Source organism: Danaus plexippus, chromosome 27 (genome assembly GCF_018135715.1).
Source record: "Danaus plexippus chromosome 27, MEX_DaPlex, whole genome shotgun sequence".
NCBI classification, from domain to species: Eukaryota; Metazoa; Arthropoda; class Insecta; order Lepidoptera; family Nymphalidae; genus Danaus; species Danaus plexippus.
In genome coordinates this window covers 4,225,838-4,370,016 of record NC_083555.1, presented here as the reverse complement: position 1 = coordinate 4,370,016, position 144,179 = coordinate 4,225,838, and the positions used below count along the sequence as shown (strand labels likewise).

The following is a 144,179-nucleotide window of genomic DNA, read 5'->3' as shown; positions in this document are numbered from 1 at the left end:
TTTGTTGTAAAATGACTGGATCTACACAGAAATGTATTTTATATTTGACATACATTTTATTTACAACTTCATTAAATTTGTTATAACATCAACAAGAACAAATTTCATGATAATTTTTGCGTGACCTGTAAATAAAATTATATTTTTAATGTTTCAGTTCTAGTCATTTCGTACGATGTTTCGACAACTTAATTTAGCTGATACTTTGCATATGGTTTATTTATATATGCAAATGAAATGATGTTTAATGTTATAATTTAAGTTTGAAACAAGTCATGTTGCAAAGAAATCAATACCAATACTGATATTTAGTGTACTTTCAACAGCACATTTCCTGAACCGTCGCTAGCTATTGCCAGAAAAATGTTGAGATTAAACATTTTTGGGAAACGTCACTGACGGTTTGCAAACGAACGAATGAAACAGTTTAAAATAAAATTTCAAGGATTCGGAGAAACTGACATTTAACAATAGGTCGATTTTATTTCATTTTATGTTAGATTATAATAATATTAGTTTGATGTTCTGGGTAATATGTGTGTGTGTGTGTGTGTGTGTGTAAAGCTAACATTAATTAAAAACAAATAAAAGGAATAGAATTTATTAACAAGAGCAGGATTTGAATCTTGAATCAATACAACGTTCCCGTTGTAACCCGAGCATCAGCTCAACATTGATTTTGTTTAAATATCAGAACACAGACGTAAAACATACATCCATACACTTTTGAAATTGGTACATTAGTTCAGAAGCTGATATATATATTTTATATCAAATGTGGCAAACGAGAAAACGGCCTACCTGAAGGAAGGTAGTTACCATCGTTCATGGACATCTGAACGTAAGAGATGATGCGGATGCTTTGTCGACCTTGATTGGGGAAGAGGAATGAGTGGGAAAAGGGAAAGATCTACCGGCTCTCTCACTCTTCGGACGAAACGCAGCCATTAAAGACTTCTGTATCACGCCGATCTTCTGTAAGAGGGTGGTACTTCCCCGGTCGAGCCAGCCCATGTTCGAGCTGGACTTGTTTGACCACAGCTAGGCTTTACCAACAGATTATGATATAGACTAACATATACGAAAACTGGGCAGTTCTGGAATTGTTACATACATACGGTTTAATTAATAAGGATGAAGTCCTTTTTTTGATGTCGTTAAAAATTAAAAGTTTTGGGGTAAGTTTTTATTTAAATTACTATAATGTATTAACCAAGATCTATCTTCCATCCCAAAACATATTTCCTTAAATTAAGCGGTAGCTTATTATTTCCCTCGCGGGGCCCGGAAGTCGACACGTGACGTCACAGGAATTCCACCGGAAGTGCCGCCATGACGGCTTAAGCGCTGGTGAAAAAAATTACGCTTTTCGGTGGGAAAATGGCGACTTCCGTTTCCGACATGAAATTGACGTAAAGTGTTAAATTCCACGATTTATCATACAAGAAATATTGTTGATGTTGAGCGAAAAAAATATATTTATTTTGCTTTTGAGTGACTCTTATATAGCAAAAATATAATACACGATGAACGTAGAAACAAAAACTACATTTTTACATTTAAAACTAGCTATGACCCCGGCTCTGTCCGGGAGGAATGGTATGTTTTATACATAATACATCATCTATCTGCGAGCAAAGGTCCAGTTGAAATCGGTCAAGCAGTATCAGACGTTAGCCCAAACAAAAAGATGGTTAGATAAAAATATATAGAAAAAATATTTCGGTGTACATACCATGTATAGACATAACCACTATAAGCGGTTATTTTAATATTACAATACCTCTGTAATAATTGTTGATCGTTGGGTAACAATTTTTTTTTTTATCGTGTTAATAGCCAGGCTTTACATGGGGTTCAGTTATTCTAACTTCAATCTCAAATAAAAACCAGCAATCGTGTTGACTTGAGATCACTGAACTAACTGTATAAGGTAAAGATTATGGACGTCGTCTAAGACTATAGTGGATCTATTCATAGTCGTGTTTAACCGACTTCTTAAAATTGGTATATGTTTTACAAAAAAATATTTAATAATTAAATCACTCTTACTCAATTGTATACGAATTTTTCATAATTAATATTCATTATTTAATAATAAATTAATTAAAACTTATAAATTAAAACTTATATAGCTAGAGTTGTATAAAAGTATAAAATAGAAGGTTTGAATTTAAATAAGAATAAATAAATGTTTTTTCTTTAAATAACGTGATATTTTAAAACGTAGATACGTTCTAATATCCGCTGGTATCGTCATTGTTTCGTATAGAACCTCATTTAACAGAAGTCTGTGAAGCCCGTTTACAATTGACCTGTTTTTTTTACATTGTAACCCTCGCTGAGGTTAGCCAATGAGTACATATGTTAATAAATCATCACCAATTCATATTTTTTTGTTTTTATATAATTCTTACTATCAACCAACTCGTGGATTATTATATTAATATATAAGTTTTAACCTGGATTGATTATATTTATGCAAACGACTGTTTGTATAGTTTGTCTTATATATATATATATATTCACGAAAGCATGTTTTGATTGCTTGGTTATTTTATCTGAAGTACAATAAATTGTTCTCTCTATAGATAGACGTGTTGAACAACTCGTCTTACTGTTTTTATCATTAACTTCTTGTTGGAAATACTTCCTTAACTGTCTCACACTGCTAGGATATTGTAGGTTTGAAATGAAATTAATATTTTTCGGATTACTTCGCGTATTTTATTATTTTAAAAAACTACATAACCCCGATGTTTCGGTTACATTTCAGCAACCGTGATCACCTCCAGATTAGATGTGAATGTCTGTCAGTTGGTCTTGTTATTTATCATTCATTCATTTTCATTCATTTACAATTGATTTAACAAGCTAAATTGTGGACTTAGCAATGTCAATGACGATCCGCTTGAGGGACGTTCATTATCAGCGACTACTAAAGATAATATCAGTGCTATGCGAGGCATGATAGAAGAAGATAAGGGAGCGACCTATCACCAGATACGGGCAAGCCTAGGCATTGGTATGGGTCAAGTTCAAAAAATGTTACTCGAACATGTAGGCGTCCGGAAGCTGATAGTTCGATTCCCCACACTTTAACCGACGACCAGAAACGTCTTTGCATAGACTGATGTTGCCAAATGTTCGATAAGTTCAACAGCGGTGACTCAAATGCTGTGTTTGATATCGTCACAGGTGATGAGAGCTGGATATATTGCTATGAACCCGAAACCAAAAGACAATCAGCTCAGTGGGTGTTTCTTTTCCAGGATCGGAAAACTTTGGTAAAGGAAGGAAGAAGTCAAGGAAAAAAGATGATTGCCTCATTCTTTCGTTGGAAAGGTCATTTCTTGACAGTTGTGCTAGAAGATGAAGGGACACTTATTGTAGACTGGTATGTCAATCGCTGTTTGGCAGTTGTCTTGGAAAAAAATTGACAGCAGCGCCCTTGAAGCAGGCTCCTTCTTCACAACGACAATATTTCAGCGCACTCTGCAAAACGGTTTTTTGAATATTTGAATAAGGCAGATATCGAGATAATGAGTCATCCGCCATACAGTCCTGAACTGGCGCCCTGCGACTTATATTTATTCCCAACAACTAAAAATAAAATTCATGATATTCGGTTTACAAGCCCTCTAGATGTGGTGAATACCATAGAACAGCCTCTAAGAAAACATGGGCCAAGTGCTTTTCTTAGGGATTCCATCGTATTTCTTCTATTTTATTATATACATATACATATATATTATTATATACATTTACCTGGATCAGCTCTACTCCTCTAACTTCTTCTCTCATTCTCTCTTTCTTTACATTTAAGCCAACTATGTGCTATTTATGTTTATCTTTTATTTCTTTTAGTCTTCTTTTTTTTCAGCATATGTTCATTTTTGCCACAAAACATTTTATTACTATAAAATAAATTCAATGCAGTTGTGTTTTATTACAGAAATACTTGAAATTGAGTTTTATTTTGTACAGTATGCGATGAGGGACTTCAAATTTTGATATTATAATAGAATATTTTGGATTTCAGTATAAAAAATATTTAAAATATGAAAATTGTTGTATTTTTTACTCATGTAAGTATCAAACATGTAATGTTTGACAAAAAATAACAGTAGAAAATTTATGAAAAATTGTATTTTTATTCATTTAGACATTATGATTCTACTAAGAAGAAACCCTGAGTACTTGAATTAATTTCAGAGTTTTGCAACGGTATAATTACTTTTCTAAGTAAACTTTGTCATACAAAGTATAAGTAAGGGTTGAGATTGTGTGCTTAGTAATAGTTTGGTTTAAACTCCGCACTGGCCGTTGCGAGTCAGATTTAAGAATATAATGCGTTTAATCAATCGGTTTTTAGAAAATAAAATACAATAATCAACGAAACAATTTTTCTGATTGTGAAACGTGACAGCTTGTACTGAATAATATGAATGTGTGGACGTTTGTTATCATTTTTTATTTATTTTTATGCAACATTACAGTAATATAATAATATATTTCATATATCAAAAAAAATATATAGGCTATAAATTATCCCGAAATTTCGTGCACATCCCTCGGGAATGCATCATAACAGTTGTATTTTGTAGGAAGTCTGTGACGTACACTATAGATGGCGCTACTATAGGTATTTTTTTTTATTGAAAAATTAATTATTGACGTCTCTAAATCACATGAATTAAGTCACGGGCAGAAGTCAGTATCAATATACAAGTGCACCGACTGTTAAAAATAAAATTGTACGTAATTTTATAAAGTAAATATATCTAGAGCTTACTGTTTAGACAAGTAATAGATAGATTTTACTCACAGTTACTCATTTGCCTTTAAACACAGATCCGACGAATGTCGATCGCAGACTAATGTTAACTATTAGAGGTAAGTCTGAACGATTTACGACCGTTAGTCTAAGATTCTGTAGTCTAGACTACAGTTTAAATCATTTTTATTACTATAATTGAATTAATTATACAGCGACCACATTTAATTTGGACCCTTACATATTCAATATTAAATGTAAAGGAAATAAATAAAATTTCAAGATTTAATTGATTTAAGTTCAACTATAAAGATATATTGATTGATTAAATCCTTAGTGAAATTTGTATAAATCACTTAAATATATTAAATTGTATAAAATTACTGTAGCAGTTTTATAATCAATATTAATTTAACTTTATTATCTATATTATTTACTACTAATTATTTCGTCTATTTAATTAATCTCTGTCTATGTTTAGACTCGGATTTGTTTGACGTCCTTTCATTTAAATGAAAGTCACTTACTCCTCTATACACACATTAATTGGCTTGTCATCAAGGAAACATTTTGCTCGCATACTGTTCAAATAAATTGTATGACATAAAAAATAGTAAAAATCATATAATCATGTGGTATTATATATAGATAAATATAAAACAGAAAAAAAACATAATTACGCTTTGATTACATAAAAAACTCAAAAACTGAAAGTCATTTACACGGCGTCAGTGTAGATCTTGTAAAAAATTAACTCATTCGTAACTCAGTTAAATACGTTTCATTCATTATGAAGTAAGGGAAGATAACTTGAAAAATCGATGTCGCAAAAAGACTAAAACACTCACATCCGGCCGCAGTCGCTACTGACTCGGCTATAAACAACACTGAATAATATCGTTAATGTTCCCACGACGATATATTCCGCGATAGTTTCTGATATACTTAATGTCTTTAATAGTTAATAGTGAATGTTAGATTCTTAATTAAAAAAACTGCATATACACTATAATAATTTAAATATTTTTTTTTTAATTATTTTTTTTTTGTTATTATATTTATTTAAAATTAATTATCAATATATTGTTATTAATTCGTAATATTGAAACGTATGGACGAATAGTAAATAGTTTAAATAAATGTTATAGTGTTGCATAAAGCGGTCGTTTCGTCATTAAGACCGGTTTAGGAGTAAAAAGCGAACGTACGTACAGGTCGATAGCCGCAGGTGCACAGATGGCTGTACACATACATACATACATCTTGTGCGGAAGTGATAGCGTTCTGATTATCTTACGATGAAATTTCGGCCGAAATTTTAATTGATATTACTCTCCCGTCACTTAGTATGGAACATAATTTTATATGTTTTTTATTAAATTGTTAGTACCTTGATAATGTCAGATATCTTCAAGTATAGTATATATATATAATATTTGTATACTAGTTTTTGCCGACGACTTTTCTCTTGATATTGTAAAACATAAAATAAGTTTTATGTTTCAATAATGAATGGGGTGAAGATATATATATTTTTGATATCTATTATTTTTTACCATAATAAGCCTCCATGAAAACAACTTTAATGCCGGTTTAGTGAGCCTCCGGGAACTGTAAGCGGTTGTAACTGCATTAAACCGGATAATAAAGTGAATTATAACCGGTTCGAGGCGGTTAGAGCAATTTATTACGTTCTCTGTTAATTGAAATATTAATTGCTAGCCATCCATGTATTGGTTAGAATATAGTCTATATACATATATACATATTTATATGCTATTTGATTCTGAAATTAACGATGAAACTTTCTTCAAATATCACAATAATTTAAGTATTATATTAAATAATATAAAAGTTATTGGAGCATTTATGATATTATGTTATGTATGCTTTATGAGGTGGCCGAAGTTTGAGGATGTGGATGCCAAAAAAAGTTCCGGAGACGATGGTCTAATACTAATGAGGTACGTGGACAAAATTGAGGGACTATGACGTTTAGGCTCCATGGAAGCTTTATATAAGTTCGTATTTACTCGCTTTGGTTTCTAAATTTGACCTCAATGACCTCATTTCATTTGATAAACTCACTCAAATGTATTTTAATTGGTTTTCTACAAGAGGCAATCGCTTAATTGGTTATATATATATACATATATACATAGATATATATATCTGAATATAAAATGATAATTAAATATTTACTGAATACAATCAAACCCACAGACATTTTTAATTCAAAATTGAATCAAGGCACTCTTATTTTTTGTACGTTCAATTTCATTCATAAAACGTTTTGTAGCTTGTGTTGTAACGACGTCTTGGTGTGAGTGAATCGCGTTTTATTATGACTTAATGCATTATAAAGTAACGTAACATTATGTGTGTGTGTGTGTGTGTGTGTGTGTGTGTATCACTTTGTTTATGTTTACTCGTACTAATTCAACAGTTTCATAGACTTCGACAATATTTTTCATCTTGTCAATGTTTCATTGTGTTTTATTTTAATAAAATAGAAGTACTCTCAAAACAAATAGTAACAGGATGTTTACGAATATCTTTTTTCGTACTATTCCGAACGTTCTATTTTTATTTTTAACATTACCATATTAATAAACATTATTATTTTTATAAGAATTTACAATAATCTCAACGAATATATATGTTATTATTTTTTTTTATAATCACACATTTCTTCTAAGGAGAATTTGTATAAAACTATTAAATTTCAGCGACTCCTCCCACATTTGATATCATTAAGAGCCAGAGCCAGAGCAAGCTACTACAGCTACTATCATGATAAAACGAATGTCATTTTAATTTAATTATACGGAATATTCATGAACAAATTTCCTCATAAATTTGTTACGTCAAAAATGTAAACAGAACGCTCTAAATTAATTTTAAATGACAAACGTCATTGTTACAGCCAACTGTGACAAACAATTTGTAACTGTTAAGTGGTTTACATAGTACTACTATGGTACAGCACGCCGTGTGTCCGTCCGATATTAAACTAAACGGATTTGCATGAAATTTGGCACAGATATAGATCAGGCGGAGGATTAGCAAATAACTGGAGCGTATGTGGATTATATATAATATTATATATTAGTTGTACATCAGGTGTGGGCCAAGTTGTGAGAGACGGTTGGGATAGCGACGCGTGTGACACGAGCGTCGGGTATAGTAGAGCAAAGTTCGAATCTCAAATAAACTGCTGATTTATTTCCATGTCAGAATTAAGATTTTTATTTAAATTTTATATATATATTTCAATTTTATAATAAACTAAAAAAAGTTATCAGTCACGTCATTCGTAAGGTATATTGTGTAACGATTACAAAATAAAATGTCTCAAAATTTTTTTTATTTTGGTTCAATATCAGTGTAGGGAAACAAAAAGTTTTTTATATTTTTATATCAATTATTTTACTATGTTATATTATTATAATATTCGCCGAAATAAAAAACCTTCAAAGCTGGATACATACATTAATTTAAATATATTTTCATGTTCTTTCCAATTAAATCTATCTTCTCAGATGACTGTCCTAGAAAAGCAAATAGAAATGGGTTCTTCCAACGTTTCCGTAGTGTAGCGGTTATCACGTGTGCTTCACACGCACAAGGTCCCCGGTTCGATCCCGGGCGGAAACATGATAATATTTTTAATATATTTTGACCATCAAAATGTTTACTATTTTTTTACGTATGACAAAACCATACAAAATCCAAGAGGGTATTGGTGCGTCGCCCTCCAAACCAAACATATTTATGTATTCTCGAATTTTAAAACGCGTTGTGCTAATAGAGCTCACGATTCCTTGAGAACCAGCATCCCAAAGACCATGCCATCAAGGTCAATAAGTATTACGAGCTCACTAACGAACTCACTCGAAATAGGTTCGTCGTGGATTTGTACGCGATAGGAGTGGGAACGACAGGTGTAACGTCTAAATCTCTCTACAACATACTAAAAGACTTGGGCCTGTCCAGAACTCACATCAATTCATTCTTGGAACGTGCGACGAAGTCAGCCCTAGTAGGTTCTTTTCGAATATGGTTAGGTGGAGAGAGGAGCTTGGACAGTCGAGGTGAACGTTTAAACCCATTAGATAGGGGCCCCTTAAACCTACACCTGGGTCGCAAGTCCTAGGCAATGTTGAAAATCCTTTCCCTGCAACTCGATGGACCCGGCACCAGCACGGTGAATTCCAGGAATACCGAGAGGTTTCGTCTCTTTGCCTTAATAATTTCACAAATATTATTCCTCCTAATTGAGTTATTATTAAATATTTAAAACCCTAGAAATATATTAAATATAAGTAGGTATTATAATTATCCTATTATTATACTCAAAATCTGTATGAATATTTCCATGAAATGAAATGCTCAGAACATATTGACAATGAACAGCATTTTTTAGCAAAGCCTCATAACTAAAAAATGTCTTAAAACATATGTATTGTGTCCAAAAATTTTTTGTTCCTCGACTCTTGAGTCACGATATCTGTATGAAGCTCCGTCAGCTGTGTACAAAACACTGCCACTGGGGTACTTACACGACAAACCAATATAAATATACATACACTCGTATATATATTCCAAGTTCAATAAGACTTGTTTATATCATTTTGATTTCTATACTTATTTTAGATGCAATTTACCTAAATATTTACGTTAGGTCATATTTAAGGAAGTAATAATTTGCATTGCTATCGCTTATCGGTTTATTTCCATTGTATTTAATGCCATGTATCCGATATCCATAAAATAATACAGTTATATAAATGTACAGATCAATAAATAATATTTTAAATCCATAATTTTTATCATCGAGTGATCTGAATTTTCTTCAAAATATATATTTTTCTGTAAAACTAAGTGTATAATTTAAATGCTAGCAGTTGTACCGACACCTGTTCCGTTCAAGAATCGTGCGCATAATTTTAAAAGCCTTTAAATTATTTCATTTCCATCAACTTTAACGTGCATTGCTCGATTACATTGAATGTGTTTAATTTATTATCAAAAAACCCGTCGATGTATATTTTATTGACATTCATTTCAATGTAACCTGTCGGCTCCCCTCGAAAGCATCTGTTACATTTTTTTTACGTCTTGTCAAGTGGATGTTTTATGAATTGCAGCTTTAAAAGCTCAAAAAAATGTTAGTCGACTTTTGACATTTTTTGCATACGAAAAAATTGTTGTACTTTTTGAATACGCCCTGTTGGTATTGTACATTGCACTGGCGGTAAATGCGGTTTGTATTTGATGTATCCTAGTTATATTAGAAATGCGAGATTTTGAGGATGTATGGATGTTTGTTGTTCTTTAAACCCAGAAACTTCTTAACGGATTTCGATTAACCGTTAGGGTAATGTAGTCTATCCATTAGAATAAGGTAGGCCATAATTTTGGCCCGAAATCTCTCGTAATTGTAGTGCATGAGGTCACATGTTTCAGACTAGGAATACAGCTACAGGTTGATGACGATGTCCATCGTTTCAACGCTCTTATAACATTTTTTTCTGAGTCTAATTCCTTGGTAAACGCGAACGAAGTCGCATCGATATATGAGTTCATATAAAATATTAAAGAAGGAAGTTACTCGTTGTATATTTTTTAGTACTCCAACAGCGCAAGTGATACATGATGTATAATCCTTTATTCAGGAATGGTGAGCTAGACTACACAATGTTAGAGGAGTTTCAATCGTCTTACTTTCACGTAGGATACTGTCAAAGTAGTCTCTACCTTTCAGAAGAATAAGAAAGACAAAGAAGAAACGCCAGTGGTTCCAAAATAGCGATCCGTTCAGTAACTTTATTTTGCTTGATTGTACGATTATGGTTAAATACATTACTTGATCCAAAATTCTAAATATGTATTACAATTTACTTTGCCAGTACTAGTAAATTTTCTCCTGGTTTACTTTACTGCGAGTTAATCTCTATTAAAACCTTAAATAAGAACAATGCAACCGTTAAAGCAGTTGCAATAGAAGCATCAGCAATAATCTTCTATACTACTGCAGAAGCTCTAATAAAACTACTGACAGCATTAAACTACAGTAGCTGGTTCTTCAAGCTGAAAAAATAGAAACTCTTTTACTATAAACAAGCAACAGTTTAAAATCTATCGAAGGAACAATTGAATAAATAAATTTCTTCATCGTCCAACGCCATCTATACAGTGTAACAGATGTCATATTAGATAAATTTTACGAATATTATATTTGCAATTATTATGATTTTTTTAAATTTTGGCCATCGATTTATGTAGTCTGTTAGGCTACAGTACTAATTGTAATACATGGTATTGATCTGGTTCAATTCAGACCAAATACAACAGCATTTTAACAAATATTAAAGTAGTTATTGCTGTTGTAGGAGTATTTTACATTTTTTGTCTCTTCTTAACATACTGCTGTTCCTTTCTTTCCTTCCCTATATTATAATAATCGTAAAGACACACACACATCCGCAGATACAATTTTAAGTGTCTCCCACCACCAGATGTACTATTTTGTTATTTGTATAGAAGTATAATAAAAAAAATAAAATCTAGTAGAATTATTTAAAATCATTCATAATCATCATATTGAAATTAAAATATATAAAATTTAATTAATATAATAATTTTATATAACAGAATTGTATTAAAAATAATTAAGAGGCTATCACAGCCTCGTCTGTTACTCAAATTATTGCATATCCGTGTAAAGCTTTGAATTTTATAGAACTTCATTCATAGTTAACGTATTATTTGGTACAAAGGAACATACATATGAAAACGTAAGACAATCCACCCACAATTATAATCGAAGGGTCAGATGGTATCCAATACAAAGACGGCGGTCACACGCGGGCCGAGCACTGTGACGACTACCGCAGATAGACGGTAATATACAGCCTGATCTTAAGTTATATTACACACAAATATATATATACATATTTGGCAAAGCCTCATAACTAAAAAAATTCTTAAAACATATGTTTTTCGTCTCTTGAGTGGCGATTTCTGTTTGAAACTCCGTCATATGTATATATTTTGAGTTAACTACTTAGCATCTATAGACTTTGATTAAAAATAATCGTAATTTAACTTTTTATTCATAATACTGTATTGTAATATTGTATTAGCGGAGGCATTGATCAAGCTGTGCGCTGTACGACCTATCCCGCGTCTATCCACTGACGAGGCTTGCATCCCTAATGCGTTTTATAGTTGGGGATCGTTAAATTACTCTGCAACTCGGTAATTAATTTTAAATTTTAATACATTAATTATACCAACGAACTGGTCATGTAAATTCTTGTGTAATTCATTAATAAATTAAGAACATGTACATATATTGGCCGTTAAGTAACTTACTTTTATTATATTTCTTAATAAAATAGATAAAAACCAATTCGTTTTAATTTATATTAAATAATTAATTTATATTAAATAGTTAATGATATCGAAGTTAAATTAATTTTTTTAACATGTCTACTTATCGTGTATGAATCAGAACACCCTGTGTTACGGCTGGTTGCTAACAACCACAGATTCAAGCTATGAATAAACCCATTCAATCTCGTGGGAATATTATAATTACGTTACTTTAACGCCTGACGTCCAAATTTGAAGCAAATTAAAATTGAATCAGATTCAAACATCACAAGAGTTCAGAAGGAGCTGCAATGTGATGTGTTATCGCACTTTTTTCTATAATTGAGACAGTCTGTTGCTCTTATATCGATAGATATTAAAGTATTAAGCTAAAAATATTGTCAAAAATGTGTTTTATTATCATCATCATCATCATCATCATCATCAGCCTATCGGAAGCCCACTGCTGAGCATAAGCCTCTTCTCGCATGGAGAAGGTTTGAGCATTAATCGCCACGCTTGCTCAAGACGGGTTGGCGATTTCAAACTTATAATTTGAAATTATAAGACCAGGTTTCCTCGCGATGTTTTCCTTCACCGTTCGTCAGTGGTGTCTAAATACTATTAGAAAGTACATATGACTATGAAAAATCACATTGGTACTTGCCAGGTTTTGAACCTGCGCCCTCACGCATGAGAGGCGGTCCTTTAACCTCCAGGCCACCACGACTTTTATTATAAATAAATTTATTTCTGTCGTTCGCTAGCTATTAGATAAGACGTCTATTTAAATTCTGGCCAAATAATAATCACATATAACGCAGCAGATAGAATATCTATATTGACAAAAAAAAAGCTTTTGTATCCTGAATTTGCACGAAAACCTGACAAAAATAATCACATTTTAATTTTAATTGATTACAAAAGAAAGATATCTCAAAGAAAGGAAGATTTCTTCTGTTCAAGAAGCCGGCCGTTGAAAACCGTATTATTGTACGCACTGTCTAAATTGTACTGTAATTTGTGGCTTATGTTCCTGACTATTGAATCGTGACTTTACTTGGAAACGAAGATACTGATGGTGTGCAATACAATAAAAATAAGAAAAGATTTAATATGTGGTGATAGGAATGAAAAACTTGAAAGTGGTTTACATTGAAGTATGTAATTATATTAACACATATATATATATGTATGTATTCTATGCGAAATCTACGTATTTTAGGCACCCAAGCATTACTAAACTATCCTGTGTACTAAGTTCTAAGGTCAAATGCCTTTTATAAACGTAACATTTAACGTTCCTACAACAGTTCCCATCGAGTTACTAATTATAGTGTGGTAAGCCCTAACTATAGCCTGGACTTCCTGAATAGAACAAACATCTTTATATGATATCAAAGTAGTGTTGTCTGAAACTCGACAAATTGTCGGGTAAAATTAAGCTTTTGTCAGAAAACTTTAAATAGTATGAAATAAAATGAGTTTCTGTTTTTTATAATATTAAAATAATAATCATTGTTTGACTGGACGTATTTATGGAGCTTTATATAAGTAGATAAGGTACACATTACTATTCTATTATAAAAAAATTACCGTTTTTCACTGGCACCTACTCGCAGATAACAGTTGTAATTAGGAGTGACTTACTTTAAATTTTTGATTGAATTTTATTTATATACTAACAATAAAGAAACGTGAAATCGAAATAACTATTCCGAGCGGACGAAGACGCGGTATTAACCTATATAACAACAATAAGATAATAAATAATAAAACAGAGATTTGATGAAATTTCGTACTAATTTTATAATGAAAAAAAAAATTACAGCCATATTGTTTGTTTTACAAATAAAAGATGAAGCTGTTATAAAATTATATGTGCATACGAAAAAATTAATATAAAATACATATATAACGTGTGAAACAGAGCAATCGATGGAATGAGGAGATAAAAAAACTTAGTTAATGTGAGATTCAAATAAAAAGTCAATGAAATTTGCATGAACTTATGTATAATAGTTCTTATTAACTGAACGGCTATTAAAATACTTTATATTTAAATAATTTATAAATGAAAGTACGTGTGAAAGCATTGGTTGCTAGAAAATATAACGTCCATTTAAATAAAAACCTTTGAAATCATTTAAAAACACTGTGAAATTATCTATTAAATCTTGTGTTTTATTTTTCTGTCAAAAAATTAAGACTCAAAACCTGAGTATTTGTTAAATTTTGTTTGACATTGAAACAACAATACAGAGCTTAAACTATCGTTTGCAAATGAATTATTTAACTACATAGTTTATATGACACAAACTCAAACTAAATATAAAGTAAGTTGTGTCAAGACAGTTAACAATATTTATGCAAATAATATTTTATAGATTTGTATGAAGGCACATCAAGTGCGACTTTCTCACATGTAAATGATGCGTGAATTGATTACGTGAACGTCGTGGGAATATTTACTATTATATATTCAATGTTCAATATTAAATGAGAGGATTACATGATTTCACCATTAGCACATACTAGTTTTTGCCCGCGACTTCGTCTATAATATAATTAGAAATAACTAGCTGACCGTGCAAGCTCCATTCATCTTTGGAGGTCGTAAAAATTTAGATTTCGGATTTCATTGAGTTGTTTTTTTTTTGCTTTTTCGCTCGAAATGGATGTGAACGCTGTATCCGTCTCCTAGTTCAAAGCTATTTGACCACCAATTTTCAGCCAAATCGGTCCAGCCGTTCTCGAGTTATGAATAGAGTTACTAACACGACTTTTTTTAAATATATATATAAAGATGTAAAGCCTCAATCCAAAACCTGTCATACCAACTAAATATATCCTTACCCTTACTATGAAGTAAGAGCATAATAATAATAATTAAGTCCAAATAAGAAAAATGAATTATATATTAAGTGTCGTCTTCAACTGGTTGGTAAGTCATATAAATTTCTTGATTTGAATGATTTGATCTGATTCACACATATCATCCGGATGAAACGATTTTAATCCTAAATTATATAAAATTATAGTCTAAAATTAAGTATAATTAACGTATAAATTTAAACATATATGGTCACGTGGTCAGTTGTCTTGAGGTCTTAAAATCTTGGAGTCATTCAAGACTCCCTGAACCGTGACGCAGACGGAGGGTTAGCGTGGGAGATGTTTTATCGTCACTTGTTTAGTATTCGTGGGTATACATGAATTAATGTGAAAGTAGCACACAGACGGACACACTGGCTACTATCATAGGACGACAGTGACAGGTAGTAAAGAAAATCATAATTTATATCATTATAATAATATAGACAGGGTTTAATTAAGTTAAATATTTCTTTCACTTCTCGATCGTTCACGTCACGTTACATTTCTGTTATTTAGAATAAATATAAATGCAATAAATGTCTATTTTCTAAACTAAACAACGAAAATGTTATATATATTATACTAAGCGGAATTTTACATGATAATATTCACATATATTCCAAATAACTCAAGTCCAAATCAATCAATCTATTTATCTATATACAATCGAAAGTTTTAAGTTTGTCCGTTACAGAGCGTTCTTAACGTTGGTACGAGGGTTATTTTTTTTGTATCCGGTGTGCGAGCGAGACGGTCGGGACACCTGCGCAAGCGCAGCGTCTTCAGTGCTTACTATAAGTGTACATTCTCAAACTACTGACACAGCGTTTCATGTTTGTCATTAATATATTTTCACATACGACAGCATCGAATTAGATTTTCTGATGAAAAACTGAAACGACACGTAGGTAGTTTGAAGAAGTAAATTAGTTGTAATTGATCCAGGGTTCTGATGCTAATAAGAAGGTAGTCACAAATCTATTTAAATAAGGATTTTATTATACCTATTCTATAAATATTATCTTCTTATGTATATTTAAGTATATCTACATAGCAGACATTTGTACGTCTTTGAAATAGCTTGCGTTGTTTTTTATTAGTAATTACATATCCTATACTTTGTTGAGCCTTGGTTGAGGCTGGTTCCTTAAACATTCGTAATTATTCTTTGTAATACTTGTTCGACTTGAAATCTCATAAGAAATGTGAAAGTCTGTAGGGAAATCTGTTTGTCACTCCTCAGTGTCAGAACTATGCTATAGTTTTTTAAAGAAGATTTATTGTATTAAAAATATTTTACTGATTTTACTAACGAAACAGTCCGATGTGTTTATACTTTACACGAGAATACTTTTAAGTACATTTCAATTAAATTTATTTAATAATATTATATATGTAAAATAGAAAAACGCTTGTTTTTTCTACCAAATCACTGGATTTAAAGGTACTTTCATTTTAATGTGTAATAATAATAAAATGGAATTATGTTATAAATAAATACAATCTATTTTTATGGATTTATTAGTTATTATGACTATACAGTCCTTCACAAATAGAATGTTGAGGAATAGAAGGTTGGTATTTGTATGAACGAGCTGACATTTAACCCAAATGTTAGGTTCACAGGTTCAGTTTAACTATCACGTTTTAAATAACTTGGTTTTGTAAACGTTTTACCAATATCATTCAACATCCCACTACTGGGATTGAACTTAAATATCGTGGCTTACGCCTATACCAGCAACAAACGATCTAATATTGCAGAATTAATTTCAGATAATCTATTCTTTCTATTTATTTTTTGTAACCAAAGTGATCTTTTTCCAGTCATATGTACTTTATAAGAGTATTTAGACACCACTGACGGACGGTGAAGGAAAAACATGAGGAAACCTGGTCTTATAATTTCGTATTATAAGTTTAAAATCGCCAATCCGCCTTGTACAGGCATTGTGATTAATGCTCTTAACTTCTCCATGTGAGAAGGGGCCTTTTTGCTCAGCAGCGGGCTCCGATAGTCTGATGATGAACCAAACGAACCCGAACTACTATAATGATGCATTCACATTACAACCACTACGCCATACAGTGAATATTTTTTTAAGTTTATAAATTTAACTTTGATATTTGAACTCAATTTTTAACCTATCTGTTCTCAGTTCCGATGTTTGTTAAAGTTATATTAATCAACCGCTGTCATGTTCTCGTTTTGGAATTAAATGCATCATTCAAGGATCTCTTGTGGAGCTAATCTCGTTAAAATCTCGGGCTGTATTGGAGGCCTGATAAAAATAGATAGTTTATATCTTGTTTTTATTAGGAAAATATCACATATTATATGTATTTAATACCACTATATATATGTAACCTAACAAAGATTGTAAAATTTACAGTCACCTATATTACGCACTATAACAGATGTGGTGTCGTGTTTTTGATGAGTCTAAGTATATGGGTCCTCAGTCAACCCTCCTTGTTTCAAATTCCCATTGTTCGCTTCTCTTCACGAATCTCCATTACCCTTAAAGCAAAAACACCTGAAGGTATGTATACCTTCGGATATCCACGGTGTTAGAATCGAAGTACAAAACAGATATTGATATATATAACCTTCGCCCGTGACGTCTTCTGCTAGGGATATGGAATAAATGACCTAATGATTTTTAAATGGATAACACATTGAACATAACGCATTAGTGGAGACTGGAATTGGAGTGTAACAATTACGTCCGTTTTAAAAAAAAAATCACGAAAAAACAGACAAAAATTCTAATCAATACGTATATATAGTACAACATTAAGAGTTTTTGTTTTTCTTATACATATATGTACATGTCACACACACATAAATATATGTAAGTGTGTGTATAATATTTCAAAATTTCGTGTTGAATTAGTTTCAATCACCCGACTCGGTCAAATAAAGGGCGGTGATGTATTGAACTGTCTTATCACCCGCTCGTCTATTTGTAAGTCCTAATTAGACGTAAGAACATATCTTGAGATACGTTGCTTATTATAAACATATGAAAGAAGATCTTAATTTATAATTAATTAGACTAATTATGATAAGTATGATATTTAATATTAATATCGATTGAATTTAACAAAGTTTGTTAAGAATCCAGGTGATATGGAAACCTCTAGAAAGTAAAAAGGAAAGTATCTCGTCTCCCCGTGATCACGGTGGCTGCAAAGTAACTGATAAGTCAGGAGTGTGTAGTCAAAACAATTAAAAAACGTTTAGTAAATACGAAAACATTACTTTTATTTAAATCAATACTCGCGGAAGTCCTAGATCTCGTTAAAAAAGAAACTAGTTTTCTTTAAATTTTTATTTTTCATATATTATGCATAAGTCCTATTGATTTGAGGCTTTAGTATAGATGGTTATAAATTACTGGACCTGAACCAGGTTGAGACCTGGGAAATGATCATGACGAATGTGCATCCAGGAATTTGAACCTCAGTATTAATGACTTTAATAGAACGCTTGGTTTAGTCTGTAGATATAGCAGTAGAAATAATAAGGTGGATAGATAAGATATACCTAACACATTAAAGGCTAGCTCAAAGTATGTTGATCAGAAAATGTATAGAATAGGAACTCCAAAAAGGCGATGAAATTCCTGTGGTTAGATTATTATAAGGGAGGAAATTCCTTATGTGGATAACAAATTGTGACCGTGATAGCCATAACAGAAAGTAATGTAGAAGAACATCCAGAACAACTATAAAAGGATTATCTTAACAATCCATAATCATCTTAAAAATAAACTTATTAGAGTTTATTCTTCCATCAATAATATTAACTATCAAAAGTTATCCGTATCTTGTTCAGCTTTGATAGCATCGTCGAAGCTGTCAGAGTTCTTTCTCCGTGGTCCCTGTTCCAACTTATTGGTGACTATCATAACATGTATCCATGATCCATACCACTCTGTTATCTTTATCACATATTATCATGATTTTTCATGATAACCTTCATCATTTCCATCAAACTCATCATCTTCATCGTCTCCTTCATACGAAATTTAGTGCTATGAGTATTAGATGACATTAAAGATTGTATCCGATAGGTACTTTGCTCGACTTTACTTATTACATTTAAACTAAAAACGATGTAAAATCCTCAGTGTCGGAGTCTTGATGCTGTACATTTATTAAAGATAAACAAAATGGCTGCATCCGGTATTCATAGCTTCAAATAAAAGCATTTTTATATATGATAAAGGAGGCAAATGAGGAGACGGTCTACCTGATGAGAGGTGAGGGGGTGGTACTTCTCCGGTCAAGCCAGCCCATGTCTAGCTGTAGTTACTTGACCACAGCTAGGCTCTAGCATCTGAAAAAAATTGTCTTAAATATATTCAGAACTATATTAGAGTATTTTTAGTCATTATATTTAATTATATATGTGTGTAACATGTGTATGTTTGTGTCAAGGCGCGTTTGGGTTAGTGTTTATTAAGCACATATCAAGCAGATCCTGTATAATAAGTAGTATAGAACAAACATAAACAGAATTACACATTTATCACTAAATATAATTAGATATATCAATAAGTCCCACGTAAACACGAAGAGCTAGCCAGACGTGAACCTTCCGCGAGATGCACTTACTTTGAATGGAAGCTCATATTACATTGGATAATACCATATTAATTCGTTCTAAGAAATTCTAGATTTATTTTTGTTTATTATATAACTAGTTGCTTTCTCCGGCTTTGCTTTTATTTTTCCTTAAGTGGAAATTTTTGTGTTAGTTTTAAAGGTTATGTCTAAATATATATAATAATATTTATTAATTATTGTTAATTGTATTATTTGGAAGGTTCTTTGTCTCGTGTCTTGCAGAAAAATCAAAGCACTGAAGAGAAGAGACCTCTCATCATTCCAAGGATTCACCGTGCGGGTGGTATTTCGTTGCAAGAAGAGGAGCTTCAATAGTGCCTGGGACTTGCGACCCAGGTGTAGGTTTAAGGGGAAATATAAAATTAAAACATGTATATGGAATTCCCTTATATGGCCAATACCTCGTTTATTATATAATATAAATTAATTTGAATATTAATTAATTTCAAAGTAAATAAATGTAATTTATAATTAATGATTGATAAATTCACGCCTACCATTAAAGTTAAAATATTATACAATACTATGAATTTTATTTATTTTAATTTTATATGTAAATTGTGTATTTAATTTAAAAGTTTTTGTTTTGCTTTATTAAAAATCATAATAATTCATTGTTATTATATATTCAAAAATTTATAGTAATTTACATTTTAAAATACTATTATTAAGAGATGCAACAAAATAAATTTAATTAAAAATACATCAATAACAATAAAATCGAATCTTAGCTGTGATTAATTAAATTGATTATTTAATTAAGTAAGGTACATTGAATTTTTACGAAAACTTAGAAAAATTATATATATATACATAAAACAGCAAAATTTCTATTATATGTAGAATTAAATAAAAGTAATATTTTCCAGGTTATACGACGCGTATTTTATTATTTTAGAACTACATACTCCCGACGTTTCGGCTACTTTGCAGCAACCGTGATCACGGTCAGGCGAGACGGGAGTATTTAGTTTTTAAAATAATAAAATACGCGTAGTGTAATTCGAAAACTATTAGTTTCATATAAATGAATACTCGCGAAAGTCTTAGATCTCATTGTATGTAGTATTAACTATATGTATGTTATAGAATATAATCATTGTCAAAGTGCCAAGTAGTTGAAGATGCATCTTTAGTTCCCCAGACAAAAGTTGCTGCATTTGTTGATTGACATACGACGACGCTTTGATTTTTATTTATTCAAAAAAAAAATAATAATAATTGAACCTTTAATAGTCCATAATTCATTCTGAAATTCCACGTAGTTACCTCAGGAACATTATAATATTTGTATACTGTATAGTCATGTAACACAGACATAGATGTCGCTTATGGTCAATATACATATATATTTTTAAGCACATATAATTTGTTTCTATACACAATCACGGACAAAGTCATTTTTTTTATCTTCCATCTATATATTTTTTATTTTTGTTAATAAATATATATGTATATACATATCACAAAAGCTGATTTAAGATAATCGTAACAAGTAAGTCATATAAATATAAGTCTTACAAATATATTATAAAAATAGAGTATGTGTTAAATCGAGATAGCTTCCCGTAGAACAGGTTTGGATTCCATAATGGTAGCAGGTTTGTTAAATTAATTATTTTTACGATCTCAGCTTCCGATTGTGACATTTAATTGTTTTTTATTCATTAACTAAAAAAAGCCTAAGACCTGCAATCAGTCCGCCGAAATGAATACAATTTATTTACTCGAAATATTACTTTCAATAATTTTTAAAACGTAAATATTATCATAAAACATGTTTCAGAATCCAAAATAAACATCGACTGTTTACAATGACTGATAAATTATCTTTAAAGACACCATCTTGTGTTGTTTTTTGTTAGAAGCAACCCGTTTTAATTTTTTCGATACCAGTTTCAAACTTCAACATCTATTGATAAAATAAAATTCAACTTTATTTTGTAGTCTAAAAGGTCGTATTTCAAATGTATGGTAGTTTTTAGTTTTTTTTAATGTTTCGGACACAGGTGCTCCTAGCACTATCGGTGTTCTCAATTTGAAAAGTTTTGATGGAATTCTAGAATTCTTAATTTGAATGCAGTTTATAACCAAATAGGCGATTATGGTTTATAACCTTTATAGTTAAGAACTTTTTTAACTGTCACGTCGAAAATATTCTGAATTTTATAAAAAAAAATAGTCTCACAAAACACATTACATGTTTTTTTTTACATTAATATCAATTAGAACAAATAATGTTAATTTAAGTGTACGCATCTGAACCGATTTTAATATTTTTTTAGTGGGGAAATAAATAATGTCGAAAGATAGAAAATTGATTGGAGCCATTCAGATACTATATTTAGGTAAGTACTTTCAATTACTCCCTGTTAATAAATATTTCTTATACCAATTAAATATTACTCGTTTTCATAAAAGAATATAAAACTCTGAAGCTTTGATCAATTCTCAGTATAATGATTACTTGAATGAAATCATAAACAAAATTTTCAGAAACAGGCAAATTTTAAATGAAAATTAATTGTAAACTTTTCAATTATGGAATATGTTATTTAATATTTTAACTTTGGTATAAAACATTAAACATTTTGGCAAATTATTATTATAAAAATAAAATCAATTCATTACAACATTGACGTCAAGACAAATTTGAAAAAGGGAATATAGGGTGGAATTCAAAAATCGAACGCAATTCGAAAAAGCAAAAACGTTATAACGCATCACGCAAGACGCTGCGAATGAGATACGCAGGCTCCCGGGGCTTTACTGATCACCCTCTCCCCTCCCGCCTGCGACTCGTGCCCCGCCACCCCCCGCTCGGCCACCCCACCCCCATACTGGCTATTCCGCTCCGGGCCCCCGTAGCGTTCGGACGTGTGACGCGTTCGTTGCCGACACCTGTGGCACCATATTCGCGGTTCGACATTTTGTTTACCCAGGATCACAGTGATAGTGTTATGTGTTTGTGAATGGATTGCTCCTTTAAGGTGGTTATTATATTAATTGGTTGTAATGTTATAATTAATTGTAATTAGTTTTTTATTCATGATGATTTCGTTTGTCAAATGGGTTCCGACGTGGGCGCTTTAATTCGAATTTGGAATAGCGTCATTATTAAAAAAAACCGTTTGAAGGTATTCGATGTGGACATCAGTATGATAATTTTTTTCTTTGTACTTACACTACACTATGTTCACAACTGACAAATTATATTGATAAGTTAATAATGTTATAACGTCTGAAATAAAAAAAAAATGTCAAGAGATGCGGGTAGGCAGAAAAACCTGTAAAGAAAATTTAAGATCTACCAACAGAACAATGATGCTAAACATACATATATGTATATGTATATTCTTATTCGCTATCATATATATTATTTTCAATATAAGTTATTAACAATCGTTAAGGCCCCTACCCTATCTTCGTAAGCTAATTGAAGTCGGTGAACAAAGCTAGTATACTTTTGAGGTGACTTAACTTAGCTTCTGTGATTGAAGCCTTATTCGCCGGATGGAGGCTCTATAAACGCAGGAACACCAAACCATATGCTTTTGAATCTTAAATCGATTGCTTTGTGTCAATAGTGTGACAATACCACTAATCAACGTTTATATCCATTGAATAGAAGTCTAGAAGTTATATCGAAATCCTATTCTATGGACGCCATTTTATACATATATAAATAAATAATAATATCGGATTTACTATAATGTAAGACCCGACTTCGCTTGTTCTATTTATAAACCATGCGATTGTTTATTATATATAATGAAAGAATTTCAGTTTTTGATATTAATATTATTATTTATAGCTTGTTAGATGAGGGCATTAAAATCTTAATTAAAATTTGAATTAAGATACATTTGAATAATCACATAGTATGTTGGTTTTTTAAATATTTGAGACGAAACCAGAAACTGAATATTGTATGTGAGAAAAATTATGTGTATGATTGTAAGCAATTTGAATCATCAATTTTAAGCTAATATTTTCTATCATTTATTTAGGGGCGTTACCTTTATCAGCTCGTGATTATATTACATTATGAACGCGTTGATATGAATTTGTCAACCTGCAACCTATTCAACTAGTAAAATTTTTCGGGTTTTGCTTGTTACATAGAACTTAAAAAAACTTTTAGATAATTCAAAATTATGGCCACTGATATGATTAGGTATATACGAACTGGTCATGAATAACATTAATATCATGACCAATTCTCGTACAACTGATTATAGTTAAAAAAATAAATAATCATAGTTCATAGAGAGGTTTATTCCAAAGAAGGAAGGGATAATTTATAATAAATATATCAAGTTACAAGTTCAGGTTGAGCGGATGTCCACGTCTTAGAACCTGTTTCTCCACTGCTGGTTTTAAGTTCTCACGATAGCTTAAGAATAATCGGAAGTTATCAGTATATAATTAATTTTTTTGATGACCAATACTTTATGTACTTATATTCATTTTGAATATAAATATAAAAAGTATTAATTTTAATTCGAATCTTGGTTTAAACAAACAAAACTAAATCATATATATATATATATATATAATCTAACAGATGTCTGCTTTTCGCCCCTTCGTAACATAACACGAAATATTCATATAAAATTAGGACATTGTGATTGTCGAATAAAACGCAGTACAAGTGAATGAACCATTTAAATTCTAATATTAGGACGTTAAACAAATATATATACAAGTTTATTTCCCTGACTTCGTCCGCATGAATGTAGAATTTAATTCAGAAAATAGTAACTTCTGTTTTAAAAACAATATATTAATCAAGGGTCAGACACATCTATCGAATTTGTTATCACTTCATACAAAACACGACTGATCTTAAGTGTTCCCGCGGGAAGTACGCGGGATTAAGGTATAAGTTATAGCCTATACGTCGTTCTGATCTATGAACTATATTGTTGTAAGGTTTCGTGAAAATCTGCAAATTATTTTTTTTCATTAAAAGGTCACAAACATTTTTGTTTAAATACAAACTTTCGCATATAATAACTAGACCGGATTACTATATATAAATAATTTTAATCAAACACATACAGTCTTATTAAATGAATTGATAATCAGTAATAAAAGTATATAACTAATGAAATATGTTTGCGAATGTAAAAATAAAATATCATCTCCCCCACGCTTCCTCCCGCAACGAAACATGTGGTCATTGTATTGAAGTAGCTGTCTAAATAGGTATACACTACACACTTCTATAATGTTCTACAGTCTACACTACACTCTGTCTGTGACATCACTCGTTATTTTTAATTTCTACTTGTTTACCCCTGTATAGTTTTCATAAAGGAATTGTTAAACTAAGTTTTTAAAGCTTATTTAAATTATAATGTATATATTTTAACTGAAAATTTTCATTAATGTTTCAAAACTTTTGGTATATTTCATAAAAAATAAAGGCAGGACAGAATACAATCAGATTTGTTCGTGTCACTCCTTTAAATTTTAAATGGGCTGGACTGATTTCGATGTAATTATTTAAACAGTGTCCTCAGCACCATCATTGCAACGAAGCGAACTAATTTGGACTAATTTATGAAGTTTTTAGGTAAATTCAAATTATAAATACCAGTATTAGAAACACTGCAAACTTCTTTAAAATCCTTATAAATTTTCTATATTTTTTTCTTATTTCTATTTATTTCAAATCGTTCTTATGTACGTCAATATTGAGATTAAGATTATCTGCTAAATAAGTTTGGATACTAAACATATTAAGTTATCTTAAACCGACTTCATGAGATATGGCTGTTTCCAACTCACAGACACTTGAGTTACTGAACAGGTTCGGAGGAGTTATATTAGTGAAACTTTGTAAAATATTATATAACATATTTAATTAAATTTGTTATTTAATATTTAGCTTAGCTCAGCTATATAAATTCATAATGTGCACATATAAAATACATTATTAACAAAGCTTCTTGTATGAATTTCTGGTTAGAAATTGCTTAAATAAAAATCAACCGAATAATACATCCGTATACTTACCACAAGGTCGCACCGTCATACGGATAGTTTACAGTTCTTCATACATTAATCGCTTCTCAGTATAGTACCGACGAATGCTATTTGATGAGAAACGAGAACGTTTCGTATGTAAGCTTGCACGCAATTCTAAACAAATTAAATTATCAAGTTACGAATCGATTTTGATGATAATCCGAACAATTAGTAGATTTCAAATCCTTCCCATTTAAGACAATATTTCGATCTTTTTATACATAAAGTAAGTTTTAATTTCACAGATTTTAATTTAGAAAGTAATTTTTGTCATTATAATATAAATATATTTGATATTATAGGTATATTATATACTATCATAAGAAGCTATGAAAAGTTTTTTTGCGAGTGGATTTTTTTTTGGATACGTATGTTTTGAACATTATGTATATATATAAGGATTTAAATATATAACGGGCGGTCAGTCAACGGCACTGAAGCCACATTCGGTCCGCATGTGTGTTTGTTCTCACGCTGTTATCTTCTTCTTGTTTTTATATAACTCGCGAATATTAGCTTGTTTTTTTAATATAACACAGTTACTATCTATGGGCTTACTTGTTTGTTGTATTTAAAAATTACTGAACAGAGTTTGGTGAGATTTGACGTATACATCGCTTATTTTATAACAATAATTACTGCGTGCGCCTTTGCTAGATTCGTTTGTAGCCAGATAGAAATAATATATAATGCTTGTAGAGCAATATATATTACCAAATCGTATCAGCGACTTCAGCGACTTCTATAGTATGTGTCACGTGGCTTCATACACAACACAACTGTCTTAATCCTTCGGGAACTACACTAAATTTCGAATAAATTATATCCTATAACTTATTCAAATATATAAGCTAAATTACTGTGAAGTTTTGACATTCTACGTTGAGTAGTTTTGGCGTGAAACACCAACAAACATGCATGCACATCCTCACAAACTTTGACGTTTATATTATTAGTAGAATAGAATTCTGTATTTCGTATAGGCACAAAACGATTTCCAAATCAAATGACATCGCTTAATAGATTAAAGTTCTTCTGTAAAATAAATAAAACTATCCATAACGCGACATTAAAATCACGATTCGACAATATATTTTATGACCATCGTATAAGATTACAAAAGGTAAAGTAACAGCAACGAAAGTCGATTAATATTAGGACAGGCTGACGTTTTTATGGAGTTTAATATATTAATTTGCTCTTAAAACACCATAATGTCTAGCGTTTCATTTTGGTTAGGCCTGTGTATTGTGTTACTTGTATTCCGTAACGAAGGTAATGTCTCGTTAGAGGTCGTATTCCCAATTAAGTCACACTAAAACCCACTGTGGATAATAGATCAAAAATCATATTATAGTATTCATATTCATATATAATTAGGTTGGTAACTAGCTATTGTGTGCGACATCGTCCGTCTGAGCGTAGGAATTGGGTTTAGACAAACGTGTAATGTGAGTTTAAAAAATAAAGGTGATTGCTATTAGCGACATCTGTTGTCTGTGTTACGTCACTTCATACAAATACAACTGTTGTATTTTTTATAAAGAGACTTATACAACAGGGAACTACACTGGGTTTCGGGATAAATTGCTTACTATAACTCACTCTGGTGTAAGAACTATATTATTGTAAAGTTTCATCAAAATCAACAAAGCATTTTCTTCATGAAAGCTTAACAAAAGTTCATGATCCATACAAACATTCGTGTTTTTAACATTAGTGGGACGCATTACAATATACACACACAGTTTTATCATATATTTAGGTTTTTACAAAGGAATTAATAGTTAGTTCCAAGGAATAAATAACATTTAATTACGGTTGGTACACTTCGGATGTACAAACGTTTATATGTTAGTCGGATTTCTTAAAAAATTTCGAATTTCACATTAAACATCAAAATGTACTTTAGTGATTACACAAACAAACACACACGTGAACGGAGGGACGACCAAAGTCGGAGACAAAATAATTGTCGTACAACCTACACCACAGATTTAGTGTGTAGTGAGAGTTATAAGATGAAGCGTTTTTTATATCTGTGAGCGTTTGTCATTAAGCGATTCAGTTTTATATAAGCCAAAGAGCTGACAGATTCCGATAGACCTAATGAAAGATTGGTCACATATAAGAAAAGTGAATAAATTTTACATATAAAGTATATTTGTGCTAGTTTTTGTTTAGTGAAAAATAAACATAAACTCAACGGACTTGAAATTTATTCTGATAGTTTTGTATAAAATAAGTTAGAAGCGTGGGTTAGGAGTGTCGCAAGAATCGAGTTTAGAGAAATACTTAATGATGTGAGTGGGATCTGACGTCAGACCATTCACTGGAGAAAACGGTAATAAAACGTATATACACACGCATACACACGCATACACACGCATACACACGCATACACACGCATACACACGCATACACACGCATACACACGCATACACACATACATTATCAGAAAACGCACACAGATGACATTCATTAGCGCAATAAGCGATTTGTTGCACACATGCGAGATAAAAACATTATAAATGGTGTTATGTTTTCTGTATGAGATGAAAAATGAGAGTTATATATATACAAGTTGATACTGAAGTAGAATCCAAAAGACAACCTTACCAGCTCAAACGAGAACCCTAGCTGGATCCCTGATAACGTCACGGAAATAGGCATCAATCATGCCAGCTATAAAGAAACCTTTTAAAAAAATATATCGACTTTTATTATCATACGGAAAGCACTTAAATGCCATACTGTTTGTCTATAAAATATTTGTACCGTTAATATTTTACAACCGAAATTCATGCTAACATTTAGATTCCTGTAAATTAATTTCTAATAAATGTCTATTTTATATATCTTAGAAGACTTGAGTCATATTATATTTCTCATTACAGATTCTGGGTCCGCGTCCGTTGGCAGTGCTGTGTCGGTTTTGATCAAACTGTAGTGATTTTGGTGACAGTGTTTCGAAACAAAATGTGGAGGTGATCTAACTTTGGAACGATATGTGCTGTGATTTTCAAAATGTGCTCGAAATTAGATTTCGCTGTCATTCTGTGCGGTGAGTTTAATATTATGTTAATATTCTAATGTATATGTCATGATGCATATGTCATGATATATCGATATGTTATATCCAAAGCCAAAATATATTCGTAATATGACATTCATTAGACAATAGAAAAATATGTTTAAGAAACGGTAAATAGTATTGAGTATATATTATTGGGTCATGAATAGTTATTACCGTATTTAAAGAAGGTTTTATGTTGGATGTTAAATAAGTGCGGTTTTTGAACCAATATATAAAATTCATATAATTTTTATTTATATGAGTTTATAGGAAATAAAAACTAAAAATTAAAACTATCTTTAGAGAAACGCTTACACTAACCATACAAATATAATATATTATTGAAAAATATTTTAATATTTTAACTATTATTATTTAAACTAAGTAGTTACTTTAGTAAAATAAATATATCCGATTACTGTAGGTGTATAAAGAGGCACTCATTACGGTACAGTGTGATGAAGAAACAAAACGACAATTGTGTCGGTTGAAAAAGTATGGTGTATGTAGTTTATCTCCAAAATATTGGACTAATAAGTAACGAAAATGTTTAGGGAAATATTTTCTTGAAATTGTCCAATAATTTCCATTTAACATTCCAATCGACATGCCATAGAAAAAATATAAAAATTCCGTATCGAATGTTTCAAGGATATAATAATATTAGCCCCTTATTTAAAGTTCTGTGGGCTCATTAAAAAAGTTCAATGAATTTATTTTCAATTAATATTATTTAGTGTAAACAAAACATTTTGATTTTATTGTGTTTCGAGTGGAACTCGGGACTTGGGACTCGGGACCCTTCTAGGAGCTGAGAGCCGAGACAAAACAATTTAAATACTTAGTGCTCGTGGACTTTTGTGTTTATTTCAATGTTGCTGCAAACGTTTGACTCACACTTCCAGACTTAATTGTTTGTATACCTACTTACATAGAAATACATATATATATATATATATATGAAAAAAGGAATTTTTAACACAAACTTTGTTTATTGAGATAATTAAAATATATAACCGATTTTATCTATAGTGATTATAAGTGAATGAACAAACAGATTATCCCGGACATTCAATCATCTGGATCCCGTATCCCGTACCCCGTGTCCTGGTCCGTACCCGGGACTGCCATCACTCACTACTAATTCCTATATTAATGCGGGATAACACTACTATTTGTTCCCGATAGTAAATAATCATGACTCAATTAAAAATTGAATATTTTTATCGAGTTCAAAATAAATCTTATTTTACCCAATAATTAATTATCTAAGAGTCATTTATGCTTCAAGATAACATCATTCATTTCTTAGTTACGGAGATAATAGAATGACAAACTGACAGCTGAAAAACATACAGCGGTCAAGTCAAGAGAGATTATTATATAACCATTATTATGATAAAGATAATTTAAACTGTCTTAATATATTTTTTGTACGAGTTAAATTAATTAATGACTTAAAAAAATTACGCCATCTTAATTTTAATAAAAAAAATTTTGTACGTATATTTAGTTTCAATTTAAAATAATGTTTAAATTTCTTCTGTGAACATATTTTTATGTGGTGTTTACGGGAAACGTGAATTATTTTGATATTTTGAATATATTCCATTATTACACAATTCCAATATAATATGAAGACATATTATATTGGAATTGTGAAGCAAATGGTTTTTTTCTGATGCCGAAAACATCTTAAAAGATCGATTGAAATTATTGAGACATTTTATTATTGCTGTCAAAGATTATTAAATAAAAAAAAAATACTTTATTTATTTGAAAACATATCACTATGTTAATTATTTAGAGACGATTAATTATTAATTAAATTTAAAATATTCGTTTACTTTAAAATATTTGTTTCATCAAGGAGCAATTTGTTTATTGGGCATATAAATATGAAAATTACATAAAAACAACATAAATTATAGCAAATCAACACAAAGTAATTTCAATAGTATGTAGAATTTTACATAATTACTTAATATTTTAATTATTTATTGATTGAAATAGCGACATTTTTTTTTATAAATATCAATACACGAACCATACTCGACTAGACACCAGACCAATGGTAGCGACAAATTCATCACCTTCGGTCATTTATTTTTCCTTCAATAATCACCTCATTTACTGATATATATGGCGGTTGTTGATTTATTAAACATTTTTCACACTTGCTATTTTATTACATCGGGTCATTGGACTTTATTTCGTGTGACATAATCTATACCCGACTTCGCATGATATCAGACTTACATCTAACAGTTTTAAAAGCACTTAGACGTTAATCACTTTTAAATCTATTTCAGTTCACTTTCATCTTACTGAAAAAAGACTAGACTAGACTTCTTTGTTAGACGACAAAAGAATTTAAATTGTAATATAAATAAACCCAGTAAAATTAAAATATGTAAGTTTATTTTTCTGTAATAGTTTCCTCAATAGTTTATTACGTCGAAAGCCGGCAAATTATTGTAATTATCCAATATAAAACAAATTTATACAAAATACTTACAATATTCTTAAACTTTTTGTTTTGCAGTTAAACAAATCGATTTAATTAAATTTAAAAATATTATACTAATATACTTGATATAGTATGGATAGTTAAGATTATATTTAAAACATTAATAACATTAGTTGGGTTAAAATATTAGAAAATAAAACTAATATTTTCGGGTTAACTACACTTTTTTTTATTATTTTAAAGTACATACTCATATGAAAATGTTCCATCTCTTCTGTCCGTGATCACGGTTGCTACAAAGCAACCGAAAATTCGGGAGTTTGTAGTTTGAAATAATAAAAAAAACTCGTAGTACATACGAAAATATTAGTTTTATTTAAATTAATACTCGCGAAAATCATAGATCTCATAACTTTAGAGGAACTTGCGGTTTAAATATGATAATTATATTTAACAAAACACTTTAAGTATACTTAATACATGTTTACAATGTCACTACAGACGAAAAGTTTGCCGTATTCAATTTAATAACATATAAATATTATAATGTGATAAAATTTATGAATGTAAAACTTTTATACGTAGTGTGACGATTCAAACTCGTGGTAAGCAGTTTTGTATATTGATAACACCATGTATATTGCCATATTGTACCATTCATCACAACATCTTGTACCAAGTTGTCCGTTCAGCCCATATCTCTGTTCCCTCCAATTATTTCACGAAGCCTTTGAGTCTTATAAACATTCCCTCAATCTCGTATTTCAAACAACAAATATTTCTGAAAGTTTTTCAACTCAACCTCATTATTTTTATATTCCCCGGTTTCCCTTGTTATTATTATGGTATATTAAATGTCATACAAATATATATATATATATATATATATATATATGTTGTGAATTTTTAAAAATATAAACATTTTCATCATAAATATATAATTCCGATCACGATAACAAAATGATAATACATTTTTAGTTGTTTCGTGCGTATAAGTTATCTTATATTTATTTTCCGGAATTAATAAAATTCCGTTCCGTAATCAATATGAGGCGGATGTCAACGTAATTGACTTAAAAAACTTGGAACCGGACTAAATACTGAAAAAGTTGCTGCGCTCAGTATATTCATACGCGCTCGTTTCCGTTGTTATTATCAGTTTTTAAGTCACGGCTTTTTGTCGGGCACGAGATATATCGTACTGCATTTTGACGTGCGGGTTTGATAATCGTTAAATCTTTTGTATTTTTGTTTTATTATTCCGACCGAACATGGAATATTTAATTAATGCCCTTGAATCTAATTTTCTATACACATATTGAGATATTGATATTAAAAATTTTAAAAAATATATATAACCAAATATATTATATAATTAATATTATATTATATATATAGTTCGTTAGATAACTGCCTAGATATCCGTCATATATAAAATGGGAACGATGACGTAGTTCCGATGTTTTGCAGAGTTTTCTTTTCACGAGTAAACTTTATGACGTCATCCCGACCTTTCCTATTTCACTAAAGAACAATTTATTTTTCTTCACTCCAGCACTCTGACACATACTAACATTTTATAACCAGAACCAATAGCTTTATAAAATAAACGTTCGAATATACAAAGGAGCATTTAATGACCGCTAGGGCTTAGATAAGAAAGAGTTTACACATACAATTATCCTAGGTTCAATGCTATATGTCATTAAGGAATCTTTAGGAAATTTTGGTTTAGTTGAGAAATAAATCAAAATCACCTCGGTTCGATTCCGTTTAAGTCTCATACAAATTCGTAATTCAGGAAGATCGGAGACACCACAGCTCAGTAAAAAAGAGCTTTCACATCCGAATGCCCCAAGTTTGATGCTTGTGAGTAATTTTTCTATAACACAATTTAACGAATTGGTTATGAAATGCAGTTATTTATATGTACAGCATGTTTTATACGATTAAATTATAAACTGGACGCACTAAGAACCCAATAATATCCGTCGAGACGCTCGTCGACATGAAAAACACCCGATTGACATTCCTCTAATATCTTTATACCGGTTATTATTGAAACCAGACCCGTCATTATTGACCGGGAACTTGACAATTATAACAACCACTCGAACTTATCAACAGACGAGAATATATCTTATTATGTACATAAATAAAGTCGCTTTCGAATTGTATACACTTATACACACATTAAGTTAAGAAATATATAATCAAAAACGCACTCTAACACACATATATAGAACAGATTTTACATTGTATGCTTATAAGATTTACATCATAAGACTATTGAGTGGTTTGACTACGAAAATATATTTCACATATATTAAATCAATTTAAAATCTATAATAAATGCGTTATTATAACAAAAGCTTGATGCACACTGTATGTTACAGCATGTACAAGTGACAATTGAAATAACAAACGGACTGGTTAATTTAAGCTTGTGGATCCCGTGCTTAAGTCTGACAGTGTGAACATTGCCTAATGTGGCCCAAGTTCAAGGCTGAGCGTATTGAATATAAATAATTTTATAGTTATAGTTAAAAAAATATTGGCATCATAAATTTTAACATTTTAGATGCTTGATATAAATATAGGATTTTGTTTAAAAACAATTAAGATAGTTTTTTAAATATTATTTCATTATTTTGCTTTATATCGCTGATAATAAAATATAACACATAACAGTATTTACAAATCATTCAGTGAAACTGTCAAATGTTGTTATAAATGAAAATTAATCAAAATGTCATGTCATGTAATGTAATTTTAACACAATATATAAATATTAAAATATATCACTATACATATACAGTTAATTAAAGAATTACTATTATTATTGCGTAACATACAAATCAATATATTTTTATTACTATGAATATCTGTCGTTATTAAAAAGTAACATATTTTTATAATATGATAAACCGTACCATTATACTATATGTTTACATCTTCATATAAAATAATATTTTTTTTTTAATATAAATAAATTAATATTATTAGTATGTAATAACTACCCTCCTCTAATTCACACCACACTATAGTAGGAGCGTTCACCTCTCGAGTGTGTCTCGTCGGCTTAACACGACTCGTATCAGTCAATGGAGTACTTGTCTTACCTTCAGAGCTAAAACTAAAAAAAAATACATAGCATAATATATAATTAACAAGTAAATAAAATTTAAATTATTTACTTTTTTTTAAATTAGAATATCTATGTAAGCTTTATCGTAAAACTATTTGAGAATTTCAAATAAAGTAGGAATTATCTTGTTTATTTAAGGATTACTGTCACAGAATAAATAAAAAAGATTTGAGGACCTCATTAATATTTGATTTTTTCGCACAAAGTCCATAAAAAACATACATTGCTCATTATAATTATTTAAACTATTAATAAATCTGAAATACTTCTTCTCGTCCATCTCCAAACTTAATCTTTTTATTCGTATAAGTCTTGTCAGCCTACTTTAACAGAAATTGATTTGTTTTATATGTCTTCGAAACCTAAGTAAGAGCGTAGAAGTGGCTACTTCTATGATTGGCCTACATCTCCTACTCCGACGAACAAGTAGTTAATACCTACAGCACTACACACACAAGGTCAACACACCTCAAAGATCATTCGCTATCCAATAAGTCGGCAATACGTCTCTTCAACGCCTTATCTAAATGCTACGTAGAACAAAATGAAAATCGTTTTAGCATCAGCATTCACACGCAAGCTCATAGCAAGTTGTAAGTCCTCTGAAAACTTTTAGAAATGAAGACTAATTGTATGATAATTTTACACTTATTTGTGTATTCTAAAACTTAATATAGAAAGAAAATAATTTTATTTGTGTATATATTCATCGTCAGTTTTGTCTTTATCTTCTTTTTTGGCATAAATTAAATAATTTTATATGAAAATGTTTGGTTATTCACGGGACCTTTTTGAATATTTCTAGTGTCAACTACAGATAAGCCCTTAAAAATCGAGGCACGTAGTTTTATTATAATAATTCTGCTTATAACGTAGGGCTAGACTGTTTCATATTTGGTGACCCAAAAATGTGGAATAAATTTGGATAAAATGCCCAAAGAGACTGATATTGGTTAGCAACCAGACGGATAAATTTTTAATTCCAAGCCTTGAAATGTTGAAAGCTTAGAAAAAATATCAAGGTTACACGTGATCCGAAATCATAAATACTTAAGGGATAAAAACTTATACAAGATTTATGAACATTACAACATCTTGCATTAAGACAGTATTTAGAATAAAACAAAAATGTTATATTATAAAGCAGGTTTTTTCATTAAAAAAAAATAATATCAAAATCAATATCCAGTTCCGTAGAAACCAGAGAAATGTCAGTTCAATCCAACCTCTCTCTCGAGGGACACATTTTCAATTGTTCGACCTAAACTCATTACAGGCCTATCTGTAGTTAACGGTTAATAAATAGAAATCTTATTTAGCGATTTGGAACGAATCCAAGGTTTTAATGAATGTAAATGATGCAATTAACTCTTTTCACCGGTTCGATTCCCGGTCGCAGACTTTAACGAAACCTTTTACTGGTCGATTGTTGTGTTCCAATGTATATTGCCTTTAGCGAAAATTAGTTTGGAGCGTTTTTTTATATTTGAATAGATATTTTCAAAGGCTTCATATATTATAACAAATTAGGTTATTGAACTATATACCCCAATAACATAAAAACGATATAAGAAAGACTATATAATCTTTTATTTTTGTTTCAGCACTTCCCATAATCGCCTGTTTCCAACAGCAATACTTCAGGGTCCCACCAAAGAGTTTGAGGGTCCAGGAAGGATCAGAAGCCGTTCTAGAGTGCGCTGTTGCTAATCTGGCTGGCCAGGTTCAATGGGCGAAAGATGGATTTGCTCTTGGTGAGTGAAAAGATCATTGCTTTAAATTTACAGATTTAAAAGTTATTTAGTTATTAGAGGTGTATAGTTGCGGTCAAAGCATATTTAATTGAGTTCTTAAAAATCAAAATAAAATAGTTTTATATAAATTTAGGGTTATAATAAAATGATTTTTACCAATAACAAAATAATGACAAAATTAAAGGGCTACCAAATAATCTTTCAAACTGCCGTAATGTAAGAATTAACCAACAGGAGTTATAAAAGCGCGATATAGTCTTGGAAAATGTAACGAACAAAAAAGTGAATCTGGAATGTCACTAGCGCACCAATTAGGGGAGGAAAGATAAATAAGCTGAAGTGGCTTGATTGAAGGATTCAGGAACGTTTGAATCGAGCGGAAAATTTACAACTGATCAATACAGAAACTGTCGTGCTAGAATCTTTGTATCACTTTTGAAGATTTGAGTGAGATTATTGCTAGTTTTTAAACAAATGTTTGAAAGGTATACGTTAAAGAGTTATAGGTTAATAGCGATTCGGAAATATTAGTCACTTTCACGTTTTCGTTATATTGCTTAGTGTAATCGTATAGTTGACATTAAATTGAGTTGGATTCCTGGACAGCTATTTGTCTATATTGCATATAAAGGATCAAATTATACAGTTTTAGACAAAAGTATATTATTTCTAAGTTCATAAAGATCACAAACAGGTAGGGTAGTTTCAACAAGTTTTATCTCATTTATTTCAACTACCCTACTTTCCATTGTCTATCAAAAATGGGTCGCACACCAGAACTGTGGATAATAACCTTGGATTCTCCTTTTGTTTTCATATGTACATATTATTTATTAACGTTTTTAACGCAACTTCGTTATATAATTAAGGTCTATTATTATTTTAAAAGTATAAATTCATTGTTTAATCATATATGACAACTAAGATACATTCAAATTATAGTAACTACAAAGTGCACTTACAAAGCTAGTCTAAAAATTTTGGTTACACCCAAAAATTTCATATTTTCTCTCTCTGCTTTCGAGATAAATCTCAATTGGTTCAAGCGCATAAAGAACTTAACTGATAAGCTTATCTCGGTAATCTCAAATAGTATTACCTCCGACATTCAAACAACCGCGATAATTCACGGACAGAAAACTACTAACTCCAATCCATCCGGTGTTTCATTAAAATGATAAAAGACTAAATAAATTTCATACCTAAAAAAATCCACGGAGCCCGCCAAGCTTTCAGCGTGAACGGCGGCGCGGCTCAAGTTATGCTGGTATTAGGAAATAAGCCCGAATTTTTCATGTCCAAATTAAAGTGAACTAAAAGTTATGTCGTCCACGCATCGCAGCTTCGCAGTTGCATCGCAAAACCGCATAAAAAGTTTCTAAATGCTTTTTAACCGACTTTGTACACCTTCAGCTGGAGAGTCCATGGTTTATTTACTTTTATGGACATCCAACGAAAAATATATTTTTGACATTCAGATAAGAGATACCTACGATTTCGTCCGCTTTTTTCGTGTAATATGTACACTGTACGTAAATAAACACAGCTTTTGTATATGTGAGAAAACATATAACTAGATACAGAGTGCGTAAAAAAAAAGTTTTTTTTTTTGAAACTGAATTAACTTTATATTAAATGAAAATATCACAATATACTTCCTTTTCGTTACAAGCCCAGCTCCTAAAAAAATATAGTCTTGAACGTCTATTAAAATTTATCCCGTAGTTTTGTTATGATGCGTATAAAATGAAGTATCCCGAAAATTATTTACAATAATGCGCCCGACTGTTTAATAGTCAAGTTTTATAAAAGGCTTAAATTAAGTAAGTTTATGCTGGTAAGTTTACTTATACTAATATAAATCTACTATCGTTGACTGATGACTACTGACTCCTTCACATATAACTGTTACTTAGTATTGTAAACTTACTTATAGCATTTTTTCGTGGGTAAGATTTAAATAAATAAATACAAATATTTACCCAGTATATATACTGTATAAAAATTTATATATTTTGTCTTAATTAATTACGTTCTCATCTCATTATTTGAAAAGTAAAAGATTTTAATAATTCTCATTTTTAATTTCAACTAATTATGATAAAATGTTATGAAGAATCTTAATATTCTTGTATATTCAGGAGCTAATAAAGTTAATGCACGTGGAAGTCATTTAAATAAATTTACACTTAATGTAAAAAGGTAGAAATTTTTATTAGCAGGGTTATTAAAAATTCATTTCGCCATGAATTATGAAGCTTAGGAAAGAATGCTCATAAAGTACTATTAATATGGGATATTATGAAGAACAGTATAAGACTTATATGTCCCATAGGTCGTTGATAGGGTAGCGACCCTACTCCATGTATCGTTTAAAGCATAACTTCCAAGCAAAAATGTTCAGTCGTTGTGTGTAACGTGCTCTGTACTTTATGTTAGCTAAGTTTGCGGTTTCGCTCGTTTTTTTTTTTTTTTTCAGCTGTTTTCTATCGGAAAGGACCCTTTATATCGCTTTAGGAGTCGCTCGCTTTATAACTTTTGAATTTACGCTATAAATATTTATATATTTGTGAGTTGTTTTATCGATATTTCTGAATTCCGCAGAACAAAACCTGCCAAGTTATTTTAATTCACATTCCTATTAATTTATGTTCGCCGCTTCTGTTTTTTTTTTATTTTTAAAGTCAACTCCCGGTACAAGAGTAATTATTTCAGTTTAAATATTTCTCTTAATTTATGAGCTTTCACAGTTTTGAAATATAAATGTGGTTTTAATACAGTACGTATCTTTCACAAAATACACAACCTACAAGTGTAATAGCGTATATAGAATTAATAACTATTGCAGATAGCTCGTAGATATACTTTTATACCTATTCAATGCCTAGCTTATATATTTTTCATGAAAATAATTTCAAAAGATTCCAAGTTAATGTTTAAATCATCAGTAAAAATCTCCTTTTACTTACTCTACATTGTTCTATTACAATACTTTTAATAAAATTACTTTATATAATGACTTTTTTTAAATACTACATTTTTGTATGCTCATTACTTGTCTCACTCGTGAAATTTTTCCCAGGCTTCTCATCAGTTATACCGGGATATCCTCGCTACACGATGTTCGGGGATCGCCGTCACGGTATCTACAACCTTCGCATCATAAACACCACTTTGGAAGACGATGCTGAATATCAGTGTCAAGTTGGACCAGCCCAAATGCACAAAGTCATTAGAGCGAACGCCAGCCTTACAGTTATATGTAAGTATCGCTTTCCTTATAGAAACAAATACACACTAACATCGACTGTTCAATAAATGCATGATATATAAAAAAAAAATTACTACCCCTTCCAACAAAACCATTTCATTAATAGCTTTTGGAATTTATGTCTGTACTTGATTAATATCAACAACTTTCTCCCAAAAATCTAATAGATTATCAGGCAAAGAGAAAAGTATCTCAAATAAAAAACAATGAAAACCAATAAGTCCGGGCTAAGCGGGAAATCTTGTAAGGAGGCGTAAAGTTCGTAAGAGCTTAACCCCGGATATATCAAAAGGGTTTGATATCTAGGATATAGGGTTTATGGGAGATGTGGGCTGGCTCCCGGTTATATCGACGGTCTCTAACCTAAATGATACTGAAGAAGAAATATATAAAAAAATATGCTGAATACTATATCCTCTTTCGTTAATAAATATCTCCAGGTAAAGAATTCGATTAGATTTACAGTTTTGGAAAGTCTTCCAAAACTTTTGGATGGTTCTCATAAAAAACTATCGATAGCCGATATAATAATATCGATAAAGTTTATGACCCATCCTTACCCTATAATAAGAAGGCGACTGTTTTACGAGGGCCTTTTATTCAAATTCTCTGGTTCCGTTTCCAATATGCAGTTAGAATACATTTTGACCCTCACAACTATCCTGTTTGCTGTATCTGTAGTTTTGCTTTAGTGAAAAATGCTTAAAATAATAATATTACCAGCTCTCCGGCTTTGTAAACCACGTCAATACGGCAGATATTGTAATATTTGTTTAAAAAAAGTATATTGTAATATTTGTTTAAAAAAAGTAATAACTAATAATACATTTGTGGGATAAAATTATCGGTTCGTATGAAATGATGATATATTTTGTTGAAACAATAAAGTTGGAAGTCATGTCGTGACATGATTTAAACAGGCATCTATTATAAATCACATAATCGGATTTATTGAATTTGTAACAGATATTAATTGAGCAAAGATTAAATGTTTTTTTAATAAATTGAGATAAAAATATTCAAACAAAACAAAAAGAAATGCAAGGAAATGTAGGTATATTTCCATTAAAATAAAATAATGTTAGCATCACAACGATTACCTTAACGTTTAGAGGACGCAGAAACAACATTTTCATCAGAAAAATGTCAGGCAAACAGCATCTCAGCAAAAACATAATACATCATCGCAAATAAAAACGTCAAATAAAATTTCTCACCTCCAAATACTGTTACAGAATTCGACGTCGAACTTCTTAAAATATTTGTCGCCATTTGTATATTTTCACACTTGCCATTTTAAAAACTTTGAATCAATAAGTTGGAGAGCTTTTATATCCACATGGACAAATGCATGTTGAAAAATATTCCCATTCCACATTTTTATTATTCTTTTGAAATACGAGCGAACATTATTTTTATGTAATTTGTCGGAACTGAACCGTTGACATTATATATTATTTAAACAGAAAAGTAATCTTCATTTAAGAACAGCTAATAACAGTGAACTTTTATAACGCTATACTCATATCTTCCTCTCGCTCCAACCGGCTATGTCTATCCTCCTCGCTCTTATGTAAGCTTTTTATAAAACTTGTTTCCCACCCTCGATCTTACGTACAATTTTTAAATATTTATAAAATTGCTCCAGGGGATGAAAACATAGGCGGGATGAAAAAAAATAGTAACGGGGTCGAAATTGATTGGAACGGGGGATGTTTAGGAAGACGTATGGTTTTTTAAACAATGGGAGTATGTATTTTTTTGCATTGTTATGTTTTAAGTTTTATGTCAACCACATGTTACTTCACTATTTTATTGTTGTGGTCTAATCTTTATTGAAAGGATCCACCCTGTGTTCTTTTTTAGGATACTCTGATGGTAAAGTCAATATAGAGAGGATATGTATACTTTATTGTTCCGACGAATGAGACCACACTTTTCTATTTGGGAAGTTTCTTTAATACCATGACTAACATGAACTGAGATGACCCCAGCTATATAAGGAAACTTGGTCTAATCATAAAAATTGTATTTTACTACATCTTCCACAAACGAGATAGTATTTCTTTAGAAGTCAGTTATAATTTAATTGCATTGGACAGTAAATAGGCTTAATTGGTATCTGTCAATACATGCATCTCAAAATTATCACTACACTAAATGATTGAACAGTTCCACATCCTCATGGAGTTCGATTTTGAATCTTATCGTCCATTAAATAAAGTTGTATACACTATACCGGGTGTAATGGTGGAATTGTTCATGAAGTAAAGAAGGTGAGTTTTGGACAAGCACCTTAATATGGATGTGACAAACTCCATTCTTAAATTAGGACTTTCTCAATATGTTTGTCATACAGCGTTTGTAATACAGCCCGCTCGATGTCATTGAAAGAGACGGAATATGTATTTTTATGGCTATTTTATGAGCATCTCAACAAATTTTGTGCAATAAATAACTTTTAGTGGAGTCAACTAAAAGCATTGCTCGGCTTTATTATACTCTATTAAGGGAACAGTACCGCTAATATTTTTTTTTCACCGTACTGCTACCACGGCGCAAGTTTTCCGACAAAGCTCGGTTTTGTTAAAACTTTTAAAAAGAAAGCACAGCTTTTATGTCACGGAACGGAGAAGTTAGGAGGTAGTTCAAAATTAACCTCTTTAAGGCGAAATGTTGACAATACTACAGGGATTCCCAACAAGTTTGTTTTTATGTTGCTTGTGTTTCAAGTTAAACAATGCTTTTGTATCAGTTGACTGTTTGTGTTCGGAATCATGATGGTTGATGGAATTTATAACAACAATACTAAATACGTTTTATAAAACAGCTGAAAATAAGAAACGAATTAACTAACAAATATGTTAGACATGTTACCCGAAATATCGTCATCGAACAAAACAGCAGACAAGTTAATAGAATATGAATAAAAGAAACTTGCGAAACAACCTGCTACAGATAATCTCATATAAGTATGAAAACAACAATGGAGGAACTGATAAACAAATCAACAATACCAACTAATAATAGGGGCGCAGTAAATTCTATCGAATTGCCCGACAAAAATATGGCTATGAAAATAATAAGCACGGCTTATACTGTTCTCATATTTGCTATGCGGAAGCGCTGAGTGTAAAGTTTTGGATTTATTTTGAGGATTTCGTTCCTTTCTAGATGACTTTTTTGCGGCTGATGTTGAAGTAGAAATATCTCTGTAATATATTGTTGGTTATTGCATCGGGGGAAAAGGTCTAATTTTATGGTTAGTGAAAGGATTTAGGAGAACGAGGCGATGTTTTCGGAAAGGGGAAATAATCATTTCTACTAACATTGTTATGGGGATGTTTGTCATTTTATTTATGAAAATCAATCTACATATAATATTATATTATATAATGAGATGAAAACTAGTATAAGTACAGATACGTATGGGATGAAACTTATCGCAACAAATGTGTATACAGTTTTGTGTTTAAATTATGCAACACTAATACCAAGTGGTAATTAAATTTTAAACTCAATTTATATTAGCTATGGCTATATGTAAGTTGGAAATTGTAATTGAAATAGTTGAGAAGCTGTTGTCAAAGGATCTCGGACCTTGTTTTGCTCTTCTGAAGTCAAGTAGTTAAATTTATATTAATATTAAACTCGAATATAATTATTGACGTAATTGTTATGACGCAATCTGAACCAAATTACACATTTTGATATGGTATCAAAACACACGTCATAAAATCTGTATACACATACGATAATTTAAGATAAATAGTTTACATAGAACGTGATGGAAAAAAAGACGGTGCTATAAAAATGTCATCTATATTATATATTATATATAGCAAGGTGATGAATGGTTTGCTTTAATCGAGCAGCGTCTTAACTCTCCAGGGTTATCCGCTGACTTCGATATCTAAGAGGCAGTGTCAAAGTTAATATTATAATATAGTTTTGGAGAATTCCCCGGGTCGAGGGTTGGAATAGTTTAAAAGTTCGCTGCGTAAGGGTTGGACCTAATTTGGCTTAACAGCGATGAGCATTAAATTCGTCTATATTTCAGTACTCCATCCTCGTTATCTTCCACACATTCATTACACAAAACGGTTACAGGTTTAGGGCTGTTTATTTTACAACTTTACATGAAATTTCCTTTTACAAAACCAAAAGGAATTCTGTTAAAATTTCTGAATTTATAAAACAGTATAATACATCTAAAGCACCCTTTAATTAATATAATTAATACCTCATAATTTTTTTGTGAAAAGGAAGAGGGTAAACTAAAAATAAAACAAATTTTTAACGTTATTTTTCTGTCAGAATACCGGGAACAATTCCCCCTTGCTATTATTGTGATACAACTTCAAAGGGCATTAAACCCTTTGAGTAAATCCATCGCCATCTTCTTTTATGTGAATCCTGACAACCTCAGAAAATGATAGCTGTAATTCTCTTTGACACGCTGAGCAACCACATTCATAGCATAGCTATGTTATTGTCAGTTTTTAGGTCAATAGATAATCTTGTGTTGGCTGAAATTGGATTAAGACATTTTGTTATACTTGTTACAAATGTATTGATTAATTGGTATAACAAACGCGACATTGATTAGTATTTAGAAACTTGAATATAAGAGTTTTCGAATGTGTTATTTTGTGTCACCATAAACTATTTCAAATTTAAACCCAGCTCTCACAGCTTCTGATAGACTTGTCCGTGCAAACCAGTTAAGACCAGGGCCATCTGATTTATCGATACAATGTGCTATTCATGAACCCCACATCGTCAGTTACATTGAAACTCAACCATTGCAATCTTTCTTTCCTATTCTATTTTGTAATAAATTTAAACTATCGGCTACTTAAAAATACGTTGCATTAGAAGTGAATCAAATTAAACGACTTCCCGATTTCTGGAAGAAGTATTGACCTAGGAAGAGAATTCCATAATCTTCGTACAAAATCTAGTTATTTACTAATTTTGAAGGTATCATATATTAATATCACCGAAAATTAATTTAATATGTTAGCCACACTAATATATTCATCGGCAGCAGAATTCTGTTTGCCCGTAAATGATTCATTGGCATCAGACTACCTTCATTGTTTATTCATTGAAGTCAATTAGCAGCGCCTAATGTATAACAAATAATACATGAAGGCGCATTTAATAACTATTAGGTGTTATGAATTACATGACAATATAGTTTTAATAGCCATTTCTGTGAATAGAAATTTATTTCACTACACTATTTACTATTCGCTGTATAAACGTGAACGCGAAAGTGCAATGTTCTTAGTATTAACTTAGGTACATTTTGTAGTATTTTCATTCAAACTTCACAATGCTTCTTCGGAAGTTCTTTCAAATTGCCTCGATAAGTTTGTGTGTCTTGTTGATTTAACTCGGGCCTTTAAACAGATGGAAATGGTTTCTTGTATATAGTTGTTTTCTTGACGACAGTTTTACTGTGGCGTTTATTAAGGAATGCATGTCATTTATCTAAGTAAAGCTAACGAATAAAACAATTTTCGTATTACTTATGAACAATTAGTTGCCTTAAATTTTTTACGATTTACGACATATTATCAAAGGAACCACTATATTATAAAAGTACTGCAATACAAACATTTTAAAAATATTATTCAGTGCACTAGAAATACGAAATAAGAATTTCATTTACAAAATATAAGAAATAACATTTTCGAGAACGTTAAAACGGCAGTAGTATAACAAAGGGGAATGATAGCCGTATCTTGGTTTAAAGTTAATGTATCATCAATTCTTCCTTTACAAAAGCAAATAATATATCTTCCTACACAATCGCTTAGAGGATCAAAATTGTTTGTATACATTTCACTTTAAACTCAACATCAACATCATAAGGTTCAAATTCCTAGGCGGGGGAACGTGTGTACATTTCCAGTTTTATAACAAAGATAAAAGTTTCTTAAATGTTGCCATTGCGGCGGTTGTGACCATTTTAATGTAGCGTAATGTATAAAAAACTAATTAGGGTTAATGCAGATTTTATTTTGCTCCACTAGTGAACTGAAAATCATTGAGAATTCTATTAAAGACAATGGAGAGATCTCAGTGTGGTTTACTGTGATCTGAAAGTCGAAGCGTACAATTATTATATATATATTTCTAATGAAAATTTCGTCTTTGTATACATAAATTATATTTATAAGTAAATCTTTTGGAACATTTATATCCTAGAAATAAATAAACGTTTCAGATATGACGTTTTAAGCGTGAAGATTATCAAAGAAAGAGATAATAATTTGAGAAACGAACACATTTACATACTAATATATCATTGAATATACAAAAACATTTCTTATGCATGTCTGATTCAGATTTCTGTATTCGATGAACCGAACGAATTTAAAATATTTATTTAGATTTATGCTTAATGCTTATGCGAAGTTATTAAATCATAGTGTTAAGTAAAACTATGAAACATTACTTCGAAAGTCAGTGAAGGTGGTAATTGTGGAATTTATACATTACCTGCGCACTTATCTGGAAATTCGGTAACAAAACAATTTGGATCTCAATAATTACTATGTGTATATTAGAAAATATATCAAAGGAAAGAGTTCAAGTCATACAGTTACATCTAACGGCTGCTGTGGGAACATGCAACAATGAGAATAGCGTGGGAGTACAGGGAGATTGTTGTTACACAATCAAAACTATTAGTTTTCTGGTTTTCACAAATATAATTTGATTGCTGTTACAAACTGATATCTAGAATATTTCAAATGGAAGTTCAGGACGAATAATCTCTTCCTTATTAGCTAATGGTTTAAAGTATTGTTTACTTGAGTTCGCTACTTAAGGAATGTAAATGATTTTATATTGAATTTGGTACATAAAAAAATATGTTTAGGACATAGTACTAAAAAGTGTTTTTTTCTTTTTGGATTCTAGCCTTTAGTTGAAATTTGTAGTTTAAGTTTAATTCACTTAATGATTAAGATTCATTTTAAAAATAAATGGTGTAAATTTTTATGTACCTTAAACTAGTTATTTGGATGAACAAAGGAATAGTATAAACAGCAAGAGTATGTTAAGCAGACGTGCTTTGAATGAGGTCGTAAGCCACTTCGTTATCTAATACTCTTTTCTCAATCTCATACTCGTTACCTTATATTAGAAAAGAGATAGATACGCGGATAAAACGTCGCTCAGGCGTTCCTTATGCACTACGTATTGTCTAGCTTAGTCGAGACCTGAGGGAAATCTCAAACAGACATTCTAATGCTTCCAGCATTATATAGCAAAAAAGTCAGCTCGCATGTTTTAAAAAATTGAAAAAAGCAAACTAATCCGTTATGTAAGATATTTTTAAAGCATTCTCGATGTTTCTATTCTCCTCGGTGCTCGATAAATGTCAAGGAAAAATCACTCTAAAGACACTGTACAATATTGTTGTAAAAATATACAACAGTGCAAAAAACTACATATATTGTAAAGGAAAGTGTTAGTACGTCAATCTGTCTTAAAGAATCAGACTGTAAGCCCTTGTAAGGTTCTTTAATAAGTTCACAAAAGGCCGGTAATTTTACAAAGAACAGTTTAATTCAAAACGGTGGGTAATGTCTCTGTCATCTCGACACTTCGGAATGAAATATCGGTTTGGAAGCTTATTGTAGACTGCTACGAATTATATACTACGAAGAGGGAAAATTAATTATGTTCCCTTTGTGCTTTATGATTTTTTTATATGTAATAATTTCTAAGAATTGTTCCTCTTAAGAAATTTTGTCTTTTATTTACATTTTCTTTATATTTTTCTGTTACTCGCACTGTGGTTATAAAGTTACTGTAGTTTACTGCAAAGTGAAGGTCTACATTGAGTTCATCTGATCCGATATTCTGCGGGTAAATTGAGGTATAAAAAGAATACCACTGACCAATTCCGTTCTCGTATTAATAGGGTTACCCATAAACATCTTGAGATATGTTTCAAAACAAAATTCATCGTATTTTATGGTCAAACTATTTGTCTCTTATATAAGACGACGAAATATCTTCAGATGTATCTATCCTTTGTACGGACTTCAGCTTTCGCTGGGTTTTGATACGTCGCTCACTGACCAAAACCTTTTATTGCAAGTTTGTACTAAGATGTCATTAGCAAATGTCATATTTGATTTGATACGAAATACTATCTTTGGCTGCTTTCGTTGACAGTCTGTTTTTGAAAAGGAATAATTTGTATTGTCTTTTCCCATCAAGCCGTCTATCATTATACGTTATTAAAATGAAAGAGTTTTGATTATCAAACATAAATTGAGTTTGTCAATTAATTCGTACTTTCATATATATATAACTTGTTGGATTCGGTTCACTAATTAAACAACTGGGGGATTAAATAAAATTTGATTTCACGCAAAGCCGACACCAGGCATTAGGCGGCAGAAGTAATGTAAAGAGCAGGCCATATTCCGCTTTATGGTATGGAAATTCCTGATAGATCGTGGAGGCTGATTTTTAATAAAGCTGTAGTTGAAAATGTTTGGAAAATTCGTTTTATACGTTATTACACGTATCGATACATTCCGAGGTATCAGATATGAATTTTTGTTATTGATGGATCGTCTGTTGCTTTTGACAAAGGGACGTTATTTTTTTATTATTGATGTTCGTTTTGCGAAACATTTGGTGGATTGTCAGCTACGTAGTGCACTGTACTCCGGGTTTGCTATTTGTCAAATTATATTATGAATGTCGCACGTGAGTGAATTTGTTACACTCAAAAACTTAACGTCCCATCCATCAAGGAGACGGGAAGCTTGCAAAAAATATCTTATAAAATTACCGAAAGAATTCTCACATTATAGAAATTCCTTGGAAATTTCGTTCACAGGCTGGATATTATTAAATTTGAATACCTCATACCAGCCTAAAGGAAAATATACAAGTGTTGTATGTCACGCGAAGTATTGACGGTTATACAATGCGTTCCAATTACTCCAAAAAACATATAATTAAAGCCGTACAAAGAAAGTACGGAGTGATATAAAATAAAACCATCGAACTATTTTTTATTCCGACTCATTGAGTAGATAAATCAGCGATCGCTCCGACAGTATTCCCAGTGCGTTCTGTTTTATATAAAATGGTGAAAAATTGTCAATTTCAAAAGTTCGATGTGAGTCAGGGGTGATGAAGCGACAATTTTTAATGATGAGTGTGAATGCTGACGATGTTGTCGACTGGCTTAGTGCAAATATACGATTATGTGATTCATTATTGAATTTTGAATGTATGTTCTTATTAAGTGTTCCGGGTCTGTTTTCTCATTTGACATCTAAATATATTTGTCATACTATGATTGTTGTGTTAATTTTTTACAAATTCAAATCTAAATAATATATGCGAGTGATTTCAGGAGATAATGAAATGAAACCTAGTCTATCGTACTACCCATTTCAGACATAACATGTGCTTTCATCTATCATTATAAAGTTAATCGCGTTAAGCTTAAAATCACTCGGTCATTACGCTTCGCCATGCAGTCTTTTGATCAAACATAGCCGGCTAATTGCAAACCTGAATAGCCTCTTGTTGGCTCCGGACTAAAACGGTTTAGGGTTTTTGTTCGGAAGGTGTTGAATGAGATTTAGATTTTTCTACGCGATGTAAAAGGCTATTGAGTTTCCATGAATTGACGTCGAGAGCAACTCGTTTTTATTTACACTAAAAAAAAAAATCCGAATATTTTATTCACACATGAAAGTGTTTTCGGTTTTCTAAAGCTAGATTGCTATGAAATGTTTTTTTTATTTTCAGTCTTCGTCCAAAATTTCTCGAGTAATGTTTGTAAGGATACGTCCGACTAACAAAAAAAATATTCATACTAAATACAAAAGATAATATCCTTGTAACTTCACATAACACGTTAAAGAAACTTTAACTGAATTCCATATCTTAAATTTCCTTTATCATAAACGAAGAACCGCGATCAAAACATCACCGACATTAACTGTTTAAATATTCAGCAATCAATCCACGTAACGGTTTACTTTAAACCAGCCACACACGCGATAAGTACAAACGGAGTGCGAATCTTATAATAAGCAATAAAAATAATTGAGGTGCCATAAAAAAGGCAAAAAGTATTTATAATATTTATTAAGGGCGGAGATTGCGTAATGCGAAACGTTTGTCTAGATGTAACGGCGCGTTTTATCACTTGTACCTGGCAATTCCTTTATTCTCCCGATTTATTTATGTAATTGGGTTTTCTTATGTCGGATGTGTTATTGAGGCTGTGAGGCATTGCATGTGTTACAGTTAACCTGAGTGTTTGTTGTTTACAAAGGGCCCCTACTGTTTTTATATACGAAACGACGCTGTACACAAACCTCGCTCGGTATAAACGTAATTTTTAATTTGGATTTGCATAAAAGCATATTAAATACATTTAAAGCTAGCCAATTAGTATGAGAATGCAGGAAAGCGAAACTATTCGCATTATTTGCTGTCTTAATCAAACGTTTATTTTATTTACCATTTGACTTGTACGTACATGTTTGTTTGACTTTTAGCTGTACTGAATTATTATAAGATAAAATTTTAATGATCTCGCTTTACGTGTCTGAATTTCTACGAACGCTTTAAATCTTGTATAGCTATTATTGAATAGTGTGTAGCTTAAATGGACGGATAATGTCTAGGGAAATGCTCTGTTTTCCATTCCCATTCAATAGAATGTGCCTTAGCCAGCCGTTCTCAAAGGAAGTTCCCTCACATATTGGAGTAGGTCGTAAGTCATTAAAACTTTCGGATCTAGCATTGGATAGACATCGATCCGAGATGTTATCAAGTTAGGTTTCATTGACACAGCATCAAATATGCGTTATGTCTTTGATAGTTATGATTATAAACGAATTTAGCACACATACATGTATATGATCTATGCTAATTATATAGCCTAGGATTCATACAGGCCGGACTCACCACAAATAATAATACGTTTGTCATTTAAACTGAATGTAGGTGATTTTTTTAACTATTTGACTTGAAATATATTAAATAAACCTACACTAATTACATTTAAAAATATAAAGATTTCTATACAGCTAATTAAAGTAATAGAAGAACATTAAAATCAGCGTTAGCTTAATTAAATTACATCGATATATTGTTGGTAGTACACTTATGTCATGAAACATGAAAAAATTGAATAAAAAATAGTTCCTAGAGCTAAGACCATCGCATCATTATGGGACGACCTGTTTAAAAAATCTCAAGAAAAAGTTGTAAAAACTTATAATTTATGCATTAATACTTGTACATTTTAGAATAACATTGTGTATAAATTATGTAAAACCCATCGGAGGCTTCCCATGCTTTTCTATAAATAGCACGGGTTATTAAAACCAGGGCGATGTTCTATTAATTAACTCGGTTTCGCTGATTAACAAAGTAAACCCGGTTTATTTTACTTATTGATTTTTATAAATATTGTTACAATTCGTATGAAAAATTATCATAATGAAATTGTTTGAAATTTTTAAAACATTAAAGTGATAGGAAATCATCCGTAACTTTACAAATACTTAGACTGAAAATGTAAATGATTGACTTAATTGCTATATGTATCTGTACTTCGTATATAATAAACATATATTTTTTAAGACGAGCAAAACATATTTCTTACCCATGTCAACGTACTCCGGCAGCCAATTATCCTGGGCATAGCATCATGAAAATACACAGTCATGGAAATTATCTGAACATGTGAAATTTCAATTCTGTAACATAGCAGTGCTCCTAATTTAGCTTCCAAAATATTGTCAGACTCATATTCTCTCATTTTCTTTGTGTTTAATTAAAAGTAGTAATCGATATGTGTGTGATAATAATTAAATTACTTCACACAATTTAATAAAATATAAAATATATCTTTCTTAATTATTTTATAAAACTATAACAACAAGAATTAATATTTCAAAAGTTTACAAACATAACATCGGGAAATAATGAAAAACGTGCCTCGCTCGGATTTTACCGCGGCGATACAATCTCATGTATGGGCTTAGAACGACAGCGTTGTAGTTACACTAAATAAATTATAATTAATATATAAAGTTAACATATAATATATAATTAGATATTTAAAAGCATCGTTTGGGCTTAACATTTAATACGATTTTGTTTACGACAGCTTTGTCGATGGATAGCATTCAAATTGGCTGGTCATTCTGTCCTTTAAAACTGTAGCTAATGACAAATTTGATTATCGTCGTAATAATCTTGTTTAATTAAAATCTAAAATATTTTAAAAAATATTTTCTTCCTCTCCGTCATTTTTGTTATTTAAAATCTCTATTCATTTTATTTGATTGTTTGCGAATAAAATGTGTTTAAGTTAATTATTTTGGTTTTTTTATTAAAAGAAATTATTAAATTTATTTATATGAAATAAGTATCCATTAAATGCGTTAACTTAAATAAAGACATATAAATATATTGATAACATTTTGAAATTTCTGTTTCACTATAGTTATCCGGTCACTGCTAATGTTTCTAAATTAAATATAAATTCAAACATAACAATAACTCAATAAATCAGCTAAATATTTGCTGTATTTAATGAAAACTATAGAAATCTCTAGAAAATTATCGATACGAAGAGAGCGCAGATCGTCTTACAGCATGAACAGCTCCTCGAGGACTATATCATTCAATTTTCGCAAAACAAACAAAGATGTTTCAAAAATGTTCGTCACACTGCAACTTTATAAGAGAACCTAAAACGTAGCTCTTGAATACGGCTGGGATTTTTCGTGAAAGTCTTATGTATTGGAAAGTCTTTGTACTGTCGCTTGGAAAATTTTATTTGCTTACATTATATGAATGTTCCTGAAACTATGTTTATTGAAATATACAATGAAAAGTTTTGTTGAAATCTTACAATATTGATGCGCTAGATATGATTGCCCTTCTTCGTCTCTATCAGCATATATATTAATTACAAATTAGTTTCTTTTTTATAAGAATTCTGAAGGATACATACGGGCATGGTTTGAAAGGAAAATTACAGGAATTGAATATAGCATGAATAAATGAGATGCCTTAAAAAGAAAAGTAAGTAGGAATAATGTAACTTTGTGTAGTATTTTATATGAAGAAATTTGTTTTGGAAATTCTCTCAAGTCGTGTAGGCGAATCAACGCGAATATCTTCTTTATTTTTAAGTCGCTGAAATATATTATATACGTATATGAACGAAAGTAAAAACTACATCAGATACAATCAAGTCATATAACCTAATAATAAATATATATTTTTGTAACGACATAAGAAGAAGTAACAGTGAGTAAACGTCAAATGATCGTTCATTAAATTAACTGTTAAGATCTTAAAAGGTAAATCCTTAGTGAAATCTATTTTAGACCTTTTGAATAATTTATTTTAAATGGTTACTAATTCCGCGAGAGTAACTCTGTGACCTTGACATATAACCTGAGGGCTTTTTAACCTACTTCCAGCCCAGCAGTTTTATTTCGCTCTACATATTTATGTACATTACATTTTATATAAAATTTAACTAAACCATATAAAATGTTACATTAAAATAACGCCAGTATCGTTTGTAGTAAAATAAAAGGTGCGTTAATTATTTTAAATGGTGAGTATTTTCTATGAAACAATGCTAATCTAGATAAGAGCAGCGCGTCCTAGATCCGATCTAGGACATTCTCGTCAAGGTCACAGCAATAGTTAATTCTAAAATCCAATCCAGCTTACCATGTTGAAATATTTCAAAAACACTCCATTATATAGAAATACAATAGAGGTAGCGTTGCGAGCAAAAAAAAAAATATGAAAAGCGTTTTTTACACGACTGTACCTGGAATTTCGCTGCCACCGAGGCGTTACTTTTAATCTCGAATATTGCCATGACAATCTGAATGTAGCCTTTGGTCTCTCTCGCACTCGAGCTGATAATACAGATCTCCCGTTTCAGAATAATTCTAAGTTAATTCCGTATGCCTATGTGTGACGTAATTCTATTTTGTCGAGTAAGAAATCAACTTATTATCTCATCACAGTTATTATTTCTGACTTAACTAGACGATATTATGTATGAAATACTGTATACTATAGATTGACAAACGAATTGTCGAACTGCATTAAGGAAATAGAATTTCACGTACAAAACTGTAACAAATAAAGTTTTAAATATAATTACCGTAGGAAATAAAGTTTTAAACATAACAACACAGTCGTTTAGTTCGCAAACAACGCTGTTTACTCAGAAAAGGCATTTTGTCTTGCATTTTTCCTTGAATAAATATGACTTCGTTGCTTCCATTGGATTATAGTTTTTTTATCTTTGGACTATACGTGAAAAGTTCCTAGATTTTGTGACTGAAATGCTATTTTATTTTAGTTGGTATTTCCGTCCGTAGCTATATAGATTTGAGTCATCCTAACTAAACTGGCGTAGCTACAAGGATTCTATGAGACCGTCATTAATATTCATGTTACATTAATTTTTGACTGTCTTTATTCATTGGGAATATTCTATAGTAATTTTCGACGCACATTGTAAGAAAAGTTAACAGAATACTCGCAATATTATTTCTCTACACCACGTTTACTTAATATAACATTAAAGCAAAGCAAAACATAAAATTAAATAATTAAACATAATAAACCTTTATATCAAAAAATAAATAAATAATTTTTCATATTTCCTTAAATTTTCAAACCGACTAATTACTTCTGGCTTCTTAATGTGAATAGCAATAATATAATATAATATCCGGCAATGAACATGCTGCCAACAGTCTAGTTGTAAAGCTGAAACTTGCTGTTAAACGTGCTAATACCTAAATCTCTATAATTTTATACTGTGCCGTGTCCATTATACGTTTTGTAATCCATTTTTAACGCCAGGGCTCCAGTCTCGAAATTGGATTAGCAGCGCGAAATGTTCTAGAATTTTTCACGGAAATTAAGATAATGAGAAATCTTATTTTATTAAATAAGCCTTTTTAGAGTAAAAATTCACTAGCTAATGGTAAGCATCACAGGTAAATTAGCTTATACAGGTGCTTTCGAAGCTAATGAAACTCGCTTCTTTTCTTTGGTTGATTGATAGGATTTGTTCCAAACATTAAGTATTATATAACAACACTTATAACTTAATAAACACTCATTGTGACTTGATAACATGTGTGACTGTAAAAGGCTTATTAACGTGATTTTATTTATTCCAATAAGCCACGTGGACGCAGCCGCGTGTAACGTATAGTTAAGTATAATTTCCCGCTTCGGTGCACAGTTAAGAGGCATAACGCACGCGCCAACATACAGATTAATTAATATTATGTACCGTGTAATTGTTTTAATCGATATTTTTTTCATCTTCGGGTATTCACCTCCTGGGTTTATATCGAAACATTTCGTCTTAAACAAGTCTACTTCATATTTATTTAGTTCATAAGTTACATCTCATATGGTTTAAGCATGAGAAACAATAAAGTAAGCAGTGTTTGTCGAGTGTTAATTACTCTTAGGGGATGACTTATTAAAAGCCTTTTCCTTCTTCCTCCAACCATCCATCCATCCATCTAGTGACGTCATGTCGAGATAAATCACTCTTTTTTTTTCAAGTATTTTTTTATTGTGAATTTGTTTAAAATAAATCATTCTCTCCTAATGTAGCAACAACTGTTAACTTGGTTATTTGATTTTAAAATTTTTAATTAATTATTATTATTTTACTTAAATGCATCGGCTTCGTGAAAGCTTTTTATACTAAGCGATAAATTTTTCCAATTATAAGGTTTTTATAACCTGAAATTAATTAAAAATGATACACAAGAAAGATTATATCAATTAAAATACATATCGTTTTACATACAACAAACCTTCGTCGTTATGTGAAGGGTATGTTAAGGTAATGATTCTGTTTAATACAACGACTTCTTTTATGAAATTTTGTATATCTGTGAATACATAAACCATGGATCTGAAGGTTAAAATCAATCATACATATATTTTTGATACAAAATAATAATAGTAAGATGAAAAATATAGCTTTGAGTGTCGATAAGGATTCGAGATTGTTATTACAACAAAACTATTATTTTTAAAATATTTTCTATCAAAGCCTGTATATTCAAGACGAACAGTAAGGATTCTATTCCATTTTCTCTCTTCTCTTCAATTCAGTTAAAGTTCAATTTAGTTTCAAATCACACAAACACATCAGTTTTAATATTCGTCTTAGTTGGCATATTTTTTGCATGTAGCGTGTAATCTTCAAATAAGATGGCGTATATATACGGGCTCGCCTCTAGGGATCTGACATCGTGTATTAGAGATATTTTACGAAAATCTCGCGAAAAAAATAACGTCAAAGCCCATCTCGAGATAACTGCGTGAGCAAAAAGTATATTCTTTTTGTAGCTAACGTTAAATTATCAAACGGCTCTCCGTCGGATAGAAATAATTTTCCTAAAAGTTTGTATTCATTTTTTTTTCTACCTCGCACTGAATGTCTTAAACATTATTTTTCATTTTCGAAAAATATAACACCACGCCTAACGACATTACTTACACTTGGCTCATATTTTATTTAAACTAAAATCACTGTTTTATTTAGAGTATATTTTTCAAGTAGAGATACGGATACGGCGTGTATTTCATAGCTACATATCTGTGTGGAGGTCTCTTCAGAAGTGCTTCGTTCTTAATTTATTACGAGCAATTTTAAAATCATTACTCGCATACAAATAAGAATAGAATATCCATTCATCGCGAAAAGAGTCCGACAAAAAAGTAATTTTCCCAACACGAACGTTTTTAATAATTCCCTTTCGTATTACGTACAAGGATTTAATGAAACCTGACAATCTGTTATCCCAGATTTAATTCGGGCATCGTATTCACTCCGTACAGTCCAATTATGAAACAAAAATTGTAGTTGCCTACCAATATGATTTATTGGTGTGAGAAAATTGATTTACAACGTTTTTATATTGTTATTTTTTTAATGCAGAACAAAAGATTTAAAGCTACATGCACAGATGTTTGGATAGGATTAAAGAGATCCCCAAATAATATAACTGCGGACGAAATAATAACTGAGAGCTTTCATTTAAAAGTGGAAATTAATTGAAAAAGTTAAACAGCTTTACATAGCGGCCGACGTTTAATAGGAATAAATAATTGTCAATCACTGCGTTCATAAAGCACTTGTTGTTAATAGATAAATCATATTCATTTTTTGTGATCAATCCATTGGTCATACGTGATTTTTTAAGGGTGCTGTATAACGCACGTCTATATTATGTACCAAAAATTTTGATTACATGTGTTTTAACAAAGTAATTTATATATTTTCCTCTCAATTCTAATATAATAATTTCTAATAGGTTTTAGTCATTTTTAACGATATAAGTTGCGAGGTATCTGTGTACTCACAGAAACCCAAGAAACAAAAAAAAAGTATTAAATATTCCGACATTATCGCATTTTCACGGGTTTAGAAAGAAAAGGTAAAGAAATTTTGGGGATTTTATTAAAATCAATATTGATTATACAAATCCCCTCTCAGACGAAAACTTCACAAAAAGTTGATAACAAACAAAAAGTTTGAAGATTGATGATTTGACCTGACTTCATACACACAGACGTTGAGCCTGGCGCACTTGTTACAATATGTTCGAAAATATCATTATAAGTATGAACAAGATAAATTTAAGTGAACAGATGAAACAAAAACTATATTTATATACATAATGTTTTCTCATATTGCAATTTATTGTATACTTTTTCTTAATTTTACTCTTAAGATTCGAACCATGTGTGTGATAAGAAATCTAAACAAGGCGTGTATGAAAAGTTTTTGAAAGAAATGCTGATCTATCAATCAATTCTCAGCTTCCATCGACGTACAAACTTTTGTGTTATATGGATTTTGTATACGTTTCACTTGGATATATCATATTACCATTGTTTTTCTTTCCAAAACCCTCTACGACGTCAATATATTTTGCTTATAATAGACGAAAGATTTCTTTCTAATGAGAACATCGCCGTTGGCAATTCGAATTATATAATACAGCTTCTTATCAAAGAAACACTTAAAAATCATTACTTTGTAAAATTCCTTGAATCTTTGGGTTTTTTTTTTGGCAAGCAGTTTGTTCTGGAGACGTATTAACATTATAATACCAAATTACAAGCACAAAAGTCAATATGGAAATCATGACCTCCGATGGATTCCAAAATAAAGTTATTAAATTTAAGTAGTCCAAGTAAGCTTTGTTTGAATGGGCTACAAGCTGTTTTAAGACTTTGGGACTTCAAAAGTTCTACATCTTTCCGGAATGATGTTGCAATAAGATGCTTAGAAGAATTAAACTTGCTATTATATTTGAATTTAAAATTTGATTTACAAACGAAATTTACAAAGCGGGAGGAGACGTGTTAACTAGAATGCAAACTAATTTGTAATTATGTTGCATCTCGGATGAAACACAAATAAATAACCCAATGCACTCGTTAATAAAAATAAAAGTATAACACGAGCAAATCAATAAAAACCAAAATATTGAGTGTCGGTAATCCAAGGACCAAACTGAAGTGATAAAACTCATTTCGTTTCAGAATTCCGCTTTTATATCCCAGATTTATGGGGGTGGAATTTTACGAGGTGGAAACTTTTGTTTGAGTATTTAGGTTTGAGGTTTTTGTAATTGATAATACTTGTAATATCTTATCTCATGTTTTGGGACTGAATGTTACCACATTTAACTGGCACAAAGGGTCCAAAGGTTTTCCTAGGTTTTAGAGAATTAAAATCATCCGAGCGTTTGGGACCAATTTCCAACTGACTGATGTTTGGTATTGATGTAATGTATGGAGAAATTTTGATTTTGAATAGATTTTGTTGAGAAGATTTTTTATTGTCGGTTTTGTGGGACTTTTTTGTGTCTCAATTATCAGTAACTGCCCAATTAAATCACAAATACCTTGAGAAACTTAATTTTTTATACATACTTTTTTTTATTATATATTTATTGTACAGTGAAGAAATACTTCATGTAAGACTAATTACGGTAAGCGGCAATCACTACTTATTAGACAGTTTGTCAATGATAAAATTTTAACCGAAATTATATTTGAGACAGATCAAGGCCATAAATTAACGAATTAAATGTTATATCTGAGTCAAATAAAAGTTTTCCATCAGAAAATACTTGTTTTCTATACAAATACCTAAATATTCAAAGTTATATTACAAAGTGCTCTACACAAACCCGGAATTACATAGAAATTTGAAACCTTGACTTTGAGTTTACTTCAAAGATAACATTTACGCATGTCCCAATGAGCGAATACAAAAACTGTAATGAACATTCACAACTAGAACAAAACGATTCCTCTTTAAAAATTTCTTAACATCTTTCCTTTGAAGATGCTTACAGGCTTTGAGTGCTCCTATAAGATTTAATGATTAATTCCATCTCGAATCTTATCTTATCTTATCTTTCACCTCTTGATTGTTTTAGATGAGCAGTTCATCTCATCTCATTCTAATAACATCTGAGCTTGTTCTTTGTGTCTCCGAAATTCGGCGGAGTTGTGAATTTTCACGTCTTTGTTACTTCAAAGCATGTAAATTCTCTAGATACTACACGTTGCCTAAATTTTAGTCTAGAATATTTAGTAGTGCTTTTTGTGAGCGTAACTGAAATCCCGAGATCAAAAGACATTGTTGATGCTATTATTTTTATTTAATATTTAATTTTATAAACTGCATTATTCGCTGATGAATATTTTTTGAATAAAATAGCCGTAATCACTTGCATTCCCGCCTGCCACTTATAAGTTGATTTGACCATCGCAGTTATAACTTCTAAAGGTGACACCCACGATTGTCACTTACAGATAGTTCGTCTCAAGTTTTACGTTCGACGCGTAGAATGTGTTATTTCAAATACAGGAGCTTTTAGTTCCGTTTAATAAAGAAAGAAAAACATAACAGTAAAATATTATTTGTCATAAGATTATTTTCCTTCAATAAACTCAGACTCGCCACTAAACCGAGCAAATAGCGCGGTGAAAGGTAAATGCTCTCGTATATTGTCTTAGGAACGTTTTAAATGTCAGTGGACTTTATAACACGTCCAGCCAAAACATCCTTCACTGGCTCCGCTTATTAAATCTTATGAAATATTTTTATTCAAATTAAGGGATGAACGAATTTAATAAACCACACAAACCCATAACTCACACTTGCCAGCTCATTTGGCGACCACGCAATTAATATAATGGGGGCTCCACACTGATCACTTAAGTGTCATGGTGCGGTGTGGCGAGGCCATTATCTGCCCTCAATTGATAGGATATGCCTAAGTAATCGGTAGTTTGGCAGGATAGAGACGCTGTCATGTATGTAGCTCTCTGATACATACTTATTCCGTCGTTATATAATATAAGTATTTCATCTTATCAGGATGCCACTCCACAGACTATTTAATTAGGTAAGATTAGTTAAGTAACTAGAATCCATTGTTATTTTCAATAAACGTCGACTCAACTGATATGTTTTAACTTTAATGTATTGTTACTTCCCCCTTTATTAATATATTATTTTTGCTAACATTTTTCCTGATGGCAGAATTCTAAGCCGAAGTTATTTCAGTAAGAATGATATATAAGATCAAGATAAGATATATAAATCATTGAAAGAAAACAAACCAAGAAAACAATTCTTTATTATATCGGGGATTTCAGATTCTATATCATTTTTCAGTAAATCTTGCATACTGTATATTTGAATTTACATCACGTAAAATATTACCGGAAATTATAAGATATATGGTAATTTAATATTCTTTCTTTTCCTGTCTTTATTAAATAGCAAAATTTTTCCTTAAATAATTTTATATGTCCAATACTAAAACGTCCTAAGTGAAAGGTTCTGAATTCAAGAGTCAGATGGTACTAAAACACCACCCTACTTCCTCACTCTTCAAATATTCGAAATGCGTCCCCTGAGTAATTTCTGTTGGTATGTCACCTACTTTAATATTGGTCCTCGTTTAGAATTTCATTTTGTTATCTCATCTAAAGCGTACCTGATTCCAATCGCATTAGATTGCCTTTGAGAATCATTGTAATGAATCACTATCAAATCATGTAAAAGCGTGGCTTTTATTGATAAATTATTCCTATATAGAGTTTCCACTATTTGAGATTTAAAAACGACTGTTAATAGTGTCTATTATTTAAAATATCTGCTATTTTTGCTACGATATATATACCGATATATATGAAACCTACATTTAATAAAACTCCTTTCTTATTTTTATATATGCTTAGATATAAATTAATATTCTTGCACAAGGATATTATTAGCTTTATAATATATCCAAAGAGGATTAATTCATATTTATTTTATCATGTAGCTATACATTCGTATAATCTTATAAGCCTATTCGTTTTTTATGATCTTTCATACGTTCAGCCTCGCTGCTAACAATGTTCGAATCTCCATTCAATTCCATTTCACTCGGTCATCAATCTTACTCTGCCGGAAACTGAAACGAATTTATCCCTTTCGGCTTAGTAAAATCAGTTGATAGATGCTAAAACGACACATCTTAACTTAGCAAGGAGTTTTATGAATTTCTCAAGTTTGTTTACGCGAATAAATATATTCAAATATATATATTTTTTTCATATAAATCATTTTAAGTGAGTAAATAATAATCTTTAAAAATAAAAAAAACTTCATCATTTGAGATGGTATTGAATTCATAATTCAAGTATAAGTATAGGCGAGTCCCAATAGTCGTTTTAATTCCGCCGACCCCAGTTAGTCCCGAATCCTTAAAACGTCTTCACAAATCTAAAAACGCCTCCAATAATTATGATTCCGACCATGTCAGATAAGTTTAACGCAGCCGCAAATTCAAATCGAGGCCATCTATAAGTGCGATTTAACTTCGCGGGTGAAGATAAATTTCCTCAAGTTTTCAGTATATCCACAGACTTCAATCTCCGAGTGAGTTAATTTGGGGCTTTTGCTTCGAAAACTGGAAGTTTGTGTTCCAATGGCAGTGTCACGACCAAGCGTATCCAATTAAGGAATTCTTTAACTGACTTCCCGAATTTATGTCGAGCACCGAATTCCTAGTGCCGTAGATATGTGGTAATAGTTAAAGTTAGTTAAGGCCCGCATTGCGGTACTTGTAATATATCCAGAAAGAATTAAGAAAACCATTTTAGTTCAGAATCTATAGTTTCATTCGGAGCCCTAAATCCTTGGTAGGTTTCCAAGTTAAACTGTTGGAAGGCTGAAATGAATTCAAATGCAAATCGTTGGGACATTTCTTGATAAATATTTGCATTCGATAGAATATCTATCTATTTGATATTATTGTTCACTTAGAAATCATTTCTGAAGTCCCATTTACTGTAATCGTCCCTGTGATGTCGGCTATGAATATTTCATATAATGTTTGCTATTAAATGATATTACATTTCAAAATAACGTTATGAGAGAGTTCTTGAGAGCTTCACTACTAATGCAGTATACACTCAGGTTTTGTTACAATAATTTTTCACGATGTCATTGCATAATTTTTTGCCATTTTATCTCACACTTGATTTAAACCTCTTACAATTCTGTGAATATAAATTCGACAAATTCTTACGTAAAACGTAGATTATTAAAAGAAGGCCGAAATACTATTAGACATCGCATAAATTAGGATTCTGAGGTAATACCGTGTAAATATAATAAAATTGGGACAACGCCCGTCCCATTACAGTGGGAGGGATACGTAAGAAATATTAAAGTTCTCCTGGTCGAGGACAAAGAAACTTATTGTGTTTCAATTCATTGGGCGGTACATAACAGAGTGACAATAGTTAATGTGACTATTGAGTTATCTTTTACTAGTAAATTTGAGCTTGAAAATGTGCTGTTTGTTACAGTTGTTTCCATGTAAACAAAAATATTTTCATGACATCTTCAACATTACTGCTTTGTACAGTAGGAGGGAACAACAAGATGAGGATATAAACATTCTATTCAGTAACTGAATAAATATTTAAATAACAAAAAAAAAAAATGTTTATTCTAAATAAACATTCGCTAAACAAAACCTTTCAGTAAAATATCACCTGCGAGAATAATAGACGGTAGCATACTTGTTTCTAATGATATCTTTTATGATTTGGCAAATGTGGGAGATACTTTACCTACTCCTGATTTATGCTCTGCGATTGGTGAATATATTAGGGTGGTGGCCGCGGCAAAGAAAGCGTACTGATTTAAACCGGGTTCCGTATAACATATGGTTGCGGTTCCAAACCGATCTCGCCTGTAACGAGGTTTGAGTTCGTGTTTTGCATTAAAATAGGGTGGTTCTGCACTGCGACATAGCCATGTAATGTGTTAAAGATCGCTCTAAGCGAATTTGAAATCTGTATAGAGAAGATACGACCGGAATTAGCGTGACAGTAACGGCATTAACGCTGTTGTATTCGCTGGTTTTAATGAAGTAGAATGTTGTTGTCTGTGATTTTAGCTTATGTATGAAAAGATGCCAGATGACTGTGCAAATTCCAGAGATAAAACAATGCCATTTGAAAATTAATTTACTACATTTGTCTTTATTTGTTCATTGCATTCTCTTGTGCGGAGATTCTTAATAGCAGCAGACTAAATTAAAGGTAAACATTATTGTGCTCTAAGGAAAGCATTTAACAAATTATCCATAAATACTTATCGAGAAATTAAGAATAGACTTTAAAAGGGAAATTCTGTCACGTAAAAGTACTAAAATTTTCTTCATAATGTAAAAGTACTTAAGTTTCTACAGACATCTTTATAAATGAATGTCAAACCGAACGTTCAGAGATAACATCTAAATGATTGATATGAGAACTTAAAAAAAATCTCAAAGAAAAAACCATTAAGTCATCCATATAAATATATCCACATAAAAATTACGGCTGCGAGTTATTACCAAGGGCGATAAAGTTAAAGCAAAGTATACAACTTTATCCATTATGCTGAGATCCATATCTAGCTTAGGGGCTCTGAATTTTGTATCTGATGAAGCTGCTTAGATAAAAAGAAATCTGACGAAAGTCCAAGAATAAATCTAACATTTCGTATGTTGACTTTTTTCATACTTGCTTTCGCGTGTAAATTTTGTTTTAAAAGACTTTCTACTAGTCTTTTTATAATGTCGACTTTTGAAACGTTTGTGTTTTTATACTCAACTCATTTTTCATATAAAAGTTTCCTTTAACATTGTTAAGGAATCATTTTGCTAACAAGAATATAAAGGTAAATCACAAAACAAATTTCCTGCACAACTTAGCCTGTTTTATCGAGTTCGAAAGCGTCATTTTGTCGTTTTCCAAAGCATTGTCGAGTCCAATACAAATTTATCTATGTTTCCTCTGTAATTTCTGTTTCAGCAAACAAAAGCGCAACCTTTATCTTTAATTTTTACTTAATCTTCGTATATTTCGAAGTATTCTTACAACAATCGTTTCGAATAATTTTTTAGTCGTCTTACATATTTTAATAGAACGTTTATCAAATATATCATTCTCTTCGTTTACCCAAAGGAATACCTCATTCATAATTAACAGTGCTTCCTCTTCTTACCTTTGCATCAGCCTTAAAATTTTATCGCAAAGATTTCCCAACAACCCTTAAGGCTATCTTTATAAATCATCCCCGACCCTTAGTTGAAAGTTACCCGACCTCCGGCCGGCTAATGTTTTGACAAGGTGTCTCTATTTAATATTTCTTTAGGAAAAATTGGTAAGAGTATCCTGAGAGGGCTGGGCTAAATGTTTGCTTAAAAAAATCTACCCTCGAAATATGGGACGATAAAATTAGAGAGACAGAATAAATGACTCTTGTATTACATGTAGCTTAAATGTTTTAAATGTATGTCAACTGCTGTCATTTGTATGAAAACAACTCCACTTCACAAATTCTATAATTATGTATTTTAATTATCCCTTGGTGTTCTCCCACAATACGGTTAAATGCAGGCCTTTAGTAGATTCAAAATTTTCTAATAAATTAAGCTCGTAACCAAACAGACCAAAAGGAAATTTATCATACAAAGTAAAAGGATTTGCTCAGAATCAGAAAACATCTCCTAGCAACGAACTTAATGAAATTAATAAATTTTCGCGTAACAGCGCGGCTGGTTTTAATCTAGATGAATAAGACCCCAACAAATTATAAATAGAAGGCTTATTTTAAAATAACATCCCTCCAGTCCAAGAATTAGATGTTAAGCCAACCGTTTAAACGGTCTAGGAAGACAGCGTAGAATTTTAAAATAATAGTGCTCCAATTTCAAGATTCTATAACAAGAAGTAGAAATAATAAAAAGTATTTTAAAATTTTAATCCTCTCTAAATTGCTGGAAATAGAGATAGAATTATATAAATTCTAAGAGCGTGAATTCTACGTGTATCTCGGAAAATTCTTGAGAAACAAAGTTCCGGCACTCAAGATGTAACAAATAACTATTTGATGCTTTTTGTTGTGCTTAAGGTGCTAGAGACTATAACAATGTCCTGTTTGTTTCTGACGAAAAGTCCAGCTCACGTTACTTTTATGCCCTTATCATTTGGATGGAATAAATCCAATCCATTAACACTTATTTTAGACGAGGATGGGTTTGAACGATTAGTTTTTGAAGGTCTTAAAGGAAACCCTTTGTTATACAAATGTAATGCGCCCATCTGTTAAGAGTCTTAATCGAATTGATGTAGCATTACCATTTAAAATCCTAATAACTAATTTGGTTAATATGAAAATAACATAATATCTTTTTGTTATAATTATTTTTTAATATACAGCACACAATTGCTCTAGTATCGTATAATTAAATTTAAAAAGCATCAAAATGATCAAAGAAGTTTTTTAAAAGCCCGAGGGTAGATACAAATGTTTTACAACAGCGATATTATTTTTTTCTTTTTCCTGCTCTGTTTTCTGCCTGATTTAATATAATGCGGATTGTATAGCTTTACAATATATTTTAAAAAGACAATTCTTAAAAGTTACGTTACTACAATTAAAAAGATTTATTTTTGTATCGTTGCAAAGATTCGAAAGATACATTGTTTTCTCAACACACACGAGCTTAATTATGACAATATGTGGTAAGATATTACTTCTGTAATATTTATAAGTTTCAGTTGTAACATTTATTTATTAATTGATAATATTTATTACAAACTTTAACAATAATAATTTGCTAAGTGTACCTTATAAAATATTCCATAGCTGAATGTTATATTGAAGAAAATCATCGATTCTGTATTCAGGTGGTAAGTTTCATTAAAACTCAAGCGAATTTATTTACAGTTTAATTTGTACTTAACCGTTACGGGTTATTTATTAGGGGAATAAATTTAACTAAATGATCGGATTCGCTGCTTGAATTACAATATTTTTGTTAACATTCATGTTTAACTTGAAATTCATGATAATAAATTTAGCGATTCAGAATATATTTAACGTCATAGAATTTTATGAATGAATTGTCGTTCTATAGTAGAACCGAGGCCAATGGGCATTCGTTACATCAATCATATTAAGAATCGTCAACGGAAATTTATTTTAATATATACGAACATAACGAAGTAGACACAGAATTGTCTACCATCAGTTTTTACGGCAGGCATTAAATAGCTTTACCCTTAGAATAAAAACAGTATGATGGTGGGCGGACCGCGCAGATAAATATGACGTATTATAATGTTTTGAGAACGGGGTAACAGTTTCGGGTGCGTACATATTCATAGACAGGGGCGGCTGATCTTCCTTGTTTATGTATGTTAATTCATCGTAATTTGCGTCACATGTACATGATATGTACATTCTCATGTATCACGTGTACAATCTCAAGTATCATGTGTACAATATCATAAATTATAATCAATTAACATAAAATATGTCAAAGAATGGAATCTACTGTTTCTGTAATTCAGTTAATTGGGTAGTGCGGTTAAAAAGCAATTCAGACGGTCCAATGAAGAAATATAAATTAAGTTAATGCAAACTAAGAATTTAGCGATACTTGGAAGAGTTCCAAAATAACTTGCTTCGACCGAACTCTTGAGTTCTCTTCATTGTCTTGAAAAATCTCGGCCATGATTATTATGTGCGAAAATGTATTTTATATATCGCTCGATTCTTTACATATATCACTGTACATTGTCAAAAATTCTATACATATTAATTATCATTTAACGATTATCCTGGCATGCTTGACTCTTTTACAAGGAATCTTAGGTCGTAGGTCAAATTGCTATTTTTGCCAAGATATCATGCTGTTACGCTGCTGAACCAAGAATAACTAAATATAGCTAAAGACGCAAGGTATCTGATTTTCAAATGAAAAAACCGCATCGAAATCGGTGAATCTGTTTGAGAACTACGATCAAACAGACAATATTTCTCCTGATCACGCTGTAACTTGAGAACGGCTTTAACGATGATATTAAATATAAAAAAATGTCATTCTTAATAAAGTTTAACACAAAATAGGAAAATTTTGCAGAAACAGAAATGTTAAGAAAATCATACGAGTACGTTTGCTACTATTTATTATGTTCTCTGCGCTGAGAACGTTTGAAATAACTCCCCGTTGCTGAGATAAATGCCACAAGTCAAATTTCAGAGATCACACAATCATATTCTAATATTGTGTTACATTTGCATTTGCATAAGTTGTATTGCTCGGAATCAAGGTCTTTCTTAGAAATCGATCTTCAGCGTTAACAACAAAATATAAGCCATAACCAGGTCCCATGTCGGAATGATAACTTTGACATGACAGAACAACGTCAGTTGGCTGTGTTACTGAGTTTAATAAAGAACAAACGATGATGGATCTTGATGAATAAATAAATACATTAATATATACGCAAAATAATGCTGTAACTTAACCTAATTACTCTATATATATTTATATATACACAAATATCCTTCAGATTCTCTTTGAGTGTAACAAATGTACTTTCTCTTTTAAGTATTGCGACGTGGATAGTCAGGGAAATTTTATCTCTAAAAAGACTTTATTAACATAAAGAATAACCTTGATTTTCTGTAATTTTAAACAAAACACAACTTCTGTACTTCATTATTAAGTGCCTCGTCTTATTTATCAAAATGAACAATCAAAAAGTAATTAATTTTCAAGAAAGTAATTTCTTTACCGTCTCAAACAGAATTCATGGAGCGTCTAGTATTGCTTCACCTTTATTTGACGCCGATAATTTTTTTAAACTTAATGAGAATTAATATTGTTTTTAAGCTCCCCATAGAAAATCCTCCAAAAGTATAAGTGAAGTCGTACATAAGCCAATATTAACATCAAATACTTTAGCAACATTCTGTACAGATAATAGTACTAATACATGTGTATGGAAAATTTTAATTAACATTTTACGTTGTGTTAATGCTTGGATGAAAAAGAAATGGCGTCTTTAAATCCGTGCTTGTGATTGGTCGATACACTTCACTATAAAGTGTCTGAGAATATTAAAACGCTCCGCTTATCACCAAGTTTCACTACATAAAGTGCTACTCTGTATTATTTTAAGAAAAATGGTGCTGAGAAAGTAACATTCCTTGTTACTGTCATAAGGATTTGTTTTTCTATTCAACTGAGATACATTAGGTTAAACCGCTTTAACTATTTTGATCTTTATCTTCGTACTGTAAGAGCAAAATTGCTTTGCATGATTTTAGACGCTGTGAAGCCCACTTACGTATCTCAGTATACCTTTGGCTGGATCATATTCTAGATATTACACGGCAAATTAGACGTTATAATATTCTCAATAAAGGTGAAATTACCTGCCACAGTTCTCTCAATTAAAAACAATATCTATAGGGAAAATTGTACCGAATAAAATGTTATGGTTTTTCTTTTCACCCTTTGTTTTGATGTAATTATGACAGTGCCGGCGTTATTAGCGCGATTAATTAAGATACGCTGTTTATTTTAGATGTTTTTTTTTCCCGAAATATCTCGTATTAATTATCGCGATGAAATCTTATAAGGAACGAACGGAATGTGGTATCGTATGATATACATAAAAAATTGAATATTATCCAGTAACAATAGTCGTACCTCGTTGCGCGGTAACAGTTAAAATTGAAAAGCTACTCAACCAAGAGCATCAAATCCCGTGGGATAAGCGGGCTTACTTATTTACGCCTTACACAGCCCTAATTAAGGGATTCAATTAACTCTCACTCAGAATTACCGTTTTAAGAACATTGAACGTTTAAGTTTTGATAGAAAATATTTAAAGTTTTTCAATTCAAATTACGTGTTATATATTATAATAAAATGCATATTAGTCAGCTAATAAACAAAGCACACAATGTAAGTTATTACAACATTTTCTTTATTTTCGCAATAATAAATTTCTATCTCAATATTAAATGCAATATCAACTACTTCGTAACGATACCAATAAAACAAGGTTCAGTTTTACAAGACATTTGATTATATATTACCTAAATAAGTTAACGATGAATGTAACACAATGTAGATTTGAAATTACTATCTATAAAATATCTCATAGAATCCCAATTTGACAAATATTACCGTATAAACAAGCTATATATACGTTTTTACATATCAATGTATTTAAATATATACAAATTATTTTGTATCTTTGATAATTATAATAGATTAGACGGAAGTCCAGTGTTAGATGGGAACTAGATTATTTTTACTAGACTTCCCGTTAAGAGACAATAAATTTTATGCAAGACACTTGGTTGTTCGTTTCAACTTAACTGTTATTCATATGTCGCGTGTTTTGATACCAGCGAGCGTTTCATTCGAGATGCTTTTCACATTCATGTTAAAAGACAATTGACAATCAAAAAAATGTTTTTTTGTTGAAATAATAAAGTTTGGTTCAGATTATACTAGTTGATATGGATATACGGAATTTGTAAAAATAAGTCACGTATATTGAAAATGAGATTTTAAAATGTATTTCTTTTTATATGTTTGTTGCCGTTCTCGTTGATCTAATAAATATATATCATCTTAACAGTGGATAATAAAATTTAAGAAAACATTATCAATTAAATTGTTATGTTGAAAATAAAGATATAAAAAATTTTGTTTATATTCAGTGGAGAATTTAATATTTTTCTTCTAAAATCTTAAACTAGGCTTAAAAAACAATTATTGTATGTTAGTTAGTTCTTGGTACTTAATTCCAATATCTCGCTACTTTTCTCCAAACCAATCATTATTATAAATTTTCATTATAAATTCTAAGTTGAGCGTCACTCTACGGTATTGATTTATCTGTTCATTGCATATACTGTGACCGGAGTTGACCCCGGGTTTACGGGATCATTAATATTCTAGGAGATACAATTAATATTCTGTACATTTATTACTAAACTAAAATAAAACCTCTAAATTATCACAACTTTTAGATATTTGGATACGTTTTAACCGAAATAAATCAAAATAAACAACCTAAACTAACAGCCTTTTAGCAACACGTGAATTGAAGGTCTCAGTGGCTTAAAACTTATAATAAGTAGATTATATGTTACCGTATTAAGTTGTATTATCTTTACTCTGCATGATTAGCTTCCAAGGCAATTTAGTTCAGTTTAAACATTTTATTGAAAACCCTATAATGTTTTTTATATTTGTATTAATATTTTTACGAGCGTCCACTCTCAGTATTTGATCCTGCTTGGTCAACATCGATGGAATCATTTAGGATATTTATTGTATATATCTATATATCTGGATAACTTTTCGTCGAATTTTTCGTGTGTGATACAACTTCGATTACGTTACCCGCTGTGACAATGATGTTCTATGATATTTCGTAGAAAAAAATCTTATCAATAATACGTTAGTAATCCATAATAAAAAAAAAATATTTCTGTCACCTGTTTTAGACTTTTGTTATAAGAAATAAATTAAATAGCAGTCTCTGTAGGTCCTATTAAATTTACCAATTTTTATTAAGTGCACATGAATTTGTACAAAGATTTTTTACAATTTTGCTTGTTCATCTCTGTAACATATTGCGTAATTTAGATGGGCTTTTTCTTGAAAGATAAGTTACTTAATATTAACTCCTAGTGTCCTAAGCAACCCCTATTATAAAACAATATTAAGTTTTCAAAGCCGCAGACAGAGTCACATACACTGCTAGTGTTTAAATTAGATTTATATGATAGTACAAATTTAATGACAATGTCTACATATGTCAATGTTTTGTCAAACAACGATTTGGCGCTATTCCGGCCAAATGGTAATTGCATTTGACGTGTGCAAAAAAAGATGAATAAAAACAATGGCATCACATAATTTAAACCTTATTGGTTAGCAATAAGGTCCAAAAAGTCGGTTTGCAAACTGTGGATGACAAGAAGTCCCTTGATTTTTTGTGGTACAAAATAGAAGCTTTTAGCACATAACGAATTCAGCTTTGACAATTTAATTTCAATAAATGAATAGAATAATGATAAGATAAATACAGGCAATTTTAATAAGCAATAATATAAGTGTACACTTATATGTATTTGTATTTATAATTCGAAAGAGATAGTCTTCGTATATAAACTATACATACAATATTGTTCTAGGTATATAAAATGTATATAAAAATAATTGCTAGTCAGTTTTCCATGACTCGGGCGCAGTCACAATGGTCCAATGACATTTAGCCGGAGTCTAATTACTCGTGTGGCGTTTCTTTATTCCCTTTTGTTTTTAATTGCTTTGTGTAATTCAATTATTGGACTGCCTTTATTATCATTGCCTTTATATTAGGGGTTCTTAATGTCCTATCTTCGTATTGTTTATGAAAAATTTTTAATTTTAAAGTATATACAATATTCTTATTATTATAGTCTTTAGACAAATAGATCAATCATTGCTCTGAAGGTGCTATTTAAAATAACGCTGATATACTTACAAGATTATCACGTAATAATGAATTGTTCACAAACACATTAAAGATACATGCAGCTTCCGATACAGGCAATAAGTGTAAATATAATGCCCTTGAAAAAGTAACAACTATATATTATAGAAGGGAATTCGTGCAAAAACCGTGCACTGACAAATGATGTTTGGCAGATCCTCATAAATATCCCGTTCTTTTTTGTTACAAAATTTTATAACTAAACTCTGGAGCATTAATTTTCAGATCGGAAACAGGTACTTTGATTTATTATGTATTGTTATTTTTTTTATTGAAAATAATATGTATATATAAATATTATATAACTAACAGGTTATTTCTAAGTGACAACTGAACTTTTTCTCCCATCAGATCCTTGTTGCCCCCTCTCAACGTCACATGTTGCTTCGTTATAATGTATTTTTACATGACTTTTATAAGATTATTAAATAATCTTAATCTGAACCTATTCTCCAGTTGACTCTCCTATACATAGCACTAGCATATTATATTAAAGCTTGCTAATGGTGTTCGCTTACGTAATGTTCTTTGGGTCATTCAGAGATTAAAGCCAGCAGTTATTTGAACAACCATGTAGTACTACAAACTTCGTTTTCTTATACAATAGGTCCCAAAACTAATTCGAAAAGGTTTCTTCAGAATGAATTTTACTCTATATCCTTGCATATACCCTTGACATCATAGAAATAACGAAGTCGAAAGTGTGCCTACTTATTACGTTTCTATATTTCCAATTGATATGTTGGCAAAGTTTCATTGGCAAATTTTATGCTGGAAATGTAAAAAATATTAGGTTATAAAATATTTTTATATTTTAAAACTTATATTTTCTATATAAATTGAACCATAAAACACAAACGTTCATTACTCGTACCATAGGATTGCAGTCAGTGTATTCGTTACAGTTTTGGAGTTACGCCAGAACAGACGATCAGCATCAGACTGGGATAAACCAGTTTTTCTGAATGTCAGGATTTTCTATATGCTTCAAATAAAATATCTTGATATTTTAAAGTTTGAGCTGAGTTGGCTTCGTATTGGGTAATCCACATACGAAGGAAATATCTTACTTCATTCTCCAAAATAATCTCATTAATAAATCAGTATTCAAAAACGATCATCAACTCATCTTCCCTCCACAAAATCAATAAAATCAAAACTAATTAAGATAGCATCTCCATTGGAAGTGTGACAAAGCTATTACAATGTCACGAATCCTGTCAAAACTATTAGCTATTTGAAGTTTCCGTTCCCAGTATAAAACCCTCAAACGTCCATTTGAAGTGATAGCCATCAGAATCTCCAACGTTAACTAGTCCCGCAATCATCACGTGAGGATTGTCAACCCGTCAGTCCTTGCCATCGATCGTTTTTATTTGACACAGATCGCTTTGTGCTGGATAGGATATGGGTTTTTGCTTTATCTTATTTTGATCTACATGAATTGGTTTAGTTATTAGGGATCCAGGCTTTGTAGGTTCTTTGAAATGTCAGTGTAATAGTGAAGGCCTAAATTTGTTGTCAATTATGGAAAATCATTCCATTTCATTTATAATAATCACAACATAATAATAATATATAATATCATAACATGCTGAAACTAATTCCTTAACAAATTAATCATAATATCACATATCATTTAGATATTGTTCTTATCTAAATGTTCTTCCACTTTTTATATACCCGTGTAACTTTTTTCGCGAGTAATTGAGTTACCCAACGATGCCCCGGAGATACGGGTTATAGCAAACATTGAAGAATAGTCGCTGAAAACATTTTTATATAGAACATACTGCTTAGTTTCTTTTATAAGACATTGTCTATAATCTAATATGACACTCGATTTTATCATATCGATCCGGAAGTATAATGATTACGCTTTTCACGTCAGCTTTATTAATTTACGTTGTAAATTTGTTTTTAAGTGGACGCTTTATTAAAATTATAATACAGAGAATACAAATATAATTTACTGAAGTGGACGTGGGTCGAGTTATTATGAGATTGCTGGAATATTTTACAGTGCATGTTTTATGAAATAACTGAAGTTTCTGTGTAACAGAACAAATATTTAAATATTTCTTATAGGAATTATAATTTGTTACACTGACGTTGTAAATGACAAAGCTCAAGCTAAAGACCAAGATAAATAGTGGACTATTCGTTGTTAATATAACAATTGGATTCCGGTCAAGTTGACGAAGCAAATCCGAAGCTAGTGCTAATGTTTATATTGTATGATTGGAACAAAAATTGATTTGTCAGAGAAATAAAATCCAGACTGTTTGGGCGAATGCGAGCTAGAGATGCCGTTTGTAAGGAACTTAATACAATAGCCGAGCTGTTTGACTTCCACGACAGCCAAATTAAGATTGCAATTGATAATAAGAGTATTTTTTTTATTATAATTTTAAAGTAAAGTACTTTTTACAATATCCTTTACATACGTCTTAACTTTGTCGAACAGATATGTTGATTCCACAACTTGTGGTCAAAGTTTTTCCTAACGTTCACATCCACGACAAATATATCTGTGACGTCATTGGGGCATCCATCATACACGTCAATTCAAACAATCAGACCGTGCCATATGTCAGCCGAACGAGATTTAATTTTGTTACATTTCTTTTGTAAATTCTGGAAACATTTTTGGTTTCGATATAGTTTTCTTAGAAAGTGAAATGTTTATTAAATATAAACTAACCCTGAAGCAATAGGGCAAGATTAATAATCCCATTACACCTTCCAAAGTTCAAAAGTGAACACGTCAGCCCCAGGGGTGCCGGAGATAAAAATTGCTTTCGACCAGTACTAAGAAATATCATAAACCACAAAGAATTAATAATTCATCACAAACATATGAAATATAAGTCATAATCATAGGCCTCTTTTTGAACTCACTAACCATACAAACATAAGCTGATAAGCCGCCAACTAAAAATCGATGGAAAACCAAGCCAAATCCAAGGAATAAAACTAAAAATTATACAATATATTTCGCGCAATGCCAAGAGTGCACTATTAAGTTTGATGCATATCTGTGACTTTTGGCAAGAACGGCCAGCAAGAATCGTTGAAGCATTATCGGCGCTCTTGACAATTGAAACTTGTTCTCAAGATGAATACATTACCATCACTCTTTTATTCCACAATTAATTATGTTTTTACATTACTAAAATAACCACTTACATATACAGACGAACATAATGAAAAAGTTCAAAACTAAACTAATAAAGAGGAAACACAACTTGTAAACGTTTATAAAGTTACTGCAATATGGACAAGCATCCGTCCGAGGCAGTTCAGAAAGTTGGCAATACTGAAACATTAATAGAATTGTTTCAATAACATTAGCCTTCTTTATTGCTGTTATAATACTCTTGCTATATACCAACGTTAGCAAAAAACTAAACAATAAACAAACTGATTATTTTAGTATTGGTTTCTTCATCAGATACTTAATAGATAATAATGTCACTCGAAATCTTGAGAAGAATATATGCATTATATAATGCATATATATGAAAGGGTTCATGAAACAAAGGCAGAATGGAAATCTTTTATTGCAACATGATACGCGAGCATAACCGCGCTTCCAGCTTAGTACAACTACAAGAATTCCAATTACTTTAGCCTGTCGTGAAAACGAACGCTCTTGTAATTAGTTCCACGGTGCATTCCTAAAATTGTCGTTATTTCTGATATTGCATTTTATTTATATTCTTCTATTTTTTTTTAAACACTTTAACCTGTGTGTTGATATTTCAAATATTTTCAGTAACCAATTTTCTGGGACAGAATCCTATGTATTACATTTATTTGACAATTCTTTTAAACGATGATGCTTAGAAAAATAGAACGGCTTAAAATTATAAAGCAGATGAGGGGTCCAAATTACAAAACCTTAAAGGGACTGACAAAATCTACTTTAATATCCGAAGGGGCAAGTTTGGGAGCTCATTTTGGCATGTTTGCCCCTGTTGTTTGCTCAGGCCCCATTGTGAACCTTAATTGTGGCCACGGTATTAACATTTTGGGACTCCAAAGTATGGCGTTGTTGACACCAACGCCGTGGAAAGCATTTTTTGTGGCAGTGTAATCGTTACATATTATTATTTTTACAAAAAATTTTACATGTCACTCGGTAAGATGTAACGGCAAATAAGTAAGACTAACCTTGAATAGAAGAAGGTAAATGGAGACGAAATAACATTAAATCAGTTTATTCAAGCGCTTAACAAAGTGAAATCTTTAAAGCCTAATAAAAAGTTCAAAACGCGTATGAACTGTAAAGCGAGAAAACAAAATTCCTAAACACGTCTCCCGCAAATAGAAGTTGGCAGAAGCAGGGAACCACGTTTTAATTAGGCCGCTCTTATCGCAGTTCGACAGGCACAGCAAGAAAAACTCAATAATTACCTTTCCTTCTTAGGATGAGAATACAGAGAAGGCGATAGCGATTAAAAAGTTTTAATTATTTGATCCAAGAAACTTAGTGCTTAAGATTGAAAATTTAACTCTGATTTCAACTTTGTATTAAGGTTAGAACATAACTTTGAATTGAAACTGGATAAGTAGTCGTCCTTCCAATTTTTAAACGTAATTTATACGTAATTTAGGTGGGGAATTAATAATTTCATCTTATTAAAGCGGATAAACAAATATGAATAAAAAATACCAGATGGAAGTATCTTACGTTCAAATGAAGCATGAATACAACTGCTGATATCGCGCTGCCATTATTTTTATAAAACTACTCATCATCTTCCGCCAGTAATTTTAATGGAACTTCACCGTTTTTGTACTTCTAATTACATCCCTGCTCTGTGGGGGACTCCTTGTCTTTTGTTATCTTTTAACGTTCTTTTGTATTTTTGAGTAAGTTTGTTGAGAATGATGTTTTGTGATTTTCTCCTTATAATGGTAATCAATGGCTCGTCCTTTTGTTTTCAAATGAACCGTTCACTTTGTTTTTCCGACGAAAAAACGATATGCTCGTTTCAACGTGAAAATGAATACGCCTGAATTAAATGTAGATATTATATAATATATTGAATATTATATAAAGAAGTACATCTGACTACACATATGTTGCTTTTATATTTTTTTTAGCAACTTTACTAATAAAAGTCTTTATTAACACTTACCCAACGATTGTTTTTTCTGCAAATAAAACTCTTAGCTATTTGACTAGAATATGTAATTCAAAGAACGGGGTTGCCTTCAAGCAAAGTTTCCAACTTTTGTACAGTGCGCCCAATTGTTTTCAGTTCACTGAATACAAATAGAGGTGAGTTTCGAACGGTGTTTGTTGAACACCGTACAAACTGTAGATTTGCTTGCGGCGTTTTCTCGTTCTGTTTTCTTTGGAAGTTTCGCGGGAAATAAGAACCAAAAAGTGTTTAGCTTTTGTTATTGAATTTATTAGACGTGCCTTAACGAGCAAGCGATCTTTCGAGTTAATAAATTGCTAGGAGTAGTCCTTGCTACCTTAACTTTATACCAATTTAAGTTTTTCCATGCCTCAGCTATAATAGAGGTTAAAAATGTAAAACTAATTTGCAGACCCATAAAACAACCTAACAAGACAAGAACAAGAACAAAATGTTTAGCTCAGCCAGTGTTGGAAAAGTGAGAAACAAATTTAAAAGTAGCTGTTTTGTAAACTAATGTTTAGATTTCTTCAAATTGCATTATTTCTCACTACTTCTTAAATAGAGTTATCGTTTTTGAGATTCATAATATATTATTATAATGATTGTATGCCTTATTTTTACTAGATTCATATCATTTTGTGTTCGCAAAAAGCTGTAAGTAGCATAAGCCTTATTAAATAATTCAAATTCCTTGTGTAAACTGTAATGAGGTGACGAAGAAACAAAATAAACCAAAAACAAGTAATGACCCCGTGTTGACAACCACTGGCCGCAACAAAGCCGAAGTTCCCACCTTTGTGTGGAGCCAGGGGAGCATAACTGTTGGTCGCTAGACAGCAATATCCTGTTACGTGGCTTGGGTTAAAAGTGGAAGCGACCTTTAGCCAATTACAATTATAATAACAAATTAAATTTGATACTGATAAAATATATCAAAAACTTACCGATTACCGAAATTAAACAATGATAATAAATCCAACAAGTTTTTAAATGATGAAAAAACAAGGGGTGATTTTTAAAATAAGCCATCCACTTAAAATCTTCGAAGTTAATTTGTATGCCATTTTTATAAGTTAAAAAACATAAGGCATATATTTTTTCAAAAATCTCCAAATGCACCATCAAAATGAGATGAAGCATTTCATAAACATCATATTTACACATGATAACGACTTGATTATTATCAAGGCTACAAATTAATGAAAAGTTAAAAATAAGCCCGCCACCTCCTGCACCATGGACCGTACAGTTGTTGTCGTAGCTGAATAAAACGATGTACAAAAATTAATCTCGGATTTTGGTTAGAAGTGCCCAAACGCTAAACTGGTTTTATGATACTATTTCGCTAATTTAAAATGTAGGTATAATGTAAATAAATAAATTTTAACAATTCCTATATTATCAGCAGTTCTTATTTCTAAGATAAGATGTTAATAATAATTTGTTTCTTGAACATTTTAAAAGTAGTGTAGTTTTTTTTTTGTTGGTTTTTCATAAAAACAAGAAATTTCTTTTGTAAAGGTTTTTTACGCAATTGCATGTTTACTCGACTGTTATATTATTAAATTTATTTACATTTTATAAAGAACAAATCATGGAATAAGCTGTGAGTGAAGAATATTACTCTGTCAGTTTTATAACGAACACGATATAACTCGTACGAATAAAATGTACGTATATGTTGACAAGTTTTAATTTTTAATTTTTATTTCAAACTACACACTCGCGACATTTCAGTTACTTTGCAGCAACCTTGATCGCAGGCAGGCGAGACGAAAAATCATTTTTATATAAATGAATACTCGCGAATGTCTTAAGGCTCTCAAAATATATTTTTTTAATATAATGAAGTCCAGTGGTTTGACAATTCTTACTTGTTTAATAAAATTTGATTATATAAAATTACATATAAGTAATATTTAGCAGACAAATATTATATGGATATACATACAAGTTAACAGAAATAAGTAGTAGTATATCCGGAATTGTATATCCTGTTTTTTCCTTGAAATATTGAAGTGAACATTTTAATAACGTTTTTATTTGATAACGAAATAAAGCACAAAATTCTAAAAATCATAGAATTCTCCAAGGCAATATGGTTTCTCCGATATTGATGAGAGTCGTTTACAGACAGACGACTGAAACGACATTTGTTAAACGTATAATATATCTTACTGTAACACCAAAAATACAAATTAAGTAATATAATTAAACCATTTTTCTAAAGTAAAAGTACTGGTCTTTTTAGTATTAGAAAAATTACAACAAGCTTGAAGTTTTCAAACAAAAACTATACCCATAATCAATACATATATATAAACCAGTTATTCTCAAACTTGGATCTTTAAGTGTAAATCAGTAAAATAATGTTTTGACTGTCATAGTGATAACAGTAAGCCTTCGATTAATTTAACAACTATCTTGTGTACATGAAAAGTCATTCCCGATTTACTAATAATTTTTCTGTTGTGTTATATTTAACCCTGCATAAAATTAAGTTTGTTGATGTACTTTCAAATTCTGTTTGTAACTAAGCTTCCCGTTGACGACATAATGTCGTATCTGCGTCGTCACGTCTGATATGAAAGGCTCCAACTTCGCGGTTGTATTACGTGTATTATTGAACTATTATTAAATTGCAATATTTATTCATGGCCACTATTGTAGTATAATATTGGTGAGGTATGCGAGGGAACGGAATTGCTACTTTTATTTATTACATTTCATTGTTGTGTTATAAATGACTCTCATAAGTTATCTTCCGCTTTTAATAAAAAATTCTAACTTGTTTTATTCTTAGCTAACATATCAGTTTCCTTTCACAATTTCTCTTTTAAAAATATTTGTTTCCTAACGTACGTTTGCACAATACAATGGCTTTATATTCTCTTCTTTATATTTTGATTTTATAAATCGTACTGAATAGTTTAATGAAATAAGTTCAAAAACCATAATTAATTTTAAAACACGTTTGTTTCAGGCGATCATATATACGTTGTAGTTAAACTTAAACACCCACAAATTGTTTTTCTAATATGTGAATTTTATATAATTTAATTATGACTTTGAATGAAATAACAAAACTACGCTGAGCACAAGTATTCCTCCTCACACTACAAACGAGGTGTCTCTCGTTTCTATACATAAAATTGAAACATGCAAATATTGATACATCATAAACGCTTATATTTTATGACGATGCAAACTTGGACAAAACTTACAGACCCTAACAGTTATATGATAAAAATTCAATGTTTCTTTTGTATGACTGTATTATTATATTCTATGCTTTATCCCATAGTATTTTATTTATAATAGATATTGTGTTTATCGCGTTATGATAAACGTATCACTCAATAAAATCCGCGACGCGATTTGGCAAATATTTCAGCGGAACAAAAACCAACATTCAGTTTTTATACAGGATCATAACGGACATAAATGCTGAAACAATAATGTTATATTTTTAATGTTTTCCGTTACACGTTTGTCAAACCGATTATTAAGTCGAATTGAATAAATATTTTATTATCGTTTCGAATCGGTCTAAATTTAATAACGAATCTATGTAACCAATAGAATGAACGAAATCTAAGTCGTAACAAAGAAATAAGTCCATAAATTTAAACAGATTACAAATCAGCCCGCAGTGTAATGATATTCGAATAACAGGGAAATGATTAATTTTGCAATATAAGGCTGTTCAGGTAACCGTTAAATCGACATCATAATCTTGACTCTGATATCACCTAAATTTTAATTGTTCTGTGTATTTTGCATATCTCGGAAGATAAGTAATTAGAATTCGCAGAAAATTGCCCTTGTTCGGATCTCCATTGATATTTCCTTGCGTAATGCGTTTTAGGAATTTACAATTTAACAATTTACGCTAGAGTATTTGTTGTAGATATTAATAAGAAAATACCAACGATAATACGTAGAAAGATTTTTTAAATCTCTTCAAAAACTATAAAAATAAAAAAGATATATTTTTTTTCTTACAAATACAAAGTAAAAGATAGCATGTAAACGGAATGTGTATTTTGCTTGATGAATAAAAAGTATCTTAAATTATTTTTTCCAGCGCCACCCAATGCCGTGGAGATCGTGAATCATCCCCACAATTCCAAGCTGGAGGTAAAGGAAGGAGAGGATGTGGTGCTAGAATGTCAGGTGAAAAACGCCAAACCAGCTGCCAAGATAGTGTGGTACAGAGGAAACCAGGAGATGAAAGGGGATAAAGGTATGCTTATATAATAAAACTCTACTAAAAGACAGCTGCTGATTAATGTGGATGACGTGAATATTTAGATGAGATTTGTTCAGATTTGTTGTCGTCAGAGTTGCTCCAAAAAAAATTTTTCGTTAAACATTTGAAGTGTAGTTAGTTACCGTCTTCATATTTTTTTTACCAAATATATTGTTACATTATGGTAGTGAACAGGTTTAAGAGGGCATTATAGACGTTTAGCTATAATATACCCAACATGGCCATATTGCTATTATTAAAAAAAAGTAATAACATTAGATAATAATATAAGACGATTTGATTCCTAAGCGAAATAAAATAAATGGCGTATGAGAAAATATATAAAGCTACCTTCTTCGAAGTTCCTGTAATCTTTTCCATGAAATTTATGATTAGGTGAAATAATACGTATGTACGTTTGAATTTAAATATATATTTTTAATCATAGCATAATAAAAAAAAAACATTACACACCCTCGTCTGTAGTTTTTGTTAAATTAATAGCATAAAATATTAAACATCTCCCGTTTCCAAACTTGTGACACATTAAAAATACATTCCCAATTTAAAATACTGAACTGAAAATTTCAAAATGGCTGTCGTGTATGTGACATGTGTCATTTGGAAAAAAAATGTTTTTTTTTATCAAACCGATAGTTGGATGACGTCATTATTGACTTTCAGATTTTGTGTACAGCTTTATGAATGTAGGAATTGTTTTGTACAATAATATATTTCTGAGCTAGCTTTCTAATGAGTGTTAATATTCACGCTAGTATACGCTAATGTGAAGTAATTAAAGTTGAAAATTATAATTATATTTTAAATATAAAACAGTTCAATGCACGAATTTAAATAATAAAATTAATAAGGTCGTCCAAAATGATTCAGGTTCGAATCTCGTTCATGTCGATGAATTTCAATACAAATGAATCTACTAGCATAATCGTAGTTTACAATTTCAGCACACAAGTTCCTTACAGTTGTTTACATTCAGTGAAAATTTTAATTTAATAATATGAAAGCAATATTGCTTACTGCTAAAACTCTCCTAAAACAGATCTAAGATGTGATTTAATGAAACAAAACAACCATAATATTTAATTCTAATAAATTCAGTTACTTGGTTTTAAAGAGTTAAAGTCCTAGTACTTCCATTGTCATGGAGTTATACGCTCAGATAGTTAGCTTACGATCAGAATGGACCTTCAGTCCTTCATCCAAATATACACCATGAATTTTGTACCCATTGAAAACTAATGTAGTTTTGTTTCATTCTTATAAAACGAAATACAATACAACAATAATGTGCTTTTAATTAGTATGCAATTGCTATAAACAAATCTTTTAATTCACATAACAGAAAATATAGAACATAAAGTATCATCAATAGTCCATATATAATGTTTTATATAAAAAATTAATACATTTAAAATTCAATTTGGTTTAAGAGCGATTAAAGCGATCGTCTCGCATCGTTAGGCGGGATATTGAAAAATCCATTTGATGAGGGGGTGAAACATCACCTGGGGGTTGGAAAGCTATTGACTGGTGTTAACAAATTAAAATAGATATAAAAAAAACCTTTATTATATTCACTAAATCGTGCCTAAAACATGAACAGATAAGGTTTGTTTTGCTTTGTCTTTAATTTATTTAATACTACGCCTTTGTTTTAACAGATACATTTCATGTAATAGTGTTTTTTTTTAATATAAAACGCACTTTCTACCTACAAACATGATTTAGTTTAATTTAATGTGCTTTTCATTTTAATAATCTGTTGTAATTTATCAACACAGTAAAAAACTTGTTCCAGTTAAATAAAACTAACATTTTCATCTCGTCTACGCATAATCACGATTGCTGCAATGTAACCGAAACGTCGGGAGCGTGTAGTTAATTAATAAAAAACGTAGTATAAATGAAAAAATATTAGTTTCATTTAAATGAATACTCGCGATAGTCTCGGACGTCATTAGTATTCCAGCCAATCATGTCTTTAAGGTTACTATAACAGCCAACTCTGGATGAAACTGAAGATAAAACTATATTATGTTTGTCAAACTAATTTCAAAGACAACGCTAAACACAATCTATTCATTTTTGATCGTTTTTATTATATACAATCCACAAACTTTGCTCTTAAAATCACTAAAACCAACTTTAACAATGTTGTAATTAAGTTAAGGAATTAAAATAACTTAAAATGTACACTATATGATATGCGCATACAGAACGCATGTAACTTGTTACTGCATTTAAAAGGAAATAGTTTTTGTGAGGTAAAAATCTATAATTTTGTTTTATAAGCTAACATATGCTAGCATATTTCGAATTTTATTAAAATAAATTTTATTATTCGGAACACGAGAATAATAAAAATAGGGTTATTGTTTATAGAAATATATTTAATATATATATATATTTTATAATTAAAGCACAATAGAAGAAATCTAGAACTAAAAATCGTATTATATGGATACAGATATTAAAAAATCACAAAATTTGTGAAGAGTCAATCAAAAGTTGGAGAAGCGTGATTGGTTGAATACGCGTTGTTGTAACATCGATAATTGGCTTCCCATCACTAATTGGAACTATCTCGCAGTTATTAATTAAGGAAGTTTTCGATTTCAATTAGTAAACAATTGCCGTATATATTACTCGTACCATCGGTATCGATCAACGTGATTCGCGGCTGGGTTAGCGGTTACAGACAAAGGCGCCGTCATTGTTAGTTTTTTTTTAAATCTAACGTACCTTAAACCAGATTACAGAGATATATTCTATAAAAAACATTGTCCGTAAACTTCAATGTCGGAGCAACCCTTATAATGTCGATGAAAATAGTCGATGAACACAAACGATTAAGATAAACGGATGGTTTTAATAGGAAATTCCGAAGCCGTTCCCCAATCCACGATGATATTAGATGTCGATATTCGTTAAATGCATCACTAGATATCACGCTTCACGAATCCTAGATACGGCCTGTCGGTATAAAATAATATAACACCCGTTATCCTTAATATCATTATCTATTTATTTAAAAGGAAAATTATATATCGTATAAAAATATCATTACAAAATCTACAAATGTTTATTTTTCTCAAACACGCCACTGTATTTTTTTTCTGCCGATAGATCTATAATGCACGAAGGATATAATTATAATCAATAAGTCTAATAAATATCGTTACATATTCGCAACTAGTGGTAACACTTCTTTTTTCTCCACGTCATATCCAGCTTTATTAAATCCGTCGCCAATAAACCGCGGACGTCGATATGAAGTTTCGTTGATGTATTGATCGAGAAGGCTCATTGTTTGAAGACATTTTTTCTGAATTCAAAAACATATATATATATATATACAAAATTTTATACAAAAGCTAACGTAAAGCCTCATTGTCATTACCTCGTTGTATCATGATTATGAAATATATTATCTGTAAGCCCATGCTTACGATTTTCATTACGAAAAGCAATAATGTATTTTCCCAGTGAATTATCATTACTGTTGAAAATAATTCTTGCTCTGAGAGTACTCGAGTGCGCGCGGTTGTTCCCAGAACGACCCTTGTGCGTAGGATTCCCTAAATGCGAGGAAAACGATCTTTAATTATGTATTTTTTTTTTTAATAATATCAAATATAATTAAGTTTGATGGTATAGTTATATTCATAATTCATTTTCTCATAAAATAGGGTTAGTGAGAAGAAAATAAGGCGGCTTTATAATTTTCTAATTTATTCATTTTGCAAGTAAAGATGCATTTCATTTTTTTTTTATTTTAACATGATCGTGACAAAGGTTTCATCTTTTTGTGGAAATACTTAAAATATTTGGTAACGACTATGATTTAATAAAGTTATTTTAAGGTGACGGATCTCCTCATTTCGTTCCAACTATTGATAGCACTATAATCATTATTTAAAAAGGCTGTTAAAAAGCCAAAGCTACTGAAAACTATCATACCGGGAATCACTGTGGCTATTAATTATACGGTATTTGTAAATAACTTTATTTGTATATGAGAAACCAAGTTTTAATGACATGCAATGTAATTTTAAATTTTTATCATATAAATTTGAATAGAGAAACTTTCTATAAAACTTTGTGCTCCTAAATAGTTTTGGACGCAATTTTTGTAATTTTTTGATATCATGAATATATGTCGAGTAACTGAGAATGGACTCAAACATTTATGCTCTTATTTCTGACACTTTCGTGATATATTATTAAAAATATTTTAATATATTTGACGGAAATCCTCATCGAGTGCAAAAATAATAACTGAATTCGGTCAACAATAAAATAGATAAGACCGTACACAAATAATATTCACTCAAATAGTTTATCTGTTTTAAAATTCGGTGGGACGGATATTAATAATTGCTTGCTCCATATATTACGAATGATTTTAATCTGTAAATTTCTTAATACATACGTCAGAATCTCGGAAACGGCAGTAACCGAATGCAAAAATATACAATTAAATTATACGGAACCAATTTCTTTGGCGCCGCCCCTTTATTTTATTGTAAGGGGATATTTTCCAGTTTCTTGGATCCAGTGTAATGCTTTGAAATAGGAAATTTTTCCTTATATCGTAATTTTATTTGCTTCGCTGATTTAATGGGGAATTGGAATTGTTATGGTATAACTTGTGGAATTTATTAACCGCGGTCTTGAATTAATAGTTCTGTGGACAGGCCATGGTTAGCTCGACTTTAACTCCTCACGGTTTCTGTGGCAGGAAATGTTTCGATTGCAATTACATTGTATTATTGATGCTTAAGTTTATGTATGAACTGTTCCTTCAAAAGCAAAAAAATAAATAAAAAGTTTAAATTAAATTTGGTCTATGTATGAAGATCTCATTTGTTGAATAAATCCCAAAAAAAAAATTATTGATTCATGTAATGTTATGAGAGATTAAAACAAAGGTCTATCTCATTACAATAAGTGAACCCTTTCGTATAGCAATTAAAGTTTAACATATAAATTTTATTTTAAAATTTGCATGTCTGAACTATTAAACGTTTTAGTTAAAGGGATCCCTTTAATTCAGGCACATTAAAATGAGACCATAGAGTTTTGAAATGTTCAGACCGGACGTAATTGCTCTTACGGTTCGATTGACAAAATGGCGGGCCGGAATAAAATACAGATATTTTGTATTCCGTTGGAAATATCTGTTTTTTATCAAATCTATATTCCGATGTGGTTTGAACAGAGATTTATTTGTTTTCTGTGATGGCATTCTTTTCTTTCATTATTTATTTTCTTTACCAACAATTTATTATTATAATATATAATGGAATAATTTTTATATAAAATGTTTATTGTCATCCTAAACCTATTTTTGGGGTAAAATATAAATAAAAATTTTAATGTACGGCTTGTGATTTCATTGTGACTTTGTTTTTTCAGGCGCTTATTTTGATGTATATGTTCTTTTGTTTGTCTGCCCGTCTGTATATTTTACTTTTTATGTTAGTTATGTTATATTTATCTTAAAAAAATGACTTTTGAAGTATTTTTTTTTTAAATATTTTTTTATATTTCAACTAATAAGAAACGTTAAGTATCTAGCAATATTTATATAATCGCCGAGTCGAAAACTATTTTGATCCCTTTTAGTTCCTATTTTTTAAACGGAAGTGTATTTATTTACAAGTAATTTCCATAACTTTTGTACGCTTTTATTCCTCATAAAAGAAAATTCGTTGAAGAAGACTATCAAAATTTTATTATCCTTTCAAAACTTAACCAAAGTTAAGATCAGATCTATTTGAATGACATCAAGAATATTTAGGTACTCCGAAACCTTGTTCAATCTACAGCAATATTTCATTAGCTGAACCTCATAAAAAACTTTAACCACACAAAACACATAACAGTTACATTTGATGTAAACAACGCCCTCTCCTCACATACAGAGCTCTGTACCAACGCCCTGGAGATATATAAGGCTTAATTTTAGCAATTTAGACTCCATAGGCCTATCGAGTGTGAGATAAACAGAGCGAGCCTTTGTCTAACTTATACAAATAACATTACATAATTTATTTAAACTGTTCCTTGTTGCGTTAGTAGAATATACTGTGTACATTTATAGGTATGTTGGGTAGGCGTACTAGAATAAAAATAGTATCTTTACGGAAAACTAAACAGATTTGTGTGGAATCATACCAGATTAATAGTTTGTCAAACCGATAACACAAAATATTTCTATATAAATATATCCAGATAAAAAAATTCATTATAATTTTATTTGGCTATTTTCAAGTCGTTTACGAAACGGAAATATTGTTTACGAAAATATCAAATAAATATACATTTAAATTCCACTCGTTAAATGAAATACGAATTACATTTTTAATAAGGACGGAAAAACGTTAAAAACATTTTCACAAGGAAAACGAAACATACACCAGAATCACAAGCGGCTGATACGTAAATTAAAACCGGGAAAATTGAAAACAAAAGTATTGAATTCAAGATCATGTTCCTGGCATCAATAGACTCTGATGAGTTTGAAAACTCTGAACTTACACGGATTCACTCTCATTCAAAGTTAGACTAATATAGATTATTTGGCTAGTTATGTACCGATTAAACACAAACGGAAAACCGATATAAACAAACTATATCTCGACTTTATACATTCAGATGGTATGAGCGAACACATCAACACACAAACGCGATTCAATAAAACTAATATTTTGAACTACATACTCCCAACGGCGGTTACTTTGCAGCAACCATGATCACAAACGAGTTGATGATACTTAAAAACGCTTAGTAATCCGCAAATATGAGTTTTATTTAAATGAATACTCACGAAAGTCTTTGGTATCATTACACAAACATTGTTTATCGCTATAATAAAAACATAATTGATGTTAGCCTTATTAAACATAAACGTTTCTTTTGTTACAGTTTCAAGCGAAGACATCAAAGAAGTCGAAGCCGCTAACGGAAATCCCAAATCAACGAGATACACAACAATATCCAGGTATATTTTATAAATAAAATTAAATTCAAACATTTTTATATCAAATTGTGAGTTTTTTTTTCTGAATTTTAATTACTTTTTAAACCATTCCGCGTGCTAACAAGCTGGAAGTCTAAGCTCGTTTTGGTACCGCACTGGACGCGTAGCTCGTGTGTAGTTGGACTTTATTTCAGACTGAACTTTTTAGCAGTGCAAAAACATTACATACATATAAATGCGATCTATTTACCCTATCTTGTTTGTTAATATAATGATCTCTAATTGTAGTATACACGCAACATTAATTTCACTCGCCGCAGGGATATCCGTGTGTAGTAACAAGTATAAATAAAACGATAAAATCAGGGACAAACTCACAACTAATACCGTATTGGACAATTTCTGTCAAAACCCTGACGTGGGTCCAACGGGTCTGAATAAAATATTGTGCCTGTCTTTATATAATTTGAATTATCCAATAGCAGCAACTTATTGGACATCATTAACTAGTCTCAAAGTAGTTTATTGGTTAGGTAGAGAGCATGATAGAAGTTGCCAAATCCGATTATACGAGGACAAAACAATATTTGAGTGGACGAACTCACTATAAAAAAACTCCGCCGCTTTTCAATCAATTTATCCGTATTTTTATATGAATAATAAAAATATAAAGAAAACATAAACCTCATGTTTTAATTTTATTAGCGTTAACTCCATAGAGTATGGTTGATAGCATTTAAACTGAGCGTTTAAATGCATCTTTGATATTAAATAATAACATCAAATAATTTAAATGAAACTAATATTGTTCGGAAAAAACTACCCGTGATTTATTTTTGTAAAGAACTACATACTCCCGACGTTTCGGTTACTTTTCAGCAACCGTGATCACGGGCACACCTCGTCTGCCGTATGTAGTTCTTACGTAGTTTATCTGAAAAATATTAGTTTCATTTAAATGAATAAAACTCGCGAAAATCTTAGATCTCATAACATCAAATAAACTCATGATTCTTACCTACATTTCAAAAATTTAATCTAAGCTATATAATATGATCAATTTAATAATATCGAAATTAATTCATACACCAAAAGCTGTCAATTAAGTAAGTATGACCGTTAAAATAATTCAAATACTCATATTCATAACATGCTCATGAAACAAACGTAAACTCCCAGAACATCGTAAATAACGAAATTTCATTATGATGAATTGAAATCATCAACAAAAGCTCACCATATTACCTACAAGTTTAAATTTAAATATGAGAAAAGTTCCAAACTCCTGTTATTTCCCTCACATTCAACTAAACGCCGAGTTACAAACGCACAGACAAAACATAAATTACTTTTACGAAATGTCGTTAGTCGTCGCTTAGTGACGACGATGTCATGTAACTGGATACGTCTAAATATATGTTTATTGTAAGTAACAACTAATTAATGATGGACATTATTTACTTCACAGTAATTTTATTATTATCATTATAATTTTCCTGTCTAGTATCTCTATTTGTTGGTAGAGTTTATTTCGTTTTACTTTTTTTATCTTATATGTATATAGATTTAAGAATTAGATATCGTTACAAATATTATTATAATGAATGGTAATTTTTAGCTAATACTGGGAGTAGAATAGCTGAAATTCACAATTTGGAATCTCATTCAGGACACATAATATTGTATTAAAGTTAACACCGATGTCTAACAACAACAGCTATGTGGTGGTGTCTCGGTAGTGAACATTGTTGGGTTTGAATCTGGTGGGACTAAAGATTTTCTTGAAGAAAAACTTGAAGAAAATTTCATTATTTTAATACTTATTATGATATGGACTATTTGTTATTTAAGTCATTTAATTTACGCTAGAGCAAAACATCAAAACTAGTCTCTATTCGTATTAGGTTTTATACGTTATATATGTATATACAGAGATTTTTTTACCTCTTATAATTACGATCAAAATATTTAAAAGTACTCTCATTTGTGATCACAATACGTCCTTAAATTAAGTTATTTAAACCTGTCTTGAAATATTTAACATGAATATGTGTATTTAAAGTTAAGCTAAAATAACTTGCATGAGGAAAAAAAAACATGGAATTATAATTTCAGTGCATCTTTATGAATGGCTTAAATTTATGAGTTAAAATTCATACATTTATGCATGAAATCTTACACAAGAAAACTTAGCATAACCTATGTTACAGCGGGTTGGAACTAACATTTTTGTTGGCCAGCGTTACAAAATCTCTATTTCTTTGAAATATTTAAAACTTATTTGTCTATTACGATTTCGGTAGATGCGCTTTATTTATTGTAATTGAAATATAAATCGTATTACATCTCCGTAAATTAAATGATCTAATATTATAAGAAAAAAACAATATAATTTTATTATTCAGCAATTAATTTATAAAATACAAATAAACAGTCTGACGGACCTGTCTCTTCCATCAATACGAGTTCCATGTAACGCATGACACGGGATAAAAGTTTGTCAAAAGTTTAAAATTGATGTAACAAATAAATGTACAGATGTATTTTATTTAGTAATTTTATTTCCATCGAGAAAAAACATTTATATTTTTTAATAAAATGACATGAAATATAATAACTAGACGTGTCATGGTATTGGAATAAATGATGCGTAAATTATATATGCGAACAAATGTATGTGATGTTAGCACAGAGCTGACGCGACGTAAATTACGAGGCTAAAATATAGCCAGCAACGACGGAGGCAGTAAATTTTTAGTTAACTGTTAATTAGTTACATTATGTATTATTTAAGTATACACGAAAGGAAGAATGTCAAGCTTAAAACATGCTAGGACTAAATCGTTTTGCCAATTTTAAATGCCAATATAAATAGTGTATATATATATATATATATGTTTTAAGTAAACAATAAAGAATAGATCTAAACTACGTTATATATTAATACTGCATTCATAATAGTATATCATATCAATTCAGAATCAAAGTGATACTTCGCACGACACGTCACAAAGACGAGAGTCCAGAAACAAAGTACTTATAACACAAAATAAAAAAACAAACAGATCACTATGCTGTTTTTCACTATTTTAATAAAATTTACAAAATCTGTTATACATTTTTTTATTGTAATTTTATCTGTAATAACATATATTTAATATTGTAATACAAAAACATACAATAATAGTAATAATCTCGTTTTAGATCTTCAATCTTTGCGTAATGATATTATACAAGAAATAAGTTGTATAATGTATAGTGCAATGATATAATTCTTAGTTCACAAGCATTTAATTAAGCTATTAGGAACAGATGCACGTCTCAAATAGTTGGCGACAGGCATTTATACACTTATTTGAGAATTTCGCCCGAGTGAAAGCGATTAAAGTGTCCGCATACATTGTAAGATATCTTTATTCTTTGATTTTAATACAATAGCTCTTTATAATGCCCCTACGTTATACCTTATTTACGTTTATAATTTATTTTAAAACCCTCTCATGCTCACTCGAATACACTCATGTATGATACTATACGTAAACTATATTTATTATCAGCATAAAATGTCTCTGATAACAATATCTTTGGAAGATCAGTGTAGCATTAATTCTGAGAATTTTCCCTTTAGCAATATCAGACGTGAGCTTAATATGGCATTAGTAACAAAATTCCCCTCTATATAAATTGCTACTCGCATGCCTTTCGCTGGGTTCTGGTTTGTCTCATATAACGCTTTCAACGCATTGGTCATAGACAAAGGAGAACGTTAGAATTTAGATCATTGTACACGCGAAAGCAATTGCTTTTTAGTTCCTTTATATTATTAAAATATAATGTTCTCATGATCGATATCAAAATACATTAAATGAATCTGATTCATCAATATACACGTTAATTTTTCGTCAAATAAATCGATTCTGAATTTATATTTTATATATTTCCAATACCGCTAAGAGTCACGTTCGTTAAATTACGTGACTAAAAATTTATAATGTCTGTATAGAAATGTCTATTACAATATTTATTTTATTCATTGTTTGTATTATGTTTTATCAGAGTTCACTTCAAAGCTACTTCAGAGGACGATTACGCTGATTTTACTTGTGAAGCACGCCATGAAGCGCTTCAGAGGGACCTGCCGATGCGCAGCACGGTACAGCTCAGTGTACTATGTAAGTATATATTACTAAAGAGAAATCTTAAATAAATTGCTATAAAACTTCAATGATTGATTTACACTAAGGAACTATAAGTGTTCATTATATAAAGGTCTTTAATATCTCTGAGTTCAAATAAATCAATATACTACGAAACAAGACAAAACGCTAACATGTATACAACGATACAAGATAAGTATATACGACATTAAAATTTTCTCAATATTTTTGTTTTTATATAAACTGAATGTACCTATCCCATGACTTCGGCTCTACGGACCACAAAGTCGTTACACGACAAGCAAAACAAACAGACAAGATTATTCAAAACTACCATAGATATTCAAGAAAAATCACAAATACGGAATCAAATTAAAATATATAATAATCATAATTTAACTTGAACATAATCAATAAGTGCTTATTTGAACGATTCCAAAGTATTGATTAATTACTAGTTCCGACCGTACGTCTGAATAAAGTCTCCGTCTGTCTTAAATTGCGATTTTGTGTTAAACTGCAGACGCTTCGATGTAATTGCTGTCATGAGAGTTTAAAGGGTATGTCAAAAATGGCTGACTTACGCAAAGCAGTATTACGAGCTGATGGACTAATTCATTAGTGAAGACCTAACGTTGCGTTTATCAACATATTATATAATAATGTAATCAAGGCGATCATTAGTATAATTTATTAATATCAAATCTCAGCTAACAAGTTGTATTTGAACATTATCTGTCTAAATTCTTGTTGCTTAGGGAAACTGTAAGATATCTAGCATACTCAAAAAATTATCCTTAAATATTAATTTCAAGTAATAATTGTATCAATAAATTGTGTCAATTTTAATGTGTGGGTAGTCATGAATTTTTATTCTAGTCGACTTGTATTTATGTTTCTGCAATTACTTTACTTATCTTAATTATAATTTTATAATATATATCTATCCAATATAGGATAAGCTATTTAAAATTTAGGTTAGTTTCATTAAAACAAATTGAAAAGCTCTCGTCGCTGAAAGCGGAATATCATTATCTTAACTTTTAATATATTTCGTGTGTTATTATTGGCGACGGAAATACAAATGAAGTTGCGACTTTGTACATTTAATTTCGCATTCGTTGAAAAATTACTAAAAAAATCATGAAAAACAATACAAATTATCAAAATTAGAACAGTGAACTCTGCGTTGTCTCCCGCGTCGACTATATTTTTGGGACAGTACCATCAATTTAGGACAGCCCCCGCAGAGTACACGTGACGATATAAATTATAAAATTGTAATTCACTTTATTAATTATCACATTTCACAATAAATAATTTTTGAAATGACATATTTTTTTAAATCTATTCTTCATAGAGTTTGAAGTAATAATAGATTTATAACTGTTGTAAATCAGCACTTTTGTGATAGACTTCATTGAAATGTTGAAAATAACTTATTTCACACAAACCTTTTATATAATTTCATTGAAAATATTAATACTTAAATTTGTGTAACACATACATTAATATATAAAGAATGATTTATAAGATAAGACAAATTAAATAAAGGCTATAAAATACATAACAGTTTGAAAGTTTTAAAACAAATAATATAATAGTTCTGTTATAAAAATATTCGGGCGATATGAAATTCCTCCCGACAGAGCTTTCGTTTAGTCTGACAGACGGATTGTCAGACTTTGTTTATTCCGTCTGTTTGTACGTTAACTTAAAACAATTAAAACAAGTCATCCCGAGATCCAAGTTTATAGCTCGCGTTCACTATTGGATTAAAATGTTAATAGTTACAGCGGTTAAGATATAAATAAGGCATTTACTTTGAACAAGTTTACCTGCGGATTTATGACGAGTTTCAGAGTTCTTGAATACGGTTTAAACATAAAACTCAATGCTGTTAGCGCATTCACATCCTCACGTATGAATACATTAATTTACTAATGATATTTGTAGTCCAAATTGTAATCAGTGACAGCATAATGATTTTATTATTGTGATAATCAAATGATCTAATCGTTTGAAATTTAAGTCTTATATCTTTATTACAGACCATAATATTACATTTCTTTTAATTTCATAATAAATTTTCGTTTCAAACATTATATGAGTAAAATTAATCGTTGCTTAATAATTATCAACTTTAATGTCGTTTGTAATGTTTCGTTTTGTTTATGATGTCACTAAAATAAATGAATGTGAACTTTTCATACGGAACACCGTCCCAAACTGGACGGTTTAGTTCGGTTAGCGGGCTTATCCGAGCTCAACCGACTCTTTAATCACGTCAAAGCCATTTAGTTCCGCTCCTGTATAACTTTATTGAGAGCTTTTTTATGGGAATTTTTAATTATAATTTTAGTATTTCTTATTTGAAATACGTAAATTGGCTTAGGATAACTATCGCGTAATTCGAAATCATAAGTTGTATCTGGCAATTTTCTAAATCATATTACAAGACATATAATGCAAGTCGCAAGACCATTAAAAATTTACCAACTACGTACAGGTTATACATAGATGTATTTTAATCATATTATTAGAGTGTCGAATATAAACAATGTATTATTCTCATTTTAATGATGGGGGTAACCTAAAAGTTCCTTTGTAGATTTACGGAACAACAGTACATGATCGATGTATTGTACAGCTATTTGTCATCAAAGTAACTGTCCTCGAACTCCTCAATAATAATCGGTGCATTTCCGTATATTCTTATGAAAAATGTTCTCTTTTGCGCTAACTCTACGGCTTAAATAATTTTATTTCACACTGAGAAATGGTTACCATTTATAGCACTGGTGTTAAACTAGAGGAATTTATCGATATTATTTATTGAAAGAAATCCAATACGGATTTCAGCTCGGTGATATGTTGGGCTTTTAATTAAAACTATTGCAGCGTGCTGGTGCTGTAGGTGTTGGATTTAATATTGGCTATTTTTGTTATTCACTTTCACAGAATCTTGAGACGTTAACGTCTTTTTTCAATGTCCCCTCGTGTTATAAAAGATTTTATTACTTCCAACACCCACAAAAGAAAAGACTTCTTTATTTTAAGTAACGTTCCTACCTTACAAAAGATAAGTTCTATTAATAAACCATGCTAGTTAACAAGTATTTGTTTTAATGGACGATAAACAAAGTCAGCGACGTCCGACGCGAATACACAACTACCCTCGCTGACCGTCGCTACTCGACCCGAAATGTACGGCATCCATTATTGATATCCATTTAAAGCTTACCTCAATATTGACTCACCGCTGCTGACTTTGGGAGGCGAATTTATCTTACGAACTTTCAAAGCGATGTAACGTAAGATTTATATACATTTAATCACGTCTTTTCTTTCCAAATTATTGGTGAGAAAAAATATATGATATTTATTCGTATAAAATACATTTTTATTTAATTATCTATAATCACTATACATTAACGATAGCTGTATATCTTGTTTGATAGGAGACTTATGTATCATACTTAATACATAAATACATCTTAATATGCAGATAAATTTATTAAATGATTTGTCAATAATAGACGGGAATTGTACAAAAATCATTTATAGTATCATAGTTTATTTTAATAAGAGTTTTAAAAACACGGGACTTGTTTCTTTTTTTTTATATTTTATCAATACATTTTTAATAAATACACAAATTACTTTTTCCTCGACTATATAGAAAAAGATTATATCTTATTTTCATATTTGTGATACTATTTATTTTATATATAAATTTAAAAACAAGCAATAAGGCTTCATTACGAGAGGAGATGTCTACTCATTTGTGTTTTACCTAGGAAATCTGAGAGCCACTTTAAGGTAAAACGTTGGTCGGAATTTCGTTTGTGCAAATTAGGGACAATTTGCCTTCTTTTGCTCACAGACTCGAATGTAAAAAGGATTGTATGAAGCCCAATTAAAACTGGAATGAAATAAATGAAAATATAAGAAAAGGCGCTCCTAAAAAAAAATCCACAAATATATTTTTTTAATATGCCATTAATTCAGAAGGCAAAAACTTTGTAGCCCTTTTTGTGAGAATTACTCGGACCACCGAGTGTAAAATTTGGCACACTTTTGTACACTAGCAAGGAAATCAATATTTTTATTTTAAAAAAGCTAAATACTTACGTGAAATTTGTAAAAAAACTTGACGTCCTATATTTTTTTTGTATACAATTTCAACTCATAATTGCTATCATCGTTATTAAGACATCATCAATTATCTGATTTAGATCTCTAAAAGTACCTTGGCGTTATTTCTTTGGCATAAAACTAAAATATCAAGACTTCAAACTTTTGTAAATGTATGTCACGATGTTTGTTTAATGTCAGCACAAATCCGTTATTTTCACGGATTGTCCTCCAGAACAGTGCAGCCAAAACAAATTCGGAATTGCAAAGCTGAGGGCGCCCTCTATGAATTATTAATAATTCCATTTGATTCGGACGTGTTATTTCTCCTCTTTGCGACATCTTTCTCTTTGTAATGTAATTCCAGTAGCAAGTTTTGGCGGCAATTTTTCAAAGATTACTGGAGCGGAAGCCCCTATACCTCTCGATTCGATTAATTAAAAAAAAAAACATCTTGAATATTCGCATTAAAGCTTGGAGGAATTATTTCATGTTATGAGAGACTGTGCTTTTTAACGGGATTTGCATCTGAAAATCCAATTTCCTGCATCTTTATGATAATCCTACGTAATAGAGTGCTACTTTTATTATAAAATACAGGATGTTGTAACGCAAAATTCCATCGGCCTCTATAATTACATGCTTTGTCCCGTATGCTCGAATTACTTAGTGATGGGGACGGATTATCGATAACCATATTTATCGCCTACCCCCATAACTTGTATTACAATTTTTGGCTTGGTCCTTGTTTCTTCAGTATAATCACATTAAAGTCGGATATGTATTTGTATAGATCATTAGGCCTACTATAATTTCGATTACATTATCAATTTTACCACATGAATAAAAACATCGATATTTTGCTGTCACTAGCAATCGCACAAGTGGTAGAATATAAAAATAAACACATTACCCCACACTGTCGTACATGTGGTGTCATTTCGCAAGCCTGTATTAAATTATAACAATTTAACACACTGAAGCTATTACTATGATGATGTAAATCACTAAACGGTTACTACACACACACACACACACACACACATACACATGTAATTACTACAACTTATTGTTACAGGCTAACTTCAATTTGCTAGAGTTCAAGGTTTTTCGGAGTCTAACTAAACTAAATGTGATTATTATTAGCAGTTTCAATTCGTAATGTACTTGAACTGCGAAAAAGAAATCCTCTCTAAAATAGTTAAAAATATCCCACTTACGTGCCAGTAAAAAATCTATAAAGCGGGCTCTATGTTACAATTTTATCTTTAAAAAAATTCCTCGGTATAATGTAATAGAGGTTAATGAAGTAAGGGGACCTTTATATAATATTTTCTTTGATATCCGATATAATGGAATAAACGTGTTGTTTTCAAACTTACAGAAATTTCAATTCTGCCTTTATAATATTATATATTCGTAAAATAAATAATTTTATTCTGCAGCGAACATCTGGCGCAGTGGTTAGACTACTTAAATTGTGGTTACAACGTTCGAGTCTGTCGTGGCGTTGCTCGTGATAACTCGTCTCTTCCAGAAGGAAACTAAATCAAGAAGATTTTATAATAAAAATTATATGTAATTCATTTATATATAGACGAACAAATTCATCTTCATATGAAGTCTTAAAAACATTTATCCTTATAAATGTCTCATAAAATTTAACACAAGATAAACTCTCATACAAAAATATAACAGGAATCCAACTTTCAAAGTTAAAGCATGCGATAGTTTAAAAGCATAGTTTTATTACTTTCATTTAGCTGCTAAACGAATTTCTCGTAAAATATTCGAGTCGGGAAGTTCTTTTGGAAAAGATTCTGTTAACTTCAGCGGCCTCTTGATGAGTTTTTGATATTTTTTTATTGTTTAAATTTTCATCTTGATTGTATTTTTGTCAAAGAAACTCGCGGTTCTCGGGACCTCAGAAGTTTTGTATCAATTTATGATGAGATTACTCAACTTTGAGAAGGACAATTTCGCGGAAATTTCACGGGGCTTCAACAATTAAAGGATTACCGAGTTTGTGGTGTTTGGGATATTTTTTTAATTAATCCTGTATATTTCGTCCTTTGAGATAAAATATTTGGAGTTTTATGAGAGTTTTGTTTTTAAATATTTTTATAGAAATTTGTTTAATTTGTTCAATAAAATGTCGTCAGATTTTGTTAACTCGATTTCAATTTTATAGTTTACACTCATACAATATTTTTTTCTAGATCCACCTGGAGCACCATATATTGAAGGTTATGCAGAGGGCGAAACTGTTAGAAGAGGACAAAGTCTCGAGCTGGTTTGCCGGAGTAGGGGAGGGAATCCGCCAGCACAGCTGATATGGTACAAGAACGGCGAGCAAATACGAATGGCATACAGGTTAGCTTATAGATATACACACACATATAATATTTTCATAGAATTCGAGCTGACAGAGTTTCCGTTTAAACCAGGACAAACGGAGAAACAATCCAATTAAAAGACCAAAAATAAAAATGCAATACACGATAAACCATATAAAAACTTGGAAGATACAACCCCATTGTCCTCTAACCTCCTCCTCCTGCCTCCTCCTCATGTTCCGAGCCCCCCACAGACCCGGCAGGCCCCCGCAGACCCCCGCAGGCCCCCTTTCACGATCGTATTAAGCTGGCAACAGATACGGCGTATGTCCCCATGATTTATGTAGTACACTTAATGCTGGGAAATGTTCGATAATATAATATCGATAAATCCCATATCAGGCTCGCGGCGTTGATATTGGTTTCCGTTATGTGTTATTTCAATTTTTCATTTCTATGTTTATGCTATACATTAGTGTTGAACATTGATCTGTTTGGACAATTATTATTTATTTAATTTTTGTCAATTTCTTTGAAGAAAGCATCAAACAGACAATTTGTAAAATTTTATTTACCATGGCCACCAGTTATATAGGTATTTTCAAACTATGTTACCGTCTCGCGGGTATTTTTTGCATAATTCATAAAGAAAAATGGCCGCTCATTACCATTTAATTGACTTATAATTGTTAAACACACAAAAGGACCGCTATCGCCTATTTTACTTCTTATTGCATACATTCAAATTTAAATAATGTATGCAAATTACAGCGAAACCGCATAGCCGATTCACTTGAAAATAGCATTTTCTAAATGGCCTCAAATTTTCATACAATCTAACAAAATTCATGTGATCGCTTTACGAAGTACGTTATAACAAAAATTTATTCTCGACATATTAAAAATATTCTATTCTTTACTCGACTGACTGACTTTATCGATAATATTTTGTTTTGTTTCCGTCACTTATAAAATTGTATTAAGACGCGCCTACAGAAGCTGATTTATGAGAAATGCATCCTACCAGTAGTCCCATATACGTCTTATTTCCCTTTAACGCAATATATTTTAATAACGTGCTATAAAACAAATAGCTATTTTATTTTATACTGAAATGAATACAGTAATATTTATGAGCTCTTTCATATAAACGACTCTATTTCCTGAGTCTTATGCTATACTTAACTATATTGTTAAATTAATTTAACTACATTCATTAGATGGAAATAAAAATTACTATAAAAACTCATAATCAAAGTTCGCGATCCATACCTAGCTCACTTCAGTTTTCAATTGAACGCGTCCGCAATTTGGGACGATTCTGTTAAACGGAGCGGTTTTATCGACAATCGTTTGCACAACACTATAGTTGATGATATTTTATTATTTTCTTTTAAACTTACCTGAATTTTTTACCCTCGGGCTTTCCAATCGATCCCTGGTTACATTTTGATTTATCAGTAAAATGACAAATGTACATACGTGCACATAATGACTGTTCTTTTATAAAAAATATATAATAAATGAATTAATAACAAGCTGATGTACAAACCATTAAGAACTTTTTTATAATCCATCGCTTTCAACTTCCGAAGAGTCCAAGTAAAAAATAAAACAAAAGTATTACATATTCAAATAAATGCAATTCTATACAACACAATCCAAAGCACTCATTTGCGAGCGTTATATTCTTAGCATAAAAACAAATTCAAATATCGTTATACGAATTAAAAACATAATATAAAAAATTAAATAATTACCTAATAAGTCGTTGTAACGATAAAAATATAAGGCAATTCCGTTAACGCGATAACGAAAATGTCGTGAAAGTAATTGTGAGTCGTATATCGTATCGAGCGTTTTCATTTCCGTTCGGGTCACCTAATGCGATTAGGACGAAAAGTATTGCCGCAGCCAGATCATTAAATATTTACATTCCAATAGAAATAAATACTTACACACATTATAACTAGACTTATATAGATTTTGTATACAGTTAGTCGGATCAATTTGAATAAATAATAGAGCCAAGTCCCTGTTTTAACATTATTAATAACAGATACAAGTTACTTTCTAAATTATTCCATGTTAGTGAATCTATTTTGTGTTGATAATATAAAGGCTGGATTAATTCTCACTTAGAGTATCTAGTTAGGACTCTATAGTCTAGTGTAAATAATGTTTTCAGAGAACGTTATTGTATATATTATATCGTTTAAATATAATTTAAAAATAAATCAAAGCAAGTGGTACAGGATATATTTAATGGCAAATAACGTTAGTAATATTTTTCTATGAAAATAATGGATTGACATTCAAAATACTTCCGTTTATTTGCTAAACTAGCGTCTTTTACTTGGATTTCTTTTAGATATGTGTTGTTGAAATCTATTCTACTTCAAGTTTAAAAGCCTAAACCGTTCCTTCACTGCAAAAAAATATTCAAGCCATAACATCAACAGACTTAGGATATTATTTAACTCACTCTGTGTGAATGGACCGCGCCAGAGGTTTTAGTTAACACTACTGATACACGGTATGTCAACAGATTTTGTTTACTACAAATTTTTGAATAAAAATCGACTTCATACCACCGGTGATTTAAATGTAATATTATATAGAGTTTTTCTGCAAGGTTAATTTTATGAAGAAATTTAAATAATTAGGTTCCTTTGCACAGATACTCGCCTGCAGTCTCATAGTGAGACTCGGTAATTAAGATTTAATCGCACTTCCATAGAAATGAATTCGCTTTGAGCTATGGGAATTAAATTTATTTGAAGGGTCCCTTTGAATAAGTTTTTTAAGATCAAACGTGGCTAGGAAGTTTTTTAGTTTTGTTTATAAATGGTATTAATGAAATCTCTGAATGGTTTCAAGATAAAATCTCTTCGTTGTTTATGTCTTCATATAAAGTTTTCTGCGCTAAAAATAAATAAATATTAAAACAGCTCCATTGGCATATTCTAAATTATTTCTTTGGCATATATTACATAAGAAAAATATATCGAAATTCATTAAAATGCGGCCAGTATATAAACGCTCGTAAAACCGTCAACGGTCCATTGTGGGTTGGTATTACTGCGATATCGACTATCGATAACCCATTACAATGTGGCGCATCACTAGTGATGCATTATATTTCTTTTCGGTACTGTCACATCCTTATGTAGGTCATAATTTTTTTTTCGACCATACTAGTAATTTTGTTGTTATATTACAGTGAATTTTCATCACTTTTCATTTACGATTTGTTATTTTTGTTTTAATATATTAATGTTTATTTTTCTTTTTCGTTTTTCACATGTTCACGTACATCATGAGACATTATTCCATGATAATATTTAGGTAACTGTACATATAATTTTCTTTTCTTTATTCTATGTCAGTTATTGTCATCGTAGTTATCTCATCTGTAAACGGAGACTAGACTGTGTAAACAGATTAATATATATATATTAGTTAATATATATATTAGTTAATATTTGGTTCAATTATTCCGCTTGGATTATTCGAGGCTTCAGCAGTCTGGTGTACAAGGTCGTTCAATTAGGCTGACTTTTAACATCCAATCCAAAAAGGTTGTTCAGGGCGAGTGTTTAACACGTCAATGAATCTTAAATTATTCTATTATAAGGTAATTTGTTTATAATAATAATATCGTATAATTATTGTACAACTAGAATATCGTTGAAGAATTTCTAGATCACATTTTATTGACCGCATTCCTGCTCGTCTACTTATAAGATAAATTCATTAGTATGAATGTGCTGTGTATATTATTATGATTCTACGAAAACCGATACCAAAACAATTATAGTAAATCACTCAGACTAAGCTTTCTCACGAGGACCTTGAAGGTAATCTTTGAACACGTGAAGGAAACTGGAGCCAAAAGCTAAACTGAAATAAATTGATATTTCAACAGAGCTTCTTAGATGTTTTTATGAACGAACAATATTTTGATTTGATTCGATTTGACACAACCCTTCAAAACCTGTCTGACTAGTTGAGCCGTAACACGGATAAACATATGTATGTATCTACATTTTATTTACAAATTTTTTCTCTTTTGGGAAACATAACTATTATATCCATAGTCAGCGTACATATGTTGTACACAGTGTCTGTAGACCACAAACTGTTTGAAATGCCTCCGTCAAATTGACAAAGGGCTGATAGTTATCGGTTGGAGGCTTTGTTTATATCGTATCTTGGCATATTATGTATGTTTTACATGAAACCTAAAAATATTATCACCATCTATTACCTTTAAAGTAATTTCAATTAAATTCTGGAATATATTAAAGGTACGGTGTACTAGTTCAGAAACTCGCAACCAGTCAACCAGCTCTCGATGGTACAAACGACAGGTGTATTTATCAAAATGATAAATGTCACAATAAGTTAGACATACTTTGTTGGAGCTCTGCTTGTTTGACTTTACCAAACCTTACTTTGAATTAAATTTGTAATAAAATTTAAAATCTATATATATATATATATGAAATCTTTAATTTTAATATATGTATATATGAATATAAACTTCTTACTTCTAGAAAAGAAATGAAATAAAATATAATATTGAAGTCTTATCTGGAAAATCCTCAAGTAGGTTAATATAAACTCTCAATTCTACAATATCTCGTCGTATATATTTTCAGGTTATAAATAACTTCTGTTACTTTATTTACGTAGTGTTTTTCTGATTCGATCAAACATAATTTATTCATAAAAGGCTTTAAGAAAAAAACTAATTATATTTTTGGAATACGCTATATCAATTTTTTTACTATTCGAAAATATTTTATTCTATTAATCAAAGCCTCTTTTATTATTTTTACTTCTACCTTTTTTCTCTATGTTGTTTACGAAATTATCATCGTCGCAAGAGTCTTTGCAGACTCGTCGTGAAGATCACGTATCAGTGGTCCGTATACATGATGACTTTCTTAGGAAGATAGTTGCAGTGTTTTCCTTTGCCTTCTGCACCAACACTTTTTGGGGCTATTTAGACCCCAAGGGTTGCTGTAGCCTCTTCCAGCCAGTTCCCCGGCTGGGCTTGTGGTTATCCCGCCACTGATCGGTGACACCGTCTGTCAGTGGTGTCTAAATACCCTTAGAAAATACATATGACTCGGAAAAGATCAGGTTGGTACTTGCCAGGATTCGAACCCGCGCCCTCCCGTATGAGAGGCGGGCTTTTTAACCTCCAGGCCACCACGACTTATTATGAACGAAAATTTCCTCTTTAAAGTAAAATTTTACTTACATCCGAGACGTCATCGTAATATATGTATAAATATTAAACACTTACGGAAGAATGATTACTTATTCTTATATGATATATTGTTGGAGCAACAGTTGGTGAATTGTCTTGACAGTTAGATTATTTATTATACGTAATATACTTTAAGTATTTAAGGCGATAACTTTATGGTATGATGTTCCCTTCTAAGGTAACAACCTTTCTCATAATAAATCGTATTAGATTTGTGATGAAATTGGAAAAAGGGGTTTTAATTGATTGTACTTCTTTAGAGTTTGGCGACTTTTATATGCCGTTAAGAACAGAACGTACATTGCTGTGTGTTAAGAGCACTAAAATTTATAATACACAAAAATTATATATACATATATAAATAATAAACCCAATAATCTGTTACGTCATATTTTTTTTATTATCTATGTGAACACAAAAGTGTGTATTCTAAGTTAAATATCTTCCACACATGTGGGTAATGTCTCTGCCAAGGCATCTGATCATACTGATGCTGCATGTGCAAACCATATCTTTGCAATGTAACCCAGCCATCTCAGGGGCTACGTTTAACATAATCGTCATGAAAATCGTTCTGTCGCATTCAGCGGCATGACAAATGGTCAGCGGATTACTCTCAGGGTCAGAGTTCGATTCCCGGGTTAAGCTCCGAATTGTAAGACGTGACGGGACAACCTTTATTCATTTTTTATACTTCCCCGACGTTATGTTAGTTTAGGCTGAAAATTGTTGTTAATATTTTTACTTCTACAGAGCGCTAGTGTTACATAGAAGGGATTCCTGTTTAGTATAAATTTAAATTTAATTAATTCGCTTAACTTAAGTGCCGTAATAAAATCATGTCGAGTAGAATGTCGTTCAATTTTGGCAATAATACTTCAAAGCATATTAACGTGTAGTATCTTATGTCCTTGATATAATATGAGTGGCTTAAGTTAAGTGAGTCAGCGATGTTAAATTTAAATAACTATAATATTGTAATACATTTTTTTTTTATTTAAATTCTTTGTCATTTTTTATGGCATAAAAGATAATTAAAAAATATTTTTTGGAGTATTTTTATTAAGTTCAATTAAAAAGTATGACATGATTGAAGGTATATCAATCAGAGTATTCTATGTCCCATGACATCGCCCGTTTCCTGTGACTTACACCACAATTGTAATAGAATACAGGATGGAGGAAAACGTTTTTCTTTGTAAGACTACACTGAAGCAAAATTGAGTGAAATTACACTCGAGAAAGCGACGCCGGGGAAAAAGTTTAATGGCTGAATTGTTCTAGGAATTATTTCGGATTATAGTTTAAATTTTCCACTAGGTGCGCTGTAAAAGTATATTTAGTTTTAAATTTTCTGTTGCTTTTATAGAGATAAGACTTTTGTTGTCTGATGAATACATTTTTAACACTAGCTGTCCTTCGCGACTCTGTCTAGAATGCGGTTATCAGGATTGAAATAAACGACGTTTAATATGTAACGCTAATGCTTAGTAGTCCATCTACCAAGTGCTTATTATGATAGGAGATCTTTATTATATGATTTGATAATTAATTTTTCTAAACCGCATAAATTTCATCTTATCAAGATGTTATAAAGGAACTACAGTACCTATTTATATGAGAAAAATATGTACATCTCGAAATAAAATGCTTTCATATTTCTTGAAAGCAATCACGGAGGCCGGTATTAATTTTTTCACTGTACCAAATGACAATTTGAATTGTCTCCATTATTACTGGCTCAAAAATAATCTGGCATGGAAATGATAAAATAGTTGGTGCGAGTAACCTTGGAGAAGTTTAATATTTCATGCAGCCCGAGTTATAGCAACCAGAAGTTTTCAAGTGCCATAAATCTTGGACGTTATACAGATGAATTTCTTTAAAATCTCGCGTGGATTTGTTTTTTTGGGTGGTAAGTTTTGTGGTTATAGTATGTGACAAATGAACGCGACTAGTTTTTATTGACTGCTCTATCTAATATTTGAATGCTTCCCACTCAGAAATAGGGGTTATTCTGTTCAGAGTACTCAAAGTCTAAAATTTTATATAACACACTTATCATGCACTTGCACAATTACAGTCAAAAGTATTATAATTTTAGCAGAACCAGATAAAACATTTAAAGTTGCTCGTTCCTCGTCAACTGATAAAGTTGAAACTTTAAGTGCAATGAATAATTTACTTACTCATTCCATTCATATATACTTTAATCAACTTCTTGAGCAAATTTCTTAAATATTTTGAAACTATTAAAATTTTATTTATATATAAAATCTTTACCGTTATTAAATATAACGTATGAGACAGTTGAATTTAGCAACTGTTTAGAAAGTCTTAATATATTTTTCAATATTATAAACGCTCTCGTTATAATAATCAAAAATATGATTCTCGTTACTTAAAGTCATTTACTTAATAGATATAACATCAGAATTTGAATGCTGTGTCATAAATGTTAAGACGTTAATATCCTTGAGAATAGAACATTAACCCATGCTTCAAAGCGTTATATCACAGACAGTTTACTCTTAAAAACATTCTCAGCAAGTCGAGATTAAGTAATAAATAACGCCTCAGAAAATTTAGAGAGAAATTTATAATAGTCTTAAGACATAGGCGTTAGCGGGATTTGTATGTTGGAACACGTTGCATAAGTAATTAGATAATTTATAACAATTTTCCGTACCGACTCGCAATTAAGACTATTTTTAATATCACTCAGACGGTTTTCATATCCTTTAATCGCCAATAATTCTAATTTAACACAATAATTTAATGAACACATTCCTTACTTGTGTGACATTTACTCAAAGTCAAATTTGAATAAAAAACTATAGGCTAAAATTTTACTCATCAATAAGTCTAACAAGTTACAAAAAACATTGGATGATTCCTCTGGCGTTACTTTAATGCGTTTATTCTCATTTATTCTCTCAGACAAAGATGCATTTTGTTTATGTGAACATTTATTAAAGACAAGGGCGAAGATGTTTCTTTAAACATTTTTTCCTAAATTAAAACTCCGTGGAACACTGAAAATAATTTATGTACGTCTATTAGTCTAGTTAACGTCTGCCGAGTTGATGGGTCCCTTTTATGTGCATTAAATTTGAATAGAAATCAAATTTGTGTAGCAAATTAAAAGTACGTTTATCTCTTCCTATATAATATTCATTATAATTTATTATAAAATTTCATACAAACAATGGCAGATAGGTCAAATAATTTCATATTTAATTGCGGCATTCGCTTCCGCATTCACTTAATCCTGTGACAGCTGCCCGAATATCATTTCGTAAAATTGTTATACAAAGTGTTTTAATATTATTATAATAGATATTATACGTTCGAGTGGTTTCCAACGGGTTGTCCGAAAAAGTCGGCGTATCAATCAACAAAGTTTGGACGCTATTATTATGCCATCATTCAAATCTATTGTAGCTCTAAAAAAGGATGCATCATAAATACATCGTTAACGGAAGATCGTTTTGGCAGTACGCTGCGGCCTCGGGATCTTGAGTAATCATTTTAATATTATCTGTGAGGTTTAGTTATAAACGGAATTCATTTTTCTTTCCAATCTATACCGTCTGTATAACTCTGTCCATTATAAAAGTTACGCCCGTGTGTACTACAGAGAAGCGAAATTTTCATTGCAATAGTAAAATTTATGTATTAGACTATAATATATGGTTCTATGAAAAATATTAACCGCTCATATCTTTCTGTCTGATCGTCACTAAGCCATCATATTTTACATCATATTTTATTCCAAGTCGGAGTCTAAACGACAGCTATCAGTCAAACAAGCTTTTTATGAAGGGCCGAGATTGGATCTCAAAGAACCGTTTTTAGACGCGGAAATGGAAATTTTAACAAGAAAAGATAGTTCCATCGATACGTCTAAATCGTTATTACTTTCTCTCTTGTTTATTGAAATGAAAAATATTTTTTTCAACTTAAAGAGACGTCTTAATCAAGATTTTTCCTGATATTTTTTTTTTTGTATTTCATTAATAGTAATCTAAATAAAATGTATAAGGAATTTCAATTATCTTAATTATTATCGTCCAATGCCTTCTGTTACGGTGCCTGACTTTTGTGGGAAAGTATTATTGTCGGGACCGAGCGAAGCCAAAAAACGGTCATTATACAATATTATAATTCAATACTTATGTTTTACTTCGACAACTAATTGTACCTTTATAAAGCTCTTTAATTTCCTTACATTCACATTCGTCCTATTCCTATTGATAACAAAAAGTAATACGAATTTATAGTAGTTCTTAAAAAAACAAATTCGAAATTTCTAGATTGAAATTTAATTAATATTATTTATCATATAAATAACTTTTCTATTCAGTCGTCACTAACGCCAGTTCTATGTTTGCACGTATGAGTATGTCAAACAAATTGTGTCAGTAGCGAAAACTAGTAAACTGTGCTTATAGTTACAAATGCGATGCTGTCATTCAAAGCATCGGATTTAGGAAGCAACGAGATGGATGAACGTGATAAGAAAAGGTGGAAATAGATCTGCCGGGCCTGTTAGTCATAATGGAAAATCGGTCTGTATCAGTGGAACTCACCTGCACCAAATCCACATGCTTCCAAAAAATATTGACTACAATTAACCTAACTCATTAAAATTTTCTTCCAAATTCCTTTCTAATTTCACCATGGTAAAATCGTCAATATCATTTCATTTCCGATCGTAAATCTATATAGATTTCAAAAGATTTCTTCCGCTGTTTTCATAATAAGACCGAGGCACTGTATTTAAAATATGGGCTCAATAGTAGCGTTAAGGAACACAAGACCGATCGAATATTCATAGCATTCAGGGTTACGGCGCTTTTTCGGCTCTGAAAATATGTATTCCTTTGTCGGGAACAAATAATTTATAGGGGCGTTTAAATATTATATTTATAAAGGAAACAGATTGTGAAAAAATTGTAATGTTAATTTATATTCGAAAGACTATGTGTTGTACATCATCGCTTGTGATAAATTCAGTATATATTTTACTATCAAATTAAATAAAAATACAATTTTCTTAACTTATTTAAATAAAACTATACGTTCGAATATTTATTTATCATTTGTTACAAACTTATTGTTATTTGACGCAGCGCGAACTAACACAACGCTTTAAAAAAACTAAAGTATAAAAAAGTAAGAAAATTCGGTGACAACTTTATAAATATTAAAGAGGTTCCTAAGTTTGGGGTCGGCGATGAATAAATTTAAAAGAAATACATTTTAATAAAACCGTATCGATGTCACATTATGATAAAATTATAGTTTACGAGACTTTTTATTAGTAAAAAGTCATGTATGATGTATCCTACAATAATAACATGCTTAAGAGATGACTACTTTAATTCATTATTACTGTTGGCTAATTTTCAACTATGCTCTACTAATAATATTGTGAGGACATTTGGATGTATGTATTTTCGTCGCTCTTTCATTTAAAAATGACGAAACTAATTTTGATGAAACTGTAGTAATGTAGCTCAAACATGTCTATTTTATTTAAGTATATGTTATGACAATTTATCTAAGAACCGAATTCCAAAATCCACACGGACCAAGTCGCGGCCATAAACTAGTCATATAAAAGTAACATTTCACTCTCGATGTATTGAAAAACACATGGATGTTTTAGAATAATTTAAATTCAAACCTAATAATATATACAACAAAAACATTTTCTAAAGAGCCATATTTAAAGCCGCTCCTAAATGAATAATTTTTTGATACCGCCAACCCTATTTAATAGAAGAGGTAAGCTAACTTTATCTGCCACCAAGATGAAATACACGAATGAAAGTAATTAAGACTTCAAAGCTGGAGTCAACCTTGTGAGTTGAGGCGATCGTTTTTCAGTTTTCATGAGGTTGTCTTTACAGTTTTGCTAGATTTAAATTACGCGCTATATATCAAATTGAAAGGTTTAATAAATTAATAGAAATAATGTTGGGAACTTCGTTGGGACTTTTATGATGTTAATGAAGTTTTTATTTGAAAAAAAAAAAGTATCGTAAATTAAATATTTTCATCCTGGTATAGAATTTAAAGCGTATGTGACTTTAAATTTGCTTGTCTATTTGTAAATGTTTCTTAAAAACTACTGTCATTATTTTTATATTTATGTAGTAGTAATAAACATTAATGTATTTTGTGATAATTGTTATCATAACAATATTTTAAGGTTTCACTGATATCAAATTCTGTTTCAGGACAAGCGGCAGGATGTCCGAAAACGTGTTGTCTTTCAAGGCGGATGCGTCTGATAACAAAGCGAGATACACTTGTGAGGCTAAAAACATCATGATAAGCAACACGCTGAAGGCCGAAATAGATCTCACTGTTCTATGTAAGTATATATAAACATTTGCATATTGTCTCTTAGTTTGAGTGAAGTATGTTTTAGTAAAATAAATAATATATATTTTTTTGGTATTTTTCACGGAAGTAGATGGAAAATTTATCATTTTATCCAGGAAATACGATACGATACAATACGAGCTTGTTGTTCCATTACTCGTAACGGATTTCTAGAATCTAAAACTGATTAAATCAACTGAGAGATACAATAATTGGATAGAATAACCGAGTATATTTCCATACGAATTTATACGTCAATATGTCTGTACCTTTGAATGCTAAAATTGCTAATAGAAGTGATGTTTTCATACAGAGGAAAACGAATTTCAGTACGAATATAATTTTTCAAAATTTAGAACTAATATCCGGAAATTAAATTATGAAAGTAAATATGAAAATGCTAGATTAAGTCCAAAAGCACGAAATCACAGATACATTCAAGTTATAAAGTAAAAAACATGCGCAACACAGTTCTATGTTAATTTTGCTAAGGATTGCTATCGATATATTAATTAAAAAAATAGTGACCTTGTATAAAATATTAAAACTCTCAAAAGGTCTATTTACGTTAGTAAAAATGTTATGTACACACAATTTCACAACGCCCTACGAATACAAAAATCCTTTGACAAAGCAGCTAGTCAAACAGGGGTAGTCAGAAAATAAAATGTTTCAATGTTGGTGCAAGCCATGAGCGATTCGGTGTGACCGACTTTTTTTATATAATTTCGATATTAAATAGGTTTTAGAGATCCTTTTTGTATATAAAATCCTATCTTGGTCCACTTTGTAAAAAAGATAAGCAAGAAAATATTTAATATCATTTAAGATTCGAAACACAGAATCGGATCAAAGTGTTGTTTAGTTTTATCTTACAAAATAAAGGTGATTTGGTCTTGCCCAGTCCCACGCCAACCTTCTCTTTCTTATTGTTTATTAAAGAAAACTTTGCGTCCCATAGGTAAATACAAACGAAATGCCTTCGGATTCTGAAATACTTTTTCTCGACAATTTGGGACTCTCAAAGGTCAAAGGGATTTGACTTTGAAGGGTTAGCTCGATTATGGAGTTTGTTATATAAACTTGCTGTTATTTAACGGGTTAAATTAACCCTTCATGAATCCAATTTGAAAATTTTGTGATTTGATACGTATCTCAAGATTTATTGCTGAAACTCAAAAAGTACGGTAAATTCAAATTATCATAGTTTTGCTTGAATAGTTTATTCAAAAGTTTAAGACTCGTATAGAATAAATTACCTTTTGTTGAAATTTTACCAGGTTTAGAAATCGAAAACGTAAATCTTATTTATAGCCATACATTTTAATAGTCACTCTAGTCTCGCTTGTAGATTTAATTTATATTAACTATATGCTGAAAAATTAATGGAACCAATCTTCACTTCGCTATGTAATTTTATTGCCGCACTCCCCTGAGAAATCCGTAACATATGTGTAAATTCAGTTCCGCACTCAAAGCGTTCAAATACACTGTACTCCGCTAGTTCAAGTAATCGATATCTAACGCATACGTTTCAAAAGCGCAGAACACTAAAAGGACTTTATGGAATTGATTATACATACAACTAAATCCGGACTTTAACACGGAACCGATGTTTTGAAAGCAAATCCCCCCAAATGGGACATCGGATCCGTATAGAAACGATCCGACTATTTTTCAACTCCGTCCAAACTCCGACGATATATAACGTATTCTGTTTAAGGAGCAGTTTTTGAAAGTTTTCTCCCGAAGTGACAATGGGAAGAAACGAGTTAAACACCAAAGGCATTTGTAACCAACGAAAATGTTTGGCGAGCCATTTTTAAAGTCGAAGATATAAAGTAGGGATTTGAGTTGGAAATATCATTGTTTGGCCAAGTCGATACCTTCTATAGAATCTACTTAAAGTAATCTATACGAAGTTCGGCTCCTATTGTTATTCAAGATAACACTCGACATCTTATCGTATAATAATTCCACTTGAATCTTTTTGATTAGTTTTCACATTTATATCAGCATGTTCTAAATTAAATTACTCCGATAGTTTAACTGCTAGTTTTAAAGAAACTTAAAAGGACTTCATAAAGTCAACTTTTCAATATGTCCCTTAGAAATAACCACAATGCAGTAGCTTTAAAATCTAGCCAATAAGGTTTCCATTCTTAAGAAAGTTTTAATTTAGAGCAGCCATTGACGCCGCTACTCGGGTGGTATTTTTAAAGAAAGTTTCTCTTAAGATTACATTTCCACATCCTCCCCTCTGATTTCAGTTTTCGCGATTGCTTTTTCTATTTGAATTTTTAAACGTTTCTCAAATTGCTCAGTTTGTTTGTTACTGAATAATTGCAGAGACCAAAAAGACATTGAGATCATGAATTTTATAGCAGCATCCTTTCTTTCTAATGTTTTCGAGAAAACAGTTGGTATAAAATTGCTCTGAATAATTTAGTATGAAATTGTTCTCAAAAGCGAGAATATTGCTACGAATATATTGAAGAGCATTTTAAAATGATGTCAGGATGGTCGGTAGGTATTTTTTTACATGTATGAGTAGTTTAATGAGCCATAACCATTCTTCTCAATTGTTATAACATTGTATAAAACAAGATCAATAAACATTAAATTGCTTCATGAAAAATCATAAAAAAATCCCTTGCTCAAGTATTAAAAGGTTCAAAGTTCTGCCTGCAGATACCTTAGAAGATTTATGCTAGTGACAAATTACTTTTTTATTGGACATTTGTTCATGAGCGTCTGAATTTTCTGGCGTGAACGGATTCGTAAAAAGGGCTCGCTGAAAACAAACCAAGTCTAGAAATGTTATCTCACTTTAATGCTTTATAGAGGGCAAAGCTCTGTACATATTTTAGGATATTAAGGTTCCAACTTAACCTATGCAATTGAAGTCCACATATTTTCTTCAATGTTAGCAAAGTGTACATAAAGATTGCGATAATTTATGATATCAAAACACTTTTCTTCATCAAATTTCGCTTTATTAAAAGAGCTCTGTATCAACCTCTTAATACAACTATCTTTGTCGTTACCTAGTTGCACCATCCCACGTGACGATATCTGGCCCTTCAGAGGCGAGGGTCGGTGATCCAGTACCCTTAAGTTGCAGCACGGCCCCTTCAAACCCAGCTGCTGATATCAAATGGTTGGTCTTAGGTAAACATCACAGGGAAGCAAGCAACAGAACCGTCATATCTCCCGATGGTAAGACATTAATTTGGTTGAGTAATTTCTACCTTCATACGTTAATTAACATTGTCTTCATTTGAAATTCCAATATTAATATAAATTTTCTTTAGAAAATTTATCTTTTTCTTTCTTACATTTAACTTCAAAGACTTGTCACCTGTAGACTTAGTTTTAGTAGCAATAAATTTATGATATTACAATTACTTATTTAATTGTGATGTTTTAATAACTTATCAACTTTTAATATAAGAACATTTTTTTTCTTAGGTGACAAGTTTAGTATTTTATTTCATATTCATTTCCATACAAATATATAAATATTGTAGTACCTTTTTGTTTTATTACAAACTCGCATTTTACTAAATGCATATGAATGTATATACATACAAGACACATATACCAAAATACAACTGTCAGTTTATCTGTTTGTTCCGGCTTCTCTCCGAATCTGGATTGATTTTAATAGGAATATCATTTGCATATTAGTAATATAATAAGCAACTTGGATTTGAAATGTCTAGCACTGCTGGATCTGTTATAAATAATGTTATTTTTTGACTAGGTGGTTGGATCACCACATCTAATATCACAGTGGTGGTGGAGCCACATCGGCGGTCGATCGTCGTGGTATGCCACGGCATTAACGGACAACTGACTGAGAACGTGGTCGCCACACACACCATCAATGTACTATGTGAGTATGTCTGACTGTTAGTTTGTGTGAGTGTTCAAGATCTTATTATATATATATATATATATATTTATTTATATAAAAATCTTATATATTTTTCTATTCGAATAATTTCGACCCAAAAGTACTATTAATATATTAGACAGAAACTTGTGAAAGTTTATATGAATTTAGACAGTTTCAGAATAATATTATGAATATTAATCATTAATAGAGTCATACAGTATTAAGCTTTACATTTCATATAAAAGCACACACTGAAGTCGAAGGTTTATTTCACTGATTAAGACTCTAGTCACGCGCGCTCTGTTAATGTAGAGTTGGCGCGGACATTGCTGTGTGATTGAGTTCTTATTTTATTTGATAGAGTTCTGTTGGATTTGTTTCAGGGATTATTATGTAGTTTAATTCAATATAACGTTTGTATAGAACTCTACCTGGACCATAGTTATATAATTTTATTTAACTGAAATACTTTGCTAGTACATACCTGATATGCTTACTCTACAAAGAGTACTCACCAGATTTTCTTATCGAATATTATAAGAAATCTTTAAATAACATTTACATGAACTCAAAGGAAAGTACTTTGTAACAAAATAAATAAATAAACTCTTTACCACAGAGCGACTAAACTATCCACTTAGTTGATTAAACGTTTTTGTGGACGTCAATACTGGTTTTTCTTTTTACTGTCGTGGGTTTTCAGAAAGTTCGTATGTGTAGATAAAAAAAACATTTTCAGGCTAAACAGATCTGATCTTAATGCATTTTTGTTTATATCTGTGGCACTATAAAACCGTCATATATATGTGACGTTTGAGGTTGTTGTTGCTCCTTAATGAATATGAAATTATAAATTTAATATAATATGATGTCATGTTTAAGTTACACACAATTTCATCTTGAAGAAATTTTCGGATACAAACGACTGAATTTAAAATTAAAAACACAAGCAGAACTTCTAATTGTAACACACAACTTATATTGACTATGTTATTTTTATTCAATAACAAGCATTCATGGTTATTGGTACAAAAAAATATATATATATATTTCCTAAATTTATCTGAACTGAAATAAAGCCTCCTTTTAATATGAACCGGATTCTAAATAAAACTCTAGCAGTAATGCCATCATAACAACATTACTAGAGGTGATATAAACAATGGGAGCGTAACGAATTGTTAGGAAATATTTCCCACAAACTCTCAAATCAAATTTATCACAAACTAAACAAGGCCCCCACATGTCTGTACATATCAATAGGTTTTAAGGCCGACGTGATCACCATACGGACGGACAGCCCCAATTATATAGTTATACAGAAGTTTTGTAATGATTTATCATAATATTATAACGAATTTATGTACTTTACTTAAATGAAATAAACACTGGAAGTGATAAGTTGTTGTGTAAGGAAAATAATATTAAGAATTAAATCTTTTGTCAACTATGGTTGACTATTATATTATGTACTATATATATTACTAATAACAGTTTGCATACATTTATGTTTTTAATGAAAAACGTCATTTTAAGTCACTTCGTTTCTTTGTTTATATCGAACTAACTCAAGAGTCATAAAAAAAAATTCATTCAGTTTTTAAAACTAAAATAACTTGTGGTACAAATTGAGTATATAATAATGTAAGCCTCATTAACATATGTCATAGTTAAAGATATATAAAGTCAAAAAAGCTATACATTTATAAACAACTCCACCCGTCACTAAGCAAATCAACTGAAGTCCTACATACGTAATAAGTTGCCAGCGATGCAAAACGCTAGTTCGTTGCTTAATTCATTTAAAATCATTCACATAGGATGGGATTTAATATACTATGGCATTATCATTTTTGAATTATAAATAGCTCCGATTGATTTAAACATTAACTAGTTGTTATTAGTAGTGGTCGATATGTCCATTTTGTTGTACATAAATGTTGTCTAAGTCTCGTGCGTATTAACTTTAATAGAACATGAAAAAAAATTACATTATTTTCTTTTAATACGATTGCATTCATATAATTATATATTAATAATAATAATGCTACTGTAATAACATTTAAACTAAATGTAATTTTAATATCTCTTGTTTTTCTAACAATCATACGTTAATACTTCTAACAATAATATTAATATTAAAACTATGAAATAGTTATCGATTAAAGAACATATTTTAATACAGATATGAATTATAACAATTCATTTAATTTGCCACGCTAAACCTCAAGATGAAATGCGTATTCACTGACTCACTTAAATTCACTTAAGAGATGCTATCTGTCCTGAGTGAGAGAGGGACGACACGATGGAGAGGGATGGGGATATATAAAGCCTGTTTACACTACACGATTTGAATACAATTCCGTGTCGTGTATACAGTACTTAATTAACACGTTACATTTAAAGATAACATCTAGCTTTATAAGTTAAAGACGAGCAAATTAGAATACAGTTTGCTATCTCCAAACAGATTTGTACGGAACTAATTCAAGGACTAGTTGAAATTGATTTTATTATTATTACTTAATATACGTCTACTAGTATTTGCCCGCGTCACCGTCCATCTAAATATCAGAGTTGCACTCAGAGTGCATGTATAAACTGTGTTAAAACAGTACATATTGTAAAGTTTTCACTTAAAATAACCTTAGGTACTCGCTATAGAGCCATCTGCCGGGTCGATTTGTGAATTTAAACCATCTGGGGTACCACACAAATACAAAGAAAGAAAATCATTCAAATCGGTCCAGCCGGTCGGAGTTCAGGGACATACACACGTACAGTAGAAATATATATAATATATATTATATTTGTAGTATATAAAACTAGTAGCAAACGTGGATGGAGTCGTGTAAGCCCCGTGTCATATAAACGGATCTTTGGTGTGCGCTTAAAAGCTTAAAGAGGTTTATAGCGATGTGGCGCGAAAATACGAACTTTGGATTTGATTGGATTACAACCTTATAAAAGGATTTTACAACGTTAATGTGAACAAATGAATATAATAATACTTTCATTATTGTATGGATTACGTACGTTATATATATGTAGTTATATATATATATATATATATATATATATATATATATATATGTAGTTATATATATATATAACGTATCATATAGGTACATAATTAAGACCTCCAAGCCTGTGACGTTATGCTTTAGCGTTTAAACGTTTTGCAGCAAACTTGTTATCTAGAGCTCATTAATCATATTTTCGGGGTTTGGTCCAATTCAAGAGACGATATAAAAATAACAAGAACTACTTACCATGCCAAAATTTTTTGATATTAGAAGGTTTTATCGTCAATAGATTTATAATTTGACAAGATCTATATAAGTATATAAGTGTATATATGATATAAAAGCGTAAGTTTCTAACTCGGACCACACATGACGAGGCAATAAGAACATTCAAAGATGACGTTGTAACATATGTTACGGTACAAGCGGTTAGTTCCTACAAACGTCTTCGGCTACTGTTCGTTGAATCACAAATTTAACGTCAGATATATCAATTAATATATAAATCATGTGTCATCTCACTGAGAATCCGTGCAGGAATAAAATTTTAATCATGAAGTCGGTTCGATTTATTTGCAATACACAATATTTTTACAGATACACATAAGTGGAAACAAAAAAAATATAATTTTAAAAATATTGTTCGTCTAGGGACGCTCCACAGAAATGACAATTTAAACTATTTGATATAGAAATTGTATAACTTATATAAAGTTTAAGCTATTACTGAAACAATGTTTATGAATAAATTGTGTATAAATCGAAATAGTTTTGCTGCATGCGTTTCATACTGGTGCGTTAATACGAGAGAGAAAATGAAAGACAGATTGAGACGCCGTAACGCGTTACGTTACGAAGTCACCCTCCCATAAAAAGTCATCACTATGTACCTATATTTTCTATATATATAATTTGTGTTACTTATCTTAAAATATCTAATATTTTGGTATAGATTTATATATTAAGGCCATATATACTGAAGCCATATATAGTCAAACGTAACGATTTTTGTTCTAACAATGTAGCTTTAAGGCGTGTCCAGAGAAGCTGCGGTAAGCGATATCACGCTATAAGAACAAGTCATAAAATAATAACGAAATTTTTAACGTATCTAATAAGCTTATTGTCATAAGTTCTTTACATATATTACCTTCTCAAACCAGTCATTTTAATAAGATGAGAAAAAGAGTTCAATTAAAACATAAGGAAATTAAATTATACAAAAGAGACATCTTTTATACTTGCTTGAGGAAATCTCTATTGATATAAATAATATATCAGACTAATCATAGCATTAGGCTTGATCACGTGGAATGGGAAACTAAATTTTTTCTCCGTCACATCTCTACTTAAGATGTTTGATCTCCGCTCTTATTACGTTATATCTTTCCTTCCGCACGCACTTTCTTCGTAAGGCTAAATCAAATAATACATATATACATATATATATAAATGAAAATATATATATATATATATACACACACATTTAATTTATCGTGGTTTATTTTCATAGTAATAAAAAAAATAACATCACAAAATAAAGCCACTTTACAGACCGTCGATTAAAATGTGAGTAATAAATATTTTAACAATAGACATTTGTCGGGTACATGCAGCATCCGATGCGTTTTAATTAAATATCTCCGTCCCACTCTAACCTATGGAGGCTGTATATTTCCGTCTCTATCTCTATATCGATTCAATCTTTAACCCGATTTGTTGGAGCGTGTGCAGTCGGCCTAACGCCCGGAGGTTTCAGACCCACTCGACCGTATATAACCTTCAAGTTACAATTTCATTCTTAAATCGATTTTTAATATATTAACTTATAAAAATATATAATAAATCCGTAACGAAAATCCGTATGAAATAGGTTATATATTGGATAAAAATTGCAATAAATTATTCGTTTCTTTCATATGTTATACGTTCAGAAGGTCGTAGATACAAATACTAACGGTCTCGATTAATTTTAATTCCACATTTTATGATCACCCATTTATCTTCCCGCTGCCCCGGTATCAAACATAACACTAACTAAATAACAAGCTCATTACAGTTTAATCAATTAGTTAATGTATACAAATTAGTTAATATTAAACTTCCAGAACAACGTAATTCATAATTTTAATTATCTGTAGTTTTTGAATTTATATAATTTTGAACCGTCAGCGAGCGGGGGTTCAACCTAGGGCTGGCACGGTCCGGCACGTACCGCTCATTACATTAATGAGGACGCGGACGACATGGGAATTAATTGCTCGCTTGTGGCAGCCCTGGATACGCTTTTCAAGTCAAGCGACTTTAAAATCGCCAGTGATCGGATGACCGCATACACTGAATACTGCTTAATTATTTCCGTTTGGTTTTAGACTATTTCACTATTTATATGACGATACACTGATTTTATAGTGAGCTGTTACAGATACAGAAACAAACGAGTTATATATTTGCATAAGGACATTGTGTACATATTATGGAATTTCTAAGTTAAATACCTATATATTTTTTTCATATTATGTATATTAAATCATTTGTAATAAGATGATAAATGGTAATTTTCACTGAGTAGTTTCATCACGACAGTTCGCTTGTAACCAAAAGTTCATGTTTTTCATACATTGCTACGCTTTACCCATTATACCATTTGAATATGGGTCGGTGGGTGCAATTAAAACTATTTTTTTATTGGTAACTATATTAAATTTTAATAACTATTCTGTTTCTTTAGCAGCTGTCAGAAATGAATTCTATACATATTTTTTAATGTAATTATAAAAGCTTTTTACAAATAAAAATTTATTACGAATAATATAAGATAATATTCTTAGTTAAATAATCTTTCTGTAAATGAAAGTAGCAAACTGTTCTATTATCAAATTGAATAAGGCTTCCTACAAATATTATTGTTATGCTTCCGTCTCCGTTTTGTAATTATTATAATGGAGCAACGTGAAATAAGGCTGAGTTTGCACGTGCGACTCCGCGTTTCATTATCGCACTATACAGTTTGTTCCTAAACAAACACTTGTATTATTAATTTAGTTTTTTTTTTTATAATCTTATATTCTTTTAGAGTGTTTATATTAATAACATTACAATGAAGAACAAAATATTTCCAGGTCTTACCTTATAGCATCGTGCTGTGTAAGACTTGTATGTAAATACAGTTCTTGGAATTTGAATGTAGCTATTTTTAATATTCTAAGAAGGCGATAATCAATCAATCGTATGTAAGGCTTCTATTAAATAATATAATATTACTCTCATGTATTTCCTTACTTATAGTATATATTTATATATAATCGGATTTTTCTGAACTAATTTAAACTAGAACATCATTCCTGGAAATCTCTTCACAAATTTTCATTTTAAAATCTTTTAGGTTTACTAATAAGTTATATTATATACAAAAATTTAATTTATACACAAAAATTTTATGTTTGTTAAATAAGTTATTTGTATTTACACACACACACACACACACATAATGATAGCTTGATGTATATTTTATACATGTTTGCTTTTAAAGACTAGTTTAACAACCAATTCCTTCATAATTCCTCTCTCTTTATAACATTTACATACCGACGGATCATTCTATATACAAAAATCAATATTCCTGAACAAAGACATTATATAAAACAAATAATTTGAATTAAAACGAAACCAACAGACTGGGCGAGCACTTATCGTGCAACAACAGAACGCCAAGTAAACAATGATCACACATTCTTTAAACTTAACGATTACGAATTGTTTCATACGGAAATTTCGTGTAAATTACGTTTCGAACAACACGCTGAGGACAATGTAGGTTTTATGTTTCAGGTTGAATAATTTCGGTCCTTTTACTTGCTTTTGCTATTTTGATTAAATTTGGTACATTAAAGCCTTTACTGAGATACATTATTGAGCGCTGTGTTGTTGTACACACGTAGTGTTCAGTTACTGTGATAATGCATTTATTTTAAATATATTATAATATATTATTAAATAAATTATTATTTTAAATATATTATTTAATTTATTGAGATACGGACAGAGGTCCTTTAAAAATATTCTTTCATTATATATACATTATACCTTCTATTTTTTATGACTGCTATCAACCAAATGAGTGCTTGGTATTCACACTAATGCAGCTTGGTATTAATCACAATTCTTTCCCGTTTTTTTTTCACAGATCCACCTTCAGCTCCAATGATAACTGGTTACATTCCCGGGACGACTCTCTCAGCTGGGACGGTTCAAAAGCTGTCCTGTATATCCACTGGTGGAAATCCGTTGGCTACCTTGACCTGGTTTAAGAATGACAAAAAGGTACGTTATAGGACAGAATTGAAGTTAAATAAGATATTATATATATTTAAAACTAACTAATGATTATTCTTGAATTTATAAAAATCTATGAAAATTATCAATAGTGCAATTCTTATTATAAATTTCTTTTTAATTGTAAATTTTTGTAATACAACAGCTTAATAGATGTTTAAATCAACAATTTTAGGCTCAAAAATATTAGAAGCGCAAAACTTCATAAATTTTGCAAGCCTTTTGTCATACTAGCTTTATACAAATTCAAAATTATCTCAATAATTAATAAAATGACACCAATTAATTCAACATTTATTTAAACAGCGCAGCTTCGTACAAAATTATATTTAATGTATCTTCATTATGATTTACGTTGAATATAACATATAACTTAAATATGCTTCATATAATTCTTGTTCATTTCACGAAAAGCACGATACGTATTACGTACACTTCTCAGTGTCCAATATATAATTGTATTTTTATATCAATTTTTTAATTAAAATGTGTATAAATCATTAATAAAACCAAGCACTACAGATACATTCAATAACTAAAACCACGGACAAGTCGGTGTCGGCTGAGATATCAATACTGACAAACGTGACTGACAACCAAGCGCAGTATAGATGCGAGGCGACGAACAGCGCCACAGAGATACCGCTCTTTGAAACTGTCACTCTGAATGTACATTGTAAGTATTGCTTCCACACGTTTTATGGTACATGCAGGGTTATTAGACTATCGAACGCTCGCTACATGAATGAGACCGAGGTTAGAATAACTAAAAAAGAAAGATTTAATCAAAATATCTGATTGATATAGAATAAATATTATTTTCAGTTGCATAAAAATTTTGCCATATCCTTAGCTAGCATCACTGAAGTTAGCTGGCATACAAAATATAAAAGTCTGAAATTAAATATGTCAATATTGAATCACGGAAGATAAGTTTCAAATTTACCACGACTCTTTCATAATGAAAGTGAAGTTTTTTTTTTAAATATAATTTATTATATATCAAAAAAAGATTTATGACGTATGATTAAAACAATTCGTCTCTCGATTCGCTCTAACCCAAGCGAAGTTGAGATTCATTGATTCTTAGAGTAAGAAACTTCGGGAATTTAATTTAAAGCCGAAGTAGTTGTGATGCTCGTTAAACTGTTAGTTTGAAAGTTCGTAGAGACTAATTGTCTTATTTTTATGAGCGGGTTTTTATATTGCCTTACAAAGGCTTCGTGTTGAGGATTGGAACTATTTTATTGTTTCATCTGAGTCGAGAGAAGTTTAGAAAATGTTCGACATATATCAGAGGAATCATAAACTGTGCCTCGGCTAATGATTGCTTACCTTATGTTATTTGACTTAGCTTAACTTAAAATGATTATATTCATATGATAATTTAAAATATATATATATATTTTTATATATTTTAATAGGCGGAATCACTTTGGTTTGATTAAATTTGATTCACATAGCTGTATAGCAATTTAATAGGAATTATATTTTTATATTATAATACCCCAGTCGCACCCGAGACTGTAAAAGTTAGAGCATCACCCGCCGAGCTAACTCCTGGTATAGAAGGCACACTCTACTGCGACGCCGCTTCTAGCAATCCACCCGCCACGCTATCCTGGTGGAGGGATGGGATACCAGTTCAAGGTAGGTCAGATCTCAAATAAGATTCTCTTCATCATGATGGATTTTAGGTTTAATTCATTTCTAAAATATATATATGTATATATATAGCAATTAAAACAACCTACCATCTGTACATTTTCAAATTCATTACAATATTATAATATATAAAAATTATTTTTATTGGTAATGATTATTTTCGTATACAGTGCTGTTATAAATGTTTTAAAAACTTCAGGATCATAATGTTTGTATAAAATTTTTCTTCGACTTTATTTATTGGATAAGCGAATGTAATATAATATTCCAACACTATGGGGGTGATATAACATGTATTTGGCCTTCAGGCCTGCCGATGCAGTTAAAGAAGGGCCTCCACGGTGGTACCGTCTCTACCGTAGAGTTAAAGCTGAATATCACCAAGGAGCTAAATGGCGCCGTTTATACCTGCCAGGCTTCAAACGACGCTCTGCAAAGAAGCGTCCACGACGCTTTGACTCTTAAAGTATTCTGTAAGCAATTTGAATGATTGATTGTGATGTATGAAATCGGATTTCGGTCTCTCCAAATAGATTTCTTTGATAGATCCGCCGATATTCGACGACACGCCCCTCTCGATTGTGGGGGTTGAAAACGACCCGTTGGTTGTGATGCTGCGAGCTGACGGGAACCCCTCCAGCATCACGTACACCTGGACCAAGGACGGTCTGCCGGTCACACAGGCTTCATACAGCAGTGCCAGTGAGTATTATTACTTACATAAACTTTCAAAGCTTTATAAGGAACTATTTTAGAAGTAAATTACTGTTGATAATATTAATATCATTTAATCTACTTTTATTTTCACTATATTCATATAATTCTAACAAAACACGATTTATCCAAATCTTTACCTAAACATGAAAGTATCAGAAAAAAAACAAGCCCTTAAAGACTCCCAACATTCCCTAAAAACAGATTCACGATAATAAAAATATAAGGTGTTTTAATTAAATTAAATATCGCAGGTAATTCTAAAACAACGCAGCTCTATAACACTCACCAAACGAAAACAACCTTTAAAAATATTCCTGAGCTACATTCATATCAAACAACCTTATAATTAACTAAATTTTATTAAATACTTAATTTAACGAAACGTTATAACATACATCAATATAAATAATTTATAATAAAGTCATTAGTTTAATTGAACCAAATTATCAAAATTATATATATATATGAGGCTCTGACGCGAATTATGATTGATTACGAACAGAATCAAATGACGTAATTAATTCACATCATTACTGCACGTTCAGTTTGTTCATGGCTAACGTTTGAACTAATAATGACAAAATGTACGTACACCATGCAACTCTATCAATTATATATTTTCCTTATAAATATAAACTTAGAACATTCCCCGGATACCTCAAAGGGAATACAAATATTAATTCAAATGTTATGTACGGTTTTCGCTTGAATGATGAGTTTAGAATTTGATTTTGCTTTTGCGTTTCAACAAATTAATGTTTTCACATACATACATACGTATTCAATAACTTTAAGAGAATATATATAAATATATATTAAATAATTATTGTACATGCGTATTTATATGCATGTTGCCGAAATAATTAAATTATGACACACATTTGTTTACAATCATGTAACACACGTGTACAATATAATATTTAATTGCTTAAAATTTATTAATCGATTATATTATATCATTATCTAATTAATGATGATTTTATGTTTTCTACGACATATTTACGTGTTCACGTATACGTCACGATACATGTTTACATAGAACACGATTTCTAATAGTAGTTTACATAAATACTATTTGTTTACATTAGACGATCGTATCGTCTCGTCGGGCGGGACTTTGAATATGACTCGTGTGTCACGACACGATGCTGGGACTTACTCCTGTGAAGCTCTGAACGCTTATGGCAGCGCTCGGATTAACATAACAGTTAATGTGCACTGTGAGTATAACACTATATATACATAGGTGGTTTGTTTACAGAAATACTTGAATGACTTCTCCCTTAAGACTGGTTTTTATATTTGTAATAATAATAATATTTTTTATAATTTAAATATTGATTTAAAATTAAACAAATAAAATACGGATTTATGCAAACCTTCAATTCATTCTTATTAAATTCTGTAAACATCAGGACGTGTCAATTATCATAGAGATCTCGTTTATCAGAAATCTGTTGAAATTTCAACGATGTCATTAAAGTCTCGGTTCCGTACACGATTATATACTTCAGTATTGTAACAGGATGTCGACGATTCAAATTTTCTCTGTTCCGGGTTGAAATATGAATATTAATCATAATTCCAGATCCAGCCGATATTAAATCTGTCTGGCAGACAGGTATTGTGGATCCTAACGATAACGCTGTACTGGCGTGTACGGCCAGCGGTGAGTTTGATATTCTATATATTAATGAGTCTCTTAATGAAGTGAAACTTCTGTTGCCACTTCCAACGAGGTTGCGTTAAACGTTCAACGCTTCTGGGGAGGGGGGATAGAAAGAGACGGAGTGTAAATGAATGGACTAGTTGTTAATTTTAAGCAATGTCTATAAAGTTTGTCTGAAACAAACAATATGAGCTCACCAAAAATCTATTTTTAACATTACGAAGTTTCACTTCTTCCGCGCGGAGGGACGCCACGCTTTATTCTTTACTTATATTTGACTCTAAATTGATGCTATTCTGAATATGCTATCGCAGGGAACCCGTTAACATCGGATCACATAAAATGGGAGCGCAAAAACTATGACATGTCGACGAAATTAGTGACATTTGAATCTAAGAACCAAACTAGCTATCTGACGATAGAGAGAGCGGCGAGAGAGGACGTCGGCTCGTTTGAATGCGTGGTGAACAACGGCATCGGCGGCGAGACTCGCCACGAAGTGATGTTGGTTGTCAAATTCAAACCTGAAATGAACACCTCGCCGACACTCGCCAAATCCGCGTCCAATGTCGGCCAAGTCGGGCGGCTAACTTGCAAGTAAGTGTGATTTTTTTTCACAATATATGACTCTATTTTAAATAAAATTCGCGAATACTTCACTCCTATGTAGAGAAGTATAATTATGTATAATATATTATATATTAATGATATATCTGATGTCGTTACTTCTGTAAAGTTATGTATAAGGTTTTATCAACTTTAACTGCCAAATACAATACAAATAATGTTTTAATCGTTTCATGAGTTCGGCTAAACCAGCAATAAAACTGTTTCGATTATTGTACATCAGATATTGCCATCAACATAAACATTTTATATCATAATCGTTCCAATAATTTATTCGGCTGGTATCAGATGAACTGTGCTAGAAAAACAGTAAAAAAAGCAAAATAATACATTGTAGATGCAAGTCCGCCCCGGCACCTAACTTCACGTGGTCGAAGGGCGGCGTTAAGCTCCCCGTGAACACGTCTACGAAGTACTTCGCTGAGTATCACAGGAACGACCAGATCACATACACCTCTGTGTTATTAATAAACGACATAAGCACGTCGGATTACGGCGCATACGAGTGCGGGGCGAGGAACGACCTCGGCTTCGGGTCAGTCTCCGTAAAATTGGATGTCACCGGTCCGCCAGGTGAGAGGAAATATCTTCTAAATATTACTTTTAATATTATTATGGATTTTCTTACACATATTAGCTCCCTCTCTATATCCATTACAATAGCAGAGATCGAAAATATGTTGTAACTTTCTTCAAAATAAAATAATTAAATTTAAATAAGATTAAACTTACATATGTGTCATGTGAATTATCTGAAACATATATTAGTTATGTAGTTCAAGTAACACATTAGATACACACATACAACCTTCCAGACCCGGTGTCGTCTATAGTTGTAACCAACGTCACCCACGACACCATAACCCTAGAGTGGGTGCCAGGCTTCGACGGCGGGTTGACCTCCTGGTTCAGAGTTCGTTATCGGTGAGTCGCTAACACTTAATGTGGATTTCGATGTCATAATCTTAATATAAAACAAATTAAATTTTATTATAAATATTGGAATCAATGTTCTAAAAAAGAATTCAACCCCCAATCAAACAGCAAACCCCACGACTCCACATACACGTATCACGACGTAACCCCCAACACGACCCACTATACTGTGTCGGGGTTGGAGCGACACACGGACTACGTACTGTCCGTCATGGCGGTCAACGGAATGGGGGAGAGTCGCTACAGACCTGATGATACGAAGGCTACGACCCTCAGTGAGTACCACTATTATAAGGATCTTGGATAGTCGGAAGACTCTACTTGTTGTTTGGGCGTAACCCAAAATTGGGGGTCAGTTTAAAATGGTTACACTAGAAGTTTTAAAGATAGTGAGGTATTTTTAACGTAATATTTTTATTTGGTAATTTCATTTGTAAATTGTCTGTTTGTGTGACGAACTCTTGATCTTGTTACAAATTAAATTTTTTTAGTGTTGAATCACCTCAAAGGCTTGTGAGGTTATATAAGAAATAATATTAAAGAAAATTATATTTAGCTGAAGACATATAATATTGTTATTCATATCATTATATGATTTTGTTTTTTATTATACTGACACAACACTTTAAATAACTTTGGTACACAATAAATTTCCACACAAGAACCACCTGATTGGTCATAATATTAATAGCAAACATTTGTTATATCGCTTTAATATATAACTAATATAACCAGCTGCGTCTGTTTGCAATAGGAGCAGATAAAATATTCAATCGAATTAAATCTTTCAAAATCTGTGCCAATGCCATCACTAGCAATAAATGACGAAGCATGAAATGTTTTCAAGGCATTAATATTGGTTGTTCTATTCCACGCTTCATAGACATCATCCCACCAGTACAGTCTAGTTCCGAGTACAACTCGTATAATGTGCCGGGCGTGTTCATAATAACCGGCACCTTGGTCGGTACAGCGCTCATATTGCTCAACGTGCTGCTGGTGGGATTTTGTCTGCACAGGAGGACGAACAAACGTATACGAGGTTTGAATCATGTATACACGCTTAAAATACATCTCTATGTCATACAGGATGTATTTTCAGTGTCTAGATTTATATACAGGATGTATTTTTTGTGTAGATTTATATACAGGTTGTATTTTTAGTGCATATTTAGTGTTTTTTTTACTATTTCCGTTTCCTTTTCTCTCTAGCTTCATCAGAAGTTGGTGAACTGAACGTAGTTTCTACGGAGCATGTAGAAACGGCCGACGTGTCTAAATCAGTAGTTTTATACGTGTGCGTGACAGTCGCTGTGTTAGTTATTATAAACGCTGTTTTAGTTGCTTGTTTTGTATTGAAACGACGCTCCAAGCGCTCCAAAGGTGAGTTTTTATATTATTTTGCGACTTCCGTGTCAATAGATGTATTTAATGTAGATATTTTTTTTTTATTGAATATAAGATTTTTTCTAGTTTAATTTAACTCAAAAACTGAGTTTAAAATATAAAAATGAATTGTTTTTTTTTTCGTAAATTTGTAGCTGATATTAATGAAAGCTTTATTGATTTAGTCAGCTGAAGTCTATGTGAGGATTTGTAATTTATTTCCATCACTAAGGAATTAAAAATTGTTGAACCCAAGTTCAGTTTATCGATGGAACTTAAAATAACCAAAGATCCTTTTTTATTTTGCAATGATTCTTCCTAAACTACACATTTATAACTTTTGACTATTTATCTGTTGATATTATTTTAATTACATATATAAATTGAAAGATAAAAAACATTACCTTGAAAGAGATAATAGAAAAAGAAACGTTATTTATTAAGTAAATAAATACGAATATTGTAGAGCAAGCTGGGCAGTCGTCAAAATCAACGCCCATAGAAATGTACGCTCCGTCATCTTACAACGACACTATGGGCGAAACACTAAGCTCAGTGTCAGAGAAATCTGAAACGTATTCACAAGATGAAGCGCCCCCCGTGCCTGACGTGCCCAGCATGCCGAGACACATGATGAACCAGGTACAGCCATGCTTAGAACCTCACTAAAATATTCAACTTCACACACACATATATATAGCTATTGAATAAACATATTTAAAGCTTGATTGTATCTCAGATCTTTTATATTATGTATTTACATAAACTATCATTTTGATCGTGAGCATACTATATGCAGAACAGAACACGTCATTCAAACACAGATTCAAATCCTGCCAATGTGAATAATTTTTCCTTGTATATACATAAAAAAATATTTTAGATTATAAACATTTCAAAGACATATTACAATATGAAGTTTTTTTTTAAACCAGTCGGATTCTTATCTCCTGGATGAGAACCTGGTCCCTCCCCCCTTAGACTACCCTCCGCCCAACTACGTGTATGACGAACACGCGAGGACTCTACCACATCCACACAGACTACGAGAGGTCCGGGGACACAGCACCCTCGGGCGGACGGCCGGTGAGACACAGACATACACACGAACATTACATACCCACGTATATATGTATATAAAGATAAATACAATACTAAAATATGAAAAACTTCCATAAATTTGTATGAAGATTTTTTTTTTTAATAAAAGTAACTTTGAGATAGATTTTTTTTATTTCGTAATAAATTTTTTTTAGGTATAGTTTTATAAAAATACTCTCAAGGTTGAATTGTGATTATTTAACGCAGAAATTATAGTATTGTCGTTTGAGAAAGCATTTTAATAGCGCCGCCTAGAAAGGTCCCTGGTTTATTCGTATTAATACTTTATTTTCAACTTGTGCATATAAGATTTTGCTAAACTCTTTATATACAAATGTATATATAATTCCACAAACATAACAACTTCGAATATTCTAAATCTATTAGTTTAATAACAAGAGATGCTGAAACAAACTTTCATATATTGAGACATTCATTAACTCACAAGCTGAAAGTCTGAATTTAAGCCAAATAGCTGTCTGAGCTGAAACATTATTCTGTACCAAGTTAAAACATTAACTATATAAACTAACATCAAATTTGATGAAGCAAACTAACACATTATATTTGTATATATATGTATTTAGGTAAACAAGCGTACGTACCGACGCCGAGTCCGATGCCACCATTAGACGGCTCCTACTACAATATGGCGTCCGATAGATACCTGTCTTACCCACCACTCATTGGAGAATATTTACAACAGGTTGGTGGGTTATACTCTAATATATTGTAACCTTAACTAGCGTCCTGATTCCTAATAATGATATTTTTATTGAATATAGTTATGAGGTGAAAAAAGCAACCTTACTACATCAGATATCTGCCAGTGAAAAGTATCGTCAAAATTGATATAATCTAACAAACAGATAATTCATTTTTCTTTTTGTGTAATTTTCTTTATTTCATATCACACTGAGGATTTTTTTTTATTTCCTACAGCAAGCCGGTAGAACTCCGACTCCGCCACAGCAATACTCTAGAGATAATCATCTGAGTCCACCGAACTGTGGAATCGATGGTAAATAATCACTATAATACACTACAAACACGTACATAATATGTAAAACTCAATCTAAACAACAATGACTTGTCGAATAAGATTTAACTGAGAACTCGTGTCACACTCACGAATCGCTTTATAGAAATTATGTGAAAAACTTATCAGTGTGTATTTACGAATAGCCTTCATTGAATCTTCTGCTATCATATAACAAGTAACTCAATTTTCTTAACATCTGATAATACAGTGAATGACAGGAATTGCAAGTACAAAAATTCACGCCACAGTATATATATATATATTATTTATGACCCACAGGTGAACGAGCTGTCCCCCCTGATGTGACTGTTCTTCACCCCCCAGTATGTACACAGGTATATTCAAAACATTTGTTTTCATACAAAACATTTTACTATTGATCTTGGTACAATTCACCCATATCATTATCTTTACCGTAATTGTAAATAACATAAAAAATTTAATTTATTTCATAGAATTCTAGAGAATTAATTTCAGAAATTTTGTATATTATTTTGGCTTCTGAATCCATTAAAGTTACGCTTCACCCATTACTAAACATTGCTCCATCACTATCGGTAATAATAATTTATATATATGTAAATTGTTACAGCAATTTCCGTTAAACCCATCTCTATCTGTGAAGCAACCGCAGTCCATACTAAAAGATCCGTCGAGGCATAAATATAGCAACCAATACGGCAGTCCCATATCCTCTAGTTCGCCTCAGAACCAAAGTCAAATATTGACAGTTCAGAATTTAACGGATGTACCACAGTACGGTACCATAAAGAAAGACAAGAAACAAAACGTCACTATAGACGAATCATTCAACAAACAACAAACGCACGTAGTTTAAAATTTAAATAAATGACAAAGTGTATCAAGTGTACGAAGCGTATGAGTGCAAAGTGTACGAAGTGTATTAAATGTACCAAGTGTACGAAGCACATGAAGTGTGTGAAGTGTAAATGTAAAAGTGAAGTGAACCGTAATCTATTGTAAATAGATTGACAGAATTAGATAGTTTTAAATTCATTGATTGTGATACCAATGAACGGTAGATAGCTGTGACTATTGTTTGACTGATTCGTTAATTTAAAATAATTTCAACTTAGACAAGACGTCCAGAAGACGAGCACTCGTCATGAAGTTCCCGAAAGGATCTCTTATACGGTTAAGTTTTTATTTTTAATTATTAAAATAAAAAAATTGTATTAATATATGAGAATTCTAAATTTCTCGAAATATTGATGGAGTTAATTAATAAAAAAAATTAGGACACTATTTTAATCGAAATGATTCTTTTGTATTTTTTTTTTTGTTAGTTTTAATCACGTTTTTCTTTGGAAAACTAGTTCCGATATAATTTTCTCTTGTATAAATCTACGGAGCATTCGTTGCATTTCGTTTAATGTAAATATAATACTCAGATCGCGAACTGACAATAATTATAAGTTTTTATTAATTTCATTCCCCGCTTGCACACACTCATTGTAAATAAATCATTATTGTAATTTACATAGCTTTTCTAATACGAAAATAATCGGTTTTAATACAGATACCAAAGTTTTATTAATTTTATTTCTAAGTTATTAAGCTAATTTTTAGTTTTTATTTTTTTTTTTCCTGTTTTATTACTATTATTATTATTTTTATTTCGATTCTGTAACAGCTAATAAATTCATAACTGATTGAATTTAATAATTAACAATTATTATCAAAATTTCTTAAAATCCATCCATTAAATTATGAATATTTACTGATGGAAATGTTACATTTCGAATTTAAATAAAAATCTAATATATATTTAATTTTGTTTCATTTTTTTTTCCATTTTTTTTATTATTTTTACACCCGATTATTAAGAACATATCATGTCTTACAAAAAATCATTTGTAAATTATATATGAATGATGAGTGAAGTGAATTCATTTAGAACACGTAATTTCCGAAGTGCCAAATTATTTAATTTTTTTATATTATTATATATATTTTTTTTTGCTTTTATTAAAATTAATTAGAATAATTGTAGCTACGTTACGTCCTTTCTATATTAAATTAAAAAAAAATAATAATGAAATTTAGTCAAGTATTCAAAACCGTGCCTTATAATTTTATGCCATTTTGAGAATAAAAATATCACTTAAGGTATTGCCAAAATCTAATCTTAAACTTACCTCTAGTTGTAAAAGCTTTCTTTCAGCTAATGAATTAATTTTTTTTTTCATTAATAAATAACAATAGATTAATTTTGTTGTGAAAAAATATTTTACGATATCATTAAATTTGGGTTGCATTTATATGTTGTTAGATATGAATAATTTTAATCGTTTTCGAAGAGGGAAGTGTTACTGTTTTAAAATCAAGAGCTTCTCACATAGTGTTAGGATTTTGAATGTTCGACATCGGTTCATATACATACATATATATAATAAATTAATATAAATGTTAAAATTTTTGGAGTCGTCATGTTTTTTTCATTTGTAAGCTCAATTGTTTTAGTGATTTGAATGAATGTGACCTTTTGAATATTTTAATGTTGTATACATCGGTCACGTTTTAAGATTCCAGACTTCATTGTAATATAACTCCTCTCGATAAGGTAATAAGGTTGTAAATTAAATGATTCAAATGTGACTTTACATAATGCTCATGATGTGTAATCGGCATAAAATAAATTAAAGCATATATGTTAAAAGTATGTTTCTTTTTGAACCCATTGTCACATGATTTTCTGACTTATTTTACTTCATTTTACAGTTGTATTTTTTTAATTAAAATAATTTTATTAATTTGTCAACAATAATTTACTTTATTTCATATTAAAATTAACATAAATAAAAGTATGTATTTGAAAATTTATTATTAGTTGAAAGGATTTCACGATAAGACAAAATTAAAGCACCTTTTCGTATTTTTTATATTATTAAACCAAAAAAAGCATACATTAAATTTAAATCAAATCTCGTAGCACCCGTAGGACACTACAAGTAAAGATTGTAGCAGTGCTACGTGTAGGAAGTACGTAGCACTTCTTGTAGCACTCGCCACTACTGGTTCCAAATAAAAACAGTTTTAACCAAGACTAAAGGTTTTAACTATAAATAAATTATCAAATTACTTGGAACACTTCAAATGACAGGATAATCAAAGTATACTGAAACGTTTGAAGTTAATTTACTAAATTTCCTGCGAAGATGGAGTCAAATACATTAATATTCAAGTGTAAAATCAGAAGCTATTCCCGAATATGCTAAATACAGGTTCAACGTCAAATGCAGTAATCCATACGGTTACGGTGTGGTACAAGTTATAGACTTATTATGAGAAAGAAATATTGTTTCTGTGAGAAGTGGAAAACGTGCAGACGGCTTACTCGATGGAAGGTAGTCACCGTCTCCCATGGACATCTGCAACATAAGGATGTTGCGGATGCGTTGCCGACCGTGATTAGGGAAGAGGGAGAAGAAAGGGTGGTAAAGGGGAAAGAGCTATCGGCTCCCTCACTCATCAGACAACAGCCAATAAAGACTACTTCACGCCGATCTTCTGTGAGAGGGTGATACTTCCCCGTTCAAGTTCGTCCATGTTCAAGCTGCAGTAACTTGACCGCAGCTACTCTACCCGTTGTAACTCTTAAAGAAATCATAGAAAATATTCATAATATTAACCTTCAGTATAGTTGAAGTAAATTAAGCTTGAATTTGATATAATATAAAAATATTGTTAAATATTTCACCGTGAAAAGCTTTTAACTTGAACCGAATACATATATGTCGAAGTTTATATTAATATGTTAATAACTACGCGAGTGTTACGGGCTAAGACATACTTACAGCAAGATTGGTTGAAGAACACAGATCTCCGGCACTGAATTCGGCTGGTGACATGACAACTTCGTGATGAGCTGCCTATAACCTAGACTTGAATTGAAACCAATGAAAAAACGATTTTAATGAAGAAAATTTAAAATAAAAGAAAATCTATTTGCTAAGTTATACCCAGTTTAATGTAACTTTGTGTTTTAAACAATTCAAAGAATTGTTTAAAAATAAACATTCATAGTTTGATCTATAAATTATTTCTTGGCAATGGACATGAACAAGTTGTTATAAAATTTTGGGTCATAACAATTATCATGGACTTTTTTTTTTTTAAGAAATTTATAAAAGCCCTTTATACAATGATGAAGGGTATCTCTGTAATGTTCTTGGGCCAAGACTAAACGTTCGAAGATTGACTTTATATACATATTAATAGATTTCTAAGTTACATAGATATAGAAATACAGGAAGCGTCTCATTGAAAATCATATTATTTATAATATTCTAACTCTATTTTTCATACCGAAATAGTTTCCGAATCTCTCTTTCTCTTACTTTAAATTCTCGGCCACAATAAATTACTTAATGGTCAACTCTTAAATCATATTGCATTTAGATCTTTATAAGACTTTTAAACGACCAACGTAACATAATGTTAGATATATTATAATTTTATTTATTTATTTTCATTGTATTTTTAATTAATTCATTATGAACATTTGGTCAATCAACTATTGGCTCCTCAATATCTATAGCTTCAAACATATCATATTCTGATAATATATATTCAATATTTATATATTGTTTAAGTATGTCTATAACATAATTAAGATTTTCAAAGAAACATATTAAAAACAATGCCATATCTGTTGTTTAAGACTCCGTGTTAACGAAACCTGCGTAAAAGCCAAGTCTTGTCAATTCTCGCTTTTATTAGCTAACCGTGAAGCGGATCTCACATCAATCAATTACTTACATAATTTTATTGAATCGAATACTTTATAGGCTTACATATAATATGATTATTGGTATATATCAATATATATATATATATATATATATGTATATAAAGTAGTATATGTGTGAATAAAGCAAGCCATATATATTAAAGATGTTTGTACATTAACAAACACAATCTTATATAGAATATTTATTATTATTTTGAAGCAATGAAATAATATTATAGACCGTTCGTATCCAATATGAGCAATTTCATGATTTCAACGGACCCAATGCGGACGGTCAGCAAAAAAAATTATTTCTATTATATATTACTACATTCGTTTCGTAACTTTTCCTTGGTAGTACAACTCTATCAAACTAATCTCAGATCTGATATTACGGGTTATAAAATATTAAGACATTTCAAACTTTCGCTACAAACAAATATATGAACATTTGAATCACAGAAATAAACGTGTATGTGACAATAGTATGTGATTTTTTTCTGCTGACGCTACAGAGTATAAGCTTTAGGTCCCAACAAGTTCTTTTATTGAGCAATATTGAGGGACTGAGGTCAGACTGATATTTCAGATATAAACCTGGCCTTCAGAAGATTTACATATTTATACACATATTAAAAATATATACATAGGGATTTCCATATTTTATATATAGAACCTTAACTATATAATTTAAGGTACTATTTGTTATAAGGTGTTATAATTAATAACTTTATTAATAATGGAATATCTTCTAAAAAAATATTTTTTAGAATTTAGCCTATCGGAGCCCACTTCTGAGCAATGCCTCTTCTCGTATGGAGAAGTTTAGAGCATTAATCACCACGTTTGTTCAAGGCGGATTTACGATTTCAAACTTATAATTTGAAGTCCAGGTCCCTCACGATCTTTTACATCACCGTCTGGTCTTCATAAAGTATGCGAGCAACAGAGAAGAAGATTTAAACAGGATAGGAAAGGATTCTTACAAAAAACGATACTTACAGCTAAAAACAATAACTTAAAAAAAGAATTGTAGCGTTTGCTGTTACTTAGAGAATTTTTTTTTGTAATTGAGATTGTATAAATGTATCACTGTGAAACCAACCTACCAAGCTCGTCTACACGTCAAATATTATTAAAATATAATATATATATATATATTGTAGGACTATGAGAGGGTAGGAGAGACTCAAACGACATATAGGCAGTTGTCAGAGGACATCAGGGCTCTTTTTCGTTCGTAACGCGCGTTGGTGTGATAGTTTAGTCGTTTCGATAGTGTTATATTCGGATTTCATTTAACGATTAGTTTAAATCAAGATAGTTGAAAGTTATTCATTTAGAATTGTTTTTATTTTTGTGTAAATTTAATAAACTAGTAGTGGAATTGTATTGAATGTTATTTTTTTTAAAAAGTCAATTCTTACCTAGTTTTTAAGAAGAAAAGTCAATTCTTACCTACTAGAGATATGGAACGTATTATATATAGGTATATCCTTAAAAAGAATTCTCAACAATCTATTTTATAGAGCCAGTTAATTTTAACGAATAAATGCTGATCAAGAAGTTTATTTTAAAGCTCATTTTATTTATATCTATTATATGTTTTACAATTCTTCATAGTTTTATGGAAATTCTTCATAATTAATCTCATCTTCACTGAGTCATGACTTTCTCCGGACGCTAAGGGACAGCGTATCTTAAGTGAAATTATAAATTCATTGTCTGCGACACATAGTTGCAGTTCTAAAGCACTCGATTATATTAAAAATTGGTTATTTAATATAAAAAAATAATTGATATTATGATAATAATAATTATGATAATACAAGTGGATATAATACAATAAGTGAAAGGAACATAAATTACTTTAAATGTTTCAATTAATATTATAGTATATCGAGTGTATAATTTTTGTTTTTCTTGTCAACTACGATTAGTTTCTGTTAAAATTTCAGAAAGCAGATAGATTTCGTTAAAAATTTATTGCCGGTATCGATAGATTCAATTTTTGTCATATATAAAATAAATAGTAAAACATCAAAACGGACTGAAAAAAATGATAATTTTATAAATTTTTCTTCTATCACATATGTATACTCACAAGTGGACTGTAGTGATTTGGACCGCTGGTTTCAGGTAATTCCAAGTCATTACCTGAAAGTTGACCTTTTATCGGCATTATACGAGGTTAAATACTAATAAAAATGCATAACTATACCATAAAATGTGTTTCATTGTAAGGTTCAAGTAAGACTTTGTTAAACAAAACAAGGGTAAATGTACACATTTATATAAAGCTTTCTATAGGACATAATTATTTTCTGCACACTGTAAATTTACGTTAAAGGGGTTTTTTTATACTAAAGGGTGCAACTCAGCAGACGGCCTACCTGATGGAGGGAGAAACCTCGCCCATGGACATCCGCTACATAGTTTTGCGGATGTGTTACCACCCTTGATTAGGGAAGAGAAGGAGGAATGTTGGAAAGGGAGAGAAAAGGGAAGGGGTAGGTAAGGGTGGGAAAAGGGAAAGGGCAAGGAAAGGGCTCTCTCATCAGACGAAACGCAGCCACTAATGACTACTTCACGCCGATCTTCTGTGAGAGGGTGGTACTTCCCCGGTCGACCCAGCCCATGTTGGAGCTGCAAAAATTGACCACAGCTAGGCTCTACCACCTCGGGCCTACCATTTTATGTTAATGTTGATTTTATTTTCAACGCCCTAGATTATGTTACATAGTTAATAATAAAACTCAATCTACCCTCGAGTCAGTTAGTTGTCAGCTGGGTGTTTAAGACGCTAAAAGATCAGTCGGAGTTAGTTAAGATTCAATAGTTGATCGGACTGGTTGTTATGAAGTACTGTTGTACTGTTTTATATTGAGTGAAATTATGTGAACTATATTGAAATTATTGTGATTATAAATAAAGTGATTAATAAGGAGAAGTATTTGAATTCTACGTGATAATATTTTTGTTTGGTAAGTTGGAAAACGCACAGATACTTACATTAACTTTACTATTTATGTCATTAATTGATGATTTTAGCTAACGAAACTAAAATACTTTTTGATCTACACGCCAAACCGATTTCAAAATTATATATTTGTTGGTCTCCGAGTGTTATCGATTATTTTTTATCTTATTGAGAATCTTTAGTCAACAAGGAATCTTTATGCCTATTGGTACTTATATATACAAGTCTTTGTAATTAAAAAAAAACATTGATATAAAGGTAAATTAAAAAAAAAGGATCTCTATTGACTCAATTAAATTTATACGAAAAATAATTATAAATTTTTTAAATAATTGAAATCTTCTTTATCTTAAAAACACAGAACGATTCGTATTTACTAAAAGCGGAGCAAATGTACTGAAATATCTAGTTGCTGAATATAAGACGGTGCTTGTCTTAATGCTAAAAATATTGTAAAGTAAACATTACTATAAAATATTTTTAAAAACGTTGTTTATGTCCTGCGAACCGCAAGTTTACAGTTGATATCTGAAATAAGACAAGAATTACATTTCTGACTTAAAGAAAATATATTTTTTTACCACTTAAAAAGCATCTTTTACCGTAAAACAAATATTTGTTGTCATAATATACATATTATATATTTTTATAAACCTAATGTATTCGGTGTAATTTTTGTATGTTGGATTTATATGCTATTTAAAAAGAGTGACGTCAGCATTACTGACGTCACGATTGCCTTTCTTCTTCATTGAGATTAGGCTCTCAGGCTATTGAAGGTAACCTCGTAGACGGTTTGACGAATGCCTTATTTCCAAGAAATTTGATCCCTGCAACGGCTCGAGCGAGAATGATCTCAATCTGTACCCTCATCTCTATTTAAACCAACCAACACTCATTGTTGTCAATTTTGACCACAACTGACAATTTTAACCATCTGTAACTATTAACTTAATAATTAAAAGGTATTCGCACCTATATATATGTATATGTATATAAAATTATTTTAATTAAAATTAAACCCAATAATACAGATTACGTGTAAGAATGCTAGAAACATTACTTTCTAGGAGTTAACAACTATGAGTTATTGTTTTATATTTACTTTAAACAATTAAATACTTTAACAAAGTATTATAATTATTTTAATGAAAAGTATAAAATTGATGAATGAAAAAAATGTGAAGGTTAAACGTATGAAGGTTTCGTTTTTGACTAGAATCTTAGGATCTAATCTATACAAAATATTAGACCATAGCTTTAATATGTGCAAACTTCGTATAACCCGCTTCTGTAAAGCGAAATGTTACTTCAAACAAAGGCAGATTTATTAAGAGTATACATTGTACAGATAACAAACACGTCCCCTTATACAGTCACTATATTCTTAACCCTTTCTGTACATTTCATGCAATCGTGAGTCCTGCAATTATTGTGGACTGCACTCATCCGAAATTCACATACTTTCAAATTTGATTACACAGAATTTTTTTATAATCGTTCTGCATACAAATGATAATAGATACATTTTAAATCCAGGAAGAAGATTTGTCATTTCATTTTTAGCGTAAGTTAATTTTACTCAGCACTAAACATGAGTCAATCAGAGCCTCGTCTGATTATGCTGGTACAAAATAAGTGAATACTCTTTATTCCGAAATCCCACACGTACTAGTCAGTGGTAGATTTATCAAAGTAAATAATTGATATTTCAATAAAGGATATTTTTCTTAACTTAAGTACCTAAGTATTAATATGAAATGATATCAAACCAGGCTTTTATGTGCAATAATTTATTTTCCTCATTAGAAAGTTAAAGCGAGAGTTGCAATCGCACTATTATTTAAAAAAAAAAACACAGGCTTATTTAAATTTTATCGTTATTAGTATTTTAAAGATGACTTCGGTCAGTTCGATGTTATTCTAAATTAACTTAAATTATTCGATCTACCTCGAACAGATTTGAAATGACCCATTCATGCATACATAACAAGGTAAAATTTTCCTTACCTCATATATTCCATTGAGCAAGCACTTATTGTTAATTTTAATTAAACAACCTCTGTTATAAAATGTCAAATCGTGTTAATCGTTGAACGCACGAGGGTGAAGAGCGTCTTGAAGATGAAATTAAAACTCAAATTTATCATAACTTACTTAATTTACAATTCATGGTTATCTTTCCCCTCGTGTCCGTACTTTTAGCTCTTCCGCTTAGTTAAGCGACGGGTTTCTTCTGTTTAAGTTTCACTTACAATAATTGAATGCAGTTCCCGGATACGGTCACTTTGATATTGTAATTTTGATAACGCGAAACGAGTTGGAACTGTTCCTTGCAGCAGAACCTCTGTTATATGAATATATTATAAGAGAAGCGTCAATGCGGATATGGAACTTGATACAGCAAAGCGCTTCGTGTTGTGAAGAACAGAAGTTACTCTAGAACTCATGATTACTATGAAGTTTTGTACAATCTTCATAAGTTCCGCACTCACTGAACACTGCTATCGTGCGTCCAGACGTCATTTTTTTACCAGAATTCAAACATAGTTCTATTCTCCTTTTAAACAGTCTTTGATTTCGTTTTACTTTTAACAATAATTATGAATTCCAATAAGTTTCTATAACAATTGACGACCTCCGCCAGTTATTGTTATGTTGCATTTGTCATTGACTCTGACAGAACCGATATATACAAATTACGTTTATTTGTTTACAATTTTATCTGCAGATGAACTATTTTAAAGTGAAGTAATTTATTTGTTATAAGTAACAAATATTCTTCCAAACATCAGTTGTTGTAACAGCCTTGCTAGTATCCGTCATTATAAGTGACGAACCTTCAATAGATGTTGGCAACATGTCTCACTACTTAGAATATAACAACAGCTGTCATTGTGACGATGGTTTTTAAATATTTTCCGTTTATTTGAATTAATCTTATCTAAGACATTGTTTCAACAAAAACCTCTTCTGAACTGTAGTTATACATTCATTCCTAATGTGACATGTGTCTCTAGCCAGGAGCACGCAGTTACTGTTACAACTAGACTCCAGTATTACTACAAGTGATACTTAATACATGACGTGACATCTTGGAGGCTACTTCTACGACTATCCTAGACACATCTGACTCTTGGACTCTGTTGAGTTAACTATCCGAGACGTTAATTTCTTCGGTTCCTGTTCATAACTTAACTAGTAGTTGTAAATACTTGCTGCCCAAGTCGATTTGTTTCTTCACTTTTAATATCTTTGTGCTGTTGAACTCTGTAATCGTGTTCTCAAACTAAGTTGCCTTTTAAATGTAACATTTTTTCTATGTATCCTTCATACATTGCCTTTTATACAATGCCTTATTTTTTGTGATCTGTAATTCATAACTCTTAACTGACTTAACAACCCACTACGCAGCTTTATTAATATGATAACATATAATCCTACTTATATTATCAATGCGAGAGCTTGTGACAATATATGTATGTTTGTTGCCCGCTCATGTGTAATATATTAAACGGATTTTGGTAAAACTTTCTGATTGTGTATATTACAAAAGAAAAGATACAGACTATATTCATCTTTTCATTGAGTGTAGTTTGCACGACCACGTCTGGACAGTAGTATGAAGTCATACACCACGGACGATAGATGGCGCTGACTGTTGCTTCACATATACATTATATTGAGTACACATCGCTCACTTCTCTCTGAACACAATACAGAAGACAACGCCGACAAAGTCACGGATCGAAGCTAGAACTTCATATTAGACACTTGATATGACAAGGCTTTTTTATATTTTAATGGTTATTGAGATTTGACCGGCTCTATTACTATTATAATCTTTATATGTACTAACACGTTACTTGCAAGCAACACACACATAATCCTTGGCTTACTGAAGTTGAACTTAGCTTGATTATATACTTTGACTCTAACAAAACATTCTCTTGGTATCTTAATAGTTAATAGACTAGTTATATTATGCATCATAATGATTTTACTATGTAGGTGAGAAAAATGTACCCAGCAAAACTCCCGTATTCTGGTAGGTCTCAAAACTCTACCAGTACAGCTGTCATATAATTCCATTCTGTATATTTTCTTGCATCTTATGTATTCTGTCTATATATTAATGTAAATCGTACTGTTTGTTCAACAAGACAAAACGTAATCACTTTCAGTAGTTAACCATCAAGTTCATGTTAACTTTATAAAAAATTTAAAACTACCTTCATGTAAAACATACGTTAAATATTAGTTAGAGTGAATTAAACGTCTGGTTAACACAAACTGTTACTACAAACGAGACCGCAGCGCGACATGCATTCAAACAGTCGGTTCAAACAAAATCATCTCATACAATATTAATGTACAGAAATAGTGTTTATTTATTAATAGTTTGATTAATATCTGTATTTATTCCTCACTGGCTTTGACAGCGTTTTCACTAACTATAAATATGGAGAAAAAATGTGAGGATTGAGATGTATGTATTGAGGAACAGAAATTAAGGCCTAAGACTTACACGAAAGGAAACGTGTTGCTGATATTGTAAGCAGTTTAATGAGGTTACATCACATAACAATACTTATACTGAGATAATAAATAAACAGTCTCACATTAGTGTAAACACCGGCTACCTTTATAAACAGTTTGCTTAAAGTATAAATATTTCTTCATTGTGTCGTCTAAGTCGTATTTCATGTTATGTATTGCCAGTCCAATAATAGTTAAGCTAGTACTTCTTAACTTAAATGAGAGAATATTCATATTTAAGTAGCTAAATGCATATAATAGTATTTGTATTTGTATTCTAAATGGGATGAAGATCTATAATTTTTTTTGATATAGTTACGTCCAAATGTAAAAACAAAACAACAAGACAAAAAAAAGTCAGAAAAAAAACTTTCTATTGCATAATATCATCCACATTAATTATGTATATATTGTCATTGCTATGTAAATTATATTATTGTAGCTGTTGTGATAAACGTTTTACATATAAAATTATAGTAAATAATTTTATACATAGCGTTTTAAATACAATGAAATATATTATACAATTTTATTAAATATTTTTTTATTTTTCATCTGTGAACCAAGTTAGAGCTGACGTGGAAGAAAATGTAACTTAGGATGGATTTTTGAATAGTTTTTTTTAATGATTAATGTAAATTTTAGTAGTTTTAATTATCTTTATTCACATAGTTCTAAAACAAGATAACACAAACAATATCTATATGTAACATAATATTACAATTACTTTCTTTAATTATTATTTTTTTTGTACGAACTCAAAGATATATTGGTATTAAAAAATTCCTAATGATCATTTTCATTTTACTATGACTTATGGTATTTTTTTCTATCCTCTGATTAATGTTATATATATATATAAAAACATTTAAGTAACAAATTATTGGTCGTCGATACTATTGTTAAAAGTAAAACGAAATCAAAGACTGTTTAAAAGGAGAATAGAACTATGTTTGAATTCTGGTATAAATATGACGTCTGGACGCACGACAGCGGACTGCAGAGTTCAGCGAGTGCGGATCATAAAGAATGTGATTATGAAGAACCTTCGAGAAATATAAGAACATTTAGAAGAATTGAAGTTTCATTTTAAAATATCTGAAACGTACTGAAACAAGTGACATTAGTGACGTCAGCGAGGCTGGCGTCCACTCTTTAAAACAATGAATTTGTAATAAATCTGATATATACATATATATATAAAATTAAGTGATAATTCCATCAGAAACACATCCTTCTATAGGCTTCTTTTTAGTGTTAACCAGATCTTTAAATGTAGTTTTCATTTGTTTGGTCCAATATTGATTTCTTTATGATATG

At 30.8% G+C, this 144,179-nt stretch overlaps 1 protein-coding gene and 1 non-coding gene across 2 annotated transcripts; both read left to right on the top strand.

Moving 5' to 3' along the window:
• Nucleotides 1-8,361: 8,361 nt before the first annotated feature.
• Nucleotides 8,362-8,434, top strand: Trnav-cac (transfer RNA valine (anticodon CAC)). The gene has a single exon. It is a non-coding gene; the product is annotated as a tRNA-Val (tRNA).
• A 14,092-nt stretch (nucleotides 8,435-22,526) lies between these two features.
• Nucleotides 22,527-132,293, top strand: LOC116775607 (nephrin). Its single transcript, XM_032668528.2, has 29 exons — nucleotides 22,527-22,659; nucleotides 28,603-28,769; nucleotides 36,004-36,153; nucleotides 39,236-39,415; nucleotides 80,702-80,860; nucleotides 87,818-87,893; nucleotides 91,929-92,044; nucleotides 98,386-98,539; nucleotides 110,032-110,168; nucleotides 113,231-113,398; nucleotides 113,946-114,077; nucleotides 121,296-121,432; nucleotides 121,967-122,120; nucleotides 122,957-123,094; nucleotides 123,418-123,582; nucleotides 123,656-123,811; nucleotides 124,915-125,046; nucleotides 125,415-125,495; nucleotides 125,810-126,092; nucleotides 126,460-126,695; nucleotides 126,938-127,046; nucleotides 127,167-127,333; nucleotides 128,271-128,441; nucleotides 128,911-129,086; nucleotides 129,380-129,530; nucleotides 130,133-130,251; nucleotides 130,488-130,566; nucleotides 130,867-130,922; nucleotides 131,180-132,293. The coding sequence occupies exons 2-29, from the start codon at nucleotides 28,733-28,735 to the stop codon at nucleotides 131,423-131,425; spliced, it is 4,065 nt and encodes a 1,354-aa protein (XP_032524419.1). The 5' UTR covers nucleotides 22,527-22,659; nucleotides 28,603-28,732; the 3' UTR covers nucleotides 131,426-132,293.
• The last annotated feature ends 11,886 nt before the right edge of the window (nucleotides 132,294-144,179 follow it).

What these genes read in the sequence shown, in the direction of transcription:
- LOC116775607 (XM_032668528.2), top strand. Translation starts at nt 28,733, where the DNA reads ATGTGCTCGAAATTAGATTTCGCTGTCATTCTGTGCG. An exon ending in GGCTTCATACAGCAGTGCCA is followed by an intron (nt 123,812 to 124,914) that starts GTGAGTATTATT and finishes TGTTTACATTAG; the next exon opens with ACGATCGTATCGTCTCGTCG. An exon ending in CATAACAGTTAATGTGCACT is followed by an intron (nt 125,047 to 125,414) that starts GTGAGTATAACA and finishes TCATAATTCCAG; the next exon opens with ATCCAGCCGATATTAAATCT.